Consider the following 139413-nt stretch of genomic DNA (forward strand, 5'->3'; position numbering starts at 1 on the left):
TCCCACTGCAGCTTGGTGGTGCTGGGAGGTAGGATGGAAAGCTGCAAGAGCCTGTCAGCCTCATTCACACATTATCAGATGGGGGAAGCCCAAAGAGCTGAGCGGGAGGTAATTAATCTTGGTCACAATAGGAAAGCTCCAGGAGAGGAGGGCTGGATCAGGAGGAGGCTCTGTGGAGGGAGAGGTGTGAGCCTGGCCAGGGCTGTAATGTGTTTTTGCCTCTAATACAGAGCTCACCTCAGGTCTGAAGGAACCTTTGTATTTTCCTGTGGCTTAATATGGGCATTTTATTTGGGATCATCACTTTCTTTTCACCACAAAGCATACCATCATCACTGCAAAACACTGTTATGACACATTTATCTGATTACCTGAAAGCATTTAATCGGCATTAATTCATTAGGCCACAGCAGAAAGAGCAGACAGTGAACAGACAGTGGGATAACCTATCCCCAAGCCTCACCCCAAAACGTAGCCCTGAGAAAACAGAACTGGGGCATCTGCACCCCACAGGACTTTGCTGCTGAAGCAGAGCCTTGAAGACCCAGAGTAAAGTGAGATAAGCCAGCAAGTGAGAGCATGGGAAGGGATGTGACACAGGATGCCCCACAGCCCCCAGAGTGCTGGGCAGGGCCACCCATCTGCTCCCAGTTTTGTCTCTCAATTGGGCTCTGCTTCCAGCACACTCACTGTGCTTCATTGGTTTCCAGATCGTATTCCTTGAAGCTTTCAGTCACGACCACAGAGCAGCTCTGTGCCATCTCCAGAGACCCCTTGTTTTCAGATTTGGGCCATTTTATTCTCTTGGCTTTTTTCTCCTTATTTTATCCCCCAGCCCATTAGAACTCTGCTCACCTGGGCCAGGTCAGAGGGGAGCTGCAGCTCCAGCTGTGCCTGGGCTCTTTCTGGCTGTCCTCTCAACTCATGTCTTCCAGCCTCACTGCAAAGCCTCCTCGCAGCACATCTGTGCCTCTCCCAGCAGCATTTCCTGATGCTCTCAAGTTCTCCAGAATCATCAACATCATCATCATAATCACCTGTGGATGGTGATGGGCTCCTCTGCACATCCCTCTGGTTTTGCTTTACACTGCTTGTGTAAGGATGCTGCTGCCCATCATACAAACCTCATACATGACTGACACATCACTTGCATCCCTTGATCAAACAGGTGATTCTGGCAAGGAGCAATTTAAAATGAATTAACAGAAACATGGACACTTGTGTAGGTTAAGTCTGTGTTAGTGCTGGCAGGCTGCAGAAGCAAGTGGAGACTCCCTCCTTATTTTAGCTCCTATCTTGGCACTTACTTCACTGCCTGGATGGCCGTGATGCTGCATCCAACCTATCCATCCTTGCATCCCAAAAATATTGTTAATTCCTTTCACAGCTGCCTGCAGATCCTGATGGCCAAGCAGTTCTTCTGCTGATAAAAAGTTGAGCATCAGTCAGTAAATCAGAAGCAGCAGAAATGCTGAATCATAAAATCTTGCAGCATGATCTATCTTAGCTGGGTTTAGGAGCTGCCGGGAGAGCATACCCACAGGAAGAAAGCAACATTTCTGTCTGTAGCATTGCAGCCATTGCAAGGCAGGGAAATGAAGGTGGTTCATCAGCTCCTGCAGAAGTAGGTCAGCAACTGGCCACCCTGTTCTCTCCTCCTTCTGCCCTACGTTCCTGCCTTCAGTATCAGAATTGCATTCCAAATGAACCAAATGAGAGGTGCTACAGGGTTGTACCCCATAGGTGAATAACACGCAGGTAACTCAAAGACACTTTATGAGCCCTGTCTCCACCTGAGGCTCAAGCAGGTCAGAGCACAAGCCTCCAGAGAAGGACCCTGCCTGGTCAACCCAGAGAAGTGTAGATAGGGCATTTGGAGAAGGCACAGTGCTCCCTGTACATAACCTTGACAGGACCCACATCCCACCTCCACACCCCGTCTCTCCCATTCTTGCATGCCCTCCATGCTCTATCCTATTTCTTGGAGGCTCACCAACTGACCTTCTGGCCTCTGCAGAGGTACACTTTTTGTGCCACAAGGCTGAAAACCAAAACTCCACTACTTGTTTCCAGATCAGCTTCACAGTGAGGTGGAGGACTGGTATGTCACCAGCTTCCCATCCAGCAGCTGTAAGGTGGCACCCAGCATGGATTATTGTAGGAAACCTGCTTTAGCGAGGCTGTTGGATAAAAAAAGCTCTTGGGGCCCCTTCCAACACCTAAAGTTCTGTGATTCTGTGACTGATTCCATGAAATGCTCCAGCAGAGTCACTTCTTCCCCATATTGGAGTGTCACAAGTGCTCTTCTTGTTGCCAAGGCAAGTGCCCATCCACTTCCCTCATTTTTCTTCTTTGCTGATGACAGGGGTCAAGAGTGAGCCAAGGGTTTCAGTCCTGCTCTGGTCTCTCCCATCTCAGTAGTGTTCAGCATCTCCCAGTTTGGAGCCAACATCTGAGCACATCTCACTCCCACAGTAGCTTCCTCATAGCAATGGTATTTCATTGGCCAGCTCTAATTTGTGGAGATACGTTTTGGAGAAGGAAGGACTGGAGTCTCCACCAGCTCCCTTGGTGTCTTCCTCGTTGGTTAAGGATTGCAGGTCCTCAAAGGTGTGCTCCTATTAAAACCTACAGTCAGAGACACAAGCAAATTGAGAGGGCAGAAAAAAGGGTGCTTGGTGACAGAGGCAGGAGAAGGATGGAGAGCGGTGCGTGAAATTGTGGACAGATACATGCTGAGATGAACTGCACCGTGGAATAGCTGTGCTTGGCTGATGCATTCACTGGACAAGAAGAGACCCCAGAGAAGGAAATGGGGATCTACGGGGCTGTCCAAGCTCAGCATAGCTCCCTGGCAGCCCCTGCTATGCCCAACCTTCCATCTCCTTTGACTTGAGGGTTTGCAGAGTCACTGCTGGAGCAACATTGGTAGGGGGGCACTTCTGCTCACCACTTGCCTTGCTCCCTCTGGCACACGGCTGTCCTCACTGAGAAGCATCCAGCCCTGTGGATGGCCAGCCCCAGCAATAAGCCTCACCACTCCATTGTCCCTCCAAGATACCGTCCTACCCCCTCCCTGCTGCTCCTGTCTCTCCTGGCAAATGCTCCCTATCCTCCTGGATCCAGCCGCTCTCATAATAGCATCCTTTTCATGGAGACAAATTGTCCAGCCGGGGGCTGCACCTGAGGGCTTTCACCCTTTAACAAATAGCCTTTTAATTTTCTGCCAGAAGGGCATGGAAAGAGGGGGGGCTGGAAGGGGAGAGGGAAAGAGGGCTGGAGCGGGGGTTGCACAGAGGAGAGAGAATCAATCAGACATCCATCTTCATCATTGCTGCCAAGGGACCATTTGCACTGGCTGGAGGCCCCTGGGGGAAGGTGGGGTGAAAAAGAGAAGTGGTTGGGTTGAGGGGGAGGCAGGAGGCTGCGAGTATGGGGAGGGGTGTCATAATGTTACACTTCTGAAAGCCTTGTGGAATGGTTGCCCTCGAGGAAGATAAACAGCAACCCTTGGAGCCCAGGGAGCAGCACAGAAGGCCATTTTCCTGCTTGCTGATGAGCCTGGGTCTGATCTGGAAGAGGCAACCCCGGCTCAGGGCACACAGCCAGGGGACACAGGACAGCCCCTGCAGGCTGAGAGCTCCATGCAAGGAACAAAGAACCTCAGGCAGGATCCCTGCAGCGCCTTTCCTCGCAGTGAGGACAGACATCACACACAGCTTCCATCCCGGACAGATGAGTCCGAAGGTCTGTTCTCCTCAGTGCCTCCCAGCAAGGAGCACACAAACATTTTCCTCCCCTCTCCTCTAGATCTGTCACGTGGGGAGACGAAGCAGCAGTGCCAGCTTTGGCTGGGATCTGTCGCCTTTCCCAACAAAAATAAGCAAAGAGGTTAATTAGATGTTTGCAATCCAATTTACATCTTGTTTGTGAAACCAGTATTTCAGCTGTAACCCAGCCTGAGAGCCCCTGTGCCCTCACTCTTTTGCTAAATTTATTTCACAGCTTCACAGAACTGGCTCGGCTGTGTTAGAACTCTCCCATTATCATTTTATCATCGCCTCTTACTCTGTAATTACAAGCTGCTTCCCCCTCCCCTCTCCCCAGCCCCCTCCATGTGTAAAGTGGAGATGCTGGCATTGCTTTAAGTTTTTGCCTAGACTTGCCTCACCCACCGGGGAAGCTCGGCCCTGATGTCAGCAGATAAGCAAGGGAAGGTGGTGGGGGAAGAGGGGCACACTGCTCGTGTCCCCAAGGATTGAGGTATTTCTAATTCACCAATAAATGTAACCAGACACAAAGAGCGGAGCTCACAGGCAGAGGTGTGTCCAGACATGAAGCATTTCAGCAATGGGGATGTGTCATTGCACGACTTGAAAACAATGAATGGGGAAAAAACAGGCACTAAGAGAAAGGATGCTGCCTGGATGCAGGTGGACAGAGCTACACTGATGTGCTTTGTTACAAAAATGTGGTTTTGTTTCAGTCACCTGTGAGCATGAATCAGACGAGAACTTGCAGGCAGCGCAAATGCACACACACACAGAAGGCTCAATTGCCCATGAGAAGGTTCATGCAATTAAACAGGCAGCCAGCTCCTTTCATGTGGCGAAGAAAAGATTAGTGGGGAGATGATGTTCCTGGGGCAAATCCATATGAGGAGATTTCTTCAGGAGTGCTCCTGGGAGCAGGGAGCCCAGCCCTTCCCAAACATGGGACCTCAGGGGCAAGGAGGAAGGAAAGTCAGAACATAGGCCATTCTTGGAGGAGGCAAGGAGAACCTTTTCCCAGACAAATCCCTGCTGGATGTGGAATGGAGTTCCGTTCCAGTCTCAGCAGCACGCCTAGGGACAGCACGGAACACTTACGTCTCCCACACACCTTGCCCCTGTCACAGGTGGGTGGCTGCAGCACAGTCCCCCATCCCCAGTTCTGCTCCATGCACACTGATCATCTGCAGGCTCAGCACCAGGCAGAGCCACCTCGGTGTTCCCCTAAGACAATAACCAAAGCTCCCACTGTGAACCAACTGCAGCTAGGGCTGAGGATACCACCCCTTCCTTGCTGTTAGAGGAACACTGACTCCCCACTAACTGGGAGGTGTAATTCATCATGAATATCACCCAATGGGGACAGCCATGACGTCCGAGCACCCAGTCTCGTCAGCTCTATAACACGGCACAGAGAAGGCAGACTCATTTATAACCCACAGAGACGCCAGCTCCAGATAACGAATTTCCTCCACTCTGCAAAGGAGGAAAAGTTTGCCAAGACTAGAAATAATCACCCTGAGGCAAGGCAGGCACTGGACTCCAGGCATCTCTCCCCCCTGCCGATGATAATCCCCTTTGTGACTGAGTTATGGGCCACACAAAGAAACCACAATCTATCACCCGCTTGAACCACATCTACCCCACAGATTTCCAGCTATGTGGCAGAGCACACCCAAAGAGAGATCCCAGGCTGGCATCAGCGCAGGAGATGCTCCCTTTGGAGACATCTATAGGACTCAGAGAAGACACTGCAGGCAATAGACGCAGCAGGCATGAAGAGTTTAACACCCTGAGAGCACAGCCTACTCCTGCATGCATGGAGGCTGAAGCCCCATCAAGTCCGCATAGCTCCATGATGTTAAAGCTTTCCCCTCATGCATATAAGCAAGCAGGGGGGCTAATTGCTTCTTATGACACTATAATGGTCAGACTATTTACAGTAGATTAAAATCCAATTCATAATAAGGTATAATAACTTCGTAAATGCCAGGATTTGTCAAAGGGTGAGGAGTGAGATGAAGAGTCAGAGCTAAACAGCTCTGGATCTGGAGTCTGAGACACAGCCAGAGCCCTAGAGGACTCTTGCCAAGATGAGGATGTTTTTTTGGTTGGATTCTCCCTCTTTATTTGCTTTTTCCCACAGGTTTAGCACAGGGATTGGAGGAAAGGACCACAGTGAACAGAGACCTGGAACCCAACATAACAAAGGGAAGGAGCAATGCAAAGTTCTGCAAAGCTACCAGAAGGAGTGTGAGCTGCTGTTGTGTGACCAAGCACCTGGATATCCACAAAACATCCTGGTCTTCAGCTGCCAAAAACAGAGCCCCTTTCCCCAGACACTGATCCTGGGAAATCCTCTGGTCACTCTGAGACCTAAGGTATCCTTGGGACCAGGATCCATCACCCGTATAGAAAAGCCTTACCAGTCCACACACTGGATTGATGCACAGCATGCTGCAACATCAGACCTCCTTGAAACCCACTGGCACAGCCAGTTCTACTGGAACGCTCCCATTCAACCATCCATCACCCAGAAAGGACACAAGCAGAGGCTCTTGGTCCACTCCAGTGCTTCTCCAAGCTCTGACCCTTGTGTGCATGGTGCTTCTTGCAGCTGTGGGTGTTTATGTCCTGCAGGAGAATGAAGGCTGAGTTCCAGTCCTGTTCAGGTTTGTTTCCTGCAAACCTTCCTTCTCTTGCATGTTTATGGGTATGACCTTGAATAAGCCCAGCGACACATCATTCCAGACTTGTTCAGAGGAGGTATTTATTTATTCCCTGGCAGTGACATGGGCTGACAGTGCCCTCTGAATTTCAAATAGGGCTCAGCTCTATTTTCATAGTCTGTGTGTCTCTGCTAACAAATAACCACAGAGGAAAGAGTCCAAAAAGCTGACACTGAAATGGTCAGACACCAAGCTAGGAGATGTGGTGAGCACTCTGCCCAGGATAACTGGGCTCTCCAAGTGTGCAGGTACCACTCCACTGCCTTCCCACAGCATAAAAGCAGATCTGTGATGACAAACCCTCTGGAAATCTGTTTCTTCAGTGTGCAGTGCTGTGGGGGTGTCTCTTGTGCTGCTGGACACTCACTATCCCCAGCTTGTGTCTGCAAAGTTGCATACTTTGGTGTTGAGGAAAGCTAGATGCAATATTTGATTCCCTAAAAAATAAAGCCTTCTCTTCTCTGCAGAGTCTTCCTCAGTAGGATCACTTAAATAGCTACCCCATGCATGGGAACATAATAGGAGCACTGAATTGTAAAAGCAGCCACAGCTGTAATATTCTTTGTGCTTAAAAGAAGGTCAGTCAAGCCTCAGATACAGCAAAGATAAACTGAGATTTGCCGAAGTCACGTTCACATCAGCAAAGAGCTCTGCCTGGCAAAGGCTCCACACAGTGCTGCCCATTGTGTCAGCATACAGCAGTGCCCAGGATCATCGCAGGATTCACCACCTCTAAACCATCGGTAATGAGGCAGATTTGCATCTGGAAATGCAAGTCAGGGTCAGGTCCAGCAGCACAGCCCAGGGACCAACAGGCATGACACGACAGGCCCAACACCAAGACCAGAAGGGGGCTGGTGTCCTCACCAAGAGGGTCTATGGCCAGGGATAGGCAAGGCTGAAATAGGTGAACCTAGAGCAAAGCTCAGAAAGCAAAGGAAGGCTCTGATCTGAGCTTCAATTGGAGCTCCCAATGTGGGCAGAGGGTGTGGATTGTTAGTGAGGCTAGTCAGGGTCTTTACAGCTTTTCAGTACCCACAGTGACCAACAGCTGCCTCTATTCAATTGTATGGGTGCACTAAATGGGGGCTTTGCTACAACATGGGCTGAGTGTTTACTCAGCATCCATGCAAAATGAAGAGGTGTTTTCTGGTATGAATAAAGGTACTGGATCTCAGATGGACATTGAAGCTTTTGGAACCCCAGAAAACATCTGTGGCAGCTCCTGGAAAGGTGACGTTTTGTATCCCCAGAACTGTCTGAGGTAGCTTGTCCTTTTGGATGGAACTAATGATGTCACTGTGGGGTAGTGTGTCACTGTAGAGTGTGCATGTCACTGTGGGGTACCATGTGCAGGGAGAACCTGGAGGAATTCCCATCAAACTGGAACACAGCAGCCCCCCACTGCCACCACACAATCAGGGCTGAAGTCCAAGGGCTGCCAAGAGAGCCTGGTGCCTTGGGGAGCGGAATGGAGCTTTCCTCCTGCGAATCCCAGCAGAAGAGATGAGATGCTCATAACCCCAACCTGAAGCACAACACACAAGTGGAAGCTGAATCAATATGCGCAGGCAACAAAGGAGGTGTCCAGCAAGCTGACATGATGTCTCCTGCATGACAGATTGACTGGTGCCTGAGAGCATTTGGCCACATGGCAGCTCTTAGCACTAGGATGGGACAAGGCTTCTTGGCCAGCATCTGAACCAATTACCTACACAGTGCTCTTCGATTCACAAGTACCAGGAAGAAAAACAATTTTCTCCATTCTGGTTTTGTTCGAGGATGAGTGGGAGAGAGCTAGAGCAAGCAACAGGGATGAAGTGCTCTGAGAGAGCGTCATTGCATCTTGATTGGAAGGAGCCCATGGCCGCAGCCCAAGTGAAATTCCAACTTTATGACATAATGGGCTTTTTCTAACCAGCACTCACTATTAACTCCGGCACTGGCTTAAACCGCCTGGCCTCAGGCACAAGCAAAGCAGAGCTCATATACTGTAAATGTTAATACTGCTTTAGCACTATAATAAGCTAAAAGGTGGATGCAAGATCTGGCACATTAATTCCTTTTTTTCATCTTTTTAGCACATTTTGGGGTAATATGAACAATAAATATTTGAGCTTATGAAGGTTAATGTGTGGATAGTCCTAGAGTCTGGCAGTCTCCATTAGGAAGGCAGCAGCTCCTGTCTCACACCAGAGTCCCCAGAAGTGATCCCACTAATCCAAGGACTATATCAGCCTCCTCTGGCTGCTTCTGCTTCAACAACTTTTTGGGTTACATGCTGGTTAGCCTTTCAGAGAAAACTATTTAATCTACCTAGGCAGTGCATCCTGGGAGAGGAGAGCCATCCACCCCGCATGAGCTTTTGGTCCCTATCTGATGAGCCAGGTTTGATAAGCAGAGTGTCCAGACCTCTGAGGCACCTTGATCCCACGGCAGTGGCATCTTGGTTCACCAGGTCTGGGACAGTGGTGGTGGAACTGGGTGTCTGAGCACACCCTGCTGTGATGTCCAGCTGATACTCACTGCAGGAATGGTCCCAAGACAGAAGCATGGGATGGGATGAAACTGACCCAGGTCTTGTACTCAGCCCTGGTCTGATTTTGCAGATGTCCCATGGAATGTGCTGGTAGGGCAGTAGAAGCTCTGTGGGGCAGCCAGCAGGCCCCGGCACTGGGGGACACAGGGACAACAGGGCATGTGCCATACCCTGGCAGTAGTGACAGGATGTGCACGCTCACACCATATTTCTGAAGGCATAGGAGGAAACCATGCAGAAGAAGACACAACCTGGGGATCTGCTCTGGGGTCTGAGGTGCTGCAGACACCTGCACACCTAACACTGGGGCAGACAGGGACCACCAGGCTCATGGGACATCAAGAGGGGACAGTGAGAACGACAAGACAGTGGTGGACAGGGTGGGATGGAGAGAACGTGCACCTCTGTACCCCTATTTGGGAGTAGGGTGCAGCCAGGAGGCAGTGCTGGGCTCTGGCACACTGCTCACTGGCGTGTGACAGCAGCAGGGCTCCCCCTTGCCCCTGTCCCTCACCATCCTTGGGGGATATCAAGGGCAAGCAAGAGAAGGGATACCTGGAGGGAAGGGTTGCTAAGCAACACCCTCTCCGAACCCCTCCTCCCCCCCCCCCCCCCCCCCCCCCCAAAGCATCGCAAACCCAAAACTCGTTCCAGGCCTGCAACCAGATTAGCATATTAATGAGGCTGTAATTTCCCCGGAATTGTCTGCACGTCTATGCCCACTCACAGCACACTGGCCCTGGAGTTTGCTATGCAAATAAACTGGTTTTACAGGCTGTGGCTTAATTAACTCATCAAGTTCATCTTCCCAACAAAAACGGCAGACTAACTGCGGATTAATGGACCTGTGTTTGCTCTGCTTTCTCTCTCCCTTGTCCCGCTCCCCAAGGCACCCGCTCCCTCCAAACCTCCTGCTCCCGGTGGACGCCTGTCCTCAGAGGAGATAAATCCTGGCAAAAGAGATGGGGGGGACATTAATACTGCTTCCAGCAGAGTCTGGGAGGTTTTCTCATCGACTTCAAGGGGAATAAGATGGATCAGGCGTAAAGGATGGTAATTATGCCTCCAGTTGAAACTGGCAGGTGACCACTTATGAGAAGGAGGTGGCAAGTTACAACACTGTCTCTGAAACGTGGTTGTCCCTGTATGGCTCAGGGCTGGGCCTGGGGACAGAGATTAAGGTTCAGTGCGGAGGGGAGTGATGGCAAGCCTGCTCCATCCCTAACAGCACAGTCAGCACAGATGAAGGTTGCTGCTGTCCCTCTTGCTGTCCCCTAGAAAAATCCTTCTGGGTAGCTAACCACGCTCAGTGACCCTTTGCCTCCCAATAATGATAAATGATCAGATAGATAGATAGATAGATAGATAGATAGATAGATAGATAGATAGATAGATAGATGTAAGGATTCACAGAGTTGCTAGGAAGAAGTTCATACAGCCAAAGGGCTGCATTCAGCAGCAAAGAACTGGACTGGAGGTGTCTTTGATTGTTAATGTAATTGTGGGTTTATCTCCTCCCCTCTTCCCTGTATTTTCCATTCTCTCCCTTCCCTGTGGGAAGCAGATCTCTGCTGGATCTAGGTACCCTTAGCACAGAGCCAAGGGTGGCACCCTGTGCCCCCACCTGCTCGTCATCTTCTCAGCACTCAGCTCTATGGCAGGTCTGCACCTCTCCAGGCACCAAGTTCTGGAGCATTCAAACCACACTTGGCCAAAAAGCGGCCCTCTGTCAGCCACAGCTGGCTCGGAATAGACTGAAGTTGAAGCTTTTTTTTTTCCACCAGAGTTGTTTTAAACTGGACAAAGTCCTTGAAAATCTAACTGCACTCAGAAGCTTTTCTGCATTCACAGGGAAATGGACTGGCTGACCTAAAAGGTCTTTTCCATCTCTAATTTCTGTGGCTGTGTGATTCATCCCTCTTCTTTGAAAGTGTTTCCTACATGAAACGTCTAGTAGAAGGAAAAAATGATACTAAATAATCCTTTTTCATTTCCTCTCATCATTGTCAGATATTATGAGAGGTGAGGGATATGTCTGCTGTGACATTAGCCGAGCAGTGGAACAGAAAAGGCAAACCAGGATCCAGCTTAGCAACCAAGAAAGAGGCAATTCACTCAAGATAGAATAGGAGGAGATGTGCTACAGTCATCTTTTCCAGCAGTGCCAGCAAGTCCTTCCTTCCTCAAACCCTGAGGAACCCCATGCAGGAGAAATACAAACCTCTTACAGAGGAGAGCAGTGTCCAGCTGAGCAGCAGAGCAGGGCAAGGGCTGGAGCAGCTCCCTGGGATGCTCTCCCAGGCACAGCCAGCTGTACTCTCAGTGCTTCCACCATGCCACCAGGAATTGCCCTCCTAGCTGGTCCAGCTTCCTCTTAATCCACTAAGGTCCTCCCACCAGGAGCTGCACAGATAACTTCCTTCATGAATCTCGGTGTCAAGGTTGTCCTATGGATATGGGATGGCACTGCCTCTCCTCCATGGCAGCGCTGCTGTCCCCAGGACTGAGCTGAGACCAAAGGGACAAACTCCTATGCAGGTAACCCTGAAGCTGATCTCAGGCCATTTACCACCAGTCCAGGGATGTGAATTACAGCCACCCATTTTTAAAAGTCACACCAGCAGTGTCTGAAGATTTTGTGTGTGTGTGATAGAACTTTCTTTTTATTTCATTCATCTACTGGATTTTTTTCTCTTTTAATTTTTTTTTCTTTCTCTTTGAATTGTTTGTTGTTTCATTTCCTGAGAGCAGGCAAAGTAATGCAAGCCAAAGCCCTTCTGCTGCCTTACCTTTTTGCTGCAGAAGGCATGAATGCAGATTTCTCAAAACAAAGACTTCAGCTTGCTGTGTCTGACAGTCAGGAAATAACCCCAAACAGCAACGTCTCCCACATGCAATTCCCACCCACAGGAATCCTTCTCAAGGTGGACATTCCAGAATGCTGTTTTTCTTTTTCCTTCCTTTTTTTTCCCTTTCTTTTATGCAGTCACCACTTCAACAAAAGTGGAAAAGCATTTTCCTCACATGTACCAGAAGGCAGTGTGGGAGAAGGGGGGACACTCTGGAGGACCCGGTGGCGTGAAGCTGCATCAGCACAAGCCAAACCTTGGAATAAAAAAATCCTCTTCAGTGAATTACAAGGAGAATAATGAAACCGAGGACAGCAGCAACTTCTTTGGTGTTAGCTCTGAGCCCAGGCCAGTGGTGTTGGGCAGGGAGGTGCCAGGCAGAATGCCAAGATCACCAAATTACCCGGCTGAGTTTAGAGGGTGAGCCTCTGTGGCTGGCACTCTGCAGGAGGTCAGGCTGTGCCTTCGGCAGAGTCCCTTCTGGCCCTAAACTCTATGAATGTATTGATGCTCTGAGGCTTAAAAAGCAGCAGCTGCTCCTATGCAGCACCTAGTTCTCATAAGCATTTGGAATAATGGATCCATATTGTGCCAATGCATACTAATGTTAATATACATTTGCAGCGCACAATGTGATGGCTTTGGAGACACCCAGGTGTCAGATTGAATCAGTGTCAGTGACACACCGTACCAGGACTTTGCAGCAGGTCCCTGTTGGTTTCTCCAGTGGGAAGCTATCGCTTCTTTGAAATTATTGTGTTTATCCCTTATGCTTCTGGAGGAAAAGAAAAACAAAAACACATAAATGTCCCCAGCCCACTGCAGGTCTGCTGTCTGCAGCTTGCAGCCAGCCAAAGTCTGGTTTTCAAATTGTTTGAGGGAAACAATGAGAGATGCTGTGCAAGGAGTGACCACAGAGCTGTGAGATGCAGCTCCTGTGTTCTCTGCTGTTCTCACCAGTGCAAAGGAACTGTGAGCCAGGGCAAGGTCTGCTCTCAGCAATATCTGTACAGTCCCTGCTGCAGCCCAAAGCATCTGCAAGCCAAAGACCTGACCTGCCTTCGCTGAATCTCATCCCCACTGGCTTCCAGGTACAGAATCAGGTTCAGACTCTGCAGAGAGAACACAGCCTCTGATTGATGCCATGAGTTTGTGGAGGTGGGGCACAGAGGAACATGCTCACTCATCAGCCCCATGCCATTTATACCTAGGAGTTGTGTGCATGAACATGTGGGCAGAAATACACTGGGATGCATGAGCAAAGCCAGTGCTGCATGGAGTGCCAAGGGAAGATTGTGCTCCCCTGGCCTCATCTGTATTTTTTATGCTGGATGTATATGTGTGCATTGCTATCACATTTGTATATACCCATAGAGATACTTGGTCTTTTTGTAACAAGCAAGACTGCATGAGCCCTACCTGTATTCCCTACACAAATCCACTTGTCAGACTTACACAAGCCCATAAGGGAGGCTGCCCAAAACATCATTTGTTTAAAGTAACATAATAAAGCAGAGCACTGCCCAACAAACTCTTGTTTGAATGCTTGTTATGGCCTTTGCTAATCCACTGAACCAACCTGTGCTGGAGACGAGGGAGATTAGTCACCACATAGGCACTGCAAAAGCTGAGGCCATTCCATGTTGGGACTCACCTTGAGTGACCAGGATGATCCTTGAGGTGTCTCTGCCTCACCAAGCATTTCTGAAGCCCAATGGCACATGTTGCTCACACTGCCCAGCTGACCTCCATGGGCATCCCTGTCCACCCCAGCTGGAAGAGGTTACTTCATGCTGAACCTGCTTGTCCCATGCTGGTTTTTGTCTCACTCCAGAATTATGTATATATATGAGAATTGTTTAAAGAAAAATGGAAAGCAACCAAGAACTGCTTCCCCATCCCACAAGGACTCTGCTCTCCTCCCCTGGTCCATGGTACATATGGTACACTGATACTGATGGGGGACCACATTGAGATTGGCTGCTTTTATGCCCCTGGGCATGGTTATAGAGAAGAGTCAGCTCCTCTTTCATGGGGGCTAGTGGAGAGGGGAAGAGAGGAATGAAAAAAAATGTGTCCATGTGCCCAGGTGACAGTGATGGCCCAAGCATGTTGGTGGTCCAGCCTACTCACTACCCTGGGGGCAATGAAAGGAGTGTGCAAGGGAAGGAGTATTTCTGTAGAAGAGATGGGATGTTTCCAAGCATCACATTTCCAAGACACTCATGTCTTTTCATTCATGACTTTTTTTCTTGGATAACAGACACTGGGGGCAGAGTCTGTGCCTGTCCACCCCACCAATGGCAGTTTGGTTTCCAGATTTAATCACAGCTACTGAGCTGAGTAAGAGCATAACACTGAAATGCTGCCAGCAGCTATCCTGGATCCAGTGTCTGGAGATGGTGGCTTTTCCAGGAAGCATAGCTTGGCTTGCACTGGAGTGAAGTTGTTAATGCTTCCACAGCACTGGGAAGACAGGGAGGCTCCAATGAATGTCTTCTAATTATATCATCATGTTTGCCAAATTTCCTTGCTTTCTGGCAAACATATCTTTCTGAGTGTGATGGGAAAAGGAGGGGATAACAAAAAGGCAGACAGGGAGACTGGTATTGAATGAAAAATTAGAGGATAAAATGAGAAATAATGAAAGCAAAAAGAAGGATATTTTAGAAAAGAAAGAGAGAAAGAGATGGGTGGAGAAAGAGAGAGAAAAAGAATGGAAGGAAGGAAGGAAGCAAGGAAGGAAGGAAGGAAAGAAGGAAGGAAGGGAGGAAGAGAGGGAGGGAGGGAGGGAGGGAAGAAGGGAGGAAGGGAGGGAGGAGGGAGAAAGGAAGGGATGAAAGAGAAAAAAATAAAAGAAAAAGAAAGAGAAATAAATAAAAAAGAAGAATGGGGGGGGGGAAGAAAAAAATTGAGACAGGGAAAAAAAAAAAGAAGAAGAAGAAGAAGAAGAAGCAAAACAAAACAGGGAAGAGTGAGAGAGCTAAAGAACAAAATAAAAGGAGAGGGGTCGGGGGGTGGAAACAGCGGGCTGTGCGAGGTGCCTGGTGCCCGCGGCTTGATGCAGGGATGAGGTCCGGGGTAGATCGCGCCTCTCCTTTCAGGACCCTGGATAGCTCCAGGACCGCCGGCGGGGCTGCGCACACAGCGAGGGCGCGGTGGGGGCTCGTGGGCAACGCGGTGACAGGGCCGGGTAGGACCCCGCTCGGCTCGGGGCCGCCCATGACCCCCGGGGCCCGTGACCCCCGCCCGAGGCTCGTCCCGAAGGACAGTGCCAGACCCGCCTCGGAGGAAAACTTCTTGTCTTTGTGTCCCTTTCCTGACCCGAGACCTGGAAGAAAGTCATCGCCGCTCTCCGCCGCCAACAATCTTCCCAAATACCAGCCCAAATACCACCCTCCGACCCCCGCCAGGAGCTGCTCCCACCGCCCCCTTTATCCCTGTCGGCTCCGCTGTCCGCCACTGTATGCAGCTTCAAGGCGCGCCCAGCACTCTCCACGCGTGCCTCCTCCCCATCATTCCCAGTGTGAGGCAAGACCCACATCTGGGCTCGGTGCGAACCAGCCTCACCACTCTGTCGGCTCTTCCCCTCCTCCTCTGGGGTAACGTGAGCTCCAGCTCCCACCCCCCCCTCCCCCCACCCAGCATCTCAAAGCCGGATCAGCCTCGACCCCCGATGGCAACACGACAAATCCTTTCCTGCTCGGGCTTGCCAACACCAAGGCGAGCTTCAGGTGCAGCCCTGCCCCTCGCCACCCCCCAGCTCCAGGGGCTTTGCCCGAAGGGGCGCGATCCCCACGCACCGGCTCTCTCCGTCCCGCCGCTGCTATTCGGAGTTCCACGGTTGCCTCCGGCTTTTCTTATGCAGATTCCCTCTTTCACACCTCCTAAACAAAGGCAAACGGGGGCATCGCCTCGCCGTGTCAACACACACGCTCATTAGCGGGAAAGGCGGCGGGGGAGCGGGTGGGAACGGCCCGAGCAGCCCCTCCGGGGGAGGGGGGGGGGGCGGTCACAGCAACGGAAGGCGAGAGCGGGCCGGGGATCGCTCGAGGAAATTTGAAGAGAGTTCTTCACAACCCCCAAGTAAATAAGTTTCCGACACTGCGGGCTTGGCAGCCTCCACTGCGTTTATTGCGAGACGCGTGGCTCAGCCCTACTTTGTCCGAGCCGACGGCGGCACCGCAGGGAGCGGCAGAGCCGGGGCGCGGGTCAGCGGGACCCCGAGGAGGGAAAGCAGGGAGAGGCCAGGTCCGGGGAAACAGGGACGGGAACGGGGCCCTGACATGGCGAGGAAAAAAAATATAAATTATATATATATAAGATATATATATATATATATATATATATATATATATATATATATATATATAATATGTGTATTATATAATATATGTATATATATATATTTCTTAAATATATTTATAAGTATATAAATATAAATATATATAAGTACATATATAAAAATATAATATATATGTGTGTGCATGTATGTACGTGTGTATTTAATAAAATCAACCTATTAAAACAGCACTGATGGAAGGGAGAAGCAGCCGTTGAAACACCAGAGAAATCTGTGCCCCACGAAATCCTGACTGCGCCCGATTAGCGGAGCGGGAGGCGGCGAATCGGGGCTGCCGTCACCGGGGATCCGCAGCCGCTCGGCTTCCCCTCTGACGCTTTTGTGGGTTTGGGGTTTTGTTTGTTGAACTGCTTGCTTACTTACTTGCTTTTTTTGTTCTTTTTTCTTTTTTTTTCTTCCTCTCTTTCTTTTTTTCCCCTTTCCCATCTGCCCTCCGCCCACTTCAAACGGCACCGAACAAACCTAATCGCGGAGCTTTCCTCCTCTCCGGGGCCTCACCTTGACGCCGGCATTCGTTTTGTGGCTCTAGTTCCTCCGACAGCGGCTGGAGCTCGGAGGGAAGGAAAAAATCAATTCGTAAAAATTAAGAAAAGAGAGAGGTAAAAAAGAATGAAAATCCCCCGGTCCCTCATCGCGGTTCGGCCGTGGAGGGGGCGGAAATTTGTTCGTTTGTTTGTTTGTTTGTTTTCTCTCTCCACACCACCCCCTTCTCCACCCTTCAACAAAACAGCCCCGGGTCTGGGGGCGGGGGGAGGGGGGGCACCCCGGCACCGAGATGGGAAAAGAGGGGAACCTGGTGGGAGGTGGGGGGGGGTTGTTTCGTTGCGCAGCGCTGCGCGGCTCTTTGTGCTCGGAGTCGGGAAGTGGGAGTGCACCCTCTCTGCGCTCTCACCTCCGCCACCCGTAGCACGCGGAAATTTCCACGTCCCAGATGCCTTCCCCCCTTTAACCTTGGTATTAATTTATCTTTTTAAACGTCTCCTTAATGCATTCAGACGCTGGAAGCTTTCTTTCTTTCTTTCTTTCTTTCTGGTTGGTTTGTTTTTTTGTTTTGTTTTGGTTTTGTACCGTGGGTTATAGTTACACTCCAAACAAAATTATTACACTTTTGTTAGAGACAGAAAGCGGGTGATTAGAGCGGGGCTCTTTGCAGCAAACCCTTTCTCAGTGGTACACCAAGACAATTTTTCACGGCTGGGTGAAATCAGACGCGGGAGGTAATGAATCCTGTGAGCTATTTAAATTTACAATTTGTAACGCAGTCACTCAGAAACGCCTATGGCCCGGCGAGGAGCTGCTTGCTGGGTTTGTTTAATGTTAAAACCGCGCTGTCCCGCTTTTGCCGGGTGAGGGGGTTGGGGGCGCGAGCGGCGGGAGCACCGCACAGCACCGCACAGCACCGCACAGCACCGCACAGCCCCGCGGACGGGTGCGGATCGGGTTCGGCTCCCGTCCCCGCTCTCCGCGCTGTTCCGCGCTCCCTGGCGGCTCCACCAAAACTAGTTGGAAATATCAACAAAGTCGTCTGAGGAGCATCCTAACAGATAGACAATTAATTACAAAACACAGGGGGAATATGCAAACCGCGTATTACAAATTCTACAGGGCTTAACTGATTGGAAACAGATTATTATCTTGTTTGTCTTTTGTCTGTTTCACTTATCCCTCTGTCGCTTGTTGTGCTGTAAGTTGCTACACTTTATTCTTGAAAGGGGAATTTTTATATAGTAAATTCCATCGACATCTTGTATAAGCGACAGCGCTCCTCCACGCGTTGCCCTGTTAAGACACAGTAGGTTTATTAGTTACATATAGGCGGTATTCCGCAGCCTGAATTACCAGCTGTTACTATAAGGGAATGCGTCTGGCGGGGACGGGCTGGGGGGCCACCAGGCTGCGTTCTCGTTCTTCCCTCCCCGTTGCCTTTATTTATTCTTTGGCTTTCTAACGAAACGGAGGGCCGAGCTCGGTGGAGGTGGGGGGGGGGTGGGGGGGTGGAGTGCAGCTCTTCGTATCCCCGGCCCTGCCCGCATGGTGTACGCGGGGGGGTCCCTGGGTCGGTACCGCAGCGCGGCCGCGAAGCCCCGCACGGAGCCGACAGGGCGCACAGGGAGCAGCCGTAGAAATAAAATATAGAGTGAAAAGCGTCTCCGCCGCCCACACGCTGCCCTCGCCAAGAGGTGTGCACGCATAGGTGTGAGTGGCCGTGTACGCACATCGCCGCGGGCACGCACGCACACGGGCGAACAGGTCTCTGGGCTCGGGACCGGCTGCGCTGCAGCAAAGAGTTGAGAAGTCGGGGCTGAGCCGAGATGAACCCGGCTCCGAGGTTCGACCCCGCACCGCCGCTTCCCGCAACACAAAGCACAGCGGAGCGGAGAGGACCAAGGGCAAACTTTGGCGCTGCGGGAGAGGGCTCGGGGCCCGAGAGGCGTCTGCTCCCCGCTTCCATTTTCCTTCCTATTTCTTTCTTTTCCAGTTACCGCCTTCTGAATTTACTCCTCTCATTGTTTTCTTTCACTTCCTTCCTCTTCTCGCTCACTTTCTCAGACGCTTCTCCCCTGGCTTTCTCTTTTTCGTTTCCTCTATTTTCCGTTCTTTCCCTTATTCCTCCCTTTTATTTTTTTCCTCCTTTCGTTTTCATTCTTCTGTTGTTTTCCCTGTTTGTTTCTCCATTTCTTTCTTCTCTCATGATTTTTATTTTCCGCTTTTTCGTTCTTTCACCCCACCTTCCTTTGATTCCTTTTCTTTTATCCTATTTCTTTTTTCTTTTCTTCTTCTTTTATCTTCTTTTTTTTTTTCATTTCTTTTTTCTACCTTTTTCGTTTAGTTTTTTTTTAAATTTTTTTCCTCGCTTCCCTCTTTTTTTATTTTTATTTTTATTTTTAGTTATTTCCTCCTCTTTCTCTCCCCTTTTTATCGTGTCTTCTGTTCCCTTCTGCGGTTGTTCTGTTTTTGTTGTTGTTGTTTGATTTGTTTCTGTATTTTTCGTTTTATTTTCCCTCTTGCTTTCTCCTTTCTTTCTCCCTCTTTTTTTTTCCTCCTCTCTTCTCATTTATTTTGTTGCTGGTCTCCGCATTTCCCCTTTTCGGTTCTCTATCCCCAATCTCAGCAATCCTCTTTCCCCTGCCCGGCGATGTCCTTATCCTGAGGATTTGGGGTTTCTTTTTTGGCTGCAACTGAGATTTTTTCAGCCCGGTCGCTCTAGTCCTTCCTCCACGGTGCGGAGAACGAGAGGGAACGGATGTGGAGGGCCGGCTGCGGGGAAGGGAGGAACGGAGGGCCACCCATCCCAGCGCCAAAACCCGGTGTCCGGGTGTCCCTCGCTGCCGCCGGTTGTCGTAGCTCCGCAGCACCTGAAACTGAAGAGCACAAGCAGCGGAGAAGTGCGGCGATCCCTGGCTCCGGCATCCCCCTCCTCCCCCTCGCCCCCCCACCCCTCCCTCTCAGCGTCAGCCCCTCTCCCGAAGGGGACACGGTTACGATACAAAGGCCTTCGGGGGGGTAGGGGGTGGTGGGGAGGGGGGCACAGCACTGCGAGGAGCCGCGTAACTTTTCGTCTCCTCTGTCCCCACCCCCGGGTTCCTCCCCCCCCACCACCCTCACCTCCTTCGTGCTTTCACCGCCTACCCCGGTCACAGAGCGGGCTGAGAGGGGAACAGCTGCGGGAGTGTTACGAACAGTGACAGAACAGGTGACGGCCGCCCCGTCCCCTCGGGACCCCCGGAACGAACATCCCCATCAAAGAAAGAATTAAAAAACGAGAGAGAGAGAGAGAAAGGCTGAGCAGAGCCCCCCCGGCACCCCAGGCCAGGTGCGTACTCACTTGGCGGCGCAGGTACAAGCCACCCTCAACAATAGAGGCGCGTTGTTTTTTTCCCTCTGTGCCAAGCACAAGGCTGGAGCCAATTTAGATATGCTATAAATTAAGAGGTTGCCATGGCCACCGCGCTGTCATTGGCCGCCGCCAGCCCGACGCGAGCCCCCACGTCACCAAATCTGAATAAGGATGCGCGAATTACTAAGGCGGGGGACAAAGCTGGCGATGGGGACAGCATGAGAGTGGCGGCGCGGCGGCGGAGCACAGCGAGGCACCGGGGCCGCCGGCCGCTGCGGGGGCGTTCATGCACCCCTCCCGCACCCGCACGCAGCGCGCCCGCCGCTCCCCACCCGCTCCGCAGGGACTCGGGGGGCTTCCGCGGGGGGGCTCGGGCTTTTCTCGCTCGGGGCATCGCTTTTTTCCTACCGAGGCTCCGGAGAGAAGAGGGGGAAGAACTTGACAGCAGCTCCGCTCCCCCTCCCTGATATTTTTTTTTCCGATTTTGTTTTTTAAATTCTTCTTATATTTTTTATTATTTTTATTCTCTCTCCCTTTATTATTATTATTATTATTATTATTATTATTATTATTATTAGGTTGATTGGTTCTGGTTTTGGGGATTCTTTTTTTTTTTTTTTTTTTTTTCTTTTAATAGCATTTTTCTTCCTGACGTCTGAATTTTTGAGACCCCGCCGTGTGTTGGCGCGGGGCTGATTCCTTTCGTCTGCGCGTTTCCTTCTCGGCGCGGTGATGATGGTGCATTGTGCGGGCTGCGAGAGGCCGATTTTGGACCGCTTCCTACTAAACGTCTTGGACAGAGCATGGCACATCAAATGCGTCCAGTGCTGCGAGTGCAAATGCAACCTGACCGAGAAATGCTTCTCCAGGGAAGGAAAACTCTACTGCAAGAACGACTTCTTCAGGTGAGTGAGTCCCCAGCAATCACAACCCCTTCCAGGGGCTGTGGAACCGCCGCTCCCAGCCCGGCGGAGTAGAAAGATTCTGGGGCTCCTAGAATCTTAGATCTTAGATCAGGGGGTGGGCACTTGGGGGACCCCCCTCCAATCCTCATCCATCTATTCCGTGGGTCTTGGCCGTATCTCTCCGGCCGGGGCCCCGGTCCCTCTGTGTCCAGGGGCTGCGCTGCATCCCGAGTCGGTGAGAGAGGCTGTTCGTGCCCCCGCTCCGGGTGACCTTGTCTCCGAAAGTAGCCGGGCCCGTGGCCCGCTCTGCCAGCGCCCCCACCTCGCAGCAGGCCCGGGGGCCTCTGGACCGGGATCGTCCACCTCCTCACGACCACAGCCTTCCCCCACCTAAACTCCTCTCTTTGTGCAGCACCCCATCGCGGGGCCCCCCACGCTGCTCCGCACCTTAAACGCCCCTAATGACTGCGATAATGTGCCGAGGAGGAAATTAGGGGTCGGCATGGGAAGGGGAAAATGACTTACGACTTGTAATGCCTTCACTGCATCAACGTCACAGGCAGCAGAGCGGGGGGCTGAAGTTGTGCCGTAGCCAAGAGGGAAAAGGAGAGAGCCTTGGCGTCCCCCTGGGCCTGGCAGCCCCTGCTCCCCAAAGCCTGGCAGCCGCTGTGAGAGCTTTTGTCTTTTTTTTTTTTTTCTTTGTCTTTTTGTTTTTAATATTTTTTCCCTCTGGGAGTTTGTTTTCTGAATTTTTGCCTACCCTGGGAAAAAAAAATAAAAAAATAAAAATAAAAACATACCCCGGAGAAGACAAAGAGGAGCACTGCAAAGCGGCGGTTCCAAGAAGAGGGGAAAAAGGAATGTGGGGTGCAGGGTGCCCCGCACCGCACCCAGAAGTGCCCCGGGTCTGCTGACACTGCCACCCCCCAGACCCACAGTGCTGCGCTGGGGGCACGGGGAGACCAAAATTCTGCCCCGGTGGGCACGGAGAAAGAAATCCTCACCTTTTGTGGTGGCCACAGTGCACCTTTCTGGGAACCTGAACATCGAAATTCGGATGGGGTGGGGACGGGGGCCTCGGAGACGCGAGGGGAGTGGCGCGGTCCCGTCCCAGTTCTCACATCTTTCTCCCCTCCAGGAGATTTGGCACCAAATGCGCCGGCTGCTCCCAGGGCATCTCCCCCAGCGACCTGGTCCGGAAAGCCCGGAACAAAGTGTTCCACCTGAACTGTTTCACCTGCATGGTTTGCAACAAGCAGCTCTCCACTGGCGAGGAACTGTATATCATAGATGAAAACAAATTTGTTTGCAAAGACGACTATTTGAACTCTCCCAGTTTGAAGGAAGGCAGCCTCAACTCAGGTACTAGCGATGCAGCCCAGGGAACAGAACCGCAGTGGGGCCAAGTCCTGCCCGCTTCCCACGGTCAGCGCAGCGCTCCCGGCGCTGCTCCCGGCGCTGCTCCTGGAGCTGCCGGTGCCGAGGTTTCTCTTTCTGGCCCCACAGCGCCTCGTGGACCTGGGAGGGGGGGGGAGTTGGGGGTATGGATTTGGGATGCGAGCGCTCACCTCGTGCTCCCCGCGGGATGCAGACACGCGTGGATCCCGCGGCTGCCCCGTGCACGGCCCCACTGAGTTCCCCATGTACCCTCCGATCCCGGGACCCCTCCCTGCGAGGCTCCCCTGTCGCCCCGCGCCGAGGGCCTGATCCTTCGCCTCCTTTCACCCAGAGGCAAAGCTCCCATTTGACTTCCTTGGAAGCTGTCTCTGCGTCAGGACCGCGGGATCAGGCCCCCTCCTGCTGGCCCAGCAGTGCCGGCCGCCCGTGCTCACCCCCTGCCATGGGGTCTTTCTCCGTCCAGCACCCGGGGCCGGATCCTGTCACTCGAGTCAGTGGGGCCGCTGCTGCGAGCGAGGCGAGTAGAGTTTGGCCTGAGTAGTGCCGGCATCAGGGGCCGGGGGAGGCGGCTGGGGGAGGAGAGCCATGTTCAAGGCAGTGACCAGACCACCCCACAAGCCCCCATAGTTCTGCATTTCTCCCAGTGGCGCATCCAGGATCCTAGTGTGAGAAGCGCAGTGTGGGGGGAGAGGGGAAGCGCCGGAGGCTGCGGGGTGCTCGGTGGGGACGCCCCCTCCCCAGCGTGCCCTCTCCCGGCTGCACGGCCCTTGTGCAGCAGTGGGAGGGGGGTGCCGCCAAGTTCGCCTTTCAGATGTAGGGGGCCTAACTGCAAGATGCTCAGCCCGAGTTCATAGTTGTTTGGAGTGCCTCAGGGGTTCCCGGGGGCAACAGCCATCTGCACTTCTTGGTTCTGCCCAGCACCCCCTCCCCTCTCCTGAAAAGCATCTGGGCTCGGTGGGAAGGGGAAAGCAGTGGAGAGGGGGGTCGATCTCTCTCCTAAGCCCATCCCCACCCACCCCCTCCCCGGGTCTCCTTTACAGTGTCCTCATGTACAGACAGGAGTTTGTCCCCGGATCTCCAGGACCCCATGCAGGATGACACCAAGGAGACAGACAATTCCACCTCCTCAGACAAAGAGACCGCCAACAACGAGAACGAGGAGCAGAACTCGGGCACCAAGAGGAGGGGGCCCCGCACCACCATTAAGGCCAAGCAGCTGGAGACCCTCAAAGCTGCCTTTGCGGCCACCCCCAAGCCCACCCGACACATCCGTGAGCAACTGGCGCAGGAGACTGGCCTCAACATGAGGGTCATCCAGGTACGGCCACTCCACAGCCATCCACCCCCCCACCCCTCGTGATGTCACCGGGCCAGTCCATGACATCATGGACCCAACCCACGCAGATCTAGGACAGCAGAGTTTTGGGGGGGAAGCAGGGAAGGGATGTGGATGGGGCCCTGGACGGAGCACAGGAGGTGGAGCAAGGAAAAGCCACTGCGCCCTGCAGACAGCCCCTGTACCTTCCTACCGCGCTTCCCACCACCCACCCCCCTCCCTCCACGGCAAGAAAGTCCCTGCGGAAATGTAGGGATTAATGGGCTTTATTAGCGGCGTTAATAGGGGAGGAAGCTCCGGCTCTGCAGCAGGCGGCTCAGATCCCGGCAGAAGGGAGCAGGACCCGCGGGACGTGTGCACACTCCAGACGTGCCCAGATGTGGAGGGAAATAATGCAGATCCCCCCCAGGCCACCAGAGCTATGCTTTGAAGGGAGAATGCCCCCGAGAAGGCTGTTGTACCGCCCTTCCCTTTTATTCCCATCCCATCGGCCGGCTCGCTTCCAGTCCCCTCCCCGCCTTCTGCCGTGACCCCCCCATTTATCCCCTCCTTTATCCTGCTCTCCCATTGGAGAAAACTCTCCGGAGACAGGTAGGCTGTAGGACGGCACACCCCATGGGATGCAATGAGGTGCCGGGGCTTTCCTTGCCTCTCAGGGTGTTGTCAGCAGGGTGTAGCATGAAAACAACCCCAAGCTGGGAAATCCCCTCCAGCGAGGCATTCCATCCCTGCCCCCATCCGTCCCTGGCCTAAGTGGGGAGGGCTGGCCCTGAGGATTTGGGGTCCCCACGGCAACCCAGCCCCGAGTGCTGATGCTGGCCCGGCCGCAGGTCTGGTTCCAGAACCGCCGGTCCAAGGAGCGCCGGATGAAGCAGCTGAGTGCTCTGGGTGCCCGCCGACACGCCTTCTTTCGCAGCCCGCGCAGGATGCGGCCCCTGGGCGGCCGTCTCGACGAGTCCGAGATGCTCGGCTCGACGCCCTACACGTACTACGGAGGTGGGCCCGCCGTCCCGTCCCCATTCCATCCCACCGCATTCTTCCCCCGTTTCCTTCCCTACCTTTGTTCCTCCCCATCTCGGCACTCCCTTTCCCCTGCCGCCCAGACTCGGGGCCGTGACGGCGGTGGCAGCAGCACGGTCTCTCTCTCGGGAAACAAAGCCTCAGCTGAGGGCTTTTGTGCCCCTTTCAGACTGCATTTGTCCCAATTACCCCCCGGGCTTGCAGCATATGGAAGGTCACCACCACCCTGACGGGATGGGGGTGGGACAGGGAACCCCATGGCATTTGGGACAATATATCCTGCTTTTGGGCCAAGTGCTCTCACAAATTCCCCTCTGCCCCTACTGCTGCCAGAACCCCTATGTGACTAATATATATGTAGGTATGATGTATATTTCCCTCCTATTTATAAGTATTCCGTTTTATTTTTATTTATATATCTCATTTATATGTATCTTCCTATTATACATATATATATATATATAATCCGCATGTATAAATGTATGCATACATGTATATATATATGCATATTCAATATATACGCATGTTTTTCACTTGTAACTAAGATCGAAATTATGCCCATCTTCTCTGCCCCGGGGTTGCCCTCAGCCCCTCCTGTTCCCCTTCCCATTCCACCAGCACTGCAGCCATTAGGATAACGGGGCCCATTTTTCTCCCTGCTCAGCCCCAGCAGCACCGAGCACCCCAGGAGGATACATTGGAGGGGAGGAGGGGGAGGCATGCTCATCCCTGAGTGGGAGGGCAGCCCTACTTCCTGCAGGTGCTCAGGGTGGTGGCCCCTAGGACTGGCTCCAATATTTCCTCACCTTTGCAGATTACCAAGGTGACTACTACGGGCCAGGAGGCAACTATGACTTTTTTCCCCATGGGCCCCCCTCCCAGGCCCAGTCTCCGGCCGACCCCAGCTACCTTCAGAACTCAGGACCTGGCTCCACGCCCCTGGGACCCTTGGAGCCCCCCCTTAGCGGACACCACTCCTCAGAAAACCAAAGGTACACGGATATGATCTCGCACCCCGACACCCCTAGCCCTGAGCCAGGGATGACGGGTTCGCTGCACCCCATCCCGGGGGAGGTCTTCAGCGGGGGGCCCAGCCCACCCTTCTCCATGTCCAGCAATAGCGGCTACAGCGGGGCCCTCGCACACCCCAACCCGGAGCTGAGCGAGGCAGCGGTGTGGTAGGGCCGAGCGGGAGGACTCCGCTGCCCCTCAGCCTCGGGGCACAGCTCGCTACGTCCCCATCGACGGAAATCTGACACCCCAATGCTGCATCCTCCCGCTGTGTCCAGCCCCGTGCAGGGACACCGCGCTACCTCCCTGCCCGCCCACACCGCCCAGCACCCCCGTGCTGTTATGAGCGAGGGGGAGGGGGGGCGAAGCGCACCAGCCTGGAGCTCCCCCCACCACGTTGGAACTGCCGCTCTCGGACCAAAGTTGAACTCGCCAGGACATGGGTCCCACCGGTGCGGGGGCTGCCACACGGCTCCCCCACTCGCTAATTAGCACCCTTTTTAATTATCCCCTTCCTCAGCCTCTGTTCATCCGAGCATTATGGTGGGGGGGAATGGGGGACAGCAGGACCCTCCCTTAGCCCCCTCTTGGGGCCCTTGTTCCCATTGATCCCATTTTATTCCCAAGGAGGATGTGGTTTCGGACCAGAATCTTGGAGTGGGGGGGGGAAGGGGGGGAGGGGGTTGGTGCACGGAGCTTGGGAAACCCAGGAAGAGACAGAAATGGGAAAAACAAACAGAAACAGAGAGAAAACCAGATAGAACAAAACCCACCCGAGCAGTGCGGCAGTGGAGGAGAGCCAAGCCCCCCCTGGCCCCACAGTCTGAGGATGTATTATAGATTTTGCTTCTAGTTTCTTTATTTTGTATAAAGGAGAAAACAAATAAAGTATGTTTTTGTGTTTACTGATTATTTATTGTACTTTTAGTCATTGGAAGTTGAGTTTTTTTCTATTTTGGAGGCTGGGAAAGGGTGGTGGTGAGTGGAAGGAGAGAGGATAGAGTGGAGTGGGGGGGAAAGGGAAAAAGAGGATGGAAAAGGAAGATAAAAAGATGTGTTCTGAGTGCACCGTGGGTTTCCTGTCCCATTGCCTATTGCAGAGGCTGTCAGTGTGACCAGCTTGTGTTGTTAAATGTGAATAAAAACCATTTTAGTTACCTGCTCTGGCACCTGGTCCCTTTCATTGTGGGGTTTGAGCAATGAGCGGCACTGAGCTAATATTTGAAATACAAAATCAAGGCAAGAGTTTACACTCCCCACCCCACCCCCTCCCCCCTAATACACACACACACCTTGTCTTGTAGTAAAAAGATATAAACAGAATAAATTACTTCCCTTGCTGGCTTCCGAGAGCCCCTCTCTCTGACCTGAATTTTAAGTCCTGGCGTGGCGGTGCTGCTGAGAGCTGGTGATGGATGACAGGCAGCCACCTTGCTGTGTATTTTCCCTGTTCAGCCAAGCGAAGGAATTTATCCTTCCTGTGCCATGATGAGTGGTAATAAGGGGCTGCAGGCAAGCCAGGGGCATCTGAAACACTCAGCACAGTGGAAACTGAGGCATGGTACAGCCCCATTGGGACCCCAGGGCAATAGGGTGCATATGGGTGGTGTGTGGGCCAGCGAGACCCCCTGTTAGTATGAGCCACTGTTATTATGAGGGCTGCAAAATGGGGCACAAGGGCACATACTGGCTGCTAGTGTTATGATGACTGTGTTATCACTGTTCTGCTAATTGCGGGGTGCACCAATCTGCAGCACCCATCCCAGGCTGCAGGAGGGGAGCATTGGGGTAAAGTGGGGGCTCCGTGTGAGGAGGTCAGGGTGCAGAAGCTGGAAAGTAATCTGGTTCTGGACACAGGATAAAAAAACTATGGGAGGAGGTTTGTCTGACTCCTTGTAGTTAATTGTGTGCCTTATAATAAGACTCTCCAGCCTCTGGCACTCCCTAGAAACAAGCTTTTACATAAGATATTGCCCACAGTGGAGCAGTGGGGATTTGATATATATGGGGTGGGTCTTCTGGGAAGCATGGCGCTGGCTTACCAGGCCATGGGGATTTACTGGAGAAAAGGGAAAAAAGAAGGTGGGGAGGAGGGGGCTCCTGGGAGGTGGCTGGGCAAGGGGAGCCTTGTTAGCTGCTTGGAATGGGCAGGAGGAGGCTGAGAGGGGGTTTTGTGGCAGGAAAGGGTGAAATGGACACTGGAGTGAAATACATCAACTGGTGTTAGTTGGAGAAATGGTGGTAAACGGGGCCCCAGACCGAGCTGGGAGCCCCAGCAAGAGCAACACACAGCCCCACCAAGGAACCACCTGGCTGCAGACAATGCATGAGAAAAGGGAGAAGATTGTAATAGTTAATAATGGTTAGAATAATAAAGCACCAAGACGGCAGTAAAGTAATCAGTCAGAGAGGGAGCATTTGATAATTGGAGTGGGGAGTCGTGGTCAGTGCCAGACACAGCGGATCAAGGGATGTGGCCATCTCCAGGGCCATTTGTTGGGATTGGAGGGAGGAATGCTGCCATGCCTCAGTTTCCCCATCCTGCAGAGCCACAGGCGCAAGGCTCGTCCAGCAGCCATCACTGCAGCACAGGAGGCCATGGGGTGGCATGAGGGTCACTCCAGGCCGAGCTGGTTCTTCAGGTCCCGCAGAAGTGCAGCTGTCATGCTGCTGCCACCGCAGACCACCACCACCACGCGGCCCAGTGGGGTCCGCAGGCGCCCCTCACGCTGCAGCTGCTGCAGCCGTTTCGAGTAGAATAGGGCCAGCGCTGCACCACACGCTGGCTGCACCAGCATCCGCTCATCATCTGCAGGGATGGAGACACGCTGAGTGCCCGTCCCTGTCACACCCCTCTAACGTCTTTGTCCCCATGCCCTGCTCACCCAGGAACCTTTCCACAGCATGCACAGCCTCGGCATCCTCCACCACCTCTGAAATGACCTGGATCTCCTGGGCACACTGCAGCGCCCGTGCTGACACCGTCTTGGCCCCAAGGCATTTGGCCACACTGGAGAACAATCAGAGTAGCCCCAGGACCTGTTATCCCCTTGAGGCTCTACTACAGTGTTGGCTGAGACCTGCCAACTCGTGACATGCACCAATATCAAAGCCCCCTGCACTTTCTATGTTCCATCATGTTGGGGACCCCTCTGTTAATGGAGGCGCCCCCATGCTGACACTAGCACCCACCTGGTGATGTCGGGCAGGGTGATGAGGTGCCCAGCCTTCAGCGCTGCGTGGAAGCTGTGGGCCCCCCAGGTCTCAGCAGCAATGATGGGGACATCGAGCCATCCCACCTGCTGCAGCCCGGCCACCACACCAGCCAGCAGCCCTCCACCTCCCACTGCCAGTACAATAGCGTCAGGCTTTGTGTCCAGTGTGTCCTTCAGCTCCAGGACCAGGCTAGCATGGCCCTGCCTGCAGGTTGGGGACAGTGAGTAGTTGCCTGTGGCCTCTGCCCAGAGCACAAGGGTGGGCAGCACTCACCACAACAAGGGGTCGTCAAAGGGGTGGATGCTGGCCCAGTCCTCATTCTGCACCAACTCTAGGGCTCTCTGGTTGGCTTCATCCCACACCTGGGAGGTGGTGGGTGCTCAGTGAGGCTGCAGCCAGCTCCAGTGCCCCATTCCCATCACCCCTCCCTTGCTGCCACAAGGACAGTGGAAACTCAAGCAGGATGTGAGTGATGCGTTTTGGGACAGGGACACTGGGTCTGCACATATCCACAGCCTTGCAGAGGGCTGCAGTGCCCCCCCCCAGCCACAGTTTGGGGTGTGAGTGCCTTACCTTTCCATAGACCTCCACTGTTGCCCCCAGCTCCTTCAGCCTGCTCACGGTGCTGGGGCTGGTGCTGCTGGGCACCACCACAGTGGCCGGCAGCCCCAGCTTCCTGGCTGCATATGCTGTGGCCATGCCTGCATTCCCTCCTGTCAAGAGTGAGGGGTTGAGCAGTTCCACCTCCCCATCCACCCCCACTCATCCCAGGCCTGCAGGACGAACTGTGCTGTGGAGGGGGGGTGCAGAGAGGGGAACCCAACTTGGAGCAGCCCCAGCCCCAAAAGCCTGTGGGAAGGTACAAGGACAAGGGGCTGGGAGCAGGGGGGTATTCTCCAGCACCCCCATGCCATCACCCCCGATAAGCCCTGTGCAGGTCTCAGTTACCTGAGGAACAAACAAAGTGCTGGCAGCCTTTCCTGGCAGCCTGAGGGAAGAAGACAGAAGAAGGACGTGGCCATGCGCCCCCCATGGTATCCAGAGGCCGCACACCCACGTAGCACACCCACCTCCTGGCAGAGGTGCCCGATGCCCCGGATCTTGAAGGAGCCGGTGGGCTGCACGTTCTCCAGCTTCATGTACACCTGTGTCCCTGCTGCCCGGGACAGGGCCGAGCTCTCCAGGAGCGGGGACACGATGTGGAAGGGCTTCTTGCTCCCCCCGCACTGGGCTGCCATGGCCACAGGGTGACACGTGGTACCTGATTCCTGCAGGGCAGAATGATACTGCACGTCCCAGAATAATGTCTGGAGACAGAGGAGGGCAAAGTGATGTCGGAGGGGCTGTTTGTGTCCCTGCGTCCTGCGCCAGCAGTGTCCTGTCCCAGCAGAGCTGAGGACTTTGTCCCATTGGCCCAGGATGGCAGCCAGCTCTCCCAGGCAGCCGTACCATGGCTTGTTGGCACCGGAAACGGCACAGCATGCCCTGGTCACAGCAAGGACTGGGGGAAGGGCTCCTGGCAATGCTGCACTGCTGTGGGGCCAGCAGCCCCGCTCTGCCCTGGGACAGCCCCTTCTCGTCAGCCCCCAGGTAAGGCATCCCCCACCCCCACCATACACACTCAGAGATGGCTCTGCCCTGGGCAGGGAGAAGGAGGATGGGTCCTCACAGGACAAGGCTGTGCTGTTCTGGAGGTGACAAATGCCAGTGTGCGCCAGGAGTGACGGGGGCACAGCTGAGCGGGAGGCAGTACGATATCAGCCAGCCTGGAGCCGGTGGGAGCCTCGTCCCTTCAAAACACTGCCTAATGTCAGCTCATTAATCCCCCAGTAATTACCTCGTTATTCCTAACAAGCTGCACTGCACGGAGCAGATCAAGGGAGTTGCAGTATGAAGATTTGGCGCTGGAGGTTTTGGGGCTGGGGGAAGCACACAGGTGGCTGAGGAGGGGAAACAAAAGGGACAAGGACAGTCACCTAGGGCAGGCAGTGCTCCCACTCTCTCACTGCTTGCCTGCTCCAGCTGGTCCACAGATGGAGGCTGTGCATGCTGCTGCTTCCAGGAACTTGAAAGAATCCTTGCTGAGCAGAGGCCAAGAACCCCAATCTGCAGTGTCCCAGTACTGCACTGCAGGCACTGCTCTATGCTCCCGAGGCAGCACCCAGAAGAGGGGGGAACACGCGGGGGTACCACAGCATGCAGCACAGAATGTTGGCAGAACATGAAGTGCACTCACCACCATCTCTGTTACACACAGGGCATTTTATTTGCTACACCAACCTCAGCCGTTTATCCCTCCCTGCCATGCAGCTGTCCTAGCACCAGACCCACCTCCTGGAACCCCTCATCCAGGGACAGCCCCCCAGAATGAGGAGCCCTGTGAGAGGCGTTCCTTCTGTGCTTGGTTTTGGGACAAGGGTCAGAGCCCACTGACCAATCCTGCGCACAGTGGCACAGATGGGGCACAGCCCATTATGCAGCAGCAAATGGTGAGAGAAGCAGGGGAAGAAAAACGTGGGGGGCAGTTCCCTGCAGCCCCCCCCCCCCATCCTGCAGAAAGAGGGAAAGCCGTGGGCATGTCTCACACCGGCTCAGTCCCATCGGACCTTGATAGGAGGGAACCTCCAGAGGTCGGGGTGGCCCATGTGCAGCAGGTGGCTGCAGGGGGATGTGCTCCAGCGGAAGGGTGGCACGTCATCCCACGTCGGTCCGCTGGCAGCCACCAACCCAAAGCTGCGGGCCATGCCGAAGGAGGTGACCTGGCAGGGGGGAACGTGAAGATGTGAGTGCCAGGAAGTGATAGCACGGCAGGGGCCAGGGCTGTGCCCACCTTGGTGTCAGTGCCACCATGGCAGCGCTGGTGCAGGGCAGCAAAGGGGTAGGTGCCATTAGCCGGGTTGAGGTCAGAGCGGGCGGAGATGGCGTTCTCAGCATTGTGGGGTGGGTCGCAGCCCCGGCACTGTGACAGCGGGTCCTGCAGGTAGTTGTTGGATCTGCCGGGCAGTGGAGAGACAGACGTGGCACAGGAAGGAACACAACAACTGCAGTGAAGATCTGACACAAGGGCTGGAAAACTCCTGAGGGTGAAAGCTGGGAGGAGACACCAGGGGCTATAGCACCCACCTCATCAGACGGACCATGGAGTCCACATCGTGGACCTGTGACTGGTTCCTGCGAAAGATCTGGGCACGTGGGTTCTTGTCATAGGTGAACCAGTCACCGTACTTCAGCACCAGCTCCAGATTCCCGCTGGCATTGAAGATCTCCTCAAAGTACCTGCATGGGGGGGCAGGGACAGTCAGCCTCGCCTGCTCTCAGCACAGGACAGTAGAGCTGGACAGAAAGGTGAGGCTAGATGAAGCTTACGGCACATTGTAGCTGGCCCAGTACCCCTGCTGGTACAGCAGCTCTGTCTTATCAGCCACTATCACTAAGCCCCTGTGGCAGGAATGGCAGCAGTCAGAGCAGAAGGCAAAGCACAGTGGGGATGAGGGAAAACCCACCTGGGGGTCCTGAGCAGGGTGCCGGGGGCCATCACCCACATGCAAGAGAGCTGCCAGCAGCAGCACCGCTGCTGTCACACCACAGCAGAAGGACCACCACCAGCAAAGGAAGCCCACCTTGGCCCATTGGGCAACCTGTAGGCTCGGCACTGGGGGGTGAAAGGCACTCACGGGATCTGCTCCAGCACCGTCAGCAGGCCCTGCTGTGGGCCAGCATGCCCTGGTGAGAAAGCTTTGTAGTCCACCAGCATCCACTGGTTGTTGTACCTGCAGGAGGACACAATGTCCTCTGGTGGTTGCCCCAAGGAGGGGATGTTTCTCCCTCCAACCCCACTCACGTGCCACTGTTGAAGCGCTGGAAGATGCTGGCCCACTCAGCACCGCTGCGGGCCAAGCGATTGGCCACAATGTTCCGCAGCCATTCCAGGACGCTGCCTTGAGGCCGCAGGTACCGCCAGCGTGACTTGTCACTGTTCCCAATGGTGGTCTCCAGTGCGACCTGTGGGGATGGGAGGGCTGAGCGGGGCTGGTGGGAGGAGTGAGGGTGCAAGCGGCACTTACCAGCCCGCTGCTCAGGATGTAGAAGTCATCTCCGGAAAAGATGGTGCCAGGGTAGGAGGAGAACACCTGGACACTACCTGGAACACGGGCAGTGCCTGGGGGAGCAGAGCAGGGGGTCAGGCAGCCAGCAGGGGCACAGAGCAGCCCCCAGCCCTGCACGCACCACCAGGCTCAGCATGGAAGGGCAGCGTGTACTTCTTGATGAGGCGCAGCATGGACTGATAGGGCGCCCAGGTGTCGTGGGCCACCAGCAGGTCCTGGCAGCCCGGCAGCAGCTTGAGCAGCGCCGAGCAGGACCCAGAGCCCAGTGGGCGCTGCTGGGCAGAGGAGTTGAAGGCCGCCTCCAGATCCTCCAGGTCCCCCCCCAGCTGCAGCAGGCTGTGGGTGGGGGGGTGTTGGGTTGGGGCACCCCGCACCGAGCGCCGCTCCCAGCGTCGCGGTAGGGGGCTCGGTGCGCCCGTCCTGGGGGCGGACACCTTCCTTACAGGAAGCCGAAGGGTGAGAGGGAGAGGCGGCCCGACGGGAGGGCCACGCGCCCGCGGTAGCTGTCCTCCAGCCCCTGCAGCTGCAGCAGCGTCAGGCGCACCTGGGGGTCGGCAGGGACACGGCAGAACGGGGACAGGCGATAATCTCGGGCCGTGGTACAGGGACGGCGCCCGAGGGCTGCCCGGGTCCCGGCCCGGACGGCCTCACCTGGTGCCAGTAGGCGCGGTCGCGGCCGGAGCCCATCTGCTCCTCCATCCAGGCCAGGTTGGCCTCCAGGTATCCCCGCAGCCGGCGGCAGTACTGCGTCTCGTAGCGGAAGGGCCCGCAGTAGCCCACGGCCGTGTTCATCCAGTGCATGTAGATGAGCTGCGGACACGGCGCTCGCACACACCGCCGCCGACACCGCCCCGCGCCCCGCGCCCCGCGCCCCGCGCCCCGCACCTGCTCGGTGACGGCGGCCTCGGCCAGTCCCGCGGCGTAGGCCTGCAGGGTGTCGTTGAAGGACGCGTTGGCGGACACCTCGAGGAACGCCCACCTGCGGCACGGGGCGCGCTCAGAGCGGGGCAGCTCACGGGCGGCCGCGCCCGGCCCCGGGCCCTTACCCGACGGCCTGGATGTGGTCGGTGAGCTCGGCCCAAGCCACGGCGGCGGGCTGGAGGCCGGGCAGCACGCGGAGCCGGCCCGAGCCGGGCTCCAGGAGCACGGAGGCGCTGCGGGGCGGAGGGGTCGGGCCGGACAAGACCCCCGGTACCCACAGCGGTACCCAGACCGTCACAGCGACCAACGCCAACAGCGCCCGCAGCGCCGCCATCGCGGGAGGGGCGGTGCCGAGCCCGGGGGCGGTGCGGTGAGAGGAGGCGGGCGGGGTACGAGATAAGCCGCGCCCTCCGGGCGGCGGCCGCCCCTCGCCCCATTGGTACTCGTTCCTGCATCAGTAGCTCCGGACCCCCGGCGTCCCTTCGCCCTGCGGGCTCCCTCCTTCGTCGTCCATCCCAGCCCCCCTCCTTGTGCTCCCACACGCTCCCTCCCACATCCACGCAGGGCGGACACGACCGTTAGCGACCCGGACACGTCGTACGCGGCAGGGGGCGGCTCCACGGCCCCTCCTCGCCGTGGCCGTACAACCCCGCCGTCGGTTCTGCGCAGCGGCGTGAGTCGGACCGCGCGGCAGCGGCCCTGAGCTTACACAATCGCGGCTGTTTACCTCCCTCTCGCTGCACCCAGCGGGCAGAGTCCCCGGGAGGCGCCGCGCGAGGTCGGAAGGCTCGGAGGTGGGAACACGCAGCTTCCCCGGCCCGGCCAACCTACAGCCACGCTGAGCGCGGTGCCCTGAGAGCGCACGGGCGGCGGGGGCTCTGCCGGTTGCCCCCCCCGGCCTTCCCCTTCCCGTGCCACAGAGGCGCCGTCACTTTAAGAGCGGGGGGTGGCGGTCCCTTTAAGGCGGGGGGGAAGTCAGCTGCCCGTGCACGGTGGCGGTGCCGCTGGACACGGTGGGTGCGGGGCGGAGGGTTCCCGGGCAGCCCCGGTGCCTGCGGGGTCCCGTCCTCATCGCTCCGTCGGGTCTGTTTCCCCGGGGTCCGGGGGTTTCCCCGCGGTATTCCCGTGCTCAGCTCCGGGACCTGAGCGCAGCAGGGACGCGGCGACTCGGTCCGTCGCCAGGGCGCGTTCCCAGGCTGCCGCCCGTGGCCTCTTTTAATTCCGATTTCCGTTTGTATCTTTATTTTTAACGCTATTCCTGTTTTATATTCCTATTTTGCTCTCCCGTTTTTATTCCTATTCCTATCCCTGTTTTCTCTTTCCATTCGTATTTCCACTCCCTCTCTTAACCCCGTCTCTCCCCCCGGCCATGGCTCCTACCCCCCGCGGGTAATAACCCCCCCCCATCCCGCACTCCGAGCTGTCCCGGAGCCGTGGGGTGCGATGCGGCCGCTGTGGGCGCTGAGCGTGGCCGGCGCGCTGAGCGTGGTCGGGGCGCTGGCGGGGCACGACGGGTCGCAGCCCGGGGCGGCTCTGGACGCGGGGACCCGCGCTGACGGCGTGGGACACGACCGGGGTTTGGACGTGAGTGGGGATACGAGGCGGCGGGGATGACGGGTCCCGACCTCTGCCGCCGCCCCACGGATGTGGGACGGAGGAGGAAACCGAGGCAGGGACGGAGGCGGCCGCGACCCCGTGGTGAACGCCGGCCGCCCGCCGGGGACGCGTCTGGGACACGCGTCTCTTCCCGCAGTGCCGGGAGGTGCGGAGGCGCAACAGCTCCGAGCGGTGCCGCTTCGTGCGCGGTACCCCGGACTGCCGCATGGACGGCGGGTTCCTCGACTACCTCGGCGGAGCGTTCTGCGCCTTCCCCGCCGCGCTGCTTCCGCTGTCCGTCAGCCTCTACGTGAGCGCGGGGCCGGGGGGAGGCGGGCGGCCCCTGCTGGGGGATGGCGGCCATGGGCGACGCGCCGTCTGTCCGCCCGCAGGCGCTGTGGCTGCTCTACCTGTTCGTCGTCCTCGCCGTGACAGCCGAGAAGTTGTGAGTGGTCCCGGGGACACGCGGAGCACAGAACGGCCCCGCGATGCGGCCCCGCGTCCCCATCACCGCTCTGTGCTCTTCCAGCTTCTGCCCCAACCTGTCGGCCATCTCCACCAAACTGAAGCTGTCCCACAACGTGGCAGTATCCTCGGCCTTGTGTGGATGGGGGCACAGGGTTACAGGGTGATGGGGGGGGGAAAGGGTCGCAGGGACCCGGCTCGGTGGGGTTCTCCTTGACGCCCACCCTCCATGGTGTCACCTTCCTGGCCTTTGGCAATGGGGCGCCGGATGTCTTCAGTGCTGTGGTGGCCTTCTCTGACCCGCGAACAGCCGGGCTGGCGGTCGGGGCTGTCTTTGGTAAGAGCTGTGCTGGTTGGGGGGGCGAGGGGGCACAGGACCCCGCTGACTGGGCTGTGTCTGTTGGCAGGCGCTGGTATCTTTGTGACCACGATGGTGGCTGGCGGCATTGCCCTGGTGAAGCCGTTTGCAGCAGCCTCCAGGCCCTTCCTCCGGGACATCATCTTCTACATGGTGGCCATCTTCCTCACCTTCCTGGTCCTCTACTTTGGCCGCATCACGCTGGGGGAAGCTCTAGGTGAGCGCTGTGGTAGTACAGGGGAGGGTGGGGCAGCCCAGGGGTCCCTTGACCTCTCTGGCCCCACGGCAGGATACCTGGGGCTCTATGTCTTCTATGTCTTCACCGTGGTGGTGTGCACTTGGATTCACCACCGGCAGCGTGGGGATGGGTCATCCCACCCCGGGCCGTGGGAGCCAGGTAAGGAGCACTCTGCAGTGCTGGGGGGGATCCCTTGGCATACCCCCCCACACACTTTCTCCTTGCTGCCCCACAGCTGTACCAACAGATGCTGTGGAGCAGGAGTCCTCGAGCGCCGACTGCGGAGACTATGGTAGGGTGTGCTGTGGGGCTGTCTCCAGTAGTGGATCAAACTGGGGAAGTCTTGCAGAGCACAGCCCTGTGGCCCCACACAGGTGAGGAGTATCGGCCCCTGCTGCCCTACCATGAGACCTCGCTGCACATCCTCAGCTCTGCCCTCAACCCCCTGGACAAGCATAAGTGGAGGAGGAAGCCCTGGTACTGGCGGCTCTTCAAGGTGCTCAAGGTGAGCAGGTGGGGCTGGGAGAAATGCACTGTGCTGGGGGATGTGTCACTTATGAGCCCCCTCCTCCCCAGGTCCCTGTGGAGCTGGTGCTGCTGCTCACTGTGCCTGTGGTGGACCCCGACAGAAACGACCTGAACTGGAAGAGACCTCTCAACTGCCTGCACATCATCACTGGGCCCCTGCTCTGTGTCCTCACCCTCAAGTCAGGAGCCTGTAAGAGTCTATGGTACCCTCACAGCCCCTGAGGGGGGGCCAAGACTGGGCTGGCCCCAATGCCTCACGCTGGAGGCCTGGCTTGCAGTGGGGTGGCGTCATCCTCTCCATCCCCCTTAAGATCTTCTGGCAGGGTGGGGGGCTCCATTGTGCTACTGCAGCCACAGCCCTGCACTGAGTTCGTTGAGGCCCCTCTGTCTGGGTCTCAGGGGAGCACTGGCTTCAGGGTTCAGGGCTTGGTGCTGTGCCCCCAGTCTGGTGGGGTCCTGCCCAGCCTGTGTGGCCATGCAGTTTCCCTCTCTCTCTTCATGACACAGATGGGCTGTACCAGATCCAGGGTGTCTTCCCAGTCTGGGCACTGGTTGCACTGATTGGCTCCGTCCTGGCCATCATCGTCTTTGTGACCACATGCAATGAAGAGCCACCCAAATACCACTGTGTAAGGTGCCCCTGGTCCTGAGCACCATGTGGGCAAGGACTGTGCCTCCATTGCCCCAAGAGAGTGCAGCCAGGGCCCAGCTCACCTGGTCCCGGCAGGTATTTGCCTTCCTTGGGTTCCTGTCCAGTGCTTTGTGGATCAATGCAGCAGCCACGGAGGTGGTGAACATCCTGCAGACCTTGGGCATCATCTTCGAGCTGAGCAACACTGTGCTGGGCCTGACCCTACTGGCCTGGGGCAACAGCATTGGAGGTAATGGCCCTGTGTTATCTGTCTTGGGGCATGCTGTACCTCAGTGGGGTGCAGGTGGCCCCCAGCACTTGCTGTTCTTGTCCTGCAGACACCTTCTCCGATCTCACCATGGCACGGCAGGGCTACCCCCGCATGGCCTTCTCTGCCTGCTTTGGGGGCATCATCTTCAGTATCCTTTAGGTTGCTGGGGGTAGGGTGCTACTTGGGCCTGCATCTAGGGGACTTGAACTGCACAGGATCCATCCTGGAATCTACCACACGGAGGGAGGGGAAGAGGCTGTGCCACCCCAGGGAGCCCCAGGCCATGCCAAAGCCACCTGTCCTTGAGTACTCTGAACTTTGATGGTCTTACCCAGGCTGGGAGGGAGGGATGGTGCTGTTCCTACCCTAAGGGCTCGGGGTGATGCTGTGCTGTTTCTTCATCCTGAACTAGCCTCAGATATTCTGGTAGGCATGGGGCTGGGCTGCCTGCTGCAGATGACCAGCAGCCAGACAGTGGTGAAGGTAAAGCTGCTGGCTGCAGTGCAGTCGGGCTGGCACTGCCAGGATCCCTTTGTCACTCGGTGTCCCTCTGTCTCTCCATCAGCTGGAGCCTGACAGTCTCCTGGTGTGGATCTTGGCTGGGGCCCTGGGACTGAGCCTGGTGTTTTCCTTTGTGGCGGTGCCAGCACAGTGCTTCCAGCTGGGCAAGGCATACGGCACCTGCCTCATCCTCTACTACTTGGCCTTTCTCTGTGTGGCTCTGCTCACCGAATTCCGGGTGATCCACCTGGCTGCCACCTGAGTGCTGCAGAGCCACGTCCTTGCCCTCCTGCAGCCTGCGGGGCCACACATTTGCTCTCTGGAGAAAGAACTGATTATGTTTTGGGAAAGGAAGAGGATTTGTTAAGCACTAGCCATCTCCTCGCTCCACTCTGTTGAACTTCATTTAACTTGGGGTGTCTCCAAACAAGGATGAGGACAAAGGTTTGGCTGCTGCCCCAGAGCATAGGAATGGAGCAGCCACAGGGGAGCACATGCTGGGACACCCCTTCACCTCCCCATCTGGACTCCTCTGGGGCTGACTGCCACGTACTATGGAAAAATTGTTAAGTAAAGGCTTGAGTGCAACTTAGCAATATCTGTGTCCTGGTTTTCTGATGTTTGCTATTGGTATTCCACATCATGACATCATGTGGAGTAAAGAAGAACTACGTGTCCCAGAGGACCTCACGGTCAGAAAGGAAAATAACAGAAGCGATGCTCACTTTCTCACTGCCTGGCAGCGGGTGTGGGTGTGCTTCCATGCCATACACCTTCAATTTCAAAGTAGGTTTCTTGGACTTCGGAAAACTCTCTCTCTTATTTTACTTGATTTATTAGCCTCATTTCAGTTAGATTGTATTATATTTTGTTATCTTGTATTCAGATATTTAACTATTATAAGTTTTAACTCCTTAGATCTTTGCTGCTGCTGTTTGTTTCCTTGAGCCCAGCTGCCATCTCCCTACCCCTCTACCTTTTGGGGCCTACTGTTCCCCCCCCCCCGCCATCGCAGACATGGACTGATCTAGATAACTAGGTTTAGACACTGTAAAAACGGACAACCTGCAACTAAAAACTACACAGCCTCTGTGGGTGGTGCTTGCTGTGAGATGGTGTGTTTGCAGCCCTGGCTGGGCTGCAGGGAGGACCTGAGGCTGCTTGGGGTGAGGCAGAGGCCCTGCAGCACAGCCTGGGCCCACAGCTTCCTCTGGGGTCACTGCCTGCATGTTTCCCAACAGCAGTCACATGCAGCTGAAGTTGCTGGCACTGCAACACAGTGCACAGGTCAGCACAGGCTGTGGCCTCCAGCCCTGATGCAGGGATGCACTGCTGTGGGTAACCCCAGTGCTGCTCTGTGGGGGACAGAGGGCAGTTGCACAAGGAGCGCTCTGTTGCTGTCAGCTTTCAAGCTCCTGCTGCTCTTTCCTTCTAGACCCAGATCGTTCCTCCTTTCTCTGTCGGGATAAATGCTTTCACAAGAATTCAGATGCTGTTTGCTGGCTGCTATTGGCTCTGCCCTGGATTCACCACAGCCAGCCCCAGCTTCCAACAACAACCACACAGCACCAAACACCAAGGAGAAAGAGCAACAGCAGCTGCAGCCCCTCCTACCCCTTGGGGATAGTTATAAAAACAAAATATAAGTTTGAAAGTATTATGGTAATATAGAGAGGAATACTGGCAGGGGGACAGAAAGAAGCTGGGCTGTGAGCCAGCAAGGGCCAGGAGCAAGAATTCATGCATGTGGCAAGTGCTCCTGCAAGGGGCTGGCACAGTTCATCTCCAAAGGATGTGGCAATCTGTAAACTGAAACCAAGCCCTGCTTCCGAAAGAGCAGGCAGGAGAAAAGCAAGCTGTTGTCTCTACAAAGCTGAGAATGCGATGCTTTTTATTAGTGTGCTTGAAAAATAGAACATTTTACAGACACGTCCATAAAATTATCTTTATAAACAAAAGACCAGCATACAAAATCCTCCGTGTTCCTCCCTCATTCCCTACAAAATGATTGTCATTAGTCTGTGGGTAAGGTAGGGAGGAAGAGTAAATAGTAGGGGAGGCCCCATACTCAAACTTCTTTTCCTTCAAGGTTCGTTTCAGAAGTACTTTCATACCACCTGCAGAACCCAGAAGGAAAACAAAGCTGTCCTGAGGCACCCAGGGAGTGTGGCTGTTCAGAGATGATAAGCACAGATCACACTGCCTGCCACTGAAAATCTCATCATTTTCCAGAAAATGCTCTCTGTGCAACATGTAGGGTCAGTCCTGTCCCTCTGTCTTTGTGCCATGTACTGGTACTACTTAGAAAAAAAAACAACAGGTATGTGGGATTGTGTGCCCATTCCCTACATCCCACTGCCTGATTCACCCAGAGGAAGGGGAAAGCCTCCCATCCCTGCCAGATGTAATCTGAACCTGAGAAAAGACCAAACAGCGAGAGAACCTCCATGTTGACATTGTTCACTCTCAGCACTTTCTGTGGTGACAGTATAAGAAAAGAAGTCAGAGACGGACTGTCACCACTTTGCAGTAATGAAACACAAGAGATGAAGCGACCTGCCATAATCCCAGAATTAACACGTCAGAGTTGGCAAAGGAGCTCCTTCCCCCCTCCTTCCTTCTCTGCCAGCTACCAGGTCTGCCAGACACTGAAAAGCAGACAGGTGAGAAGAATCATTGTCCTTCACAGTTCTGCATCCAGAATTCAAGGGAATAGTAAAGACCTTCAGCAGATGACCATCCTAAGGTCTGACCCAGTCAGCATTTGCTAGCTCAAGGAACAGTTCTCTACATTCAAAAGGGACCGTTTCTTTTGTTTGTTTAAATTGTAAGCACATAGCCTCAGTGCATTTCCTGCTGTTAATGGATTACACATCCCTTTCCCTAGGGTCTGTTACTGCTAAGACAAACAGCTGGCTTGAGCTTGGGAAGCAGCTCAGATGGAAAAGGTCTCCATTTGTATCCAAGAAGGTCACTCTGTGCTGAACACAGACATCGTGCTCAGTCTGGTTGTAGCAGAGTCCACTTGTTGTTTTTTTTTTGCTGCTTAGTGGAAGAGCATTTATCCCTAACACCAACCAGTACATGGAACAGATCTATATACATCATCTCAACATATACGCTGTGAAGTAATACTCTAGGTTATTGCATAGAAGGCAGCTTGCACTACCCAGGCCTAGATGATGGTCTGGGAACGTTGTCGGAGGCTCAGGGGCTTCAGAGAGCTCTGGGAAGCAGATGCAGACTCTTGAAACGGTGTCTGGGGTTCCCCTTTCCTGGAATGTTCCTCATACCATTCCTGTGACAGAAGATCAGAACAGATCAGTCTCTGCACCAAAATTGCCACATGGTCACCAGCAGGACCCCAGTCTGTGTGTGCTCAGAGGGGCTTTTTCCAAGGCCCTGTTTATGGCCCAGTCTCACAGCACAGCCATGAAGGGTGCACTCACATATCAGCATTCACAGCCTGGGCAAGAAGGAGCAGCTACAGCTCAGCTACAGCTGGCTGCGCTGTCAGGCCTGACAAACCAGAGCAAGGAAACATCACACTCAGATGTCGCCCAGTGCCCAGGGACTGTCATACTGACATCACAGTTATGATGTCTGCAGCTTACAAAGTTGCACCCAGAGACAACAAAGACATTACATCCCTGTATCAGAGACCAAGCACAACAAGCAGGGAGCTTCACTGCAGATTACCATCCAGCTCCACAACAATTAACGTGCTTATTTTTGTTACCATGACTGAAGACTCATCCACAAGCTGCTAGGGGACAAAGGAAAGATTCAAACGGTTATGAGATTAATGCCTTCATTGATAATCATTATACTAGTCCATGACCTTTCAACAGTAACTAAATTCATGGCATAAGGTTCCTAGCCTCAAAGAACACTTAACAGCAATGCCTTAAACTATCCAGAGAATCAGCTAATTTAAATGTTTCCCATCCTCATTTGCCTGCTACTCTGAAGGAACAACTGGCACTTGCAGTGCACTTGGTTTCTGTTGGACAGTCACACCCAAGCTCAAACACAATCACATTCCAGAGCCTAAATAAATTAGCATCATGCAGCCAAGTCCCTGGAACACTGTGCATGTGCTCTTAGCCAGCAACCACTGCCCACCTTCATGAGTGTGGGTAAGCTTGGCAAGCTGAGCATGTACGTGCAGCCAGCACTGTTACTGCCACTGCTGATGCATGTTATCAACACAGCTGAGCTCCTGAACCCACTAAGGAGGCTCTGACATGCTTAAGAAAGTCCCCGAACACCAGCACTGATGAATCTAAAGCACAGTTCATCTACTGCCTGCTCCTTTCACAGAGCTGCCTGCATCTCAGAGGGAGAATGCCTCCTGCATTTAAAAACATCAGTTTGTTATTCTAGGCAACATGAAGTGTTCTGTTAATGACAGAGGCTTGTTGGTATTTCCAACTCACACCTACATACCTGGATCTCCTCCTCATACATCTTCATACTTAAGTCACTCTTGGTCCTCGATCTGCGTCCCAGAAACAGCATTGACACTTGCTAAGGAGTTGCAGGGAAGGAGGAGATGAACACAAAGATGGCATTCATCAGTCACTGAGCAGCTCACAGGAGAAGTGCTAGAGCTTCAGGCACCCTTCAGGGACCCTTCAGGCAGATGCCTGTCACCCACTGGAGCGCTTAGGCTGTTCCAGGCTCTTCTCATTGCCAGAAGACAATGCTATTTCAGAGCACACATCACCTGACTAAATGCAGGCATCTGCTCCAGGCTGAGATGTATTTCACTGCAGGGATCCCTGCAGGCTACAAAGTGCTGCAGGACACCAGCTCAAACGGACACAGGGGCACTCAGTTTTGTCAGAGGAACATACCACCTGAAACAAGGCTCAAACCCAACCTTCCAAAGGAAGATTTCAGCTTAGAACAATTTCAGGTCTCATCTGCTTAGCACATACCACTTACTCCACAGGCCTAGACATTTTATATAAGCAGAGGGCTGAGTTATGAATTACTCTCTGCTTATGAGTCATCTGACCAGGACTGAGAACCAAAGGAACTCCAGACCATCATTCTGTACTCCACTGCAAGTCTGAAGACACCATCGCTTGGTTAACTGACTTGAAATCTGTTTCTAAGTAGCATTATTATCACAATTCTGTGTGAACAAGAACTCAACTTTTAACTACCAACCCAGCCAACCAGGTCAGCTCAGCTTTCCAATTGTCCATCCTGCCCCAGAAAAAAAATTATTCAGAGGACAGAAAGCTGGTGTTTGGAATCAATATGAATGCACTGTTGCATTATGCTTCAGGACTGTCTGGGCCTAAGTGTATGATGGCGCAGAAAGAGAGGTGGGAGGATAAGAATGGCTTTTCTAGAGAAAGATAAATATTCTCTTTCCAGCCAGTACTGGGCCAGGACAGCTCTATGTGAAGTCTGCAGGCTGTAATCAGTCTTTGTCAAGGCTACAGAGGACATTCAGTTGCTGCTTTTCCAGAGCAGCACAACTTTGTGCCAGTTCCACACAGTTCCTCTTTACAACTCAGCTCTAAACATGACAAAAATGCATATGGATTTCCTCTGGAAGACAGCAAAAAGGTACCTGCAGGCCTGGTGTGCCTTCCTCCCTTCAAGTCAAGAACCTATATTATGGGTTTCCTCTTACCCCATGTTTATCCATCTGCAAAACAATCTTCTGCAGCTGAGAAATTTCGGTGGCAGCTGAACTCTGCTTGTACAGCTCGATTATCCCAATCACTTCCTCCCTGGAGATCTCCTTCTCCAGCACAATGCCATTGTCTTCTGGACAGGCAAGAAAAAGAAACAGAAAGAGAAGTCAGCATGATGAATTCTGCTTCCATAACCCTGGAAGGCAAAGCAAGCAGGTCTAAGTTGGATGTCAGTCACAGTCTACATCTACTTTTTTGACTGGAACACATACGTCTTTGTTCCCCAACAAGAGAAGGATGAAGAAAATTAGCGTGTAGGGTCAGCAAGCATGTCTCAGCTCTTAAGATACCAAGGAGCATGATATGTTAAAGCCTTGTAGCTTTTTGCTACCTGTAAGCTAACTAGCAAAACAAACAATCAAGCACTAATTGCTGACTTTTGACCTTCAGCTGCCCAACACAGTTTGAGAAATAAATGTTAACTAATGCCTTTCACTGCACCCTTCAAACTGGGAACCTGAAGGGTCAGGATGAGGAATGTTTTTTTAACTAATAATGCCTGGTTTCTACTGACATGATGCCATACGTCTGGATCTTCTAGCACCTAAGAAAGATTGGATGAGCTAATCACAGCTATTCCTCTGACTGCAGCCTTCACTGCATCTTCCTGCAAGGAAGATTCTCTGGCATTGAATGTATTGAAGTATAGCTTCTCTGCAGAAAATTGTAAAGAATTAAGATTAGTTTACACAAAGTTTGAATAGAAAAGTCTGGGTGTAAATCACCTAGGAATAGCAGGGAAGGCCTTCAAGAAATTAATACGTTGATGGTATCTAAATTAGCAGGCCTTGAAGCTACAGATGCACAGCTCAGGAGACAAAGGACAGTGAGGAAGTGACAACTGACAGAGGTGTGACAGGATGGAGAGACCAGTCACAGTCTGTTCTTAAAAGGTACATCCAAACCCAGCATATGGTCACCAGTCTAAGTACAACTGGGAGACAGAGAGGACTAGATAGGCAGTGTTCCTTGCTGTGCATGTTGGGCAGGGAGAAATGATGGGCAGAACAGAAAGGTCAGATAGAAATACCATACAAAAATATAAGAATGAGCTTAGGAATTCAGGCTTTGAAAAAAATAAAAATAAAAAAAAATCTGGTCTTTACTAGTCCTCCAGACATAACCATAGAATCACAGAATGGTTTGGGTTGGAAGGGACTTCAAAAATCATGAAGCTCCAAACCCCCTGCCACATGCAGGTCCACCAATCTGCTTATTTAATACTAGATCAGGCTGCCCAGGGCCCCATCCAACTTGGCCTTGAACACCTCCACAAACCTCTGGGCAGCCTGTGCCAGCACCTCACCACTCCCTTGGTAAAGGACTTAAGACAAGACACCAGAGAGAAGATGCAATGTCAGCCAGTCCTCAGTTCTAACCTTCTGAATCTTGGTTCTTCCGAGTGTAGTTCATGCGGAAGACAAAAGCCTCCAGAATAAATGCCACAATGATTGTCATCACCACCTGGGAGAGGACATGAACAGAAGAGATCAGGAGGCTGCTGCTGGGGGATTCTTGCAGTCCAATTTAACAACAGAAAGCTGAGTATTTTGGCCTGTGCTTCATCTCCCGGTGCTCCAAGATGCACATATCCCAATTCACACATCTGCCTGAAAGTCAACCAGTGACAGTCAACCACAAAGGGGCCAGAAAAAGGCTGTGCTGCCCTAGTCTTTACCCCAGGCCCAGATTTATGCAGCACCAACTTTGTCAGTGCTTATAAGTGTAACTTCCTGTAACTGATGTGGGCTTGCACCTTCTTCTGGAAGACATTATGCATAGGAACAAAGCTGTGCTCATTTAGGGATGGGAGCTCCCTCTGCAACACAGCAAAAGCAGTTTCCCCTCACCATCTCCCCAGTTTGATACAGGAAGCATCTTCAGAAACTTACCATGGTCACAATATAGAAGATCATGAAATAGAGGCGGCTCCAGTGAGTGGTTTCAGATGTCACCCCTTCCTTGAGAAGAAAGGAAAAAAGTCACCAGTACACATAAGAAGGGAGAACTAGTTGTTAACTGCTTGCTAACAGAAGTAAGGCAGCATAAATATTGTCTGTCTGTCTCATACTCATGGCTCCATAGCTAACCACAGAGACTGCCTGCACAATGCTCAGTGCCCCAAATGGGTCTTACAGGTAATCTGTCTCTAAAGGCAAAATGAGATGATCCTCTATGCAAACACACTAAACACTTTAAGGCCTGTGGTTGTATGAACCACTGCTACTATGAGAACACAACCTGGACAGCAGGGTGATACACTGGAATATAGCATGACTTCACTTGTCCAGATTGCAAAATTTAGCCTGAGGGCTGGTCAAGTTCAACAAGAAAACATGTCAGGTGGCATGTAAAATATCACTAAAGGATTAACAATCACATGACCACAGCAAGCGACAGTGTTGGGACTAATCCCGCCCATCTCCAAATGCAAGGGGAGAAAGCAGTGGTTGCACAAAAGATCAAGCTCAACTGGCAAGAGACTGTGCTGTTTGTAGCTAAGGGTTACTTACCATGATTATGTACCAATCATTGACGACTGTCAACTCAAACAGTGTAACTGCATACAAGTAAGAGAAAAATAAAGACAATTGCTTTATCCAACCTGACCTACTTTAGAAAGATTTCTTAATAAGGTACTTGACAGGGAAGACTGAAGCAAGATACCAAGTTTCAACACAGCCAGCAATTCCAGATACAGAATGCAGACCCTCATCACTGCAGTTTGTCATCTTCCCACTGATGACAAAAGGGAGCAGACACAAAGAAACAGAACATGGCTTAATCAGTATTTCTTCAGAGTCAGAAACAGACCTGACCCTTTCCCAATAAAGTACGGAGAGCTCTGAAATTGCCAGGAGATAAGTATTTCTGCTCACACATTAAGAACAATTGTTAAGAGTAATCACCATATTCAAATTATTCCTTATCGGCGGGTTTAAATAAATATACTAGCATTACTGCTAGCTCTGCAGATGCAGTGCGCTGAAGCCCTCCTTACACATTTTTGGAAATGTGGTCTGCTCACCAGTCAGCACAGATATGCTTGCTTCAGCACTGGCTTTTAAGAGTTGTGTCTTGATTTTGTTGCAAAGCAAGCGGGCTATTACTCAGCTGATATTGTCCCAAAGAGAAGGATGTTATCTGAGGTGTGCTAGGACAACTCTTAAAGAGTCTCAGGTCTACATGAGCATTGCAGTGATGCTATCTAGCTCTGCAGGAACACAGATGCAGTACAGAACAATCTTTGCTAGCGAAAAACTGTCCTTACCAAAGCTGTTCAAAATGTTGTCAAAGTTGTTGAGATAGTAATAGCCTTCTTCCACAACTGTCTTGTTGCCAACTGTCTGGTTCACCCAGCGGTACGAATCTGCAACTGTGCTTGTGCTGGTTGAAGAAACCATGACAAAGAATGAGAAGAGAGCTGCAGTTTCTTAGGGTTACAAAAAACAGAAACACTTGGAATCTGCCACCCAGCTTCTACCTCTTGGCTAACACTTATTTCTCTAAGAAAAAGCCCTCAGAGCTTAGCACAAGCCCAGAGAGTCTTTCTAGTCATTCAGCAAACATGAGACCAGAGAACCCAGTTGTCTCATGTGGCAGAGCAGCCCTAGTGTAACCAGAAATGAAAGTCTCAACTTTGCTCTAGAGCAGAAATTAAAAGTGTTCCTAGCTACAATACCAGAAAGAAGTTCTCCCAGTACATCTACATGAGAAGTAATACACATCTCATTAAAACCAGTCAAATCTTTCCTTTCCAAAAGCAGTGTAGAAGAGAAGTGAAGCAAGTCATGTAGATTTTCCCAGAACACTGCCTTAGCAACAAAGCCCCACCCAGACACATCTTCTGGCCCTTTCCCCCCAGAAAGACAGAGCTGCCAGAGGCGCTACTACTAACTAACTAAGCACCAAACACACTGCAGACAGGGATGGATTTGCAGCACTCACTTGCAGCAGTTCGGGTAGACCACACCAGCAAAGAATTCCATGCCAACAATGGCAAAGCAATAGTAGAAGATCAGCAGGGTTAAACCTAAGCTGCAGGCAAAAACCACAAAAACTGTAATACTGAGAGGTTACTAAAGTAGGGAAAATACAAAGTCACAGGCTGGTTGCTGTGGAAGGAATTCCCAAGGGATAGGAAGCAGCACTGAAAACCCACACACCACCCTCTTTGCCAGCATCACTCTGCTGTTCTTTGTGTGTTCATTTAAAAGGTCTTTTCAAGGAGTTTTCACTCACTCAAGGCAGAAATGTTCTAAAAAAATTATAGAACAATCTGGATTTCCTCCCAGTCTGTATTTTTTCTGCTAGAAAAACTGTGGAGGAACTTTAATTAAAAACCAACACACTGGTTCTGCCCTCTCCACATTCTCAAAAGCTGGGACAGTTCCAAGAACAACACTCTCTACCTAAAATGCTCTACCCAGATCTGCTCAAAGACAATAACATGCAATGATGCCCCACACAAACACCAAGCTCCTTCTCTGCCCCACAGTTTCACAGTAATGCTCTAAAGTGTATGAAGGACAAGGAAACACCTGTGACTGAATGTATTCGTGCCAATACTCGTCACAAATGGGACTCCCTCTAATCAAATTCAGGGGGTAGAAAAGTTAAACATCAACTCTTACTTATCCTTATAGAAGCAGGAGGTGTCCCGGAAGAACTTCCCATCACAAATTGCTCAAAAACAAAAACAAAAAAAAAAAGGGGGACCACAGCCCAAGCCAATAAACGTAACCCCCCTTTCTCCATTCAAAGAGAGTGAATCCATACCTGGCCATCCTAGGAAACAGCTCAAACATAGTGTCCAGGACATTCCTGTAGCGTTTCTTCAATTTAAAGAGTCTGAAAGGAGAAGCCAGAGCTTACATATGCACTGCAACTTCTCTGGAGCTGGTGGGAATATTAAAAAGAATATCACAGCTCTCCGAACCTCCCAGGTGAACAACGAGATAAGGTTTTCTGACACCAAATTAACAGGATCTCTACTTGCTCTAGTAATCTCTGTTTACTAAACAACATTCTGAATGCCTGCAATCCATCCAGGTAGGTGCCTTCAGGATTAACGACTCTCAAGGAAAGACCCCCACATCCTCTTATGCAGCATGATCCAAAGATTTTAAAATTATTCCTATTTTTTAGGAAAAAAAAAGCCACTAGAGTCTCAACTGCACAGAGTCAGGACTCAATACTCCTTTCCACAGACACAAACTTTTCTGAGTTTACTCTGTGATCAAATAAAAACTGATGAACGGAAACCACAGTGAGCCTGCTAATTTCAAATTTAGTGATGTCATCAGCTGTTATGGAGAAGCAAAGCTGCCAAACACAGGCTTTGGCAGGGGGCAGCAGAGAAAACATTCCATCCCCCCACTGGAGCATCAAATTGTTCTTTAAATCCTCATTGAAGAGCTAAACTGCATTAGCTTGTCTTTAACAAAGCAATACTTTGCTTCTCAAATGCCTTCCACCTACAACTCTCCCAGTGGTCTACAATGGTGAATGGACCTTAAAACAAGAGGGTTAATCAGACAAATCTTAGTGAACAACAGAGGCTACAAGCCTCAGCCTCACTTAAAGTGAAATGCAGCCAGAGCAGGGTTGTACTTCACCCCAGAAAGCAGTATCCTTTGAAAACTGTAATTTCAGGTAATTCAATGGAAATTATTAAATTGGCTCAGACTGTTTCACCCTGACAGAGTAGATTTTCTCTGAACAGCATCAGACAATTCAGAGGAGGTGTAAGAACCCCATGAAGGCAGACATAGGGTAATCTGCCCCTGGTAAATCCCTTGATCTCTATTAGAGATCAGCTTAAGCTCCAAAGCACGGGATTTCATATCCCATCTGAAGTTTTTGTTATCATTCATTTTGATAACACTGTCTAATCTCATTACTCTACATGATTTGTGTTTGCCATGGTCACATACCCACAGAGCAATACTTGCCCTCTCCTGGGTAGGAGCTCAGTCCCCAGCTGAAATGATGGAAAACAGACATTGCTGTTTTCTTCCCCACCTGTTCTTTGTGCTCCCCACACTGTGTCCCTGTCTCACCTCAGCAGCTGAAGAGGTCGCAAGACAACAATGAAGTAGAATGGCTCCATGTTGAACGCCAGTGCCATAAGCCCCAGGAATGCAAACAGGGTGACTGAGAAGTCAAAGCTGGAAACAAAAACAACAACAACAAAAAGCAAGAGCAATGATATGTCCCTAGTATTTCAGCAGAGAGGAGGCACTTGGTGTTGCTTCACCCTAACAGGATGCACAAGGCTAAGAGCAGAAGCCTGCGCTTGCTTCCTGTTAGTAGTCAGTCTTTCTAACGCAGCAATTTTTATCACCTCTCAAAACATTACTGTACACTCACAGATTCCAGCCTGAGGACAGATACTCAACGGGTCCCAGTCCAGTGGTTTTCAGGAGCAGCTCCACACCATAGACTGTAAATCAATTTGAGAGTCATGAACAAAAATAAGCAGCATTACATGGAGGGCTTATACAAAGGCTTGCACTTTGCACAGATGAGCAGCCTTTTGAACAGAGGAATGCTGAACACTGGTTTCACAGACACCCAACAGCCATCCTTACTCTTGGTGAGATGAAAAGGACAATTTCCCTCTAAAACAACAGATTTCTCTACAGTGGCCTACAAAACAGTTAACTTGGCTAACATGCTATAACATGGTTTCATACATAAGGCCAGAACATTGTGCCAGAATTCAGTCCTGCCTGTGCACTTCCTTTTATCCCATGAAAAAATATCTAGCATATGGATGCTATGGGTAGCCTAGGCTTGGCCTGCAGAGAGAGATCTCAAAGAGGAACTATCTACTTTCCCCTCTGTTCTGGCAGCATACTGAGTGTGTTCTCTGGAAACAGAGCTGTCTATTTCCTTACTCCATCCTCAACTTATTATGAAACGACAAAACCATGTTGGGTGGCATCAGCTTACTTGTGAGGAAGACTATGTAGCTCCACGGGACATTCCTGGAGAAGAAATTCCCTCCTGCAAGACACAAGAAGAACTTTTTCTAGCCTTCCCTTTATTCAATCACCCAGCATCATAGCCAAGAAATGCGCTGCTAAGTTTCCTACCTTGCAGCATGAAGGTTTCAACAAGAATCCAAATTCCATTCACAGCCACCACAGTATCTGAAAAGCAAAGTAAAAATCCATTACAAAAACACTCCTGTATCAGATGATAACTACTACATAGGTTAACAAAAAGATTACAATATAAGGCATGCAGAAGGGGTAGTATTTCCAATTCAACTAACTTAAACTGTAGCTTGGAAGAGTCTCAAAACTCCTACCCAGACTTTTGTCTCCAGAAGGAAAGAAACCAAACAAAAACAATGATCTGAATCATGCTCAGCCATTTTTTACCAAAAATTATTTTACACACAGGTAATAACACAGCAGAACATTTCAGCTTCATCCCAGTTCTGCAACAAGATCTTGAGAACCACTATGTCCCCAGCAGCACAGGACAAAGAAAGTGCTCCAAGCAATGCTAAGCCACAGTCATCTTGGTTCCATCACTGCTTCCCACCATTCAAACCCAAGATCTGAAGGTGCAGGATGTTACCTTTTAACACCAATCTCCACACACCCCTACCCTCTCTTTTGCTTATCATTTTAATTTACAAAAATCTCTCCCCTCCAGTGCTCAAAAACAGCCAGCAAATTACTGAGTAGGAAGGGATTGTTTAGGACACAAGAAGCAGTAAGTGTAAGACACGAGTAAGCACTCTCTTCTCAAGAGCAAAGAATCATTATCCCTGGAAGTCCAGTTGCCAGTCCCTCCAGCAGCAATGATGCATGCACCTTCTGAAGGCTAAACCGGCCAACTGGCAAGACAGTTCCTTATCCAGAACCCTTCAGTTCAAGACAAAAACCTCAAGGCTTATGAAAGCTAACCACCAATGTAGCCAAATGCAACAGGCCAATTCCTCCACAGTAAGATCCACAAGAACATGGTGAAATAGTGAAACCCGAGTCTCTCCAGAAGACTCAACACAATGAGAGTTGCAAATTCAAGCTGCAGTAGTGGTTGGTACAAGCACACATTCCCTCCCTCTCTATCCAAACTCCGGAATTCATATAGGAACTATAGCTCAGCCCAAAGACAAACCCTCCCCACGCTGCATCCTTCAAGGGCCCAGCACAGACTGCATTCCTGACCCATGCAATCAAGGGAGCATCACAGAGAAACAGCTTGTTGCTCCTACTCACACATGGTGTATTGGAATACACGTGAATTCACAAGGATGTTGATGCCTAAAGGAAGGAAAGCATGACAAAATAAATGTTTAAGCAGTCTTCTACACCTTACACATCATACCAATCCTCAGCACAAAAATTAATAGATTGTAGATTAGAAACTCTTTGGGACCAAGTTGAAATTACTTGAGGAATTTTAGTGGCAATGAACTCCGTACCCTTAACCTACAGATGCCTTCTCCCCACCCCCATATACCAGTTCTGTGATGTGGACAGAGGTAAAAACATCTGATGAAGAACAACCCATCTTTGGAACAACACATGCTGTCAAGAAAGAGTAAATGCTGATATAGGCAGGACACTTATGGCAGCTGTACATCTGAATCAAGATGTTAACTACTCCCCTCCAGCATACAACACTGAAAACAAAATTACAAATAAGAACTTATTTCTGAATGGCTACATTCAATCAGGAAACTTCGGGCATGGAAGATAAACCACACTTGCAAGGCAGATTACATTTCCGATCTCCTTCCCCACAGCTGCACTTGATCTGTATGAGCACAGCATTCATATAATGGGACTAGGAAGCCTAGCAGCTTCTGTGAAAACAGAAGCCCCACTCCACAATCTCTGCTCTGAGTTGCTACCTGGGATATGGAGGAAGAAAAAACCTGTGAGCTCTGCTAGACTCAGTAACCATAAATCCTCTGTGCTGGGAAACCTCTATGCTGATAAAAGAAAACAGCCCTCCATGATCTCACACAGGGTTTAATTCACTACTGCCAGGAATTATCTTCTACATAAAACGAGGAAGCTCTTTCAGAGGACTCTGTCTTTGTATTAATTTTTACAATATATATTAAATATATATATTTAATCTTATTTCAGCACATGCTGTTATTAAAACATAGCTTGTTACCCTTAAAAATAAGGAATGCTGTCCGTGGAAGGTCATCAAACCAGTGCTCACGATTTCGTTTTGCCTGGAAGCACAAGAGCCATGATCAAAATAAATCAGTGCTATATCCACATGGAACACACGCAGCGATGGAGACCCACCTTATCCCTACCATCTGCTTTTAAATTGCCTTTGTTTCTTTCCCAACTTCTCTTTAATCACTGGCCTCCTTTGCATTCCTTTCCCCACACATTTCCCCTATTCTCCACCCATATGCACCTACCTTCCATTTTAAGCCAACAACTTCATAGAAATTGTAAAAATCCTTCAGACTGCAAAATAGAAAGAAACATCTGATCAGAGACTTGGAGTTGATTAAAACCTTAATCATCCTTGTCAGGCATCATCAGTAGAGAGTCCCTGGAAACTGTATACTCCTTATCAGCTGTGACTGCAGTTCTAATAACTCAACACTGACCTCTTCCTCATCTGGCCAGAGGTTACCGGCTGACAATACTCAGAATGGCATGCAATGCTACCTTCTTCTGTAAGATCTAAAGCCCACAGAGAAAACTGACAGCTAAACTCTGGAACTCTACCACTGAGGAAAGACCTCAGGCTTAGATAGCAAGCTCCAAGGAACAGAGATTGCACTACTGTCCATAAAGAAATCTTGGACAAGATTTAACAAGTCTTAACTACTTGTGTAACCCTTTTCAAGCACTTTTGAAAATGTTATTTTCAATGTAAAAAAAAAACGAAAAGAGACACAAAATCAAAGAAACTACAATGTAAGTGCTTATTTAGGTGCTCCCTGTCAGACCTGTAAACAGCTTTTAGATGTTGGAAAGCTAGGATGCTGAAATTCTCAGGCTTTTAGTGATATCATTAGGTGTCTACATCTAAGAATTCAGCCTTTCTCCTTATGCCATTTTCAACACTTCTTCATTACACATTAAGGCACACAGCTCTGGGTGCTACAGTAAGACCATCAGACCTGAGTAAAGGAGTATTGCTTTGATTCAGTGCTTTAAAAGTGAGATATCGCTCCCGGGTGCACATCTGAGGCTTGTAAAACCGCAACAGCCCTTCAAAATGCCTGAAGGAAATCCCAGATGGTCTCTAGGGAAAAAGAAAAAAAGGAATGTCATGGGTAGGGACATCAGACAGAAACATATACTGACTAGCATATTGAACTATCGCTCTGGATTTGTTTTAAGCAGGGTTTCTAAATGACCACAAGATGCTATGATAACTGACCCCCAAAGTACCAGAAGCTATTTATTTTAACCTGCTGAGTTTATCCCAGAACACAGAAAGCTCTCCTGGCAGTTGGTTCTTCCAGCTCATTAAGAGCTGTTCTCTGTTGCACCCACCCTTTAAGAGCTGTACAACCAGATATCCCAAGCAGAGCTCAACCACTCTTCTTGGGAAATCAGATGTCCTAACAGGTCCCCTATTACTACCACCTTTTTCAGACTATAAGTTCTTCTTCATAAATCCTTAATACAACCAACGTGCCCTAAATATGAATGAATTCACTGGAGGAAATACAATTATTCTTGAGCCCTACCTCTTTTCCCACTCCATAAGTTAAACAAGAAACCAACTCTCTCCCAAAGCACTCTGTCCCCCTAAAGAATTGTTTGCAGGTGAATTAGTACTGTCTTCACACCATCTATTCATGCAGTAGCTAGCAGCTGGACTGTACGTCACAAGTCTAACACACTCCTCCTGTAAGCTCTGGTGCTCAACAGACAAGTCCTCAAGTCACCCACATGGAAACAGGAAGAAATCAATGACCACCTGCACTCCAGGACAAGCTTCTCTCATTTTATTGAGGTACTTCCATTGCCTTGCATAGGGGCTGATGTTGAAATCACTTTTCTCCAGAGGCTGACCTCCCCACCTGCCACACCACAAGCTGCTCTCAGCCCCTCTGTAGTACACTGTACCTGTTTGGAGATGAGCAAGCGGTAGGCATGCTGTATGGCTGTGCGCTTGTGCAGCAGCAAAGACTTAAACTTCCTCTTCTCAATGTCATTAAAAGTGTCAAACACAACAGCAAGAAGCTGCAGAGAGAAGATGAGACATTTGATCATTATTTGCAACAATTTGAGACAGGAGCTCCTCAAACAGGCAGGAGCATCCAGTCTAGAGAGAGACAGCCTGCAAGAGGAATCCTATAAAGTGCTATGCTGGCTGAAGCAGAACAGAGTTAGTGAGGTCTCACTGATCATAAAGCCAAAGAAGGCCTGGTCTCTTAACTATTCACTATTGTTTTCCATAGCTAAGGCTACACCTCATGTATTCTAACAGAAAAGCAATATTAAAAGGTTTGCTAAAATGCTGAAAATCTTCCCAGAAAGTGGGTTTTGAGGGCTGCTGTCTGGACTCATCCCTTATACGGGAGCTTTGGTATACATGTCAAAACTAACCCTCCATCTAGTATGGCAGTAGTGAAATCCAAGCCTTTTCCAGGCATCAAAATCATATCCCCTGGGTTGCAGAATTCCTCAACAACTTAGAAAACCCCTTTTGCACTGCCCACATCCTCACCTGAGCTGGTTTTGGCCCTGCCCTGGATGATGCAAGAAACAGAGAAAGTATAGCAGCCACTGTCATACTCCATGTGTCAGCACTCTTCAAATCCTGCCATCCGTAGCAATTCCACCCCTTTCCAACTGATTTACAAGGGATTTCAGGAAAGTCCAAATAATAAAATGCTATTTTACAATGAATAATTAAGACAGGGAAGGGCACTACACTTTGTATAACAGAGTATGCCACTCCAAGCATGATATTAATGTGATGAAAGTTGAAAGACACTCAATATCATTCTGTTTTCTGTGATTTAGTTCATTTCCTTATGGCCAAATACAAGTAGGCTTCTATCAGTAGATAAATTACCATTTCTAGAATTATTCTGCCGAAGAGTCTCAGATTATTTTAGAGCGCTTCTGGGAACAGGGAAGACTCTGTTGGGCAATGAACTCCAAATTAGGGCAGAGAGAAGTCAAATGCTTTAACAGGGTACTCACCAAGTTCATAATGAAGTACAATTCGATGGAGAGATACACTATGAAGAAGACACATGACCAAGGGTTCCGAGCATAAGACGGCATCATCACATCAGGGAAACTGTATCCAAAAGACAGACCGAAGCACTCAAATCCTACACTTCCCACTACATAGGTAACACCTTGTGTGCGCACCCACATTCATGGACCTGCACTTCTTTGCAAATCACAGTTGCTTACAGCACTAGCAACAAGCAGCAAGAATATGGAGGCACAGTAAAAAGAAAAAGAAAGAGCAAATTTCCTGCACATCCCAAAAAAACTAAGTGGATTTGTAGCATGGCTAAGGATTTTAACACATAGCAATGACAGCAATATAGCCCTGGTATAAGGAGAACTACAGAATGACAACCTCGTCGTTGTCGTGGGGCCCGGAGTTCGAATCCCCCCTGTGGGCGCAAGTGGTAGAAGTGCCGCTCTGCTACACAGAGGCTCGTATCCCGGGGGCTGGACTCGATGATCTCTAAGGTCCCTTCCAACCCGCACGAAACTATGAAACTATGAAACCTAAGATTTATTGCCTTTTGCTGATTTTCTAGTCCTCAGAACTCTCCCTAACAGCAGGTCAATATTTACTCACTGTTGTTATCCCATTTTTACTAGATAGGGGAACTGAAGCAGAGGAATAAAAAGTTACTTCACAACAATAAACCGTCATCTAACAAAGGAGTACAAACAGAAACTTTCCCTCCTTTGACCCAGGTCTAATCTTGCCCTTGTTGCCCTCACAATGATGAACTGGCCTGAGTGGCCTAGAGATAACTCTGTATTTGAGGTCACAGCGCCCTTAAAATACCAGTCCTTCCCATGCAGGCTAACCTAGGAAAATCTCTCTCATGCAGAGGGAAGTGGTTATATTTGTAGACAGCATTTCTGCAAATAAAGTCTCGATTCTGCTAGGATTTCTTCTGGGATAAAAGGAAAGACACACTTTTTTAGTTCCAAACTTACTTTGAAGTGGTCAAAAGTACAAAGAGATTCACGAGGCTGTTCTCCAAGGTATTGAAGTACTAAAAGAAAAAACACTCATGATATAATGCAAGCAAAATTTCATAGTGACATTTCATTCAAAAAGAAACTAGAAAACCAGCTCGTCAATACAGGCACTTCTACAGTTCCCTCATGCCTCCTAGTAGGAGGGTACTTTAGCACTGGTCATTTTTAAAGGCCCCTGAAAGGTGGTATATGAAGGCTTAAAACAATTAAAAGCTAATCTACACATTTTGCAGTAATCACTCTCAGTAAGTTACAGGCTTATAACACAGCAGCAACTAGCGGCTGCTGGACTTTGACAGTCACTGCCTGGAAAAGTGATAGATACCCCCCTTCCCTGAGGACAGGAGCAAGTGGCTTATTTGACTGAATTAAGACACCAAGAACAAGGAACAATTACATGAAAGCTCCCTTTGGGACTCTGAGGAAGTTCCATGTACTGTTTTCCTTCCCAGCAGGTGTTAACCCTGGGTAAAACTGCCAGCTGCCTTGTCAGACACACCCTCTGCACTTCTTCTGCAACAGCTAACATCTGGCCTCCCAGGTCACCATACAGAAATAAGCCACATCCACACAGTAATACTTGATTCTTAAACTATAGAAGATAGCACTTCAGCACCCGTTCAAAGAATCAGTGACACTCACCGGATCCAAGTGGTTCGGAGAAAACAAGTAAAAACCTACAGAAACAGAAGGAAGGAGAGAGAAGAAACACAGAGTCTGTTTAGTTTCAAGCAAAATCAAGGGATCTCTGTTCACAAAGAATGAAGTCACACCAAGAACCAGAAAGCCATTCTCTTGCATCATGGAGAATATCATAGAATGGCTTGGGGAAGGAACCTCCAAGACCATCAAGTTCCAAACCCCATGCCATAGGAAGAGGGCTGCCATCCACTAGATCACACAGCCCAGGAACCCATCAAGCCTGGCCTTGAATGCCTCCAGGGATGGAGCATCCACGACTTTTCTTTGCAGCCTTACCACCCTCTCCATAAAAAATATCTTCCTAATGTTTAACCTTAATCTTGTTTTAATTTAGTCTGTTTTAGTTAAAGGTCATTCCCCCTTGTCCTGTTAATATCAGACCACGTAAAAAGTTGGCTCCTCCTGACATACATTAAGCTTCCTTCAAGTACTAGAAAACCACAGTGAGATCTCAATGGAGTCCTTTCTTCTTCAGGATGAAAAAGCCAAGCTCCCTCAAAATTTCAACATAGAAGAGGTGCTCCAGCCCTCTGAGTAACTTCATTACCTTCTTCTGGACCTTCTCCTACAGCTCTGCATCCTTCTTGTGATGAAGGCCCCAGGCCTGGATGCAGTACTCCAGACAGGGCCTCACAAGGGAAGAGCACAAGAGGACAATCTCCTCCTTGCCCACTGCCACCCCTCTGTTGATGCAGCCCTGGATAGGCCTTCCAGTCTGCCAGAGCACAATGCTGCTCATACCCAGCTTTTCCTTCACCAGAACCCCGAAGTTCTTCCCAGCAGGGCTGCTCTCACGGAGTTCTCCCAGTCTGTATGCTTATCTGGAATTTAAAGTTCAAGGAGGGAAGGTTTAGACTGGATGTCATGGGGGAGTGGCGAGGTGCTGGAACAGGCTGCCCAGAGAGGTTGTGGAGTATCCTGAAAGTGTTCAGGACCAGGCTGGATGGGGTCCTGAGTAAGCTGGTCTAGCACCAGATCTGGAGGTTGGAGGCCCTGGCTGTGGCAGAGGGGTTGGAACTTGATGATCCTTGGGGTCCCTTCCAACCCAAGCCATTCTACAGCTCTATTATTGCCCTAACCCAAGTGCAACACCTAGAACTTGGGCTTGTTGAACATCTTTAAGTTCCCATGTGCTCACTATTAGAACCTGTCCAGAATGCCCTAGATGACTCCCCTTCACTGTGTCAACCACACCATGCAGCTTAGTGTCATTAGCAAACATGCAGAGGGTGCACTCAAACCCATCATCTGTGTCACTGATAAAGATGTTGAAAAGCATCAGTCCAAAGACAAGCGGGAAACCACTCATGACCAGCCTCCATCTGGACACGGAACCATTGACCACAACCCTCTGGCTGTGACAATCCAACCAATTCTTTGCCTTGGCTTTCCTGATCCCATCCCAGATTATCCAAGCAGCAAAGAATCATAGAATAGCTTAGGTTGGAGGGAACCTTCAAAATCATCTAGTTCCAACCTCCCTACTGTGGGCAGGATGCTAACTACTTGATCAGGCTGCCCAGGGATCCCACCCAACCTGGCTTTGAATGCCTCCAGGATGGAGCATCCTATATTCTGTCCAGGCCACCCATCCCTGCTTCCATTGCCTGTACTTTTCCTTCTTCTCCTTCAGGTTGACCATCAGATTCTTATTTAACCACACTGGCTTCCTGCCTCTCCTGCCTGGTTTCCTACATGGGTGGATGGAGAGCTCTTGTGGCCTCAGAAAGGTGTCCAAAAAGAGCTGCCATCTCCATTCCATTCCTGTGTTTCTAAGGACAGTTTCCCAGATGATCTCATAGTTTCTTTAAAGAGCTGCAAATTTGCACTCCTGAATTTCAAGGTCCTGACTTTTCTCTTTGCCAGGCCCATGTTCCTCAAATACCTGGAAGGTCTTCTCCATACTTGTTAATACATCTCAGTGACATTTCACCGATCTTTTAGGAAAACAGTCATTTTGAAGATAGGACTGTAACAGGAATGCTACAGACATGCCTTCATGGAAGTTTTAGACTAAATTTAAGTTGACAGAGCATCAGAAACGCATACTTCCATAAATAAAACTCACCCAGAATGGCAAAGATCACCATGAAGAAAAGCAGAAGGAGAAGAATGTCAATAAATGGTGGGAGGGACTGGAAGATCTGACGCAGGTTTCTGAAAATGGAGAAAACATTAATAAACTAAAACTTGCATATTTTATCTTCTATATGATAAGTGGGGGAAAAAAAAAAAAACAACAACAAAAAACCCCACAAACACAAAAAAACAAATAACAACAACAACACAGTACACTTGAGAATGACCTTCCTCTCACACCTTCTCCAAGTATTAAAGGTAAAGAGCAAAGTAAACTGACTTCAAGCTACTTATCTTCCCTTTGCAGTCAGCTCAGGTACTTCAAGTGATGAGAATTACTCTGTCAGCTTTCTTTCCCCAGACTCAAGACACTACCTTTGTAATGCACTGAGCAGCTTAAAAGGCTGAGCCAGAGGCAACGCATCCCCATTCGCATGTAGTGGTCTTTGAGGTAGCTTATGCTGATGAGGATAGTACATAAAAGCTTGTGTTCTGCAACTATAGCTAAAGTTACTACCTACAATATTTCCCTACATAGACAAGACAACAAGTAAACAATCTCAGTTACAGAAGATTGCTGAGAACTGAAGTGCTCATGAAAGATGCTTCTTTTCCCTGAGGCGCCTGCAGGACCAGCATGCTTTTCCTCCACCCTTGCCATAGGCATGAGAACGGAAAACCCAGTGATCTGACCACTCACCTCCTGACTGCACCACAGTAGCGGCAGTCTACCAAGAAGATGCAGCGCAGAGCTCTCGTTATGCGGACATGTGAGGTTTGGCGCACCAACACCACAATGGCTTCTATAAACTGTACAAACAGCACACAAGTCTGCAAAAAAAGGGGTTTAATGAGAGGCACAGCTCCAGTCTTCCTTAGGAAAGACAAAGCTCTCACTGATCACCCATTTCTTCAGGCAACTGCAAAGTGGGAAGGGTCTCCAAGAAACCTCACATGAATCATATGGCAGCTGAGACACGTCTGTAAGCTGCACTTCTACAGTAAAGGGCAACAGTTACTGTGGTTCTTTGGTCCCCAAAGATGCTGATGGAGAAACACTGACAATCAGATGGCTGTCAGCAGCTTTGTTGATGATGCAAAGCTGGGAGAAGTTACTGACTCACCAGAAGGTTGTGCTGACATTCAACAAGACCTGGACAGGCTGAGATACAGGGGGGAGAGGAAGATGAGGTTCAACAAGGGCAACTGTAGGGCTCTTACACCTAGGGAGAAATAATCATGTGCAACAGAATAGGTTAGGGGCTGACCTGCTGGAAGGGTGCTCTGCAGAGAAAGATCTGGGTGTCCTGGTGGCCAACAGGTTGGCCATGAGCCAACAGTGTGCCCTTATGGCCAAGAAGGCCAATAGTATCCTGAGATACACTGCACGGAGCATGGTTTGCAGGGCAAGGGAGGCTCTCCTCCCCCTCTGCTCTGTCATGGGGAGGTCACATCTGGAGCACTGTGTTCAGTTCTGGGTTCCCAGTCTGAAGCAGACAAGCTACTGCTAGAGAGAGCCCAGTGGAGGCCACAAAAATGATGAGGGACCTGTGGCATCTGCCTTATGAGTAAAGGCTGAGAGACCTGGGACTGTTCAGCCTGAAGATGATAAGGCTGAGAGGGGATCTTATAAATAATTATTAATATCTAAAGGGAGAGAGTCAAAAGGATGGGGCCAGGTCTTTTTTGGTGGTGTCCTCCAACAAGATGAGGGGCAATGGGCACAAGCTCTAACGCAGGAAGTTTCATCATTATGACCTAGACAGGCTGAGACATGACCCCAGGAGAACCTTGTGAGGTTCAACAAAGCCAAGTGCGAGATACGCATCCAGATCGGGGCAATTCCCACTACCAATACAAGCTGGAAGATGAAAAGATTGAGCATAGCCCTGCCAAAAAGGACCTGGGGGTACATGGCAACTGGACATGTGTCATGGAGTTATCTAGATCAATCTATGTCTGTGATGGGGGGGCAGTAGGCCCGTGGGCCCCCCAGCCCCCAACAAAATGGGAAGGAGAAAAAGGGAAAGGGGTAGGGAGATGGGAGCTGGGCTCAAGGAAACAAACAGAGAAGCAGCAACAATCTAAGGAGGAAAATTTATTTTACTAACTACGATATTGGGATACAAGATAACACAATATAATACAATCTAATTGAAACTGAGGCTAATAAATCAAGCAAAATGAGAGAGAGAGAGAGAGAGAGAGAGAAAGAGAGAGAGAGGTTTCTGAAGACCAAGAAGCCTACTTTGAAATTGAAGGCACCCTGGCTTGGAAGCACACCCACACCTGCTACCAGGCAGTGAGAGAGAGAGCCAGCATCACTTCCATGACGTGTTTCCCTCTCTGACCGTGAGGTCCTCTGGGACGTGCAGTTCTTCTTCTCTGTGCTCCACAAGATGTTATGATTTGTAATATGAATAGCAAAAATTATAAAAGCCATGACAACATGAGCCACCACTGTGCCCTCACAGCCTAGAAAGCAGACCATACCCTGGGCTGCATCCAAAGCAGCATGGCCAGCAGGATGAGGGAGGGGATTTGCCCCTCTGCTCTGCACTGGGAGACCTCACCTAGAGTGCTGCATCCAGATGGGGAATGGTCAGTGCAGGAGAGATGTGGAGCTGTTGGAGCACTGCCAGAGAAGGGCCACTGAAATGCTCCAAGGGATGGATCACATCTGTCCCACAAGGACAGGCTGGGAGAGCTGGGACTGTGAGAACCTGAAACCTGGAGAAGACTACAGAGAGATCTGAGGGAGACTTCCAGTATCTAAAGGGGAGCTGCAGGAAAGAAGTGGACAGACTCTTTATCAGAGTCTGAAATGACAGAACAAGGGGAAACAGTTTCAAAGTAAGAGGGTAGATTTAGATTGGATATAAGGAAATGTCTTTTACAGCGAGGGTGGTGAGGCACTGACAAAGGCTGCCCGAAGACGTGGTGGAAACCCCATCCCTGGAGACATTCAAGGCCAGACTTGTGCCAGGCTCTGAGCAACCTCATCAAGCTGTAGATATCCATGTTCATTGCAGAGGTGTTGGACTAGATGACTTTTAAAGGTCCCTTCCAACTGTTAAGGATTTTATGATTCCATCTGAACATGAGAAAAAATTTTACTTTGAGGATGACAGAGCAGTGGAACAAGCTACAAAAAAAGTTTGTGGAGTCTTCTTCTCTGGAGATATTCAAAACCTACCTGGACACTTTCCTGTGCAACACGTTGCAGGGAATCTGCTTTAGAAGGAACTGCACTAGATAATCTCCAGAGGTCCCTTCCAACCCCTACATTTTCTATAGTCCCATGAGCTTACCTTCACCATAGTCCTCTTGTGTCTAATGAATGTGTGGAAGCCCAGCCATCTCATCTTCATTGAGAGCTCAAAGACTACCACCATTAATGCAAACAGCTCCAGGGTTGCATGGACCTGTTAGAATACAGCAAAGCTTAAACCAGTGCTTCTGATTACTTACACAAGCACAGAGGCCATGCTTCTGCCCCCTCTTTCTCCAAGAAGCATGTGAGTTTGGCAGCTTGGGACTGCAAAATTTTAGCTGAAGTGCACAAAGCAGAACTGCAGAGATGATTTACACAGAGAAGAGTTTTCTCTTGAAATAACCACAGACAGTATTCTGATCAAGCTCAGGAAAAACACAGGAGCATCTTGCAGCAGGGAAGGACCCCTTCTCTATTGGGACTTGTAAGAAATTTCTGCCTTTGTGGTACATTTTACAACTTCCACTTTAATCATAGCTTAAAATTCAAATGCAGTTATGCAGCTCTGACTCATTTTAAGGAACATTTAGATTCAAAGGCTGTCAAATTCTTTTACATCTTGATACATACTCAGGGTGCCACTAGCAGCTCCAAAAGCAGATGTAAATTCTCCCTCTAGGATCAACAGCTCCTAGCACTGTGCCTGACAATGGTACCTTACGAAGCAGTTGTGGACCAATACTATACACCCCAGCTTGTCCATTCCTTCTTGAAAACTGTATTTTTTTTATATTTTTTTTGAGGGTTAGATGTAAAACTTCAAGTTAAACACGTGTTAAAAAGAGTTCTGACAACTGCAGGAAGAGCGGACATGAGAAGGTTTAGCGACTTGTCCCATGCTGAGAACCAGTGTGTTCTAGGCCTATGCACCCACTGGTCCTTGTCATGTCATTGGATATCACTGAGAAGAGTGATATCCATCCTCCTGACACTCACTCTTTACATGCTTACAACATTAATTGAAGTCACCCCTCAGTCTCCTTTTCTCAGCGCTAAAGAGACCCAGCTTCCTCAGCCTTTCTTCATCAGGGAGATGCTCCACTCCCTTTTACTGTCTCTATGGCTTTGCACTAGACTCTCTCAAGCAGTTCCCTGTCCTTCCTGAACTGTGGGGCCCAGAACTGCACACAATATTTCAGATGCAGTCTCACCAGGGCAGGATAAAGAGGGAGGAGAACCACTCCTGACCTACTAACCACAGCCCTTACAATTTCACCCCAGGATGCCATCAGTCTTCTTGGCCACACAAAGGACACAGTGCTGGCTCACAGTCATTCTGCTCTCTACCAGGACACCCAGACCCCTATTCCCTATGCTGCTCTCCAAAAGGTCAGTCTCCAACCTGTACTGGTACCTGGGGTTGCTCTTGTCCAGATGCAAGACTTGCCCCAGTTATATTTCATTAAGCCACCCAATCAAAGCACACACACATTCCTGAGCTTTCTCAAGAAAAACAACAACAACAAAACAAACAAACAAAAAAACCCACCACCCAAACATTCTTCTACACAGCTACTAAAGTTAAGATCTACACAAACTTGGTAACTAGAAAAGTGTAACTTTCAAAGTTGGTTTATGCACCTCAGATGAAAAAAAGAAAAAAATAGCATGTTTTGTTTGCTGGCATATCTGCTGTCAACCATTTTACAGAACAAGCCAGATGGTTCTCTTGCTACTGCTACCTTCTTCTTCTCCTTTTAAACTTTTTGTACTCTTACCCATCCCTGCAAAACATGCAGAATTCTACATTATGCCCCCAAAGTACTTACAAAGATGCCAAGACGGAGCATAGGAACAGCTGGTGCCTCGCAGAGAGACAGCAACAGGAGAAGCAGAGCAGCACTCAGCTCCATTAGGTAGAAAAGGTGATTGTGTGCAAAGAGGTAGGCAGCAAGTGCTTTGGTATTTTTGGGGTGAGTGAAGAATTTATCATTATTTTCTCCTTCCTATGGCAGTAGGGATAAAATGAAGGGAACAGCATTAGTGATTCAGTACTATATCAGAGCTTTCCACCTAACTTTACATAGTTCCCAGAGTATTCCCACTTTACAGTCTGACGTTCTTCTGCTTACAAAAGAATACTGAAGATGCACGGGGCATCCCCTTCCATTCATAAGCACATTTCGGCAATGAAACTCATCAAAATCCACAAACCCCCATTTTGGGAACTCTCGAGTCTTTTCAAAAACAAGAGCAGCTGCAGAAAGCTTTATAAAGGCAGGCAAACTTCAGTCTGCATCCCAACACAAACACTGCGTGTCATTTACTTGTAACCATCTGCATATGTCTGCAGCCTTCTTTGATTAAACTTCTCCAGGACAGAACACAAAAACACATAGATAAACTATAGAGCACATGGCTGACAGATGCTCTGCTCCTTATCTTGGCCTTATCTTGTGTGAAAACATGCTTCAGAACAGGCAGTAAAGGAATATGAGAAGGGAAACAAACTCCACGAAAAATTAACATGTATCTATGCTGATTTGTCACTCTCTCTTAACAAGAAATCTTGATATTAAGGGGTCAAATATTCCATCTGAACAAATTGCCTACAGCTGATTTTAAATAGCTGCATCATCACTATTTTCACTCCTATGAAAAAAGCTTAGTTTGCAGAGAATTTAGAGCAGTTTACACTTAGAACCATCCAGCAGCTTTTTTCTGGAGCCAATGGTCCAAGACAGAGGGCTTCTGTCACTTATAGGAAACTGTCCTAAGAGATCACTTTTCCCCAGCTGTGATATTCATGTATATATTTATTTAAACATATTTCCAGGTAAGCAATTACTGTAAGGATATTAAACAACTACTATTGCAACAGAATAATTGTGATTGCAAATGGATAATAAGACTGGGAAACAGGACAGAGAGGAGGCATTTGAGATTCAATCAGGAGACGGTCTTAAGTGCTTCTTATTTTGGCATCTCACAGGCAAGCTCATATTCTGAGTAAAAGCAAAAAAAAAACACTGCCAGGTCAGGGAGTCAGATTGTGGGCAGGACAAAAGCAGCAGCAAGCTCCATCCAATGCCAGCCCCCCAGTCCAAGGGAGAGCAAGCTTAGATCAGCAGGACATTCTTATTCATGTCTGAAAAAACACATTTGCAGAATGAAAAAACAGTAGCCAAACGATTATAAATGTGACTGGACAGTAAAGGCCTCCTATTTAGACAAGATGTTTGCCTGCAGCTACTGGTTCACATAAACAATCTGCATACTTTTAAAGTTACCTCTACTCCATTTCAAGGACACTGTAATTATGGCCATTGGTCAAGGCAGGAGCAAAACTAATCTGCATCCGAAGGGCTAAGCCTGCTGTGTACATTAACATCAGACACTGCAACAACTCACTGAAGCTTTGCAGAGCATCTCCAGTAATCATGAGTTAGCCTAGGAGAGGCTGGGGTTACCATTCTATTGCCTTTGCTGCTCCAGCATACAAATAAGCTGAAGCATTACCAAGGTCCTAGCATACCAGGCCATAATGTGTCAGGGGAATGATATTCCTCAGTTCTGCAGGGTAGGAGCTTGGAGGAGCAAACATCAGACACTGCAGCAATTTAGGCAACAAAGTCAATCAAGTCCAAAGTACCTAAAGTTGCAATGCAACTCTCCTTAAGAGAACAAAGAGGAACAGGGAGGAAGGACGGCCAGGGAGCCAGGACCACCAAATGTCTTGACAAACCCTTTGAGGTACGCTCTGGCATATTCCCATTCTTTGAGCAGACTCCTTTCTAAATTTTAAATAAACCTGGAGACTGAAGCCCTTCTTATAATCAAGAACTATCATAACATCAGAAAACCATTTTTTGCACCGCACACCAAGCATCAGGGCTCACCTGGAGGTAGATTGCTGCCTCTTGGTAGTTCATTTCCCAGTTGTATTGGGCAGAGCTCTGCTGTGCACAGCAGTCCCCTGGAGCAGGGCTGGATGCATCATTAGTAATGTCATAGCTACCTCCATCTGTAGCAGTACAAAAAGAGAAAAACTGGTTTGCAATTAAGTGAGTAGAGATTGATCAGGGAGAATACCAAGTAGCCAGGTAGTAGGACAAGATAAAAGCATAAAGATGTGACAGAGAACCCAAAAAACTGGCAGTTTGTACGCAGAGTAATGGACCATTCCAACAGGATCTTTTAGAAGACACACTAGGACTCAGCACTGACATCAGAATGCCCCTAGAAAAATCAAGAGAAAAGACAGAATCCCATTTAACGCAATAAGTGGGTCTTTGGCACAGGAGAATATAGAATCGCTTGAGTTGGAAGTGATGTTTAAAGGCCCCTTCCTTGGCCAACACCTCTGCAATGCACAGGGACACCCACAGCTCCAACAGTGCTCAGAGCTCTGTCCAGCCTGACCCTGGCTGTCTGCAGGGATGGAGCATCCACCACCCCTCCAGGCAGCCTGTGCCAGTGCCTCATCACTTTCACTGTAAAAGACTTTCCTTATATCCAATCTAAACCTACTCTCTTTTACTTTGAAACTATTTCCATTTTTCCTATCTCAACAAACCCTCCTATAGAGTCTGTCCTCTTCTTTCTTGCAGCCTCTTTAGATACTGAAGGCTGCTCTCAAGTCCCCCTGGAGCCTTCTCTTCCCCAGGCTGTACAGCCCAAGCTCTCCCAGCCTGTCCATGGAGGTGATCCATCCCTTGGAGCATTTCAGTGGCGCTTCTCTGGCTGTGCTCCAACAGCTCCACATCTCTCCTGCACTGACCATTCCCCATCTGGATGCAGCACTCCAGGTGAGGTCTCCCAGTGCAGAGCAGAGGGGCAAATCCCCTCCCTCATCCTGCTGGCCATGCTGCTTTGGATGCAGCCCAGGGTATGGTCTGCTTTCTAGGCTGTGAGGGCACAGTGGTAGCTCATGTCCAGCTGCCATCCACCAGCACCCCCAGGTCCTTTTTGGCAGGGCTGTGCTCCATCCTTTCATCCCCCAGCTTGTACTGCTAGTGGGGATTGCCACGATGGCGGTGCAAAACCTTTCATGTGGATCTGCTGAAGCTCCCATCCCTTGGGTATGTGGACTGTACCATACAGCTTGGTGTCATCTGCAAACTGCTGAGGGTGCACTCAATGCCACCATCAATGTCATTGATGAAGACATGGAAGAGTGCTGGTCCCAGTACTGACTGACCCCCTGTGGGACATCACTCATCACAGATCTCCATCTGGACATTGAGCCAGACATTATCACTATGACCTCTACTCTGTAGGTATGATCTCACAGCCAGTTCCTCATTCATCAAAGAGTCCACCCGTGAAATCTGTGTTTCCCATTTGGAGAGAAGGATATTAGAGAGGGACCATGTCAAAGACCTTACTGAAGTCCAAACAGATGACACCAGTACCACTTGTCCACTGACAGATATACCACCACAAAAGCCCACTAAGTTGTCCAAGCACGACCTGCCCTTCACAAGATCTGCACTGGCACATTCACAAAATACAACCAATAGCCAAACTATAAATAAGCTAACAGAAGTCTCTAAGGATGTCCAACTTACTAAGTAAACATGAGCTTACAAGAGAAACACTGTTTTTTGCATTTAACAGCAAGAGGACTGGGGAAGAAGGGAGCACAGGACTACAGATAACATGGGAAAACAGTTTAAGAGCAGAGGTTGTACAGTACACTAACAGCAGTAGCACGGTATTTTCAGGAGAACGTGCCATTTTGGCAGAGCTTTCCACAGTCATTAAACAATGCATCTTTGCACATTCTTTTTGGCGTAGATGAGTACTGATATCCTTCCAATGAAATGAAATAATAAAAAAAAAAGGACAAAAAACAGATTTTGCTGATCTGAGACTTATTTTAAATTGTTTAAGGGATGCATTAGAGCATTATAAAGCAATACTTTATTAAACATTTGTACAAGACTTCAAAAAAAATAAAAATTCCATTTTAAATATACAATTGAACTGCAAAAAAGCAAGTCCCAAGCATGGACACACAGAGTGCCCTCCCCAGGGGAAAGCTAAGTAGGACACACATAGAAACACCACAATACTTGCTCATGTTGCATTCTACAGCCTCAGTATTATTAAGACAAATGAAAACAAAACAAAAAATGTTACAGTCATCATGTATCATGCAAAAAGATAGCATCTCTTTGTTTCTTCTTCTGGGACAGGAACAATTATTTTGCAGCTCTAGGGCCATGTGCAGGGCTGCCCTTGCACTCAGGTTCTTGCAGCCCTGACAGCTCTCAGACCACACAGGTCTCACCCTAAGGGTGAGGCACTATCATCCTCCATAGCCTTGTGTTGCCAAAGAGGGAAAATCTAAAATTATGTTGATAATGCAAAAAGTGCTGATATCCCCCTTTTAAAAGCACAGAAGCTGTAATAAAGTAGTTTTTTCTCTGTGTTAGGGAAGAAGGGAAAAGTGACAGAAAGATTATTTTCCTCTCTTATCAAGGTATGTTGAAGATTTGCTGCACCTCTTTTCTATGATAAAATAACCCTCGCTAAACTGGGGGATTCAGGTTCTCTACAAAACCCTCAGGAGTTACAAAGAGTCTGCATCCAAGACTCTGCGCACATCAAGAGGAATAGCACTGCTTGCCCCTGTGAGGTTAGAAAGCCCCATGCCAAAGCACAGCCACAGAGGCCTCTCCCACCCCACATCACACAAAGGTAACACTTACCTGAGCTGTGAAAGCTTCCCAGACTATGCAGATTGCTGAGACTCCCACAGCATTAAGCCTGCTTCTCTTCTTTGGTTTCTCCATACTCTAAAACACCACGCCAAGTTTGCATGTTTCAATGTAGCCCGCTGCTGCCCAACGTCCACATACTTTGCTGGGTGACAGGTACCAAGCACAGCCTATTTCTATCACGCCAAACTCAAAACTGTCTGTGCCAGCTGTAGCACTACTTGAGCAGCTCTGCAGCATGACACTACAGCTCCTGCACTCCTTGTTCCAAATGGCATGGGCTGCATGGTAGAGCTGCAGGAGTAGAGCCCAGACCCCTGCACAGCTCCTTTGAATAGTGAGTACCCGGAGAGCATCCAGCCACCTCCTGCAATTCAAAAGGTACTGAGATGGCAGGGAATCAATGTCTTGGCTACATTAGCTCTTCCAGGGAAAAGGGACATGTAAACAAGGCTACCAACCATGCCACCATGTCACTGGAACCTGCTCCAGTGTTTAAGGACATCAGAGCACACCATGTGCAAATCTACAAAGTTGTGCAGTACTGAACAGAACACCAGGATACTGCACATACCAAAAGGTACCAAGTTACCTCCAGTCTTCAAATAATGCTGTCAGAGACAAAGCTTGCTTTACAAAGGACTAACTCATGGAAAAGCTGTGCCACAAGAGAAATAAAAACAATGAGGATATATTTCATACACAGAAGACTCACAGCTGACACAGAAGAGATGTCCCAGCGAGATCAAGCTTGTAAATATGAAACAGTTATCAGAGATAGAAGCCATAAACAAACGAACAAACAACAACAAAAACTCTAGAAGCCAAGACATCCTCCTCCTGTCTATACCAGCAGCATTTTGTAGGGACAGAGAATAAACAGTGTATTGGCAAAGCGCTTCAGTGCAGAGCCACACTTTGAGGATCAGTTCCTTCCCCCATCAGGTACCAGAAGGCTGCTCTAGCGCCCCTGAGGCAAGAACATCATCTGTGTAACAAATATGAAAAACAATAATAAATTCGAAGAGCATCTCTGACTGTTTGCTTGGCAGCCCTCCAGCTAGCTAATTTCCTCAGCTGCTCCCATGATAACAATGACACAGACTAATACAACCTCTGCTCCGTGCTGCAGAACATCCCCAGCAGCTTTACCATTAGTACTGAGCTCAGTGAAATAGGAGGATCTCCCACAGTCCCGGAGGTAGGTAGCTGGCCACTCTCTCCAATGCGTGGCAACTATGGCACAGCAGTGCTGTATGGTGGGAGCTGGGGAGCAGGAGGTAAGGCAGAGCCAGGGCTTCCCCCTACCAAAGCCAATTCTCACAAATGGGAAAGCATTTTCCTCTGCTCTCTGCATAACTACATGCATTCTCCCCTCCCCTTTGAGGAAGGTGGCTCAGACCTCAGTTGAAGTGCTTCCCTATTGCTGTCCTAGAGGAGGATGTTTGAACACAGGATGGATGTTTGCTGGACAAATGGATTTTAAGTATGAGCGTGGCTGTAAAGCAAAGCTCTGCACATCAAGCTCTCTTATTTTGGCATGTGGCAGGATTTTGCTCACCAGAGAGCATGAGGAACTAATGGGAAAAGTCAGAGTGCTGGCATTGCTGACTCGCTGTAGCAAGACTTCTCCCCTACCTCTCTCAGCAAAAAAAAAAAAAAAAAAAAAAAAAAAAAGGAAAAAAAAAATAGAGGTTGGTGAAATTCATGTTGTGAGGGGCATGATGACAAACAAATGGAGCTGCTTACAGATGGCAGAGCTTCCTTCCAGACTTGTGGAACTCATCCCTTGTGCTCCCTGAGATGGGAAAGAGGAAGGGGAAAAAAGAAAGACAGGAAAAAAAAAAAAAGAAAAAGCAAAACCAGCTGGCTGCTTACACAGGCATCCGGAATGATACTGCCGGGACTCCAATATTTCTATTCAGTGCAGTGGAGCATGCTCCTGTGTAAATAGTTTCCATATGTCATCATTACAATAAAAAACAAAAAACAAAAAGAAAGGAAGAATGAGCATAAACTCTCCAGAGCCCAAACCTTTCCCTTCACAAAACAAACTTCCTACTCAGGGGAAGTAAACTCTCTCCAGGCAAACAAATTTCTCTCATTTAGGGGGGGGAGGGACAGGCGGGTTCCTGCAGCCATTTCGGGAGCGTAGGAAAGTGCCAAGGAGGGAACGGGGAACAGAGCACATTCACAGGAACCAGGGAGAAGCCATCCTTCCCAGCCAGGCTATTTTATGCCAAGCTGAAGATAATTAGGATTTTCAATGTTTGATCTTCGGTGCTTGCATTTGTTTTAGTAAAAGAAAATAATTTAAAGATCCATCTGGTAACCTCCTATCAGCTCGCTACAGGCTAGCTCTTATGTTTGCCTCAGAGTTTCCCCATTTTGGCTCTCATTAGCCTGTTTTGCAGATGTTCTGCTTCCCAGATCCAACAGGCTGTTTACAGCGTTTCACTGAAACAGCTTTAGATGCCTCCAGTTAGACTCCAAAGCCACACGTCTTCACCTGACTTAAGAGGGCCTTCTCTGAAGGCTGAGAAAGGTCTTGGTGGGTGCTGCTGGCTGCCATCCTGTCCACACAGTGCTGTTTCAGTAAGCATATCCTGTTGACAGAGAGCTGCAAACTGCATGTAAGGCAAGGCAAGTAATGTAATTCAGCAAAAATGCTACTGTAGCTACATATGTCATTCATACCAGTGACATACCCCATATACTCAGTGTAGAACAACAAAATGCAACCTACTAGTGTAAGGAGTTGCATTCACTAGCTGCACGTCCCCTGGCAAGCAAAGAAGTGCAGAGGATGTGAAACTTTGGAGGCAGGACATCTTCATTCACATTGCCTTGAGAGAACCTGGCAAGTGGGTACATCACTTCTCAGTCAAGAAGCATGCTTTCAGAGACCTTTTCCTGGGAGAGCAGGGTCCCGGTTGGAGCTGGACACCCTTCCAGAAGTGCCTGCTGACCAGGGCACTTGGAGCTGGGCACGCTTCCTAAGCGTGCTGCACAAGCCTGCACAGACTTACTACTCAGCCTCAATGGTGTGAGCATCTCTCTCATCTGATTGCTGTGTGAGCAGCAAGAGCACAAAGCAGCCCAGGCTGCAGTTTCTCACTGACTGCTGCACTTCAGCATTTAACTGGTGCCTTCTCATTTCAAGCACTGCATTTCTCAGTGCCATACCACCTCAATTTCTTTCACCATCCACCTGGACTGCATTCCTGTTGTTACCCAGACTTTACTAGAGACAGGTTTATGCTTTCAGTTTAAGAGAAACATAACCGGGAATCTAGCAATACTGTATGTGCACTATGGAAGATGGCAGATCCCAGAAGCACCAAAGCTGTCCTAGGGATCCCATTGATCTCACACATGGGACTGGCTGTAGCATCAGATTGCCATGCTGGTTCCCTCAGTAACTTGGCTCCAGAGAGCATGAACTGACAGTACAGAATAGGATGACAAAGAGTCTTTGTTACCTCCAAAGACCCGCAGAAGCACTCCTCTCCTGGATAGCCCTTCATCAGCTGAACCACACGGTTTGCCCACTATGGGAGATGAAACTCCATGAAAATGTGAAAAAAGGGTGGCAAGCTTTCCCCAGCACGAGCCCTAAGGTACCTTCAGTTCCAAAGCCCAGATTTTAAACTGCTCATAAGGCTGTTCATAAACCTCATCAGTGTCCAGGATGCAGGCAGATCCTAAAGGTGTCAAGTCTGTCAGCAGTGCATCAGCATCAACGTTGCCATTTTCTCTTCCAAGTGTCTACAATGCCACATAGCTTCACCTGAAGCCTAAAAACAATTTACCATCAGTTTGTTGCATGGGAAAAACAGGGCATCTCTAGCAGAGCACAGGTGCAGGAGAAACAGCACACTGCTGAATACATCAAGTCAGTGGAACTGAGTCAGAACACACGTAGCATCCTTGGGTTCTTTGTCCTGTTGAATTCTGACAGCACTCACTGGCTGTGAACACCAACAAGCAAAGCCACTTCAGCTTCCTAGGTAATACACACAAGTTTTCAGAACATGCATATGGCCACTTCCTGTTAGTGGCAGAAGACAATTGAAGGTTCCCATCCTCGCTTTTATTTGAGAACACATTGAGCTCTTACAGCATAAACACGAGCTCACTTCACACTGTCATCTGCCACACTACAGGGAGCTGAATCCGCCCGAACAACGAGCAGATGTCCCCCAGCATGGTAAGCCACTTTTTATACATTATTGCCTCTTATCAACTGTGCTGCCTATCTTCTTATACTGAATACAATTCAAATGCTGGATAGTTTAGAGGACCGCTATATCCTCACTAACATCTGCACCACAAACACTACAAAACACCAATGCATAAGCTAAACTCAATGACAGAAGAACTAAAGCATCACAGGAAATTGCTTTGTTCCAGTAGGCACTGTGCCTCCGCACAGCTCTGCTCTGAGAGTAAGAGCCGGCATTGAGGTAATAGCCTGCTCCATGCTCACTAACTGATGAGCTGTGAGGATTCACATGAACATTTCCTACCTGTCCCACCCTGCTGGGGACAAAGAGACATTCCTAAGTAAAATCAAAGAAAATAAACAGGAATAGGCTTCAAAGAAAATAGGGATAAGAATAATTCATGGACTTCATGAAAAGGTCTACACATTCCTGCAGGGGAGCCAGAACCAGGCACCTGCACAATCTGAGTGCACAGAACAACCCTGCTACTTTTAACAAAGCTGCAACTGCAGTGCTGGATGCAAAGTATTTACAAACAGCATGACTCACAGAAGAGGAGTGCTGCATTAGGAAAACATACGTATTAATTACTACCCCAGCTTTTGTGTTCAGCCAAATTGCTGCCTGTTTCATATCCTTTGCAATCTTACCTCTGTACCACAAGGGGAAGCCAAAGCCACAACAGAAGAATTTCCTACAACCTCACATTACCCAACTTTTAGCTAGGATCATGCCCTATAATCCTGCCAGCCCAATCATTTTCCTACAACCAGGGCTTTAGAGATAAAGAGATTCTGTATTCTGTAGCTGGAATTAAATAAGTGAGCTGTTGAAGCAGCTAATTTTGAACAGATAAAAAAAACAACCAAACTAGATACACTGAAGTTTTGTTGAACACAACTAAAAAAGAGACAAGCTGTGCCTGAGGCTCTGACTCAGAAGAAAGGCCAGACATGAGATGTATGTGTGTGCTTATAGCCCATATTTTTAAGTTAGTAACAGAAAAGGAAAGAGGCAACATCAGAATCCCTTGGATAGAGTTTTGTGGTTTATTTTTATTTTTTTAAACACATCCTGTTACATGAATGTATTTCCTCTTTTTGTCACAAAAAGGGAAATGAGGAGCACCTCATGATTTTAACGTTAAAATGTTAATGCTGAACATGATGCTTTAGCATCAGTATCAACACAATATCAGCATTTTAAGAACATATTCCTTGTTTTGATTCTCCAAAGCAGAATCTTTACATTTCCCTGATGCAGTTTGGAAAGATAAAGCTGCAACTCAGCCTTTGCAGCAGAAGCAGTGCACTGTCAGGTCTGCCTTCCAACTACAACCGCCTGCAGCTCCCTGGGAAGCTGTAATGCCAGTGGCAGGAAGCAAAGAGGAAATGCTTTGCTTACATGAGAAAGCAGCAAGAATCTGGGCAACAAACCTGCATGCTCTGCACTGCACAATGCCAATTCACACTCCTACATTCTGCAGAGCTCAGCCCAGGGCAATTTGGGCCAGCTTCTTTGCAGAGGATGAGCACCTTTTGGTGAAGCCCTCTCAATTACTGCAGAGTGGCACTGCCTAAATTATGGCCCTCCACCTCCATCAGTCACTACAGCCAGAGCACACATTGCATCCTGGTGCCAGCACTGGAGCAGAGCTAGGATGGAGTTGGCCAAACACAATGGTAATTGGGTATGTGCCATGCTTTCTACCTTTCTACCCCAAAGACACAGTGATAGGAAGAAAACAAGTAAAATTCAGTACTTTCACAGCAATATTCTTTCTGCTGCAGGCTGAGATCAAAGAAGGTGATTTACAAAGCCCAGCAGAGTTTGTGATGTTAGTGAGACTGGGCTACACCAGTTGAAATACAGCACTGCCACATTGACACTGCCTCACCAGTGTCCCAGTCAGGGAAAAGCAGTTGCTAACAGCAGAGGAAGATGCTCATTAAGCAACAGGGAAAACCCCAGCCTCCAGTGCTGTGCAACTGCTATCTTAAATATTTTTTTTTTTTACAAAGGAAAGATTTCTGCTCATTTGGTGGAAACTGCTGCTGGCAGCCACTAGAAAAGTCACAGGCTGGAGAAGAAAGAAGGAATTAACCATCAGTTTGACAGCTTCAAGCCAGGTGTCAGCAGGCTGTCCACAAATCAGTCCTTACATCAGATCTGACCTCATATGGAGCTGAAACGCATCATTTTGATAACAAAAGTTTCCAGCACCGCAGAACCCTCTCTGACTCTTACAGCACGGTTCCAAACCCTGCCGTCAGACACCTGCACAAACCTCTTCAGATTCAGCCAGCAGGCACTGCTCTTGCCCCATCTCAACAGCCTCCTGCTCAAGGCGTTGCTCTCCTCAGCCCCTCCAATGAGCTGGAACAAGTGCACTGCAAGCACGGCAAGCATTAACACATCCATTATTCCAGTCAGCACAGATGGGAACATCACCTCCCTACCATGACTGTTACTTATTTGAAGGATGCAGGAATACATGTGCCCCTAAGAAAACAAGTATCCCCACATGGCTTCAGCTCGGCTGAAAATGCTACACAAGTATCTTGTCATCTCACAAAATAAATAAATGCATGACTTTGGGTTCATATAATGCTCTTGCTCATAAGCCCACACTGACTGATCTAAAAAAAAACCAAAACCTTTAATTCCAGGTTTTAGAAGAACTACTGCTGGCTTCCCATTATTTTGCTTGGAAATCTTGTCTGCCTGGCTGGCCTGCAATTGCTGTCCTGTCGATCTCCTTTTGGGGCTGGAAGAAAGTCACTGTCGTAGCCGCAGTCAGACTGTCACTCCCAGAAGCTGAAGGAAAAAAAATAAAAATCTGCTGATACTTAAATGCTGAACTTCAGAAGCAGCAAGAACTCAGCATTCTGAACTCTTTCCTTCCGCAGCTATCAGAGATAAGGCCCTGTCACCATCCTTGTATTTAAAAGGAAGGGCCTTAACCTTAGTCACTTCTTTCCCCCTTCCCTGACCCTAAAGCCAAAGTTCTCTGTACTGAGTTGCCTAGGAGCATTCACTAAATTCAGCAGGACCTGCCAGCAGATCAGAACAAAGCAGAGCATTCAATACTACTTGAGGGTGATGGGGAAGATCCAAGCAAGTTTCAGTAAACGTTCCTCTACTCAACCACATTTCAGTGTTTCTAGTTTGCTTAGCACCCTGCATAGACAGCACTCCCCTCTGTGCCAGGAAAAACAAGCAGCTGTGCAGCCAACAGCAGCATTTTCCTGTTTCATTGGTGACTCACCACTAGTGAGCTAAGTAACCAGCTGGGCATAGTCGGCCAGTGTTGTAGGAACACTGCACACAGGGGCAGATGATGCCCCAGCCCTTGTGACTCTGAGCAAGCTCTGTTCACTCCTCATCCAGAGTGATCACCCTGTAGGGAGAGGGAGACAGGCTGTGAAAGTGCCATGGTAAGGCTTCTGCCTTTGAAGTCCCAGCACTGCAGGCTGACAGCACTAGCTGCAGATGTTGGCACTCCCTTCTTACTCTACCTGTATCTGATCACACTGTAAGACACATGGCCAACTCACTAGTGCAGTTTGACCCTGGAGAGTTTTTAGCATTCCCATGAGTAGGATAGATCACTAAGTCTTAATGCTACAGGCACTTGTTTGTTCAGCTACCAAGAGCAGGAACACATTTGTGTATGCCAGTGAAATTCTTCAGAGGACTACATTGCTTCTGCATATAAACTTTCTCAAACCAACTGAAGATACTGCAGGTGTTCTCAAAAATATGGTTATAGTTGGAATAAAACAGAGATGATCAGGCATTCCCAGATGACAACATCTACATACATGTGTGAGAGTCAGTCACAGAGAGCTGCTAAACCATTCAGCCCCACAGCATGAGAACATTTAACACAGCAGTGCATGGACACTCATCCTCAATTTCACTTTGTGTGAGCAGAAAAAGCCTGATCTCAGTGTGGCTTGCAAGGAAAGAAGAGCAGCACTGAATAGTCCATGATACAACTCAATCCCAGCAGACCCCCCAGTGCCCTGCAGATCTTTTGCTGGTGCTGCAGCAGAGCAGTGCACAGCCCCCTGCCCACCTCGCTCCCAGCTCAGCCAACAGCACAGATGCCCCAGCTTCCTGCTGCACCATTTTGAGCGGCAGATGGCTCAAATCCTATAGCTGCTCCAACTGCCCTCTATAAAGAAAGCAGCCATGTAAAAATCAGGCTGTGTCTCAATATGCAAAAGCAATTATGCTAGAGGCAGTGGGAGAGCCCTGTGAGGTCCAGATCAAAAAGCCAGAGACACTAGAGGGGAGAGAAAGACCTATCAAATTCACCACACTTCTCCCAGCTTAAGGATCAGAAATGGAGTGTTCTGGCTCATAAATTCTACTTCCAGCAAATTCAAGCTTAAATCCCCTGAAGGCAATAGGAAAAAGGCAATCAACAACAACTCTAACCACTTCACAGATGCTCCTGTTTAGTTTATACAGCACATCTTACAGCATTCAAATGGGTGAAATGGGATTTCAACACAGGGGGGCTGACAGCAGCAGGCAGGATTCCTCAGTGAAGATTCCAAGGGCAAAGGAAGTTCTGAGAAGCATCGAATTGGTTATGATGAGTGAACTCAGCGTGCTCAGCTTTGGCTCATTTTAATCTGGCAGTAAGAAAGCCTGGCTAAACTGAATACCCTGCAACTACAGTGCCTTAAAAATCCACAGGAGCCACAAAAATGAGAAGAAAAACAAACAAACTGATGCATTCCCTGGGAAACCATGAGAAAAGTAATCATTGTTTGTCTCCAACTGTTGTTCTGCTTCCTGAGCCAAATAGTCCCAAGTCAGCTGCAGCGGCTGAGGAGTGACCAGTTAGAGCTGGAAAGCTGTCAATTGAAAATTGCAGCTCAGACACTTTCAGACTCCTTAACATTAGAGATCAAGGACAACCTGACCAAAAAGCAAGCCCTCCAATGCTGTAGCATGAGGCCATAACCATGCATCTCCCGCCTAAAGCAGTCCATTCAGGGAAGAAACACATAGCCTTGCCTGTTCCTTTGTGCTTGCACCAAGGAGGTGAGTGCAGCATGCCACGGAAGAGATGCGTGAAGGAATCAGGTGCTCCCCTCTAAGCAGCAAAGTCATTTGCACAGAGCATGAAGAAGCTTCCTGAACCCTCACAGAATCACAGGATTGTAGGGGTGGGAAAGGACCTCCAGAGTTCATCAAGTCCAACCCCCTGCCAAAGCAGGTTCCCTACACCAGGTCGCACAGCTCGGTGTCAAGGCGGGTCTTAAATATCTCCAGAGAAGGAGACTCCACCACCCCCCTGTGCAGCCTGTCCCAGTGCTCCGTCACCCTCACCGTAAAGAAATTCTTCTGCACATTCATGCAGAACTTCCTATGCTCCAGTTTCTGGCCGTTTCCCCTTGTCCTGCCTCCACAAACTGATGTAAAGAGTGGCCTCACCACTTTGCCCCCCCCACCTCAGATGTTTATAGACCTGGATCAGGTCCCTCTCAGTTGTCTTTTCTCAAGGCTAAACAGACTTAGTTCAGTCAGCCTTTCTTCATAGGGGAGATGCTCCAGGCCCTTCACCATCTTTGTGGCCCTCCACTGGACTCTTTTCAAGAGATCCCTGTCTTTTTTGTACTGGGGAGCCCAGAACTGGACACAATATTCCAGATGAGGCCTCACCAGGGCAGAGTAGAGGGGGAGGATCACCTCCCTCAACCTGCTGGCCATGTTCTTTTTAATGCACCCCAGAATTCCATTGGCCATTTTGGCCACCAGGGCACACTGCTGGCTCATGGCCAACCTGTCATCCACCAGAACCCCCAGGTCCCTCTCTGCAGAGCTCCTCTCCAGCACCTCTTCCCCCAGCCTGTACTGGTGCATGCAATTATTCCTCCCTAGGTGCAAGACTCTACTTTGCTGAACCTCATCTGGTTTCTTACTGCCCAGCTCTCCAGTCTGTCCAGGTCTCGCTGAATGGCAGCACAGCCTTCAGGTGTGTCAGCCAATCCTCCCAACTTCCTATCACCAGCAAACTTGCTGAGGGTGGCCACTATCCCCTCATCAAGGTTGTTGATGAAGATGTTGAACAAGACTGGACCCAGCACTGACCCCTGGGGGACACTGCTACTTACAGGTCTCCAACCGGACTGTGCACCACCAATGACGACCCTCTGTGCTCTGCCAGTCAGACAGTTCTCAACCCACTTCACAGTTCACACTCATCTATCCCACACTTCCTTAGCTTTGTGTTGGGGTGCTAAGTTGTCTTTGCAAGGATTTATGAGTGTATACAGTAGTTCTGAGTAGACAGAGTGTTCTAGATAGAGTGTCTGAGTTAGGCCTGTAGGTTAAGAGTTAGTCGGTGGGGGTTTAGGTAGGTGTGTGTACAGGTTCTCTCGTGTGCATCGGGTTTTGCGTAGCGGGTGTACGCGTCTGCGTGGATTTAGGATAGTATATAAGGAGTGTGACGCAGCAATAAATTGAGAGAAGACATCATGGCATCCATGTTTGTGTCTCTCTCCCGGACAGTCAAGGTCCCAGGATAAGTCGGGGTAATTGGCGAATACCTCAGCTTTGTTATAAGGATGTCATGGAAGACAGTATCCAATGCCGTGCTGAAATCAAGGCAGACTACATCCATCACTCTCCTCCCATCCACCGAGACAGTGACAACATCATAGAAGGCCACAAGGTTGGTCAAGCACAACCTCCCTTGGTGAACCCATGCTGACTACTCCTGATAACCTCCTTTTCTCCCAGCTGTCTGGAGATGGCATCCAGCACAAGCTGTTCCATCATCTTTCCAGGGACAGAGGTGAGGCTGACTGGTCTGTAATTACCTGGATCTTCCTTCTTGCCCCTTTTTGAAGACCAGAGTGATATTAGCTGTCCTCCAGTCTTCTGGCACCTCCCCCCTTCTCCAAGACCTCTCAAAGATGATAGAGAGCATTTCAGCAATCACCTCTGCCAGCTCCCTCAGCACTTGTGGATGCACCTCATTGGGTTCCATGGATTTATGAACACTGATGTTGCCTAGGCACTCATGGACCACTTCTTCCCTGACTGAAGGGAAGTTCTCTGTTCCCCAGAGCCTCTCTCTAACCTCCAGGGTCCAGGATTCCTGAGGGAGAGCTTTTTCACCAAAGACAGAAGCAAAGAAGGCATTCAGTATATCTACCTTCTGAGTATCCCACATTACCAGAACACCCCCCTCACTTAGTAGGGGACCCACATTCTCCCTAGTCTTCCTTTTACTGTTAACACACTTAATAAAGTCTTTTTTATTATCCTTTATAGCTTTTGCCAGATTCAATTCCAGGTGGGCTTTAGCGTTCCTTGTCATATCCTTGCAGGCCCTGACAACATTTCTATATTATTCCCAAGTGGTCAGACCCTTTTTCCACATTTCATGGACCTTCTTCTTCTCTTTGAGTTTGTGCATGAGCTCCTTGCTCACCCACGCAGGTCTCCTGCCACCCTTTCCTGATTTCTTGCTCACAGGGACGCACTGATCCTGAGCTTGGAAGAAGAGCTGTTTAAATGCTGACCAGCTCTCACAGGCCCCCTTAACTTCTAACACTGTAGCCCACTGGATGGCTCCAAGTAGGTCCCAGAAGAGATCAAAGTTTGCTCTCCTAAAGTCCAGGGTAGCGATCCTACTTTTTGCTTTGCTTCTTCCACTCAAGATCTTGAACCCCACCATCTTATGGTCACTACAACCCAAGCTGTCCCTGACCTTTACTTCCTTAACAAGTCCTTCCTTGTTAGTGAGAATAAGGTCCAGTAGCACCCCTCCTCTTGTTGGTTCCTCCACCACCTGCATCAGAAAGTTGTCTTCAACACATTGCAAGCAAAAATCTGGATAACTGAAGTCCCCCGTAAGCACCAGCGCCTAGGATCATGATGCTACTCCAAGTTGCTTACGAAAGGCCTCATCAGCCTCCTCCTCCTGATCAGGGGGCCTGTAGTACACACCCACAACAGTGTCACCCTTACCAGCCCACCCCTTGATTCTCACCCACAAGCCCTCCACTGCTACGTCACTCTCCCCCAGGTGGAGTTCAATACATTCTAGCTGCTCTCTCACATAAAGAGCAACTCCACCACCCTGCCTCACCAGCTGATCTTTCCTAAAAAGCACATAGCCCTCCAGGACAACATCCCAGTCATGCAAGCTGTCCCACCACATCTCCGTGATCGCAATGAGATCATGGCCTTGCGACCGCAGGCAGATCTCCAACTCTTCCTGTTTACTTCCCATGCTGCATGCATTAGTGTACAGCACTTTAGGGAAGCAGCATCCCCCTGCCCCTCTCCATCCCTTTGAACTCCTCCCTCTTCACCCATCAAGTTCTGTTTTGAGCCTTGAACTACCCACTCAACCCCAGCGGCCCACATTTTGTCCCCTTCCCCCTTCATACCTAGTTTAAAGACCTTTCAGTAAGTCCTACCAGTTCCTCAGCTAGGATCCTCTTACCCCTTGGAGACAGGCTACTTCCATCTGCAGCCATCATACCAAGTGCTGAGTAAATTGCTCCATGGTAAAAAACAAAACAAAACAAAACAAAAACCAACAAACCAACAAAATTCCTGTGTTTGTACCACCTTCTAAGCCATTTATTTATGAGGTGGGTTTTTTGGATCCTCTCAATATCCTTCCCTGCCACTGAAGGTATTGAAGAAAAAAACCACCTGCACACCTGTTCCTTCAGCTACCCACCCCAGTCCCCTGAAGTCTTTCTTGATAGTCCTCAGGCTTTTCTCAGTGACTGTCACTGCCAGCCTGAACTACCAAAAGAGGATAATAATCACAGGGGTGGATCAGTCCAATAATCAGAGGGGCGGATCACGATCCTCTACAGTCTCCTCACAAGTTTACAAGGGGCATGAAAGATTATATCCATTGCCAGAACACTGCTGATGACAAAGGAGAAGGAACCATTTGACTCTGGGATAATGGAATGCTAACCCAAGTTGCCTTTACCTCATATACCATTTTACTTGCACAGATTTGAACAGCACGGGGCATTCAAGACTAAATCACTATGATTTTTTTATAGCACAGAAGAGTCAACAGTGCAGGGATCCTGCTTGACAAAGCATCCTACTGTGAAACACACAATGTGTGCATTGTGCAAACTGATCTCCTGTAGGGCTAAGAAAACAAGGCATGCTTGGAAACAAACACACACTGATTGCAACCCACAAGATCTCCCGATACTTTGCTCACAGCTTCTCTTCTGCAGGTACCATGTTTTCAGAGTCACGTTGAAAATCTCCGGATAAAAATGCTTTTGTGAGGTCTGGGCAACATGGAGTGCTGCTCCTCTTGAACCACAGATACCACATTACAGCAAGTATTTAAGTGCAGCCAAGGCAGCCCTGCCTTAAAACCTGAATTCTCTGCACAAATGAGATTCCACAGGATGACGTATTTGGAGCTTCACAGCAGAAACACATTTTCCACTGTTTCTAACGTGATATTGAAAGATGCCCAGCATATCCTAATAAGCAGCATTTGCCTCCTTCCTCTGAGTTTACAGAGCTCATCACCCAGGGAAATGAATTGTAGAGGAAAAATTGACTGAAGGGGAAAACAATAATCTCCTTATGTTTTGGGTCTTCATTTCCCTTTCCAAGATTTTTACCCCTTGCTCATCTCAGATGCAGTTATGCTCTGCTTTGCTTGCTTAAGACATTCATTACAAATCATCTAGGCCAGGCAAGGATTAGAGAAGAACTGGCACGAGTTGCAAAAATGCAAGGTTATTAGGTTGAAGAAGAGACTTTGAGGCATAAGCAACAACTCAGCACTGAAGTTGCACTTCAGAGAAAACAAATCCCCTGTATATAAATTTTAATCAGGTACATAATAAGAAAAAACAAATCATTCACAGAATTGCAAGCCAGACGCTCAAGATAATAGAACAATTTTGCCCACTTCCCCATTCTCAAAGAATGGTGCAATCTGCACTTTGTAGATGAGGCAAGTTAACCACCGCAATGTTAAGTAGTGTCTCTTAAGTAAAAGACCAGATCCAACACAGTCAGGTCACTTCAGGAGACAAGGTTCCAGTCCCATGATCTGGCTGTGCTTCACCTGAAATGCCACAGAGAAAATGCCGCTACTGGAACTAATTGAAGGCCAATTAGTAAAACTAGGAGCCACGGTGAGAGAGGATACCCTGCATAGCATTCAAGAAAGCAACCAGATAATCTAAAGGCTGTCAAAGATCTCAGGGTCTGCAAGGCCAAGGCAAGCATTTGCTTTTTTACTTGTCCGGTTTCCTCCCAAGTTAGCTACAGCATTTCCACAGCACAACTAGTGCCCAAGTCCAAGCAAACAGCTTCTAAGTACTCACTTGAATTCAAAGATCAAAAGCCTAGAGATCCCAGATGATTACTTAATTACACAAGATAGCTAACACTTAAAACACCCATTTTTCTTCAAAAGAAGCAAAGTCAGAATGCTTTCAAAACAGCAACAGTAGTTCCTCACAAAGTACTGCTACTACAGGTTTGTGCGACCACAACATTTTCCCAAAAAACAGGTATTTATCCATTTTCCAGTGGCTGTCCATTCCTGAAGCCCAGAAAAACAAAACAAAAAACCACGCTTGTTTAACACTTGCAATCTCCCTCCTCCTCTCACTGCGCTAAAGGAAGCGGAAGGAAGGCAACAGTGACTTGCTGACCAGATAAGCTGCAAATTTTGATGACAGACTTGTTTTCCTTCTACTGCTAAAAGAAACATACTCTAGAAACAGAGTCTGCAGAGAATTCCATCACTTCAGTTTGTATTGATCACTGAAAACACTGAACTCCAAGATGCACACGTGTTTCATAAGATTATTAGCTGTCCATCATCTGTCCAGGACGCCGTGCCACTCCCAGAGGCATGCATTTACCTGGTTTATTAAATGTTTTGGTTTTTTTTCAAAAGAAAGATGAGTTTGCTCTATACAGTATACGCTGTAATTTGTGTTCAAAAACATCACAAGAGTTTATGTCAGTCAATTAGAAGAACAGCTTTGCCAAGAGCCTCTCAGCACATTTCATCAAGGAACAGGCAGAAGCAAGCCGAGAAAACAGACCTTCCTTCGGCAGCCCCAGAGAGCCCAGCAGACACTGCACTCTAATGCTCTGCTCCAGAAGAGGCAAGCAGCAGTCACAGAGGTGCTTGCTGGCCTGCAGTCCTCATCTCATTCAAACCCAGCTCCTCCTCCATGCACAGCTAGGGCAGCCCCTCCATCCTCACCTGCAGTGAGGCATGCTTATGCACTTTGAGCTACCTTCTGCTCAACAACAGTGCACAGACAGGGAGGCACATTACCAACAACCCCATGCTTTCTACACAAATGGTCACGCTAAATCAATTTTTCCCTGAAAATTTAGTCTTTAGACAGCAGGAACAAACACTGTAAAGACTCACCTCACCATTCAAAGTTATAAATTCCTTTTTTTTTCCACCAGTGCTTGTAGAAAACATCACACTTTGCTGCTGCGGATGCTCCCCCCACTTCCTCAGTCATACACGGCAATTCCTTTTTACCTCAACAGCAGATGCAGTTGCTTTCACATAAGAATCCAGAATTTAAAGATGACGAATTCTACTTGCCATAATCCATTGTGTGGGAGAAACAGACATATAATATCATTGTTCCCTGCACAATACTATGAGCTGTACTTTCTGCACTGAACACACTGAGCTCCACTTGAAGCTACAGCAATTTCCATGCAGGAGGCAAGGGAGAATTTTATATCTGATCTAATACAAGATAAATCAATGAGTACTCATCTATTTCTTACACTTCCCATCAGCTCAAGGAGAGACACTGTCCTAGAGTTTCAAGGCTATTCACACTGCCTTTGTCTAGCAAAAACATACCTCACACTTTGAGAACTCTGAACACTTCCTTGGATTTCTGGGAAGGACCAGAAATCACTCAGTTTGGGCTGCTGCTCACCATTTACAGTGCACGACTTTGGGCAAGGTCATACAACAGCATCTCTGTTTCTGCATTCTGTAAAATCCATTCACAGCAAACAAGTGTCGGGAAGCCTAATTACAGTGCACAGAGTATTCAGATTCTCAAATAAGTTGCACTAAAGAAGGGCAGATTTGTATTAACTACTGTAAGCCATAGATTCAAGTGATGAAAGCTCTTCTCTCTGTCTCCTCCAGCTGCTGGAGCTTGTAAGAAAAATTACCCAGAAATACAGCCCCCCTCACTGCATTCACAGAACTTTTTGCAACGCAGTAACCACAGTTATCTAGCTGCAGTCTGAATTCCAGTTGGCTCTGCAGGATTCTTACCTTCCAGGGCAAGCCGAAAACAAGAACTCCCTTGCAGACATGTATTTCAGCACAATTCAAGGAAGGCAGAGCTTTAATATTCTTCCCCATGCAAGTATTTTCTTCCATCACGAGCTTAAGCTCTCTTAAGAGCTGCATGATTAGGGAGATTAATTTTTGCAGCTGGACATTTTCTTCAAGAATGTCAGAACACTACATAGTGTTCTCATTTAGCTCTTTTATTCAAATCCCAAAGCAATCACTCACCCAGCAGAGACTTCTGCAAGATTCTGAAAGAAACATACTCTTACTCTTCTGTCTTTTTTACATCAGCAACAAGTTTGTTTTCAAAAAATCCTATTGCTACTTATTTCAACCTTGTAATCTGTCTGCATTTCCAGACAACCACATCTCAGAGTCTAGAACTAGAGATTCATTTGCCAAGGGATCTGGCAGCAAAGGCTGTGTCATGGATCAACTTAAGAAAGGCACAGGAAGTTCCTTTAAAAAACAGAACATAGTAGCAAGATCTGAATGCACATACACATCTTAGCAAGAGAGGGCTGAGACAGCCCAGAGTACAGGTTAAAGTGACACAGAAACACAGAAGAGGTGTGCAACTTTTTGTTACACTAAATCATACGTTTGAGGCTGGTAAGGGTGGTTACAGACACTTTGCCTTTCCCTCAGTGTCACCTGGGAAGCAGACAGTGGGTGTTTTGCTGTTAATAGGTACTACCTGGGGATAAACCCAGCCCCCAGCAGCCCACAGCCAGGCACAGCAATAGCTGAGCTGATGCTCCAAGCTCTGGCTGAATGTCCTCTAATCAGAGTTTATGCATAAGAAAACAGAAGGAAATAGCAGATTTTCCCTGTCCTCATATCCTCATCCCTCTGGCAAGCTCTACCTCTCCTGAAAACAGGACTTCTCACACACTTTATCCCTCCAGAAGACAGGCCTATGATACAAACACAAGTGCATGCTTTTATTAATGCCATTCCAATCCTCACCAGAGTAGCAACACAATGGAATTCCTCAAAGCCTCCATGAGACACAACTTTTCTGTGCTGCACAGAATATTTTCTTTACAAGCAAGGAGGAAAGCTGGACTACATGCCCTATTTTAACAAGCCTATTTTGCAAGTGATGGCATCCACTCATTCACTTAAGCTTCCCATTTTGCAATTATAATGTTGCTTTTCATGATGTTGATGCTAGCCTTCACACATTAATCTGTCTTTCCAGAGAAGGCTCCATGTAATCCAGGATCACTTCCATAGAACAGACTTAATATTTTTTTCACCAAGTTCAACTTTAACAATGATTAAAAACATAGAGTGAAGTGACAGCTCTTCAACATCAAGAGACACCCAGGTTAAGGAATTCCAGGAAATGAGATCTCAAAAACTACACAATCTTCTCAAACACAGCAATCTTCTAAGAAGGATAAAATTAGATCCTCAACCATTTCCCTATATTTCAAAGGAAGCAAATTGTGGACTATTTTTATTCATTAATATGCTCATTCTCATGCTTGTGCTTCAACACAATCCTGTTGGTTTAATCAAGTGATAAAACCAATATTAGTTCTTTAAAGGTTGGAAGAAAAAAGGTCAGAAAAGTGAATAAAATTGTCATTCACTTATAGGCTTTCTACTGAACAAAACATGAATGCACCCTCCTGCTTAAGTTAAAACAAGAAGATGTGATGGGGCAGCAGTGGGTGACTTAGCCAGGGATTTGTGCTGTAGGGAGGAAAAACAGAAGAGGAAAAACTGTGACTGTCAGAAACTAGGAACTAGCTTGGGAAGTCGGTGGAAGAGAAAACTAAGGGAACCAGTATGACTGCAAGAGGGAATCAAACTACAGTATCACCAAGGAGATAGGGAACAGAGGTATAATGCAGTGAAAAACTACAGGCCAGGAAACTGTGCATCTGTTAGAAGTGCTATGCTTGCAGAACTGGCATAGGATCACAGGATCTGTGCAGGTGTGCACACCTGCAACATCAACAGGGAGTCAGAGAGACGCATCCGACAAAATTGCTAAAATACATTCAGCAAGGTATCACATTAAACAAGAAATTCATTGAACATGCTTAAATACACCTTGTCTCTGCATTGCACCTAGTGAGGGGTAACAGCTCTAAGAAATCACACCGAGGTGAAAGCAGTGCTTCTGAGTGATGGGGGCTTTTGTTTTCCCTCTCTCAACAGCCAAAGGCTGGCTATGTCCCACTGAATAGCTAGGGTTAATAGGGCTGCATATATATTGTCTCCAAATACTCCTGATTCTTTGATAACAACAAAATAGGGATTTTTAAGATCTATCAGCACATATCCATGTCCTTACTGCAAAAGTCATAATGTAAACTAGAATTAGGCAAAACAACAGCTGCAAAAGCCAGATCCTCACTCTCTAGGAAAACACCAAGTTACATAAACGCAGCTGCTGTGCCTGACAGTGCAATGGCACAGCACCACGAGCCAGTGCCAGGGCTGATGTCAAGAAGCTCTGCACCAACGTGGGGAGAGCTGAGTGTAATAACAAGGAGTCAGAAGGTGTTATGCAAAAACCAGATGGAATATGCTAGAAAAGTCATGGGCTGGTCCCTCCTCATCCTCTGCCCCACTTGCTATAGTGTGGGCACTGCCTACACCAAGCAGCATGACAGCCAGCTCCCAGCCTGAGTTTCTCAGGCAGCAGCTGGATGCCAAGCAGCAGCTCCACGAGTTGCCAGGTGCGGCACGGCCGAGGCAGGACAGCACCACCAACACGGACATCACAGCAGGCAGAGATACGACAGCGTGACCTTACTTTCGTTGGGCAGCTCCTCCCGATCCAGGCTGTCCAGCGGGGCCGAGGCGCTGCTGCCGCTGTCATCCAGGGTGAGGATGAGGGGGACGTCGTCATCCATGCTCACAGCCATTCCGGCCGTCCCGAGTCTCCTTCTCCAACAAGTTCAAATAACGCCTTTTTCGGTTCCACACAGCGGACGGTTTTGTCAAAACCTTTTCCCGGGACACATTCCATCGGGGCCTTCCTGCAGCCCCCACAATGCGCAGATCCGTGCCCCCATCTCCACAGACCGCGCTTCAGAGACTCCTGGTGCCGCAGTCGGGGCAGCGCGGACACCAGGCGGTACCGCACGCCCGGACCGGCCGCTCACAGCACAGCGCGGGGCCACGAGAACGCGACGGCCACGGGACGAGCCGGGCACCGGGCACCGGGCACCGAGCACGGCAGCGCCGGGGGCAGCACGCACGGAACTCCGCCGAGCGCTCTGCCCGGCGGGCGGCACAAAGTCACAAACTGCTTTAGAAGAGAAAAGCGCAGTTACAACGGGCCCAGACAGCGCTGCGTCTCCGCGCGGTCACGGCTGGGCCGGGCCGCACCTCTCGAGCTCGAGCCCCTTCGCCGCCCGACGAGTGACGCTCCAGCCCCGGGCAGCCCCGGCCCGACTCGGCCTCCGCCGCCCGCACCGCCACAGGCCTCAGCGCCGCTCAGCGCCGCGCCGTCCCGCCGCCCCTCATTGGCCACCCAGCCGCGCACCTCCTCCCAGCTCACCAATCGGCGCCCGGAGCTCCTCACGGAGCGCACCGCCGGCTGCTGCCTCCCCGGGGAGCGAAGCTGAGCTGCTCCCGCCTCCTTCCAGCGCTTCTTCCCGTCATTGGCTGGCGGAGATGTTCATCTGCAGAGCTGAGGACGTTGATTGGCTCACAGGAACGCACGCGGCATCACGGGGCCGAGCCGCTCGCTCACGGACGGGAACGAGAGGGCGGGCTCTCGGGGAGAGCAACGCAGGCTGCTATTGGCTGCGTGGGGACGCCCCGCCCTCTTCCTCTCAGGATCAGAGGTGAGCGCGATGGTCGCCTAGCAACGGCGGCGGGGCGGAAGTGCCGGGCCTGAGCCCGCCCTGAGCGGGGCTGACGGCAGCGAGCCGGGACGGAGCGCGGGCGACCCCTGAGGACGCAGCGCAGCGCATCTCCACTGGAGCAATGGGATCCAGGGCTGGCTCTCAGAAACGGACTGCAAGAGGAGATGAAACCCACTGCAGTGCCGCTGTTTCGGTCTACCGCCCGGCTCCGGTGACTCCAGGATGCAGACGCTGCTCAGCCGCACTGCGCTGCTGGTTTCAGTCGAAAGCAGCGCTGTAGCAAATCAATTGCAAGTACCGAGCGAGCAGCTCGTGCACAGCACCGCCTGCTGCCCCCAGCCGCTGTCTCTGCCCTGCCGCCACCCGCACAGGGAATTGTTATAGGCCGGGGCAGGCACCGCAAGTGGCACGACGTGCCTGCAGGCTGGGCAGAACGAGCTGACACTGACCGCACGTAGAGCCATCCGATACAGGTTGCTCCTGGCAGGACCTAGAGCTGCGCGCCGCTGATCTTGGAAGCTAAGCAGATCCCTAACCAGGAAGCCTGATATGCTCCTGAGAGACTAGATGAGGAGTCAGGGTTGGGTCAAAGGTAGGGAGAGTGTGTGAGTACAGCAGCTGGGAGTGAGCTGGCTGTACCTGGTCATACAGCAGAACTGAGCCACCATAAACCTGTTTTCTTAGATGAAATCCCTCTTCGTTTACAGAGGCTTTATCTTTCAATTACTCCAACACTTTGGTATTGCACTTTGTGTCCTGTTTTCGGGTTCAGCAGTTCTCTGAGGCAGTTTCAGGACAGTAACTTCAGTTGATGTTTCACAGCATCCACTTGCTGTGGACTGGGCTCTTATGTGTCAATTCTTAATCCAGCTGTCTCCATCTAGTGTCCAAATCACACCTCTGCCCCTCTCTCAGCCCCTTGAAAGAACTGCAGATCCCCTTGGGGATACTTGGGACTCACAAAAGGAAAACTGCTTGCTCCAAGGAGATGATTGATTGCCCTGGGGAAAAGCTTGGGTGCTCCAGGAATGTACTTCTGTGTCCTCAATAGACGGTTGTGTGGTTAACAAACATCCTTAGATTCCTCAAATGGATGTATGGATGTCAGGAACATGCTCAGTTATCACAAAAATATCCTTGGTGAACCAAGGAGATTCACTTTGTTTAGTTAATGCAAAGAAATCTCATGTCTGTGTGCAACCAATTCTGCAAGCAGAGTTGGTGAGAACTGGTGTGGAAACGTTCAGCAACAGGATTGCCATGGGAAAAGCTAAGATTTTAACTTGAGTAAGGGAAGTCCCATGTGACTGATGAGAGAAACGGCAAATTAGGAAGGCTGGGATGAAGGCTGACCATACAGTGTCTGACATAAGGGTTTTCCTTTTCCCACCTATTCATACTTAAAATGTAACAGTCTGGATCCATGTGAATGGGAGATTGTTGATACTGCTTATTCCTGAAGCAGAAAAACAAAGAAAGCTGGGAATAAAATAAAATAAAATAAAATAAAATAAAAGAAGAAGAAGAAGAAGATGTCTTGTTATTTCATTATTGAAATCCTTTCATTTACACCAGACTCCCGGAATCTCTCTAATTGACCACACAAGAACAGAAGAGTTAATAATGTAGAAGATGCAGAGGCTTGTAAAGGCGTCGTGCATTTCTGTGAGCCCTCTGGTGCCAACTTTCCAAACTGCAGCTCCTACAGAACTGAGCAGAGCAAGTCTCAATACTACCTCAAGCCTCCAGGTTCCTGGGTGTCTTAGTGGCCTCCCTGATGGCTGTCACTGATGATGAAGCCATGAAGAGAAACGCTGGTGGACATACCTCTCCTTGGGGCTGAAAGAAACGGGAAAGTGGTAAGTACTGCTTACAGGTTGCACAGGCACTGTGCAGGTGACTTGTGATGCCACCTGAGACCTTGAACTATTTCACTGAACAGGACAGCCAGTTTCAGACCCCAAACGCAGATATCCTAGATCCATACCTGCTTCTTTCTTAATTCTATCCCAGAACTGAATTCTATGTCCTCCTTCCTCTGCTGCCTCAAAGTACTCAAACCTCAAAATACTCAAGTACAATAAGATTACCCCATGCTTTTTCATACTTCTTCCTGCCTTTAGCATACTCCCTGCTCTGCACATGTGTTGTTGCTTAATCTGGAAGACAGCTAAGCACCACACAGCCATTCACTCCCCTCTCCCAGTGAGATGGGGGAAAAAAATGGGGAATAACAACAACAACAAAAAGTAGAACTTCTTGTAGTTTGTGATAAAATTATTTACTAAGAAAGAGAAGGGAGAAATAATAGTAATATTGATTTTATATACGTATGCAGATATTTACAAAATAAGTGGTGCACAATGCAATTGCTCTACATTCAACCTGTTACTGAGCAGTGGCTGTCCCCCAGCCAATTCCCCTCCATTTTATAGCTTTCTCACATGACATCATATGGTAAGGAATATCCCTGGGTCAGCTGTCCTGGTACAGTCTCCTCTCAGCTCCTTGTGTACCCTCTACGTCCCCATACTGTCTGCTGGCAGGACACTATGAGAAGCTAAAACATCCTTGGCTTGCCTGGAGTACTGCATCCAGATGTGGAGTGCTCACAAAAATGCTGTACGGGATGGAGCACCTCCTTCCGAGGACAGGTTGAGAGATGGGGCTGTGCAGAAGGCAGGCTCTGAGGTGACACAGGAGTGGCCTTCTGTTCGTAAAGGGATTGTAAGAAAGAAGGGGACAGACTCCTTTGCAGAGTCTCTTGTGACTGGACAAGAAGAAGTGGTTTCAAACTAAAAGAGGGGAGATTTAGATGGCAGATAAGTCAAAAGTTTATTACAATAAAGGTGGTGAAGCACTGGCACATGCTGTGCAGAGAGGTGGTGGTTGCTGTCCTAAAGACACTGAAAGTCAGGTTGGATGGGGCTCTGCACACCTGACTGAGCTGTAGGTATTTCTCTTCATTGGAGGGAAATCGGATTACATGACCCTTAAATGCCCCTTTCAACCCTAAGGATTCTATGATTATCTGTTCAGCACTGCTCAGCAACAAACAAAACATGGGTGTGTTATCAGCATTGGTTTTCTACCAAAACCAGACACTATGAAGAAAATAAACTCTGTTGCATCTAAAACCAGCATAATATCTGCTCCTTATTCCATATCATTTACAGCGTATTCAAATTCCACAGTTCCCCATGCAGCCTAATTGGTTACCATCACCTTTACTGCCTTTTAATATATATATTGTCATGGTTTTGTAATGTTGCTGTCAGTATTTCACATCATAACATCATGTGCAGTATGGATCATTAAAAGGTTCATACTCCAGTTCCATGGAATAGCAACATCCCGAATACTCAGCTCTCAGAAGAAAACTAAGTATCCCGGAGGACTTCGCAGCCAGAGATAAGTCACAGGAGGAGGACATATATAATCTCCTCCCAGGCTGGAGTTCTCGCTCTCTCGGACTCTGGGAGAGTGAGAAGCGTTCCAGCTGTGTCGCCTAGAGTTCACAGTCGGCCTCTCGGTTTTCAGGGACTCTCTCTGTTTTGTTCAATTTATTGGCCTTAATCATATTGTATTATATTGTGTTATCTTGTATTCCAATATCATATTTAGTAAAATAAGTTTTCCTCCTTAGATTGATGCTGCTGTTCTCTTTTCCCATTCCCCTTTTTCCCTTCCCTTTTCGGGCCAGGGGCCCTGTGGGGCGGCTGCCCCCTGTCACGGGCACAGGTAGATCTAGGTTACCCGTGACAGATTTTGGTGGAGAATGCGGGCATAAGTTGCTGCTTTTTATCTTTTAGAACAAATCTCTCTTTGCTCTCAGAGAGCTTTGTTAGCTTTGTTAGGGGAGTGTTATCTTTCCATAGCTGCTCACTGAGAACGTGACCTTGAAAGTCCAGGCGGACCATCAACATTCAGGGGTAGCTGTAAACTCTGAGCATTGTTATCTTGCTTTCGTAAAGAAAACAAAGGGATTTCTTTCTCCCTCAGAGCACAGCTAGCTAGCTCTGACTTTTACAGCTCCTGCCATCTACTGCCAGCTATGAGTCTGCTCTTTATTTTAGGAGCGCTGCATAAGGGATTCAAAGCCATCATGTTCTTCAGAACTTATTGGCCCCTTCTTAATTTTTTGATTTCTTGTTATGGAATATATGGATTATACAACCAAGTAAGGGCAGTGATGGAGATACCTGCCTGGTACTTCTATGCAATGTGGTATGATGTGAATTTTGACACTTCCATCTCAGATGGAACAGTTAATTTTACAATGGCTAATTTCACAATTGCTAATTTCACAGCAGCTAACTTTACAAACACCACGATGTTCCACCCGTTTTCCAGGCTGTCTTCTCAGATTGCTGCATGCTTTTCAAAAACTGAGCCAGTGTTCATACTCGTGTTCATACTCATGTTCATGTTCATGTTATCAGTATCAACGAATGTACTCCTTTCCATTCATTCTGTGTGGAAGTCTCCTCCAAAACCAGAGAATGCTGACTGGCAGGGAATATGGAAAGGTTTAGGAAAAATCTTAGAAGTGTTGGGACCCGCAGTGTCATGGGATTTCACTCTTGAACACCTGAGGGACCCTGAGAAATTGAGTATTTGAGTCAGAGATGGTGCGGCTTACAGAGGTCTAAGGAGGTAAACCTTATTTGAGGTTTGGCTTATGCTTACCGTGCTCTGTATAATACTATTCTGGAGAGAGAATTTCCGATCTGAGGTTCAAGCCAAAAAAGAAAATCCCCAAGTCAACTCTGATCAGTCACAGGAGGCACCAGTAACAATATCAGTTGCCCCTGTGGAAGGCAAGAAATGGAAATGGGTGTCCTCGTGTCTAGAACAAAAAGAAGGAGAATCAGAGGAAGAGGCAGCAGAAGATCCAGGTGCTGATTCTGGATCAGCACTGAGAAAGGCAAAATGAAAAACTAAGAGGCATGAAGAAGAGAGTGGTGAGGAGGAAATCTCTATTACTGTTCGTCGACCTCTGAAGATGACTGAAATCCAAGGCTCAAGAAAGGAGTTTACACAGCACCAAAACGAAGGCCTCCTTGCCTGGTTGATTCGCTACTGGGACAGTGGGGCCAACAGCTTGTCTCTAGGTGGTAACGAAGCTCACCAACTAGGAAGTATTGCCAGAGACCCAGCTATCGACAGCAGATGTTTGGATGGAGCTGCCACCCTCTGGGACCGAATGTTAGCAGCCATGAGGGAAAGGTACCCCTTCAAGGATGCTATGAAGCCTCAGATTATTAAATGGGATACCATCGAAAAAGGTATCCAGTACCTGAGGGAAATGGCCATGGTGGAAATGTTGTATGACCCTGATCCACAAGACCCTCACAAGAGAGTGAGGATGAAGCCTAGCATGTGGCAGATACTCACAAGTACAGCACCAGAAAGATACGCACTTGGTAACAACGTTTGGAAGATATGAGGACCAAGAGAGAAGACACTGAGTTTTTGAACCGATTATGGCACTTCAAAACTACGAACAGCAGCTCCCCCCACTGCATGCTGCAATTTCTGCCATCTCACAAGAAAAGTCTGACTGGATGAAATACACAAGAAACTGTTTGCATCGACTAATTGTGATGATCCCATAGTAGTATCAGAAATGACTGATGAAGGTCAATCCCCATACGAGCCACCAGGTCTAGTGAGTCACAGAATCATAGAACTGTAGGAGTTGGAAGGGACCTCTAGAGATCATCGAGTCCAACCCCCCCTGCCAAAGCAGGTTCCCTACACCAGGTTGCACAGGTAGGTGTCCAAGCAGGACTTGAATCTCCAGAGAAGGAGACTCCACCACCCCCCTGTGCAGCCTGTCCCAGTGCTCCGTCACCCTCACCGTAAAGAAATTCTTCTGCACATTCATGCAGAACTTCCTATGCTCCAGTTTCTGGCCGTTTCCCCTTGTCCTGCCTCCACAAACTGATGTAAAGAGTGGCCTCACCACTTTGCCCCCCCCACCTCAGATGTTTATAGACCTGGATCAGGTCCCCTCTCAGTGTCTTTTCTCAAGGCTAAACAGACTTAGTTCAGTCAGCCTTTCTTCATAGGGGAGATGCTCCAGGCCCTTCACCATCTTTGTGGCCCTCCACTGGACTCTTTTCAAGAGATCCCTGTCTTTTTTGTACTGGGGAGCCCAGAACTGGACACAATATTCCAGATGAGGCCTCACCAGGGCAGAGTAGAGGGGGAGGATCACCTCCCTCAACCTGCTGGCCATGTTCTTTTTAATGCACCCCAGAATTCCATTGGCCTTTTTGGCCACCAGGGCACACTGCTGGCTCATGGCCAACCTGTCATCCACCAGAACCCCCAGGTCTCTCTCTGCAGAGCTCCTCTCCAGCACCTCTTCCCCCAGCCTGTACTGGTGCATGCAATTATTCCTCCCTAGGTGCAAGACTCTACTTTGCTGAACCTCATATGGTTTCTTACTGCCCAGCTCTCCAGTCTGTCCAGGTCTCGCTGAATGGCAGCACAGCCTTCAGGTGTGTCAGCCAATCCTCCCAACTTCCTATCACCAGCAAACTTGCTGAGGGTGGCCACTATCCCCTCATCAAGGTTGTTGATGAAGATGTTGAACAAGACTGGACCCAGCACTGACCCCTGGGGGACACTGCTACTTACAGGTCTCCAACCGGACTCTGCACCACCAATGACGACCCTCTGTGCTCTGCCAGTCAGACAGTTCTCAACCCACCTCACTGTCCACTCGTCTATCCCATACTTCCTCAGCTTTGTTATAAGGATGTCATGGGAGACAATATCAAATGCCTTACTGAAATCAAGGTAGACTACATCCACCTCTCTGCCCCCATCCACTCTGTTGTAGGCGTTAGCGAGTATTCAGGATGTGATGCTGTAGGACTTCCCCTGTTCCATCCCCTACCTAGTGATGTATATTGGGCGCGTATATCAAGGGGGTGCAAACAAAGTGATTAAAGTATATAAGGTGCTAATTGTGCCATAATAAACACCATTTTGCCATCCATCACACTGGTGTGAGAGTGGCTTTTGGTCCTGGTGAGGGGACTGCACCAGATTTTGGGCAGGGGGGTGGTTGAACCATGGAAGCACACGGCAACACCACCCAGGATGTGACAACATCATAGAAGGCCACAAGGTTGGTCAAGCATGACCTCCCCTTGGTGAACCCATATTGACTACTCCTGATATCCTCCTTTTCTCCCAGTTGTCTGGAGATGGCATCCAGCACAAGCTGTTCCATCACCTTTCCAGGGACAGAGGTGAGGCTGACTGGCCTATAATTACCTGGGTCTTCCTTCTTGCCCTTCTTAAAGACTGGAGTGACATTGGCTATCCTTCAGTCTTCAGGCACCTCCCCAGTTCTCCAAGACCTCTCAAAGATGATTGAGAGCGGTTCAGCAATGACCTCCACCAGCTCGCTCAGCACACGTGGATGCAACCCATCAGGTCCCATGCATGTATGGACCTTAGTTCTGCCTAGGATCTCATGGACCACCTCTTTCCTGACTGAAGGGAAGTCCCTCAATCCCCAGACCCTCTCACTAACCTCCAGGGTCTGGGAAACCTGAGGGAGAGCCTTTTCACTGAAGACAGAAATAAAGAAGGTGTTCAGTATCTCTGCCTTCTCAGCATCCCCTGTTAGTAGAGCACCCCCCTCACTTAGTAAGGGGCCTACATTCTCTCTAATTTTCCTTTTGCTGTTGACATACTTAAAAAAATCTTTTTTATTGTCCTTTCTCATTGTAGCTAGATTCAGCTCCAGGTGGGCTTTAGCCTTTCTCGTTGCGTCCCTGTAGGCCCTGACTACATTCTTATATTATTCCCAAGTGGTCAGACCCTTTTTCCATATTTCATGGACCTTCTTTCCTTGGAGCTTGCGCATGAGCTCCTTGCTCATCCATGCAGGTCTCCTGCCATGTTTTCCCAATTTCTTAGTCACACTGATGCACTGATCCTGAGCTTGGAAGAAGAGCCGTATAAATGCTGACCAGCTCTCACAGGCCCCCTTACCTTCTAACAACCTGGCCCATTGGATAGCTCCAAGTAGGTTCCGGAAGAGATCAAAGTTGGATCTTTTTAAGTCCAGGGCAGCAATCCTACTTTCTGCTTTGCTTCTTCCACTCAAGATCTTGAACTCCACCATCTCATGGTCACTACAACCCAAGCTGCCCCCAACTTTTACTTCCTTAACAAGTCCTTCCTTGTTGGTGAGGATAAGGTCCAGTAACACCCCACCCCACATCGGTTCCTCCACCACCTGCATCAGAAAGTTGTCTTCAACACACTGCAAAAATTGTCTGGACCGTGCATTGTGAAAGATCTGATCAAAGTATTCCAGTCCTACTCCTTACCTGTATCATCAAAAGTCTCAGCTATTAGATGCACACTCTTTCCAGCTTGAGCAAGGAACAACAGTATGATTGCACCGCGTGTTTCCATGTGGTGTTACCTATGTGACCACAGAGAAGACATGAGGAAGTGGCATGATCAGCCTACTTCTGCACTACGAGCACAGGTGAAAGAACTACTAGACATACCAACCACCAGTACAGCTGCTCCATTTACCACAGGTAATGTCTAGAGGGGCCCTGCCCTCAGTCAGGGGAAGGAAAGGGATAATAGAGTTTATTGGACTGTGTGGATTCAATGTCCTGGCACATCAGAACCACAGAAATATAAGGCGCTGGTGGATATATATGGTGCACAGTGCACTCTGATGCCCTCAAGCCATGCAGGGACAGAATTAATTCATATTTTTGGAGTGACAGGGGTTCTCAAGAATTGGCTGTGTTGGAGGCAGAAATAAGCCCCACTGATAATGACTGGCAAAAGAATTCTATTGTGACTGGCCCAAGGGCTCTGTGTATACTTGGTATTGATTACCTCAGAAGGGGGCATTTCAAGGTTCTGAAGGGGTATTGATGGGCCTTTGGAATAGCTACTGTAGATATGGACAACATTAAGCAGCTGTCTGTTTTGCCTGGCCTGTCAGAGGACCCGTCTGTTGTGGGGCTGCTATGAGTAGAAGAGCAGTAGGTACCAATTGCTACAAAGACAGTGCACAGAGAGCAGTACCACACCAACAGGGATTCCTTGCTCCCCATTCATGATTTGATTCACCACCTGGAGAATCAGGGAGTGATCAGCATAACTCACTCACCTTTTAACAGCCCCACATGGCCAGTGCGTAAAGCCAGTGGAGAATGGAGGCTGACGGTAGACTACCGTGGACTGAATGAGGTCACACCCCCCACTGAGTGATAATAGGTAACAGGTAATAGTCTCGTGCGGGTTGGAAGGGACCTTAGAGATCATCAAGTCCAACCCCTAGGATTCGAGCCTCCTGTGTAGCAGAGCGGCACTTCTACCACTTGCGCCCCAGGGGGATTCAAACACCTGGGCCCAGTGTTGCAACGCGGCATTTCTACCACTATGCCACCGGTGCACAGTGCCAGACATGTTAGAACTCCAGTACAAGCTGGAGTCAGAAGCAGCCAAATGGTATACCACTATTGACATTGCTAACTCCTTCTTCTCTATTCCTTTGGTCACAGAATGCAGTTTGCCTTCACCTGGAGGGGCATTCAGTATACTTGGAAATGTTTGCCCCAGGGGTGGAAACACAGCCCAACCATTTGCCATGGGTTGGTCCAAACTGTACTGGAACACGGTGGTGCTCCTGAACACCTGCAGTACATTGATGACGTTGTGTGGGGCAATACAGCAAAGGAAGTTTTCACAAAAGGAGAGCAAATAATCCAAATTCTTCTACAAGCAGGTTTTGCTATTAAGTGAAGCAAAGTAAAAGGGCCTGCCTAGGAAATTCAGTTCTTAGGTATAAAGTGGCAGGATGGACGTCGTCACATCCCAACAGATGTGATCGACAAAATCACTGCCATGTTTCCACCCACTAGCAAGAAAGAGACACAGTCTTTCCTGGGTGCAGTGGGCTTTTGGAAGATGCACGTTCCAAACTACAGCCTCATTGTAAGCCCCCTTTATCAGGTGATGTGGAAAAAGAATGATTTTACATGAGGCCCTGAGCAGCAGCAGGCTTTTGAACAGATTAAACAAGATGTAGCCCGTGCCGTGGCCTCGGGGCCAGTACAGACAGGACAGGATGTAAAGAACATCCTCTATACTGCTGCTGGAGAGAAAGGTCCCACTTGGAGTTTGTGGCAAAGAGCCTCAGGAGAGACCCGAGGCCGACCCCTGGGATTCTGGAGTTGAGCATATAAAGGGTCTGAAGAGTGCTACACTCCAACTGAGAAGGAGATCTTAGCCATGTATGAGGGGGTTCAGGTTGCTTCTGAAGTAGTCGGTACTGAAACGCAGCTCCTTTTGGCACCTCGACTGCCAGTGCTGAACTGGATGTTCAAAGAGGAGGTTCCCTCCACCCATCATGCTACTGATGTCACCTGGAGCAAGTGGATTGCGCTGATTATACGACGAGCGCAGAAGGGGAACCTCAGTTGTCCAAGAATCCTAGAGGTGATCATGGACTGGCCTGAAGGTAAAAAGTTTGGAACATCACTAGTAGAAGAGGTGTCATGTGCTAAAGAGGCCCCACCATACAATGTACTACCAGAAAATGAAAATAAATATGCCCTGTTCACTGATGGATCATGTATTGTAGGGAAGCTTCGCAAATGGAAAGCTGCTGTGTGGAGCCCCACACGACAGGTTGCAGAGGCCACTGAAGGTAAGGGAGAATCAAGTCAGTTTGCAGAGGTGAAAGCTGTCCACCTGGCCTTAGATGTTGCTGAACGGGAGAGGTGGCCAACGCTTTATCTTTATACTGACTCATGGATGGTGGCAAATGCCTTATGGGGGTGGTTACAGAAGTGGGAACAATTTCCAGAATACCTGTTTTCCTCTACAAAATAAGTATATTTCCACCCGAAATTTCAATTTCTGTCAAAATTTAGAAAATTTTCACACGAATATCACTTCTTATCCCAGAAATAAGTAGTTCTCTCTTGAGTATCACTCTTTATCCTTGCAAAAATATAATTTTCTCAGCAAAATACTGATTTTCATCCATGATAATAGAATTTTTCTCCGCAAAATTCTGGTTTTCCTCTTCAAAAGAAGACAATTTCTAAACTGCATGTTGCTTTGTAGCATAATATGATGCATTCTTTCCAGAATACCTGTTCTCCTCTACGAAATAAGGACACTTCAATACTAAAAATCAATTTCCATCAAAATTTATAAAATTTTCACGACTATCACTACTTATCCCAGAAATAAGAAGTTCTCTCTTGAGTGCCACTCTTTATCCTTGCAAAAATGTTATCTTCTTCTCAAAATAATGCTTTTCATCCCTAAAAATAGCATTTTCTCCCCAAAATACTGGCTTTAATCCCCAAAAGAAGACATTTTCTCTACAAAATGATGCTTTGTAGCATAATATGACATTCCTGTGTGTAGCGGTGAGGAAAAAGGAGTAACAAGAAGGTATACATAAAGTTACTGAATTAATTTATTAATGACTTACTCCTAACACTAACACTTAACAGTATAATGGGCAAAAGCCCAACTGGATGAAGGGAAATGGAATCAGAAGGAAACCGGCAATTGGCTGCTCTCTCCTCTCCTCCCCTCCCGTTCCAGGAAAGCAGCCACGGCCTTCCAGACTTTGCTGTCTTATTCCACAATGAGAGGGGTTGTGTAGGGGGAATGCCGGATCCCAAAAGTAGAGGCAGGTGCCTGGGACTTGATCAGCGTCACCTGGAAGAGCAGAAAGAAAAGGCAAATCAGCAAGGGCCCTTCTTTGCTGCCCTTGCTCCCTGCTGTCCCACACCCCTCCCAATCCCAGACAGTCTCTGCTGGAGCAGAGCTGGCTCAGGGAGGTCTGCTGGCCTCACATGTGCTCTTACGGGCCCCTCTTGTCTTGGAGAGGGCTGGGTGTGCACCTGGGACCTCACAGCTAACTCTCCTATGCTGGGGGTGTTCTGCTTGGATCCCTTCTGAGCTGCAGTCCCCAGAAGAGCTTGTGAAGGACCAGCACGACCCATTGAAGGGAAAAGGAGCAGAGGGAAGAAAAGCTGGTCCCTGCAGCCAAAAGCCATTTGGCAGGATGAAGCCTCATGGGAAGAGGGAGAGGCGTGAAGGCTGTGCTTGTGAAGCAGAGGGGAAGAGCTGAGCAGCTGCCTTACCCGGCCTACGCTGTAGTCTGCCGGCCCGGGCTTCACTGCTTTGCCCTCTCCAGGTTTTGGTCGGGCTGCCATGGTGTATGCAGGTGCCCTGGTCTTGTACACATCCACGGCCACTCTGGGGAGCGCTGCAGGACCTGGAGTCTGCAAGAGAGTCATGGCCACACGGGGCTGGGGTCACATTCAAGGCTCTCTCTTTCCCTGGAAGGCTGCATTAAGCAAAGTTGCAGCAGGGCTGGAAGCTCCTGTGGCACAGGGAGAGGAGCCTGGTTTTGGACGCTAACATGGAACTGAGGAGCAGCAGAGCTCACCTTGGCAAGGTCCTCATCAAAGCGACCACGCTGGCTCCTTCCCCTCATGGAGTAGCAGGGGCTGGCCGATGTGTAGGCTGTGTTGGGCCCCATCAGCCTGGGCAGTGTGTAAGTGCCAGGACCTGCAGGAGGAGCAGCAGAGAGTGTGTGCGTGAGGGGATAGAGGAGATGGAAGCAGCAGCAAGGGGCAGCCTGCCCAGCCCGCTGGTGGGAGCAGGAGGGACATCTTGCCCCTCTGCCAGTTCCTCCCTCTCCTCTGACACAGGGCCAGTGCCAGCAGCTCCGAGCCTGAGCATCTGGAGCCTCTGCGGGCAGAGAGGTGTCAGTCATGCAAGGAAGCTTGTGGCTCAGTGCCGCATATGCCGCGCAGGCCATGCAGTAGGCCCTCTGCTGGTGCCGAGCAGCAGCCCGTCCCTGGAGGATGCTCAGGCTGAAGGGTCTGCCTTTGCCAGGGTCACGTACCTGGAGGGCGGTCTGTCCGGAGGGGCTCCCGCCGGAAGGCCATGGACTGCACCGGTGGGCACTTGAAGACGTGCCTGTTGGCTGCTTCGGTGCGGTAGTCACCTGGGGCGGAGGAGAAGAGGAAGAAAGCTGTGAAGGGCTGGTCTCCTTCTGCAGCCAGAAAGAGTCCTCTGAAGAGCCGCAGAATTGCTGGGGGACACAGGCAGCATGCGGGGACACTTCTCTGTGCCCCGCCACTATGTCCTGCCTTGCTGTCCCTCCTGTCAGCCCCCTGCTCCTTGTACTATTCAGACATGCGGGCCTTGTGCCCTGGGGCCATGGTCCTGGGCAGCTGCCCTTCTCTGAGGGCGTTTATCACTGCTCAGAGCAGCTCATGCTGTCTCAAAAAGGGCCTCCAGCTCCATCAGGGTGTGAGCAGACCCTGGGCAAACGCGCTGCGTGCTTGTGTTGTCTGGGAGAAGTGCTGCAGCAATGGTACTCACTCGGTCCGGGGGTGATGGTGGTCTTGGTCGAGGGTCGTCCCTGGAGGTGGGTGCCTGGAACCACATACTTGCCGTTCCTGGTGATGGCCGGCTCCACAAAGTAGCAGGGACCTGGCCCACAGCTCTCTGCCGCAGGCCGTTTGGTCCCTCTAAAGGTGTACGCGGGGGCACGGTTTTTGGTGGGGCTGTGGCCCACGTAACCTAGGAGGAAAAGCAGAAGAGAGCACACCCCTGTGCAGCTGCATGTTTTGAGCTCCTTTGGCCCCTTTGTCCTTGGGTCACGAGGAGCAGCGCCAGCAGCATTGGCCTTCCTCGGCCAGGCCTGGCTTGCGGCTGTGCCAGAGAGCCAGGAGGCTCTGCCAGAACGGGGCAAGGCTGGGGAGCTGCTCTGCCCTGTGATGTCCCCAATGTGCCTCACGCCCTGGGGATGGTCGCTGTACCTGTTGTCCCCGGGATGGAGTATTTGGGCCCGGGGCTGGGGAACTGGGCCGAGATGAGGCCACGTGGGCGATGGGGTCTCCAGGTCCCCACCCAGGCTCCGTCCATACTGGTAGGCATGTACCTCCAAACCTAAAGGCAAGAGCAGAGCAGTTACTGACGGGAGTTCCTGAGCTGGAAGGGCCGGCAGCAATTCCTCCTGCTCACTGCCAGTCCTGCCAGTCTCGTGCTACATGCCTCTCACGCACACCGGAGCCAAGCCAGCATCCTGCAGCTGGGCTCTGCAGCCTGAAGTGTGCAGGAGCTCTCCCTCACCTCTCTGAGCCTTGGAGGACAAGTACGATGAGGCTGAGCTGGTCTGCTGCTGGGGCTGCTCTCAGGCACAGGGCACGGCGAGCGGCTGTGGGCAGCACAGCTCACAAATGAGGCTCCTGGAGCCAGTGGCCGGCTGTCCTTGGGGAGGGCCCGGCATCGTCATGGCAGCGCACTGTGACAGCACACAGGCTCCGGGTGATGCCATCCGTGCTGTGACATCTCCTGGCTGGCCTGCAGCCCTCCACGCCTTCTTGGCCTTGCACCCCAACCAGTAAGAAGTAGCTCACGCTGCTGACACCTGCAGATGGACTGAGCTCTTAGTTCTGGCCACATGTAGCCTGGGGCTCCTGGGGCTTCATCAGCATCACCTGCAAGAGAGAGAATCCTGCTGGGCAAATGGACTGAAGGTCCCATCCTACCCTGGAAAAGTGTTGAAACTGTGGTTTGTAAACCCAATTGCTGGGCTGCCTGGCTTTGGCACCTGCCATTTGCCTCCTGGTGCTGGCAGCACTGTTGCACTGTAGGAATTCAAATCTGGGCTCTTGGTAGAGGCAGCAGCAGCTGCACTGAGCACCGTGGCAGTGGTGGAACTCTGCAGGCAACTCAGTGTGTGCACTGCTGTGTATGTGGTTGACACAGGGGTCTCTGCAGGGAGCATCCCAGGCCATGGTGTCAGAGGTGGCTGTCAGCTGGGGAGGAGGAATTGTGTTGGAAGCACTGGATGGCAATGCTTGGTGTCTTGAACAGAAGCACTCTGTGAGATTCGATGCAGGAGAAAGTGCTGTGCCGCAGCATTTGAGAGCGTTTTGTCTGTTGTGCAGGCCTTGCTGAGAAACTGCAGCAGACGATCTGGTGTGTTCTGTGCTGTGCCTGAGCACTGCCCAACAGGCTTCTCCTCAGCTGTGGCATCCTGTTCCCTTGTTCCTATTAGCACAGGCCACTAGCAGTTGTCCCGAGTATGGAGCACTGCCATGAGCAGCCAGCAGCCCTGCTTCATGCCTGAAGGGCACTGCTTGTGTTCCCCAACCCCCCGGCCCCATCCTAAAGTTGTGTCTGTTGACCTCCACTGGCTGTATTTGAGAGCTGCAGAGCACATTGGAATGGCTCCTCTGGGATCAGGTTGCCTTCAGTGGAAAGATCTCCAGCTCCCATCCTTGGGTCCATTTATGCTGACATGCTGGATGTAGGGATGTCCCTGGTGGCTGGCTTCTGTCACAGCGGTCACTTCCCAACAGTGACCCCTCAGATCCAGGGGTAGATCACACAGCAGAGCTTAGCGAGGTCCTGCTGGCTGTTCAGATTGGTAGTTTCTCTCTTGTTTTGTTTCTTATTGATCGAGCTGCATGTGTGAATGGGAATTGCTGTGCTGTCAGGACTGGTCAGTTATGGAAATGTCACATGCCCGGAAGTGTTATGAAAACGTTTGTCCAGGCAGTGAGAGGTCCTGGTGGGACAGAAGGTGCAGCAGAGTTGAGACTTTCCTTTAATAAGGTTGGAAAGGAAGAAAAGAGGAAAGAATACAGCAAGAATGGGAGATAGATTGATCTCCTAGAAAATTCAGTAATCTTTGCATAACCTGTCATGTATGATGTCTACATATTCCCCTAGAACATGTAATAATTTGTTTCTTCATGTTGTTTGGAGCTCTCCTATGGCTTGATCAAGTTAGTCTTGATGCCAGCCACAGGCGTATGTTTAGCCATTCTCAGCAGAATGGTAATAGAGGTTGCTCAAAGGGAGAGAGGAAAGGAGGAGCTAAACTGAAGTCAACACATAGTTGCAAAGAGCTCTGCCTGCATTCCATGTCAGCACCCAGAGATGAGCCATACAGCCCTTGCTCTCAGCACACACACCTGGTGGTGGAACATTTGGGGAAGCAGGTAGCACTTGTGGGGCAGGTGGTGGCTCTTGAGGGGCAAGAAGTGGCACTTGTGGGGCAGGAGGTGGAAATTGTAGGTCAGCAGGTGGAACTTGTGGGCTGGAGGTGGCACTATTGAGGCAAGAGGTGGAATTTGTGGGGCAGGAGGTGGAAGTTGTGGGGCAGGAGTTGGCACTTGTGGGGCAGGAGGTGGAACTTGTGGGGCAGGAGGTGGAACTTGTGTGGCAGGAGGTGGCACTTGTGAGGCAGGAGGTGGCATTGTAGGGCAGAAGGTGGAACTTGTGGGGCAGGAGGTGGTAGTTGTTGGGCTGAAGGTGGCACTTGTAGGACAGGAGGTGACACTTGTGGGGCAAGAGGTGGCACTTGTGGGGCAAGAGGTAGAAGTTGGTGGGCAGGAGGTGGCAATTGTGGGGCAGGTGGTGGCACTTGTAGGGCAGGTGGTGGCACTTGTGGGGCAGGAGGTGGCACTTGTGGGGCAGGAGGTGGCACTTGTGGGGCAAGAGGTAGAAGTTGGCGGGCAGGAGGTGGCAATTGTGGGGCAGGTGATAGCAATTGTGGGGCAGGTGGTGGCACTTGTAGGGCAGGTGGTGGCACTTGTGGGGCAGGAGGTGGCACTTGTGGGGCAGGAGGTGGCACTTGTATGGCTGGAGTTGTAAGTTCTGGGGCAGGAAGTGTCACTTGTGGGGCCGGAGTTGGATGATGTTGTGTCGGAGGTAGCACTAGTGGGGCAGGAAATGGTTATTTTGGGGCAGGAGGTGGCACCTGTGGGGTGGGAAGTGGCACTTGTGGGGCAGGACGTGGCACTTGTGGGGCAGGTGTTGGCAATTGTAAGGCAGGAGGTTGAACTTGTGGGGAATAGGCGTCATTTGTGGGGCAAAAGGAGGCACTTTTGGGGCGGAAGGTGGAAGTTGTGGGGAAGGAGGTGGCACTTGTGGGGCAGGAGGTGGCACTTGTGGGACAGGATGTGGCACTTGTGGGGCATGGGTGGCACTTGTGGGGAAGGAGGTGGCACTTGTAATGCAGGAGGTTTAAGTTGTCGGGTAGGACGTGGCACTTGTGGGGCAGGAGTTGAAAGTGGTGGGGCAGGAGGTCAAAGTTGTGGGGCAGTAGGTGGAAATTTGTGGGGCAGGAGGTGGCACTATTGGTGCGAGAGTTGGCACTTGTGGGGCAAGAGGTGGAATTTGTGGGGCAGGAGGTGGCTGTAGTGGGGCAGGAGGTGGCTGTTGTGGGGCAGGAAGTGGCACTTGTGGGTCACAAGGTGGCACTTGTGGCGCAGGCGTTGGAATTTATGGGGCAACACAAGGCACTTGTTGGGCAGGAGGTGGAAGTGTAGAGGGCAGGAGTTGGAAGTTGTGGGGCAGGAGGTGGAACTTGTGGGGCAGGAAGTGGCAATTGTGGGCCAGGAGTTGGAAGTTTTGGGGTGGGAGGTGGCACTTGTGAAGCAGGTGGTGGATGATGTGAAGCAGGAAGTGGAAAAGTGGGGCAGGAGGTGGAACTAGTGGGGAGGGATGTGGCGCATGTGGGGCAGGAAGTGGCACTTGTGGGGCTGGAGGTGGAAGTTTTGTGGCAGGAGTTGGCGCTTCTGGGACAGGAGGTGGCAATTGTGTTGCAGGAGGTGACACTTATGTGGCAGGATGTGGCACTTGTGGGGCTGGAGGTGGCAATTGTGGGGCAGGAGGTGGGAATTGTGGGGCAGGAGGTGGGACTTGTGGGGCAGGAGGTGGAAGATGTGGGGCAGGAGGTGGCTCTTGTGGTGCAGGAGGTGGAACTTGTGGTGCGAGAGGTGGAACTTGTGGGGCAGGAGTTGGAATTTGTGGGGCGGGAGGTGGCATTTGTGGGGCAAGATTTGGATGGTGTGGGGCAGGAAGTGGAAAGGTGGGGCAGGAGGAGGAACTAGTGGGGAGGGAGGTGGCACTTGTAGGGCAGGAGGTGGCACTTATGGGGAATGAGGTGGATGTTTTCGGGCAGGAGTCTGAACTTGTGGGGCAGGAGGTGGCATTTGTGGGTCAAGAATTGGAAGTTTTGGGGCACGAGCTGGCACTTGTGTGGCGGGAGGTGGCAATTATGGAGCAGGAGTTGGTAGTTGTGGTGTGGGAGTTGGCACTTGCGGGGCAGGAGGTGGATGATGTGGGGAGGCAGGTCGCACTTGTGGGGCAGGAGGTGGAAGTTGTGTGGAAGGAGGTGGCACTTTTGTGGCAGGAGGTGAAAGTTGTGGGGCAGGAGGTGGGACTTTTGGGGCTAGAGGTGGAAGTAATGTGGAGGGAGGTGGCACATATTGGGAAGGAGGTGGCACTTGTGTGGCAGGAGGTGGAAGTTGTAGGGCACGAGGTGGCACTCTTAGGGCGGGAAGTGGAAGTTCTGAGGCAGGAAGTGTAACTTGTGGGGCGGGAGGTGGCAAATTTGGGGCAGGAGATGGAAGTTGTGGGGCAGGATGGTGAAGTTGTGGGGCGGGAGGTGGCACTTCTTGGACGGTAGGTGGCAATTGTGGGACAGGAGGTGGAAGATGTGGGGTAGGATTTGGCAATTGTGGGTCAGGAGGTGGCAATTTTGGGGCGGGAGATGGCACTTCTGTATCAGGAGGTGGAAATTGTGAAGCAGGAGATGGCTCTTGTGGGGCAGGAAGTGGAATTTGTGGGGCGGGAGGTGGCACTTGTGGCTCACGAGGTGGAACATGTGGGGCAGGATGTGGAATTTGTGGGGCAGGAGGTGGCAATTGTGGGGCAGGAGGTGGCACTTTTGGGGCAGGGGTTCGCACTTGTGGGGCGGGATGTGGCACCTGTGGGGCAGGAGGTGGCACTAGTATGGCTGTAGTTGTAAGTTCTGGGGCAGGAAGTGTCACTTGTGGGGCCGGAGTTGGATGATGTTGTGTTGGAGGTAGCACTAGTGGGGCAGGAAATGGTTATTTTGGGGCAGGAGGTGGCACTTGTGGGGCGGGAAGTGGCACTTGTGGGGCAGGTGTTGGCAATTGTAAGGCAGGAGGTTGAACTTGTGGGGCAATAGGCGTCATTTGTGGGGCAAAAGGAGGCACTTTTGGGGCGGAAGGTGGAAGTTGTGGGGAAGGAGGTGGCACTTGTGGGGCACGAGGTGGCACTTGTGGGGCAGGAGTTGGCACTTGTGGGGCTGTCTCGCTCCAATTTGTAGGAGAGAGGCAAGGTTCTTTGATATGTGTATACCCGGCGTGAGATTAAGAAGCAACGGTTCAAATGTTGGTCCAACCAGTTTATTAACGTCCTAGCCGTTTTTAGGGAGTTGGGGAAGGGAAGGTAGGCGGTAGGGAAAGTAGGAAATATAAGCAAGGAGTCTTTGCAGAGAGCGAAAGAGATATAGTCACCACTGTGGGTCCAGCGAGATACACAGTAAGTCTGCTGATCTCAGGAACTGGTCTGATCACCGCAGGGGATGGGAGACAGCCAGGGAGCTCGGCAGCAAGCCGGTCCCGGGGTTCTTCCGACAAAGTTTTCCCCTCAGGGAATTCTCCGTCAAAAGTGTCTTTGGGAGTTTGTCTCCAAAGTCCCCAGTTTAGCGAGGGCCTTTTATCCCCCATTTCGGTGGGGGTTCTTCTTCTTCTTAACAAATGCTTCTTTGTAAAAAGATTTAAAACAAACTTTTCTGACATTCCTGTCCCACAGATAAGCCAGCAAGGGTTGGAGGTCTCTGTTGCCAGACACAAGATTTACCACCTTCTGGAGGGGTCTGCTCCTCCCAGCAGCACCCCTGGAAAAGACTGCTTGTCTTGTTCCTGCTTATCTTTGCAGTCCTAAGCAGGGATGATACGATAACACCCACCATTCACCCTCCTGGATAGTTGGCAGTTGCCTGTCAGAGTCTTATCATCAGAAAGGCCTCACGAAAGCAAGCTTTGAGACAACAAAAGAAAACCAGTTCTGTCTTTCACAGGGGCAGGATGTGGCACATGTGGGGCATGGGTGGCACTTGTGGGGAAGGAGGTGGCACTTGTAATGCAGGAGGTTTAAGTTGTCGGGTAGGACGTGGCACTTGTGGGGCAGGAGTTGGAAGTGGTGGGGCAAGAGGTCAAAGTTGTGGGGCAGTAGGTGGAAATTTGTGGGGCAGGAGGTGGCACTATTGGTGCGAGAGTTGGCACATGTGGGGCGGGAGGTGGAATTTGTGGGGCAGGAGGTGGCTGTAGTGGGGCAGGAGGTGGCTGTTGTGGGGCAGGAAGTGTCACTTGTGGGGCACGAGGTGGCACTTGTGGCGCAGGCGTTGGAATTTATGGGGCAACACAAGGCACTTGTAGGGCAGGAGGTGGAACTTGTGGGACAGGAGCTGGAAGTTTTGGGGTGGGAGGTGGCACATGTGAAGCAGGAGGTGGATGATGTGGGGCAGGAAGTGGAAAAGTGGGTCAGGAGGTGGAACTAGTGGGGAGGGATGTGGCTCTTGTGGGGCAGGAAGTGGCACTTGTGGGGCTGGAGGTGGCAATTGTGTTGCAGGAGGTGGGACTTGTGGGTCAGGAGGTGGAAGATGTGGGGCAGGAGTTGGCTCTTGTGGGGTAGGAGTTGGCTCTTGTGGGGCAGGAGGTGGAACTTGTGGGGCAGGAGTTGGAATTTGTGGGGCGGGAGGTGGCATTTGTGGGGCAGGATTTGGATGGTGTGGGGCAGGAAGTAAAAAGGTGGGGCAGGAGGAGGAACTAGTGGGGAATGAGGTGGAAATTTTGGGGCAGGAGGTGGAACTTGTGGAGCAAGAGGTGGCACTTGTGGGGCTGGAGTTGGTAGTTGTAAAGTGGGAGGTGGAAGTTGTGGGGCAGGAGGTGCCACATCTGGGGGAGAAGGTGGAGGTTGTGGGGCAGGAGGTGGCACTTGTGGGGTAGGATGTGGCACTTTTGGGACAGGAGGGGGCACTTGTAGGGCAGGAGGTGGAACTTGTGGGGCAGGAGGTGAAACTTGTTGGGGGGGAGGTGGCAGTAGTAGGGCAGGATGCTGAAATTGTGGGGCAGGAGGTGGAAGTTGTGGGGCAGGAGGTGGCACTTGTGGGTTAGGAGGTGGCTCTTGTGGGGCAGGAGTTGGTAGTTGTGGGTTAGGAGGTGGATGTTGTGTGGCACGATGTGGCACTTGTGGGGCGGGAGGTGGAATTTGTGGGGCAGGAAGTGGCAGATGTGGCAGGAGGTGGAAGTTGTGGGGCAAGAGTTGGCACTTCTTGGGCAGGAGGTGGCACTTGTGGGGCAGGAGTTGGCACTTGTGGGGTAGGATGTTGCACTTGTGGGGCACGAGCTGGCATTTGTGGGGCAGGAGGTGGCAGTTGTGGGGCAGTAGGTGGAAGTTGTGGGGAAGGAAGTAGAAGTTGTGTGACAAGGGGAGGAACTTGTTCGGTGGGAGTTGGCACTTCTGGGGAACGAGGTGGAAGTTGTGGGGCAGGAGGTGGAAGTTGTGGGGAAGGATGTGGCACTTGTGGAGCAAAAGTTGGCAATTGTGGTGTAGGAGATAGTAGTTGTGTGGCGGGATGTGGAAGTTGTTGGGCGGGAGTTGGAACTTCTGGGGCAGGAGGTGGCAATTGTGGGGCAGAAGATGGCACTTGTGTGGCGTAAGGTAGAAGTTGTGGGGCTGGATGTGGAAGTTGTGGGGCAGGAGGTGGCACTTATAGGGTAGGAATTGGCACTTGTGGCACTTGAGGGGCAGGAGTTGGTAATTAAGGCGCTGCAGGTGGAACTTGCGGGCGGGAGGTTGCACTTGTGTGGCAGGAGGTGGCACTTGTGGGGCGGGAGGTGGCACTTTTGGGGGAGGAAGTGGAAGTTGCGGGGCAGGACATGGCACTTGTAGGGCAGGAGGTGGAAGTTGTGGGGCTGGTAGTGGCACTTCTGTGGCAGAAGTTTGCACTTGTGGGGCAGGAAGTGGCACTTGTGAAGCAGGAAATGGCACTTGTGGGGCAGCAGGTGGAACTTGTGTGGCAGGAGGTGGCAATTGTGAGGCAAGAGGTGGCATTGTAGGGCAGCAGGTGGAACTTGTGGGGCAGGAGGTGGCACTTGTGGGGTGGAAGGTGGAACTTGTGTGGCAGGAGGTGGAACTTGAGAGGCAGGAGGTGGTAGTTGTTGGGCAGGAGGTGGCACTTGTAGGACCGGAGGTGACACCTGTGGGGCAGGAGTTGGCACTTGTGGGGCAAGAGGTAGAAGTTGGCGGGCAGGAGGTGGCAATTGTGGGGCAGGTGATGGCACTTGTGGGGCAGGAGGTGGCACTAGTATGGCTGTAGTTGTAAGTTCTGGGGCAGGAAGTGTCACTTGTGGGGCCGGAGTTGGATGATGTTGTGTCGGAGGTAGCACTAGTGGGGCAGGAAATGGTTATTTTGGGGCAGGAGGTGGCACTTGTGGGGCGGGAAGTGGCACTTGTGGGGCAGGAGGTGGCACTTGTGGGGCTGGTGTTGGCAATTGTAAGGCAGGAGGTTGAACTTGTGGGGCAATAGGTGTCTGTTATGGTTTTGCAATTTGGTTGGTGTTGGTATTCCACATCAGAACACCATGCCTAATAATGGGAGTAAAGGGGACAAGTTTTTTTTCTGTGGGCTGCCTTAATGGGCATGTGGGGAGTGGCACCGGAGGGGAAGTGAGGAAGGGGACGGGGTTACTGCCCCGGCTCCCTGCGATATGACAACGCAGTTGGAGCTTCTCGCCTCCCACAGCTCCATCGGTGAGATTGGGGACTTGGTATTCTCTTTGTTGAAACTCTCTTGTTGTTGTTTAGCATTATTAGGTTATTAAACTGCCTTTCGTTCTCAGATCACCTTTTTTCTCCTTCATTTTTCTGTTAGACTCAATCGCAATCTCCATTCCCTTCCCCTCTCCCAAAACGCACGTGGCCGGGCCGTGCCGCACCGTGCCATACAGTGCCGGTAGAGAGAAGGGGGGAACTGTTGTTCCTGTTCCCCCGAGTTTGTTCCTACTGTCCCGGAGTGAGCTCTAGAGAGAACTCTGTGACAGTGTCACTTGTGAGCCAGGAGGAGGCACTTTTGGGGCGGAAGGTGGAAGTTGTGGGGCAGGATGTGGCACATGTGGGGCATGGGTGGCACTTGTGGGGAAGGAGGTGGCACTTGTAATGCAGGAGGTTTAAGTTGTCGGGTAGGATGTGGCACTTGTGGGGCAGGAGTTGAAAGTGGTGGGGCAGGAGGTCAAAGTTGTGGGGCAGTAGGTGGAAATTTTTGGGCAGGAGGTGGCACTATTGGTGCGAGAGTTGGCACATGTGGGGCGGGAGGTGGAATTTGTGGGGTAGGAGGTGGCTGTTGTGAGGCAGGAAGTGGCACTTGTGGGGCACGAGGTGGCACTTGTGGCGCAGGCGTTGGAATTTATGGGGCAACACAAGGCACTTGTTGGGCAGGAGGTGGAAGTGTAGAGGGCAGGAGTTGGCACTTGTGGGGCAGGAGGTGGAACTTGTGGGGCGGGAGGTGGCACTTGTGAAGCAGGAGGTGGATGATGTGGGGCAGGAAGTGGAAAAGTGGGGCAGGAGGTGGAACTAGTGGGGAGGGATGTGGCGCATGTGGGGCGGGAAGTGGCACTTGTGGGGCTGGAAATGGAAGTTTTGTGGCAGGAGTTGGCACTTCTGGGGCAGGAGGTGGCAATTGTGTTGCAGGAGGTGACACTTGTGGGGCTGGAGGTGGCAATTGTGGGGCAGGAGTTGGTAGTTGTAGTGTGGGAGGTGACACTTGTGGGCCAGGAGTTGGAATTTGTGGCGTAGGATGTGGCACTTATGTGGCAGGATGTGGCACTTGTGGGGCTGGACGTGGAAGATGTGGGGCAGGAGGTGGAAGATGTGGGGCAGGAGGTGGCTCTTGTGGTGCAGGAGGTGGAACTTGTGGTGCGGGAGGTGGAACTTGTGGGGCAGGAGTTGGAATTTGTGGGGCAGGAGTTGGAATTTGTGGGGCGGGAGGTGGATGGTGTGGGGCAGGAAGTGGAAAGGTGGGGCTGGAGGAGGAACTAGTGGGGAGGGAGGTGGCACTTGTAGGGCAGGAGGTGGCACTTGTGGGGAATGAGGTGGAAGTTGTTGTCTCGCTCCAATTTAGGAGTGAGGCAAAGGTTCTTTTGATATGTTATGCCCGGCATGAGATTAAGAAGTAGAGCATTCAAATGTTGATCCGACCAGGTGGAATCATTTAATTTGCTACAGACACCACCCTGTGATTCTTCAGAAGGGGTGACACAAACATTTCATAATGAATATAAGGTAGAAAGTGATAAGGAACAGCCGTACACTGAAAACAACCATACATTTAACAATAACCAATAGTAATAAATAAACAAGTAAAATAGGGTTATTTGTATCAGGAGAACTTTCCACTTGAGCATTTCCAAAGCAGTTCAGTTGTTGATAGATATAAATACTAGTGTGGCAAGTTTAAGAACTGTTATAGTCACAACATAGTGCGGGATACCCCACAATTTAAATCATAGGGAGTAATCCCAGAAACATACACATCTCTTATCAAAAACTCAGACACATTCCAACAACCGTGTTTTGGATGGAACTCCTGGACTGATGAGACACTGGAAAGCATCAGTGCAAAGGGTTTGATGATAAATTTCACTTTAGTGACCACATCTAACAGATATTAGATAGGTCCCATTGCTCATTTCCCAATTCATTAGGAATTTGGAAAACCATGGAGTTACATGCAAATCACAATCAAGTTAGACCAAAAGAGGTGAAAGAAGGGGTCAAAAGGAATGATTATCACTATACAAAGAGTACCAGAAAGCCAGGATGACCTGAAAAAAAACCTCTGAACCCAATTGTGAAGTTTAAACAGATCCAAAGACTGATATCAATCACAACTCACAACTACAGCAAACAAAAACATAATACTATTGCAACCAAATATGTAATAAAGAGGTATATCAGTATTCTAGCATAATCACATCTTCAATTTTTCTGTCACAAAACACAAATGGTTCAAATCAGCTACAAGCCATTCTGCTCCGTGAAGGTCCTACGGGGATCTTCTGTAAAATAAAACAAGACAACTCGCCCTCTTGGGGCTTTGTTAATACAATTATCTTCTCCTTTTGTTGTGAGCTTTCAAACACATCCACCCTTCACTGCATTCCCCCCCCCCATCTCCCTCTCATCGGGGCGGGGGGGGGGGGGGGGGCGAGAGGGCGGCGAGAAAGTATCAACTTTCCTTTTGTTCTGGCCACAAGTTAACTAATTTCTCTAACCTGACTGTGGGTAATCCATTCATCAAATCTCGTGGAACACCCTTTTGCCAGCCCAGTGTCCAGAGACGATTACGTTTATGATCAATATTTCGCCTACCTGTTCTTACTGGCAATGAGACCCTTCCAGTTCCACTGAGGTTTGGACTAGGTGGCCTAGGAGCAAGGGTGGTTGCTGCGAGCCTTACTTCCCCTGGCTCAGATTTACTGGAAGAAGCCACAGGCCCAGATTTCCTTTCATAATGAATCAACTCTTGGGCAACCTCCCCCCATGTCCATACCTTATACCCTGACTGCAAATGCCCGGAGATGCCGGTTCCTTCTAATGCTGACTGGGTTCTTTCTCCCTGAGGTACAGGTTGTATCTTTCCTTGTAGTTGTATTCCTATAGGTTTCAGTGATTCTGGAAGCCCCCTGATTAAAGGAGTCATCCGTTCAGGATCAACAGGCACCATCATAGGTGATTCATGATGTGGCTGCAGCTTTCTATCATACATCATTTGGAGACAAGCAGCTTTTTGAACACTCTCAACCAATTGATCATCTGTCCCATTCATGGCAAGAGGGTCTCCCCTTTCTAAAGGGTTAAGACCACCTGCCCAATAAGCAGCCCTTTGTGTTAGGGACCAGGGAGCACGGTTGTTACCAGTAGTTAAAAATACTCCTGGCCCCCAATAACCTTCAGCCTCCTTTTCGGTTAACATTATTTGGTCTCCACCAGTTAGACTGACTCTCCAAACATACTCCGTCTCTGACTCCTTTGGAGAGTGGCTAAAATCTTTTTTCAGTTTTGCTAATTCAGTGGCAGAAAAGGGAATTTCTTTAATATTCATTTGAGGATCCAGGTCCTCACCATTATCAAATGCATCTTCTGTTTTTATTAGAGGGCGCAGAGGGGCTATTGGGGTTTCAGTCTTATCAAAACTTTCTTTTGTTTCTTTCAGTTCTTCCTGAGGATACAGGATTTTTCTTGTGGTGCACCATGAATATCAGTGTGTGGGAATCAAATGTTGTTTCTGCATTTAGAACAAAATATGAATATATAAGTGAAGAAATTTGTAGTTATTAGGTAAAAATCATAGTTATAAAGACCGCAGCTCCTGTCTGTCCAGCTATCTGAAATAAAACTACTTTTTGGTGCTGGACAAATAGGACCTGAGTGATAAAAGATCCAAAGAGGATAAGTTAAAATAACAATATAACCGTATAAACTAGCAATAATATATGATTTAACGTTTTTGTTGTATACACTGTAAAACCTACAAGTCATGCCATACCTAAGGATGTGCCTGGAGAGATATGGGAAGGACTGGAATCATACCCCCCCAGGCTTTTTGTTTAACAACAGTCTCTGGGACAGAATGAAAGAAGCTTTGAAGGAAATCAACATATCAATGCGATAAGAGTACCGAGACATCTTGGAAACAAAACCAGCGGGATGGCGACTGACTATCACAAGATAACGCGGGAATCAACAAATGTGGGAATGTAATGCAAATCTCGAGTAAAATTGTAACCTGAAATACCCAATCAAAGGGGAAACAGGAGGGGAAAACATCTGGGAGAAAAGGTATAAAAACTGTAACATCATGTCCATAGGTGCGCTTCTGCCATCAGGGCGCCCGCCATTGCAATCGCGAATAAAAACTGCTTTTTATCAGAGATACTGTCCTGACCAAAAATTATTGAGGATATTTCCAACAATCTGGGGGCTCGTCTGGGATCATTATCGCTTCTTGGGGTGTTCCCCACTGCACTGGACAGGATAAGTGCACTCCGCTGATTTTAGCGGTCCTGTCTGGGTGGTGAGGTGACTCCTCGGGACAGCCGATAGGAAACCGAGATTGTTACATAAAGGACGGACTCTGTGAAAGCCAAGGGGCTAGGCAGGCACAGGTGTTAGCCCTTGCAGACCCGGAAAATTCGTGCACGGATCAAGGTAAGGGAATTTAATTCTTATCTTGGGTTGAGACTCTTGAGTGTGTGTGGCTGAGACGCACTTCTAGTGCGAAGTGAGTGCAGAGTCCCAATCCGCGGTTTCGTTGTCCCGCGAGGGGCACGGCCGGAGACGGACGAAGCGGCTGTGGTGCTGAAAGCGAGAGTCTCGGGATGGAGCTGTTGGTGTATGGTACCCTGCGCACTTGATGAAGTGCCAGCAGTACACCCCTATTTAATCCCAGAGACGGAGCGGGTGCTCCCGAGGGATTGGGCCCAAAAATCCGAGAATGGGAGTGTGGGAGCCTGTGAGCTGGGTAGTTCACAGTAGCACTCCGGAGGGATGGGTAATAGGAGCTCCGTATAACAGGGTAAAAAGGTCCCTAACACTGTGCCCAAAGATAGCCCCTTGGGAAAGATACTACAGAATTGAAAAAAAAATGACCCCAAAACCATGGACAAGGATAGGGAAAAGATGTTTAAAATATTGTGCACGGATGTGGCCTAGAGAGCTACTACAGGGAAAATCAATATTTTGGCCAAAATATGGATCTGATAAAGGTTGGGTCTTTCAGATCTTGAATTTATGTGTAAAGAACAAAAACCCCTTTTCAAAGAAAGAATCAGAATATGCTGCCTGCGGGGCGAGTGAGGAGTCCCGACCCGCGGTTCCGTCCTCCCGTGAGGGAAACAGCCGGGGACGGACGATGCGAAAGGCCTCTATGTTCTATATGTTACGATGTTTTTGTATTATTAATTGTTGTTAGTATTGTGGCAATTGTAACGCACATATTAGTGAAGTGCATATGGAGTCGGGTGGGGGAAAAAGCCCACAAAAGGCAAACCACAATTAGTATCGAGAACCTGTTGGTTTTGTTGTAAAAAATACCGCGTTTTAAATGTGATAATGATCCAGATTAGAGAAACAATAGGGTTGTGTTACCTCCGCTTTAACATGTTAACTTTACGAAATTTGTTTTTGAACCATTGTTCCCCCTCCTCTTGTGTGTACGAACATAAGGGAAAGAGATACCTAAGAAAATCTCTTAGGATGTATATTGGCATATAGGAGGGATATTGCGGGGGAACCGGGAGGGACTCTAAGCAAGAACACCCTCATCAAATAATGTAATAATTGGTGGTTAGTGTCTAAGTTGGAGGACGGGTTAAAATGATTCCAAGACCAGGAAAAAGGATAGGGATAAAGATGAAATTGGGAATCAAGAAAAACATGAAATAAGGCCATAAAGATAAGGGTGGAACAGCCCAAGGAATTGAATGATATGGATTGCTAAGGGAAAGTTATATGGTATTAAGGGTGTTTGTGGAAACTGAAAAATTGTACTGTTTGATATGTGGGTTTTGAAGGGAATGGGACAAACTGCTTTGATGGTATAAGAAAGTGTAATTGCTATTGGTATACCGAAGTATAATTGAGGGTGTGTCAAAGTGTAACCAAAGGTACAAATAGTGAAATTGTGTACAAAGGAAAAAGGTTTAAAGAGAAAGTGAGTTTATCTGTGCTGGTATGAGAGCAACCCTGTTGTCGAACGGCGGGAGAAAAGCAGACGACCACACCTGTCATTGACATATGATCAGCTAATCTCGTTTATTCCTTGGCTGCGTGTACCTTTATAATACGGATAATTAGCTCATACATATTGCAAAAGCGGAGCTCATCATTGGTTCCCAATTACATACCATCCCCGAGTATCTTTGCAGCTTGTTGTTATCATCCTGAAAGTTACTCCCTTGCCGAGTGCACAAAACCATGGTTAGTTTCTCACCATCCCAGGGCATCCTGTTGATCTCACTGTCCTTGCAGGTGGCATGGCTGCTTGATTAACTGCACCGTGTTTATGACCCTTCTCAGCTAGCTGTAAAAAACACTCTCTACATTTCCCCCGTTTTCTTTTAGGATGAAAAAGGGTTTGATTTAACGACCGATTAATCATATTTAACAAGCAGTTCAGTTCATTTGTTCAGTCAGTTCTCATGTAGTTTTATCCTGCTTCATAGCTGCTGTTCTGTGAACTTCTCATCTGGATCCATGACTGACGCTCTGTAGAATTCTTCTTACAATACTGCCTATAGAATAGCAACACTACTTAAATTAATAACATAACTATTATAACTCAATCAAGGCCTCGATTGACAATACTCTAAAAATGAAAAAGAGACAAGTCAAATACAACATAACAACATTACTATTAAACCCACTAAAAAGAACAAACATGTTTGTATTGCAACCTAAGTTTCTCCAACCTGAAAATAAATCCGTGAGGGTCCCATTGTGCTAATCTGTAACTGATCAGGAAAAGTCTTCAATTTTCATATACTCTAATATATTGATTTTAATGACCACTAAAATTTGTGCAATAAATGCTTTTAGGATGCTCATAACCATGCTCTACCAACTGAGTTATCCGGGCTAATAATTGATTAATGATTGCACAATTTAATGGAATAGCATGTCAAATAGAACCAATTTTAGAGGACAAATGTACTAGAGTATCACTAGGGGCATTAATACTTATTGACCCTTGAGAAACAGTAAGCCATGTTGGTGGTGGATGTGACAGGTAGTGCCAGCAGGGCGTCCCCTGCTTCAAGGTGCACATTTCCTCTCTCACCCATCACAGATTCTCTCCTGCATTCAGGGTCTGAAGGATTTCTTCCAGTTGTACACCACATCCACATGGCCAGTGCGTGATATAGAGCCCAAGTGGAACACCTGCTTGGAAAACAAAATAAACTAGCAAATTTAGTTCTATTAGCGTGCACTTTTGTCTAAAATGATGCATGGTTATATTTTCAGATCCCAATTAATTGGATGTAAAAGAGGTATCCATTCTATGGTACAGGGTCATCTCTTTGCCTGGGATTCCTTTCCAGGTTTTGTCTTTGCAAATTAAGAAAAGCTAACTAATAAGCTAATAACATCATAACCAAACAGTACTAAAACATTAAAAGAGCTATTCCTGTAGATTCTAGCATTAATTAGATCAAATCCTGTTTAATACACATCTGATCTATTACTAAAATAAAAGAAGCTCACAACATCCTAGCTAATGCTTTAAACTCTAAATCTTGAGACTGCATTGGTAAAACAGAAAATCACAGAATCACAGAATTATCAAGGTTGGAAAAGACCTAGAAGATCATCTAGTCCAACCATTAGCAATACTTCCTGGCTAAATCATATTCCTCAGTGCCACATCCAAGCGTTTCTTGAACACTCCCATGGTCGGTGACTCCACCACCTCCCTGGGCAGTGCATTCCAATGCCTGACTACTCTTTCCGAAAAGTAATACTTCCTAATGTCCAGCCTGAATCTCCCCTGATGCAGCTTAAAACCATTCCCTCTAGTTCTATCACTATCACAGACTATGTCAAACTATTACTAATATTATCTATAACACAGCAAGTTACAAAGCAATACCACTAAGTAAGAAACACACAATTACAATTACTATAAAGGCTGGATGTTATTTTCTGCCTTCAGATGAGACCGAAGATATCATGCTGGAACCCACATAGGGCCAGTCCCTGTGGAAATACGAGCATATTCATGACCCCAAGTTGTCAGTGGTAGGGAACAGTCCCAAAGTCCTGTGGCCATATTCCAAACATTAACCATAGTCTGTTCCTTTAGCACTGGGGAAACCTCAAAATGATGATCCACATAAGCTGTGTCTGTATGAACACGATTCAAAAACTTCAGCACAAGCAAAACAAGCAAAATCTTACATAATATTTTCAAAAAATTCAGCACAAGCAAAAGAAGCAAAACCTTGCATAATATTTCTTGTAGTGTGTCTCCCATATTCCCCCTTTTTTGTTTAATAATAAGAATGGATTTCAGTGTTTGATAAATGTGATCAGTGATAGCTTGTTCAGTGGGAGAATGAGCAATGGCTGTAGTATGTCTAACACACCCTTGGAGGAAAGTTTGAGTGGCCTTAGAGGTATATGCAGGCCCATTATCTGTTTTTGTAGCATGTGGGATTCCCATAGCAGCATAAGCAGATAACCAGTGTTTACGGGTGTCATGACTGTGTTCACCTGTATGTGCTGTGGCAAATATGTAAGAAGAATGAGTATCTATTGTTATATGTGCATATTTTAGACAGCCAAATTCAGGAACGTGAGTGACATTTGTCTGACACAGTTGAAGAGGTGCTGTGCCACATGGATGTGTCCCAATTTGAGGCAAAGAGGTATCAGTCAAATTATGTAGCTGGTATTCAATCATAAACACAGTGTATTGCATAGCAGAGAGGATCATTCCTAACACAGTTTTCCAATCGCGAGGGGTCATAGCGCAACTGTCACTGTTTGCAACCAAAAGATTGTATGTAAAGGCTGACTGAACTCCGTATGTTCTCACTGACTCCCTTAGCTCCTTCACTGCCTCACAAGGCAGAGATTCCAAATGGGGGACCTGATTAGGAAAGGTTTGCAACGTGTCAGCATCACCCCTTAATATTGTTTCTTTTCTGCATTGCTCTAAGACATCACAGTACGCTGTAGGGAAATTTGTCATTCCTGCTCCAAACAAAGTATCAAGAGGAAATGCGTCCGATTCGCTTTCTGGATCTACAGGACCGGGGTCACAACGATCCTCTGGTTTCGGTCCATCCGCGTCTTTAACCACGTTATACACGGGCTGCACAGACGCAGCCGCGCACGACGAGGGGGGGGCGGCATGGCGAGGTGCAGAGAACGACGTGGGCGAAGCAGAGGGCGGGGTGGCTGTAGAGGCCGACAACGCGGCGAGCGACGTGTGCGGGGGGGCAGGCGGCCGCTGGCTGGGAACGGCAGCTTGTATCGGGGCGCGGCCGCTGTTCTTTCTTGCACTGGGCTGGAGGTTTCTTGACCGGCGACGGCAGGTGACGGTGTTGTGGTTGTCCGAGTGGCAGTTCTGGAACCACACACCGACAGCTTGGCGATTCCGTCGCAAATGTCCCTTAACGCCGCACCGGAAACATTTAAAAGAGGTGCTTGGGCCTGCACTGGTTACCGCAGACGCTTGTAAGGGTGCAAGAGCTGCTAGCACTTGATTCTGGGAAGCCTCAGCCTGTGCCTTTAATCCTGCCCCTAGCTCTTTAATAGCCTCAACTATGAAAGCCTGAGCCCCTGTGGGCACGCTCGATAACCTGTCTAACGCCTCCTCTATTGTCCAGTTACTCCTCAAAGTACTTAGAATGCCAGGAGCTGTAGCATTACAATTCTGAAGTGCACAATGTTTTAGCATTATTTACCTCATGAACTCTGGTACTCCAGCCTTCTCTATGGCTCCGGCTACCTTATATCTACCTGGATATAATCCAGTATCTGTCTCGCTGGCTCGCTTTTTACTCCAAACTGACTGACCGTAGACCGCAATTGTGACAACCTCCAATCTAAAGCACTGATAGCAGCCTGTGTCCCACCTGCAGCATTAGGCGAATACCCCACCGACAGCACCGCCTGTGGCACCGCTTCCAACGCCTCACCGTCTCCCGCCTCTAAACAAGCCCGCGCCAGCGCAGCCCAAGCTCCCCTCCGCTCCCGCGCGACGGCCTCCGCCAGGTCACTCTGTGCCCCAGGGAGCGGCTCATTGCAAAGGGGGGTCGAGGGGGCCGGCTGTAGCGCCATGGTCGATGCAGGCGGCTCGTCTGATAGAGACATGCCGGGAGACGGGGCACTCGGCTCCGCAGCCACCAGCAATGCAGGCTCGGAGGCCGGCGGCAACTTTACGGTGGACAAAGCAGGGGGCACCGGGCAATCTGACCATTCATTATAATTCTTATTCCTCCCCTGCACAGCACTAGCTTGCTCTGCCGCTTCCTTTTCTGCCTGATGTAGCAACAAATCATTATAAACCATACGCCACCACTTCCCGCATTTTTTAGCTGTTTTATCCCCATCTAATATTCCCTGAAAAATTGCATCTCCAAATTTACACTGTGATAAAGTGTTTGCTCATTAAGACCAGGATGTGGCAACAATGTTTGTAAAGCGCGCGAATTTACAGGTAGATTTTGCAAGTCTCGGCAAGTCTCAAGGAAGGACCAATCAACTAACGACACACTAGCCTAACGACCAAGGCCGACCAGTCGGATACCAGCACACCCGGGACCTGACAATACAAAAGAAGTTGCAAGGAACAGGAACGCGCGGCAGTTGGAGGAACGATAATCCCCCTGTCGTCCAGCGCTGAATTGCCTTTTTGTTTTACCCGCTACAATTAATAAAATTTTCTGATTGGAATATCGTTGACTCATTGGCGTATTGCTTATAAATTGATGACAATTTGGTGCCGTGACTCGGATGGGAATACTGGCGTAGGTATAAGGAGCCTGAGGGGGCGCCCCGCCTAAATAGGCGGCCTTGGCTCCTATCCTCCCGCCCTACTCCCGCCGACGATCCGAAATTTAAAACACAAAGGCAAGGAAAAACCGGTTAACCCTTTAAATTTCGTGCACGAAAGTCCGGACGAAGACACAGGACAAGTGAGTATAGTCCGATCTGGGTCGGGAATCCAGCGTGTGGCGAGTGTTGTGTGCTTGTGAAGGGGGGCCGGCAGCCGGCACTAACCCGAGCGAGTGTGGACCCCACAGTAGTGCGGTTCCCATTGCCCGCGAGGGCGTGGGCCACGACCTGGGGGAAGCGAGTGAATGCAACACTGACTGAAGGCACGCTGAAGGGTGGGTACAGGGTATAAGCGGGACCCTTTCACCACCACAACCCCTAGAGCTACGGGCACTAGGGAGGATTACTATTAGATATTCCCCTAGAGCTACGGGCACTAGGGAGGGTTACTATCAGATATTCCCCTAGAGCTACGGGCACTAGGGAGGGTTATTCTTACGTATTCCCGTAGAGCTACGGGCACTAGGGAGGGTTATTCTTAGGTATTCCCCTAGAGCTACGGGCACTAGGGAGGGTTATTATTAGGTATTCCCCTAGAGCTACGGGCACTAGGGAGGGTTACTAGGTGAGGCAAGAGATCAAGAAGTAGGAAGTGAGATGGGGCAAAGTAAAACCAAACCATCTGCCCCTCCTAAGCGGCCACCCGTTCCTAGAGATTCGCCTCTAGGATTCATGTTAAGTGTCTGGACACATTACCCAGGGACGAAAAATAAGGATAAGGCAAAGATGATATATTATTGCGTAGAAATTTGGGGTGGGCAACAAATTGGCCCAGCAGTATGGTGGCCTAAATACGGTTCCAGTGAAGACTGGGTACAACAACAGTTAAATTTTTGGGTAAATTCCAGAACCCCTTTCAATCAGGAAGAAAGCGACTATGCAGCCGTATGGGTCACACGTCCAGAAGGTTCAGGGGTCTCAATTTTTAATTTGACACAAACAGAAAAAGGCATTGAAAAACGTAGATCCCGAAAGGAAGAGGAGGCCTTAGTAGGACCCCCACCATATGCATCACCACCAGCAATTCCCTTGCCTCCTCCTTCTCCCCCTCAAATGGATTATGGGCAACTGGACCCAAGAGAGGAGAAAGAAGCACGAGGAACAGACAGAGGAGGGCCTTTGACACGAGCAAGGGCACGACAGAACAACCTTTTTCCTTTAAGAGAAATGCCCATGGGAGGCCCACAACCCCAGATGGGATTTATATCTGTGCCTCTAAATTCAGGGGATGTCAGGGATTTTAAGAAAGAAATGGGCAACATACTGGAAGATCCCCTGGGGGTGGCGGACAGAGTAGATCAATTCTTAGGGCCAAATATTTACACTTGGGAGGAACTACAGTCTATTTTAAGTATATTATTTACAGTGGAAGAAAAAGGCATGATTAGGCGTGCGGGGATGTGCATTTGGGCTGCCCAACATGCCCATGGGCCTGCTGCAGATGATAAGTGGCCTCTACAAAATCCTCATTGGGACCATCAGAACCAAAATCATAGGACTCACATGCAGGACCTACGGACTATTATTATCCAGGGCATTAGGGAGGCGGTCCCAAGAGGTCAAAATATCAATAAAGCTTTTAATGAGAGACAAAAGAAGGAGGAAACACCCACTGAATGGCTAGAAAGGTTACGCAAGAATTTACAACTATATTCAGGATTGGATCCCGATACACCGATAGGCCAGGCTCTGCTCAAAACACAGTTCGTAGCTAAGGCTTGGGAAGATATCCGCAAGAAACTAGAAAAGATAGAAAATTGGCAGGATCGGGGGCTTGATGAACTTTTGAGGGAAGCTCAAAAAGTATATGTAAGACGGGAAGAAGAAAGGCAGAATAGGCAGGTTAGGATGATGGTAGCGGCAGTCAGAGAAAGTAGGGAATTGGAAAGGAAAATGGGGGGATGGACGCAAAATCGAATTCCAGGACAGCAAAATTTAGGAAGCCTGAAAACAGGAAGGAGGAGAGAATATGCTATTATTGCAGGAAAAAGGGACACCTGAAGAGGGACTGAAGGGTTAGAATGAGAGACGAAAAGTCCTTCCAAGAAGACTAGGGGTGTCAGGGGCTATATATATTGGGGACCCAGAAACAACAGGAGCCCTTGATAAAATTGAAAATTGGTCCCCAAGCTGAGGAGGTAGTGTTTCTAGTAGATTCAGGAGCAGAAAGATCTACTATACAACAGATCCCCCTCGGATGCAAACCTTCCCGGGAAACTACCAAAGTAATAGGAGCAAAGGGAGAACCCTTCACAGTAGGAATAGTTAAAAATGCAATGATAGAAGCAGAGTCCAAAGTGGGGTTGGGTGATTTCTTGATACTGCCTGAAGCGGAGTTCAATTTGTTAGGGCGGGATCTGATTATTGCATTAGGCATAGGACTAGAAGTAGAGAATAAAGAATTGAGAATCAAACTCTGCCCTCTTAGGGTAGAGGATGAACAAGAGATCAATTCTGATGTCTGGTATACCCCCGAGAGTGTGGGACAACTAAAAATACCCCCTTTCACGGTAAAAATCAAGAATCCTGAAATCCCAGTAAAAATAAAACAATATCCTATTTCCCTGGAAGGAAGGAGGGGTCTCAAACCAGAAATAGATAGATTAGTGAGCAAAGGATTACTGGAACCCTGTATGTCCCCATTTAATACCCCTATATTACCGGTAAAGAAACCTGATGGAACATATCAGTTGGTTCATGATCTGAGGGAAATTAACAAGCGCACTGTATCTAGGTTCCCAGTTGTAGCTAATCCCTATATGTTGCTAAGTAAATTAGGGCCCGACAACTTGTGGTATAGTGTCATAGACTTAAAAGATGCTTTTTGGGCTTGCCCTTTAGATGAGACATGCCGCGATTTTTTTTGCATTTGAGTGGGAAGACCCAGATACTAACAGAAAACAGCAATTAAGGTGGACTGTACTCCCCCAAGCCTTCACAGAATCCCCTAATTTGTTTGGGCAAGCCCTAGAACAGATCCTGCAAGAGTATCAGCTAGATCCTGATACCAAATTAATACAGTATGTAGATGATCTATTAATTGCTGGAGAGGATGAGGGAAAGGTTCGGAAAGAAAGTATTAAATTGCTGAACTTTTTGGGACTGAAAGGACTTAAAGTATCAAAAAGGAAATTGCAATTTGTGGAAGAGGAGGTTAGATATCTAGGGCATTACCTGAGTAAAGGAGAAAAGAAGATAGATCCTGAAAAGATACAAGGAATATCGTCCCTGACGTCGCCAAGCAATAAGAGACAAATAAGACAATTGCTGGGATTAGTGGGATATTGTAGACAATGGATTGAAAATTATAGCAGTAAAGTAAAGTTCCTATATCAAAAGCTCAGTACCGATGGATTAATAAAGTGGGATAGACAAGATGAAGAGAATCTACAAAAGCTGAAGGAGGATCTCATCAATGCCCCTGTCTTGAGCCTGCCTGACTTAAAAAGACCCTTTTATTTATTCGTTAACATAGACAGTGGTACAGCGTATGGGGTTTTAACACAGGATTGGGCAGGGAAGAAGAAACCCGTTGGATATTTGTCAAAATTATTAGACCCTGTGAGCCGAGGATGGCCCACTTGCTTACAAGCAATTGTTGGGTGTGCATTATTGGTAGAAGAAGCCAGGAAAATTACTTTTAACAGCAATATAAAGGTACTATCTCCCCACAATATTAGAAATGTGCTCCAACAAAAAGCTGAAAAATGGATATCTGATTCTCGTCTTCTAAAGTATGAGGGTATCTTACTGGAAGCCCCTAACTTAACCCTGGAGACCACAAGTCTCCAGAATCCTGCAGAATTCTTATATGGAAAACCCGAAAATGTGGGACTCATTCATAACTGTTTACATACGATAGAAGAACAAACAAAAATCAGACCAGATTTAGAGGAAGAAGAATTAAGAGAAGGGGAAAAATTATTTGTGGATGGATCCTCTAGAGTAGTAGAGGGAAAGAGAAGATCAGGTTATGCAATAGTAGATGGAAAGACCCTCCGGGTATTGGAATCAGGACCCTTGAATAACACTTGGTCAGCTCAAGCTTGCGAGCTGTATGCTGTTTTACAGGCACTAAAAAGATTACAGGGAAAAGAGGGCACTATCTATACCGATTCCAAATATAGTTATGGGGTAATACATACCTTTGGGAAGATTTGGGAAGAAAGGGGATTGATAAATTCCCAAGGAAAGGACTTAATACATCAAGAATTAATAAAGCAACTCTTAGTGGCCCTATGAAAACCAAAGAAGATAGCAGTGGTACACCTTAGAGGACACCAACAGGGGACCGATTACAAGACTAGAGGAAATAATGCAGCAGACCTAGAAGCTAAGCAAGCTGCCCTCAGGGAATTGGTCCTGAGGCAGGAGAGGCAGGAAGAATTGACACATGATGAGGCCCCTTCGTTTACTCCGAAGGAGGAACAAAAACTTAATCAAATGGGAATAACAAAAAACGCAGAAGGGAAGTGGCACTTAGCTGATGGGAGAGAGGTACTGCCTAAGTCAATAGCATCTCAGGTGCTGACCCAGTTGCACGAACGGACCCACTGGGGAAGCCAAGCTTTAATAGATCATTTTGCCACTAAGTACATGTGTATAGGCCTACATAATTTAGCTAGACATATTACTCAAGGATGTATTACGTGCTTAAAGATAAACAGAGCCGTACAAAGAAAACTGCCTATGGGGGGAAGACCCTTGGCCACTAGGCCATTTTCTAGAGTCCAAATTGACTTTACCGAATTTCCTAAAGTAGGAAGATATAAATATGTATTAGTCATAATAGACCACCTCACACATTATGTAGAGGCATTCCCCACAACTAAAGCAACAGCTCAGGTAGTAACAAAAATATTACTCGAACAAATCATCCCTAGGTATGGGGTAACAGAAGTAATAGATTCGGATCAAGGACCACACTTTACATCAAGAATCACTAGAAATATAGCTGAAGCCTTGGGAATAAAATGGGAAGAACATACTCCCTGGCACCCACAGAGTTCAGGGCGAGTAGAGAGAATGAATGGAGAACTAAATAAGCAATTGGCCAAATTAACGTTAGAAACTAAACTCTCATGGATAAAATGCATCCCCCTGGCCCTCTTAAACCTTAGGGCCCAGCCCCGGGCTGACATAGGAATATCTCCCTTTGAAATGTTATACGGAATGCCATATGATGCGGGAACCCCTAAAGATCACCCGGGGGTGTTAGATAAGAACATTCAAGCTTATATCACGGAATTAATGAAGTATAAACAGGAATTGTGGAAAAAGGGACAATTGACTCAAAGACCTCCTCTTGACATTACCCTCCATCAGATAAAGCCTGGAGATTGGGTTCTGATAAAGACCTGGAGAGAAACCACACTGCAGCCTCGATGGGAAGGTCCCTATCTGGTACTATTGACTACTAATACGGCCATCAGGACTGCCGAAAAAGGATGGACACATGCTAGTCGTGTTAAGGGCCCGATACGAAATCACGAATGGAGAGTCACTAGTCCAGCGGGTGATTTGAGAGTAAAACTGTCACGAAGACCTCCGATGGGGAACATAAAAATATGAGTTAGTGTATTGTTGGTGGTTCATTGATTATATAAGTGTACCAGAGTGGAATACTTAGACTTAGCATGTATAAATAACTTGTAATACGTTTATTGTAGATACAATTGCCATTTATCTATATACTTAGAGAGGTGGTGGACCCATTGCAGAAACGGGGATTCTCTTAGAAGGGAAAATTTAAAAGAAAAGGGGTAAATCCGGATCCTGACTAGCATTACGTGGGTGTGTCATCGGTGGGTAAAAGGAGCAGGTTGTGGCATCCTAAAGATCGGGGATTAGAACTGAAGTACTTGTACCTTAAGACCCACTTAGAAGGAGAGCAAGCAACTGCCCCTCCTGAAGAATACTCTTGCTGCCGAGAAGATGATACACCCCATGTCTCGAGGCAACCGAGTCGATGGGCGAGGCAGAGGAGATAAAGTGTGTGGAGGGGTTTGCTCCATTACGAATGGATCCAAAGACTCAGGATCCAGGAAACGCCCCAAGGCTGGGAATAACCCCCCTAAACAATTAAAGACCTGCTACTGCAGTGGGGAAACCGCCTATCTAAGACTATTTCACTTATTAATGGCATTAAGTCTCATTAATGGAGGATGGGGCACAGAGGTACAGATAAGTACAAATGTGACCCCAGGCGCTCCCGTTCTCAAATGGTCAAGTATCTGGTATGAAAATTGGTTTAATAGTTCCCCTTGGTTCACCACCTTATTATCAACAATAATGGGACCGGTAGTTATAATAATATTGGGGCTGACTTTCGGACCTTGTATCTTTAATAAACTAATAACTATCGTTAAGAATCGACTTGAGGCAGCCCACCTAATGGTGGTTAGGGAAAAACATGAACCCATTAATGGGGAACCAGAAGAGGATGCTCTAGAATGGAGTTGACAAGAACTAAAACGGTTTAATGAGCAAAACAAAATGGTACAATAAAAGAAAAGGGGGGACTGTGATAAAGTGTTTGCTCATTAAGACCAGGATGTGGCAACAATGTTTGTAAAGCGCACAAATTTACAGGTAGATTTTGCAAGTCTCGGCAAGTCTCAAGGAAGGACCAATCAACTAACGACACACTAGCCTAACAACCAAGGCCGACCAGTCGGATACCAGCACACCCGGGACCTGACAATACAAAAGAAGTTGCAAGGAACAGGAACGCGCGGCAGTTGGAGGAATGATAATCCCCCTGTTGTCCAGCGCTGAATTGCCTTTTTGTTTTACCCGCTACAATTAATAAAATTTTCTGATTGGAATATCGTTGACTCATTGGCGTATTGCTTATAAATTGATGACAACGCCACTCAGCAAGATCATACACTAAATGCGGATTCTGAAATAACCCTTTAGCATACCCATACGCTAATAACTCGGGGAGTTCCTTTTGCAAGTCTGTCCCCTTAACCTGACGCTTTCTTTTCAAAAAACAAGAAAATATCTGACACCTTTTTTTAAAAAAGCAAGAAAATAATTCATAAACCGCTTGCCTTCCCATACCTATTTGTCAGCACGCTGTTGCAGCCTTAAAGGACGTCGTCGGCCCGTATCGGCTAGGCCCTTCTGTAAGGTCATGTAGAGCACCTGCACCTTCTTTTCCTGGCGCATGCTATCCCCACTGCTTAAGGATCCGAATACCTTCGCCGCTGCGATCCTTCCTGGTAGGCCACGTCGGGGGTCACCAATTGTTGTCGAACGGCGGGAGAAAAGCAGACGACCACACCTGTCATTGACATATGATCAGCTAATCTCGTTTATTCCTTGGCTGCGTGTACCTTTATAATACGGATAATTAGCTCATACATATTGCAAAAGCGGAGCTCATCATTGGTTCCCAATTACATACCATCCCCGAGTATCTTTGCAGCTTGTTGTTATCATCCTGAAAGTTACTCCCTTGCTGAGTTCACAAAACCATGGTTAGCTTCTCACCATCCCAGGGCATCCTGTTGATCTCACTGTCCTTGCAGGTGGCATGGCTGCTTGATTAACTGCACCGTGTTTATGACCCTTCTCAGCTAGCTGTAAAAAACACTCTCTACACAACCCCCTGTATTGTTTCCCCCCCCCCCCTTGCAAGAACTCTTGGAGTGAGAGAGAGCCGGGTACGGAGACTGTTTCTGTAAGCAGCAAAGGGGGGAGACGGGGAGGAGGGGGCAATGGAAGTGAGAATAGCCTTCATGTGCAGAGATGTAGGAAACCTGAAATCCCAGTGTTAGCACTGGACACCTGGAGAGAAGGAGGTGAAACTGAAATAGGATGTTAGTAGTTTATGTAATGATGAGAGTTTGGAAAGTGAGAAAGTTTGGGACAGACACAGGCTGGAGGAGGGACTGGCAAGGTATAACAGGGATGTCAAGACTGAAAAGAGGTTGACGATATGAAAACAAAACAAAACTGATTGACAAACAGATAGTAAGGGAATTGGTGATAATAACAGCTGTTACTGTTGTGATGCCAGAATAGGGCCGTAGGACACAGAGATTCCCTCAGAGAGAAGTGGGGGGAGTGGGGGCTTGAAGTGCCCAGGGAGGGCTCCGCCCCACCGAAAGGAAAGCAGTGTGCAAACTGCAACGGGAAATTGCACCTAGGGAAGCAGGATAAAGAGATTTATTTTCTGGTGGATATGGGTGCTTCTTACTACTCATAGATGGTTTTGTAACAGTAATAGAAGCTACTGCCCAACAAGAAAAGGTTTACGGTTTTTTTTTGGATTAATTAAATATAAACTAAGTAGGAATACAGAAATTCTTGTACCTGCCAGGTTGCTCTGGCAAGAAATTTAATAAAACTGGAGCTAAGGGTCCAACAATATTGACTGATTAAAAACTGTAAGTCTGACGTTAGCACAAATAGGGAAAAACAGTGTTGTACCCCAGGAGTCGCAGCAATATCAAATATGATGCACTTAGGGGTGTGGGCATCAGGGCCACACATGAAGCCCTGAATAGAAGTTAAAAGCAAGAGATTGCCCAGGCAGGGTAAAGCGGTGCCCTATAACATAAGGATATGTAACTGTAGAAGGATAGAAGAAATAATAGATAACTTTTTGGAGTTTGGACTCCAATTTTGCAAAAATTTTTGATAGCAAGTGCAATAGTTTGGTACAAGATTTGAGGGCAAGTAATAGAACTGTTGAATACATACACTCAGTGGTGGCAAATCCATGCACTTTATTAACCCAGTTAAGGAATGAACAGGTGGAATTTACTTTCTGGATTTGAAGGATATTTCTTCTGCCTGGTTCGGCCAATACGGGGAGAAGAGACTCAGTTAACCAGGACAGTGTTACCCAGGGCTGTGAGAACTGCTTAATGATTTTTGAGAACTGGTCAACTCATGAGCCTGAGGCCTGGGATCCTCCATCCCAGGGTGGAACTTTACTGCAGCACATGAATGCCACGGCAACAAAAGAGAACTGTATAATGGACTGTGAGTTTGCTGAGTTTCTTGGTTTACAGAAAAGCACAAATAACTCTAACAGCAAGTGACATATTTGGGAGATTACAGCTGGACTTTGGACCTTAAGGACTGCCAGGAGAGAAGCCATCTGCCAAACCCCTGAGCCACAAACTGTGAAGGAACTCCATACGTTCCCAGGAATGACAGGATGATGCTGACTGTGGATACATAGCTATGGACTGATCGTAAAGCTCCAAACAACTTGATAAAGTGAGTAAGGGATGGCCAGGGTGCCTGAGGGCGGTGGCTGCACTGGTGCTCAATATTCTAGAAGCCTGTAAATCTACATTGGGCCAAAAGATACCAGTTTTAATATCTCATACAGTGTTTATTGTATTGGAGGGAAAAGGGGGACATTGGATCTCACCCCAAAGATTCCCAAAAATACCAGGCCATCCTGATAGAGCAGGATGATGTAGAAATAATTGTAACTAATATTGTCAACCCAGTATCTTTCCTTAGTGGAACTCCTGGAGAACCAGTATCTCCTGACTGCTTTGAAACAACTGACGCTGCACATTGCAGCCGGTCAGTTGAACCTGAAGAACAAGCCCTTAGAAGATGAAAAAGATGCCTGCTTTACCAACAGCTACAAGGAGACTGTAAGGCAGGTTATGCAATAACTGCTACTGACCAGGACCTAGGGACTATTCTTCCAGTTCACCCATTCCAAGCCGGGGACTGGATCCTGATCCAGACGGGGAAGGAGACAAAGCTGCAGCCTGACTGGGAAGGACCATTCCAAGTACTTTTAATGACTGAAACAGCTATGAGGACAGACGAGAAAGGATGGACTCACTACACACTGGTAAAGGCATCCATTAGCCTTGAAGCGTGGGAACTGTTGCCACAGAAAAACCTTTAAAAGATAAGAATTAGAAGGAAATCATGAAAAGTTTTTTTATATATGCGTATTTTTTTTTAAATTATTATTTTAACTAACCTTTAACTTTTCCTCAAATAGGTGAATAAATTATATACGTAAGTGGGAGAGTATTATAACCTATATAGAACTAATGCTCAGAAAAAGTTTTCCATGTTGTAACAAGAAGTTTTTACTGCTATAACAGAGTGTATCCCATTCATTATCCTGATATATATTCGTTATCCTGTTCTGGAAAATGCAAAATTTGACAATAATGCAGGGGAGGGACCAACTGGTAGTTTTTGATATGAATAAGGGACTCTCTTGTAGTGTATGGAATGATGTATGGTGGGCAACTACCTATTGAGGCTGGACATATAGACCTGGAATATTTGATACTTCATGAGCACGTAAGGGAGTTGTCCAGCCAGACTGCAAACCATTGCAGTGTAACCCGGTAAAAATAACAATTAACAAGACTGATAGCATTGTTAATACCACTTTTGGTCTTGGGGTAGATATGCATGGAAAGGATTCAACAGTGAGATTCCAGATAGTTGTGTGGGATACACTGTGAAAATATCCAAATTGTCCAGGATAGGGAAGAGCTTAAAAAGGGGTTTAGAAAATCTTCCTAAAAACCCTGCAATTGTGACAGCTAAGGAGATAAAAGATCTTAGATAAACATTTGAAATCAAAACAGGATATGGGGACATTAATGCCTGGGTAGAATGGATTAAGTATACTGTCCAGAGTCTCAACCATAACAATTGCTATGCTTGTGCATCCGGATGGCTCATAGCTCAGGTGGTGCCCATTCTGCTGGGATGGACCAAGGACCCAAAGGGAATGTGATGCATGATTGCCCTGTACCAAGAGAAAACTGCCTGGGGAAACAGAGACTGCAGATCTCTATCCCCCTTGTCTCCTCCAATGCCTGATACAGATGTCACGATCCCTCCTGCAGTCTCTACAGCGGTAGGTAACCATACAGCTTGCCTCTCACGGTAGGGTGTGAAGGCTACCAGGCCTATGGGAAACTTTTGCTTGTGCAGTGAGGTCTTGAATGTTACGGAGGATTCAGCAGGAAATTATTCAAGACTGGGAATCTCCAGGGCAGATCTCTGGTGGTATTGAACAGGGAAGAAGAAAACAGATGCTCTGCTGGAATTCAGAATAAAGGGGGGCTAAGAGGGGGATAGGTAAAGGTAGTTTACAGAAATGATTTAGTTAGAATAACAAGGAATGGAGACAGTGGGTCTGGAAGAGCAGGAAGGATGCAGATAAGGAGTGAGAACTCCTTGAGACCTGTCCAGAAAGGGATTAGAGGTTGTAAATATCAGAAGAGGAGTTGCATCTCCCTGACAAGATGGGGGATAACAAGAGGGGGTCTGCATGATAAAGAATGTGTATTAGAATTAAGGGATGCATGTTAGAATTACGGGAAATCATTGACTATGCATGAGGTGTACCTATATCTGTATCACGGTTTTATAAGTTGGTGTGCAAGTTTGGAGGAGCTATCCCCCTTGCACCCAGCGCTGGAATAAAACATACCTGCTTTATAACCCATCTCTGGATTATAGAGTTTGATTCCGCAAGTCATTTTGGCACCCCAGATGGGACTCTCTCTGTTCGGCTGCAGGACCGGCTGAGAGAAGGGACACCTTTGGCGCGCCCCGAGATTTCTCGGAAGGACTCCCTCTCCTCATCCGATCACTGCGGGAGCAGACAAGGACCCTCTATCGGTGGATAAGGTATGTTTAATCGGTACAGGGGAATCTGTAAGTCGTGAGGAGACGTCCTACGCAGGAGGTGTGAGCTGTCAAGCTCTCCCCTTTGGTAAAGGGCCCGGGTGGTTGGTTGTGTAATCACGATCAGAGGCTGTGTAGATTGTGGGTTCGAGTCCCACTGAAGCGGTCTCTGAGCCGTTTCAATTGTGGGTTTAAGTCCCACTGAAGCGGTCTGAGCTGTTCTAATTGTGGGTTTGGGTCCCACTAAGGCAGTCTCAGCTGTGGGTTCAAGTCCCACCGGGATTACTGTGCGTGCACAAGAGCTATTTTGCTCCCCCTTAAGGAGCTGTTTGGTTGGTGACAAAGTAATATTCTGTCAACGTTAACCTGGGTTTTCCTGGCTCTATTAGCAGGAATTGTGTATTTGGCCATTATTAACATCTCTTATTAGCGCTTGTTACTGTACATTTGAACTAAGTGATTGAAATCTTTGTACCTTGAATTGTGTAAAGACCGGTCTTGTGCAGTTTGTGTGAGTGTGGTTGTGAGTGAGACGCAGCACAGCTGTGGGGCGAGTGTGGAGTCCCGACCCGCGGTTCCGTCCTCCCGCGAGGGAAACGGCCGGGGACGGACAAAGCGAAAAGTGTCTTTCGTGTTTCGTATGTTGCTATGTGTTTGTCTTGTTAATTGTTGGTAGCGTTGTGGCAATTGTAAAGCACGTAATAGCTAAGTGCATACGAAGTCCGGCTGTGGGAAAGGCCCTCAAAAGGCGATCCACAATTAGTACCGCGACCCTGTTGCTTTGTTGTAAAGAATACCGCGGTTTAAGGGTGATAAAGGTTCGTTAGAGATACAACAGGGCTGTGTTACCTCCGCTTTAACGTGTTGGCTTCACGAGATCTGTTTTGAAACATTGTTTCTCCCCCCCCTCGTTGTGTAATCAATTAAAATCAAGTAATGGGGGGAACTCAAGGGAAAGAGATACCTAAGAAAACTCCCTTGGGATGTATACTAGCACATTGGAAGGATATTGCTGGGAAACCGGGAGGGACTCTGAGCAAGAACACCCTCATCAAATGCTGTAATCATTGGTGGTTAGTGTATAAGTTGGAGGAAGGGGAAAAATGGCCCCTAAATGGCACCATAAAATATAATACTATTTTACAACTGATGTTATTCCTAAGGAGGGAGGAAAAGTGGGATGAAGTGGCGTATGCAGATATGTTTTTCACTCTCTGCAATCATCCTGAATGGCAAAAGGATTGTGGAATGGGCCCACCGAGTGATCCATTAGTATTATCTCTAGAAAAGGAACGGCAAAAGACAGGGGGAAATAAACTGAAACGTTGCTGCTCGTCTTGCAGTATCAAACAACAGTGCTTGAAGGCAAGCGCAGCAAGGGAAACAACCGAACTGCTTGAACACTATCAGGCCCCTGGGGCAATGGCACCTAGCGAGGAAGATCCGCCTCCCGAGGCTCCGGAGGAATCCCGGGATAAAGATGAGTCCGGGAATTCCCCAGTAGCGTCACGGACAAGGAGACGGCAATTAGTAATAGCCCCACTGCGAGAAGCAGTGGGACCAGACGGGGATCCCGTAATGATCAGGGTCCCATTCTCCGCAGCTGATATAGAAAATTGGAGGGTGGAGGCTAGGAGGTACAGAGATGACCCGATGGGGGTAGCAAGACGTTTCCAGCTCCTAATTAGACAACATAATCCGGACTGGAATGATATCCAATTATTGCTAGATGAATTGACAGAAACAGAAAAACAGTTAATTGAGAAAACAGCAATAACCCTAGTTGAGGACAGTATACAAAACGGAGGGGCAGATGAGGAAGTTAAGGATTATTTTCCATTGCAGGATCCCAACTGGAATCCGAATTCATTGGCAGGAAAGACTCATTTAAGGATGTACCAAAATTGGGTAGTAAAGGGAATGGAAAGAGCTATCCCCAAAACCATAAATTGGTCCTACCTGTTTTCAATAAGGCAAAATGCTACAGAATCCCCATCTGAATTTCTAGATAAATTAAAGGAGGCAATGAGAAAAAATACTTCTCTTGACCCAAGATCAGAGGAGGGAATACAACATCTAGTTTCTCTGTTTACGGGGCAGTCAGCAGCAGATATAAGGAGGAAACTGCAAAAGATGAGACCACCACTTTCCCGGGACTTAGAAGCCTTGCTAGAAGAAGCGTGGAGAGTATACAGTAATCAGGAGAGTGAAGACAAAAGAAAGGAGAGGAGGGCAGTAGTCGCACCCTTACAGAACACTGATAAGGACTGGAGAAAACAAAAAAGCCTTTGGCAAAGGATCAGTGTGCCCTTTGTAGAAAGAAAGGACACTGGAAAAACGAGTGTCCTCTGAAAAAGCAGAAGGGAAAAAGGGGAGCCTGGAATAAGATCCAGGCTCCTGCAGAAGACTGACAGGGACCAGGGGATTCTACCCTAGCAGATTCTCTGGTTAGAATAAAGCTAGGGAAAGAACAGCAGAGTGTGGAGTTTTTAGTAGATACTGGTGCAGCAATTTCAGTTTTAAATGAAGAGTTAACTCCAATAATCAATGACTTTATGACTGTAAAAGGAGCCACTGGCCGACCTGAAAGGGCTTATTTTCTTAGACCCTTAGAATATAAGGTGGGAAAGCAAGTAGGGATACATAAGTTTTTGTATCTGCCCAACTCGCCACACCATCTTTTAGGGCGAGATTTACTAGAACAATTGGGGGCAGAAATAAAGTTTGAGTCAGGGAAAATGAAATTTAAAGTGAAGAATGATTCCTTAATTGAGGTGTTAAGTGTAGCACTTATAACTACTCAAGGGAACACAGGAATCCCTGAAGAAGTAATTAACCAGGTATACCCAGGGGTATGGGCAACTGAAACCCCTGGGCGTGCAAAGAATGCTTCCCCTGTTGTAATTCAAATTAAACAAGGAACCAGTCCCCCACGAATTAAGCAGTACCACCTTAAGGCAGAGGACAGGGAAGGAATACAGCCGATGATTGACAGATTCCTAAAACATGGGTTGCTAGTAGAATGCGAGTCAAAATATAACACCCCGATCCTCCCTGTTAAGAAACCAGATGGGGGTTACCGAATAGTACAGGACTTGAGAGCAATTAACAAAATTACGGAGGATTTGTATCCTCTGGTAGCTAACCCATATACCCTACTCACTAAGTTATCTAGTGAATTGGCCTGGTTTACCGTGCTGGATCTAAAGGATGCATTCTTCTGTCTTCCTCTATGCCCGCAAAGTCAACTGCTTTTTGCATTTGAATGGGAAAATCCCAAGTCAGGAAGAAGGACGCAACTTACATGGACGGTACTTCCCCAGGGATTCAAGAATAGCCCAACAATTTTTGGGAATCAATTAGCTAAAGACTTAGAGCAATGGCAACGTCCCTTTGGGAAAGGAGTCTTATTGCAGTATGTGGATGATCTCTTAATAGCAACAGAAACAGAACCAATATGCATAGCATGGACTATTAGTCTATTGAATTTCCTTGGACTTAATGGATATCGAGTTTCCCCACAGAAAGCCCAGGTAGCCAAGCAGCAAGTGGTGTATTTAGGCTATGAAATTTCCG

General features: G+C 49.1%; 6 protein-coding genes and 1 long non-coding RNA gene across 68 annotated transcripts; 2 read left to right on the top strand and 5 right to left on the bottom strand.

Moving 5' to 3' along the window:
- Positions 1-15999: 15999 nt before the first annotated feature.
- On the bottom strand, positions 16000-16888 carry LOC116654121 (uncharacterized). The gene is made up of 2 exons (XR_004309051.2): positions 16749-16888; positions 16000-16168 (listed from the first exon to the last, which is right to left on the bottom strand). It is a non-coding gene; the product is annotated as an uncharacterized LOC116654121 (long non-coding RNA).
- A 3869-nt stretch (positions 16889-20757) lies between these two features.
- Positions 20758-26667, top strand: LHX5 (LIM homeobox 5). 3 transcript variants are annotated; one of them, XM_085509618.1, is made up of 6 exons: positions 20758-20993; positions 22132-22355; positions 22723-22908; positions 23432-23709; positions 24558-24723; positions 25562-26667. In XM_085509618.1, the coding sequence occupies exons 1-6, from the start codon at positions 20821-20823 to the stop codon at positions 25927-25929; spliced, it is 1395 nt and encodes a 464-aa protein (XP_085365744.1). In that variant the 5' UTR covers positions 20758-20820; the 3' UTR covers positions 25930-26667. The 3 variants fall into 3 exon arrangements, with proteins under 3 accessions (XP_085365744.1, XP_015733979.1, XP_015733978.1); XM_015878493.3 differs by lacking the exon at positions 22723-22908 and having other exon boundaries at positions 25562-25739; positions 25863-26667; XM_015878492.3 differs by lacking the exon at positions 22723-22908.
- On the bottom strand, positions 26648-30828 carry SDSL (serine dehydratase like). 2 transcript variants are annotated; one of them, XM_085509619.1, is made up of 8 exons: positions 30812-30828; positions 30045-30242; positions 29923-29962; positions 29548-29687; positions 29248-29336; positions 28951-29178; positions 28644-28768; positions 26648-28567 (listed from the first exon to the last, which is right to left on the bottom strand). In XM_085509619.1, exons 2-8 carry the CDS (start codon positions 30210-30212, stop codon positions 28374-28376), a joined length of 984 nt encoding a protein of 327 aa, XP_085365745.1. In that variant the 5' UTR covers positions 30213-30242; positions 30812-30828; the 3' UTR covers positions 26648-28373. The 2 variants fall into 2 exon arrangements, with proteins under 2 accessions (XP_085365745.1, XP_015733980.1); XM_015878494.3 differs by lacking the exon at positions 30812-30828 and adding an exon at positions 30644-30783.
- A 389-nt stretch (positions 30829-31217) lies between these two features.
- Positions 31218-34827, bottom strand: PLBD2 (phospholipase B domain containing 2). Of its 34 annotated transcripts, none has more exons than XM_085509604.1 (12): positions 34127-34827; positions 33966-34007; positions 33732-33890; positions 33524-33624; positions 33202-33416; positions 33039-33133; positions 32816-32976; positions 32649-32744; positions 32341-32412; positions 32098-32250; positions 31805-31967; positions 31218-31733 (listed from the first exon to the last, which is right to left on the bottom strand). In XM_085509604.1, exons 1-12 carry the CDS (start codon positions 34454-34456, stop codon positions 31566-31568), a joined length of 1755 nt encoding a protein of 584 aa, XP_085365730.1. In that variant the 5' UTR covers positions 34457-34827; the 3' UTR covers positions 31218-31565. The 34 variants fall into 34 exon arrangements, 24 of the variants coding, with proteins under 24 accessions (XP_085365730.1, XP_015733653.2, XP_085365724.1 ...); XM_015878167.3 differs by having other exon boundaries at positions 33966-34059; positions 34127-34345; XR_014932008.1 differs by having other exon boundaries at positions 32649-32697; positions 33202-33624; positions 33966-34059.
- Positions 34828-35005: 178 nt separating this feature from the next.
- SLC8B1 (solute carrier family 8 member B1) lies at positions 35006-39181 on the top strand. 5 transcript variants are annotated; one of them, XM_085509614.1, is made up of 15 exons: positions 35006-35585; positions 35755-35907; positions 35990-36042; positions 36127-36184; positions 36294-36399; positions 36470-36637; positions 36710-36817; positions 36894-36950; positions 37033-37163; positions 37235-37376; positions 37694-37815; positions 37914-38067; positions 38156-38236; positions 38501-38571; positions 38654-39181. In XM_085509614.1, the coding sequence occupies exons 1-15, from the start codon at positions 35445-35447 to the stop codon at positions 38849-38851; spliced, it is 1743 nt and encodes a 580-aa protein (XP_085365740.1). In that variant the 5' UTR covers positions 35006-35444; the 3' UTR covers positions 38852-39181. The 5 variants fall into 5 exon arrangements, with proteins under 5 accessions (XP_085365740.1, XP_015733654.1, XP_085365741.1 ...); XM_015878168.3 differs by having other exon boundaries at positions 38507-38571; XM_085509615.1 differs by lacking the exon at positions 36710-36817.
- Positions 39182-40463: 1282 nt separating this feature from the next.
- Positions 40464-90401, bottom strand: TPCN1 (two pore segment channel 1). Of its 22 annotated transcripts, none has more exons than XM_085509588.1 (28): positions 90324-90401; positions 89574-90071; positions 67406-67530; positions 65336-65512; positions 63604-63717; positions 60993-61123; positions 60282-60370; positions 58154-58188; positions 57467-57525; positions 56477-56576; positions 55391-55507; positions 54433-54557; positions 53719-53767; positions 53457-53520; positions 52547-52591; positions 51407-51463; positions 51264-51317; positions 50679-50751; positions 50369-50476; positions 49086-49157; positions 48255-48344; positions 47578-47693; positions 46820-46866; positions 46199-46267; positions 45686-45770; positions 44243-44379; positions 43039-43119; positions 40464-41887 (listed from the first exon to the last, which is right to left on the bottom strand). In XM_085509588.1, exons 2-28 carry the CDS (start codon positions 89683-89685, stop codon positions 41765-41767), a joined length of 2454 nt encoding a protein of 817 aa, XP_085365714.1. In that variant the 5' UTR covers positions 89686-90071; positions 90324-90401; the 3' UTR covers positions 40464-41764. The 22 variants fall into 22 exon arrangements, 10 of the variants coding, with proteins under 10 accessions (XP_085365714.1, XP_085365715.1, XP_015733644.1 ...); XM_085509589.1 differs by having other exon boundaries at positions 89574-90068; positions 90324-90373; XR_014931997.1 differs by lacking the exon at positions 90324-90401 and having other exon boundaries at positions 46199-46263; positions 89574-90272.
- An 11890-nt stretch (positions 90402-102291) lies between these two features.
- On the bottom strand, positions 102292-104601 carry LOC107321474 (ciliary microtubule associated protein 1A-like). The gene is made up of 6 exons (XM_085509845.1): positions 104496-104601; positions 104056-104256; positions 103574-103675; positions 103112-103233; positions 102525-102944; positions 102292-102375 (listed from the first exon to the last, which is right to left on the bottom strand). The coding sequence occupies exons 1-6, from the start codon at positions 104599-104601 to the stop codon at positions 102292-102294; spliced, it is 1035 nt and encodes a 344-aa protein (XP_085365971.1).
- Between the last annotated feature and the right edge of the window lie 34812 nt (positions 104602-139413).

Source organism: Coturnix japonica, chromosome 9 (assembly GCF_054131305.1).
Source record: "Coturnix japonica strain WE chromosome 9, WE-NBRP24, whole genome shotgun sequence".
NCBI lineage: Eukaryota > Metazoa > Chordata > Aves > Galliformes > Phasianidae > Coturnix > Coturnix japonica.

Excerpts from the sequence above, each read along its gene's own strand:
- LHX5 (XM_085509618.1), top strand. The coding sequence starts at position 20,821 with ATGATGGTGCATTGTGCGGGCTGCGAGAGGCCGATTTTGGACCGCTTC. Across the intron at positions 22,356-22,722 it reads GGAAGGCAGCCTCAACTCAG|AGGCAAAGCTCCCATTTGAC; the intron begins GTACTAGCGATG and ends CCTTTCACCCAG. Across the intron at positions 24,724-25,561 it reads GCCCTACACGTACTACGGAG|ATTACCAAGGTGACTACTAC; the intron begins GTGGGCCCGCCG and ends TCACCTTTGCAG.
- SDSL (XM_085509619.1), bottom strand. The coding sequence starts at position 30,212 with ATGGCAGCCCAGTGCGGGGGGAGCAAGAAGCCCTTCCACATCGTGTCC. Across the intron at positions 29,963-30,044 it reads TCGGGCACCTCTGCCAGGAG|GCTGCCAGGAAAGGCTGCCA; the intron begins GTGGGTGTGCTA and ends TTCTTCCCTCAG. Across the intron at positions 28,568-28,643 it reads TGCTGTGGAAAGGTTCCTGG|ATGATGAGCGGATGCTGGTG; the intron begins GTGAGCAGGGCA and ends CCATCCCTGCAG.
- PLBD2 (XM_085509596.1), bottom strand. The coding sequence starts at position 34,456 with ATGCAGGAACGAGTACCAATGGGGCGAGGGGCGGCCGCCGCCCGGAGG. Across the intron at positions 31,968-32,097 it reads TCCATGGTCCGTCTGATGAG|ATCCAACAACTACCTGCAGG; the intron begins GTGGGTGCTATA and ends ACTGCCCGGCAG. Across the intron at positions 31,734-31,804 it reads ATGGTGGCACTGACACCAAG|GTCACCTCCTTCGGCATGGC; the intron begins GTGGGCACAGCC and ends CCCCCCTGCCAG.
- SLC8B1 (XM_085509614.1), top strand. The coding sequence starts at position 35,445 with ATGCGGCCGCTGTGGGCGCTGAGCGTGGCCGGCGCGCTGAGCGTGGTC. Across the intron at positions 36,400-36,469 it reads GGCGGTCGGGGCTGTCTTTG|GCGCTGGTATCTTTGTGACC; the intron begins GTAAGAGCTGTG and ends GTCTGTTGGCAG. Across the intron at positions 37,377-37,693 it reads CACCCTCAAGTCAGGAGCCT|ATGGGCTGTACCAGATCCAG; the intron begins GTAAGAGTCTAT and ends TTCATGACACAG.
- TPCN1 (XM_085509588.1), bottom strand. The coding sequence starts at position 89,685 with ATGGCTGTGAGCATGGATGACGACGTCCCCCTCATCCTCACCCTGGAT. Across the intron at positions 61,124-63,603 it reads ACAAGAGGACTATGGTGAAG|ACTTGTGTGCTGTTTGTACA; the intron begins GTAAGCTCATGG and ends CTTTTTTTGCAG. Across the intron at positions 54,558-55,390 it reads GCTTGCTCATCTCCAAACAG|AGACCATCTGGGATTTCCTT; the intron begins GTACAGTGTACT and ends CTTTTTCCCTAG.
- LOC107321474 (XM_085509845.1), bottom strand. The coding sequence starts at position 104,601 with ATGGACGGAGCCTGGGTGGGGACCTGGAGACCCCATCGCCCACGTGGC. Across the intron at positions 103,234-103,573 it reads CCGGACAGACCGCCCTCCAG|GTCCTGGCACTTACACACTG; the intron begins GTACGTGACCCT and ends CTCCTCCTGCAG. Across the intron at positions 102,376-102,524 it reads CTCCAAGACAAGAGGGGCCC|GTGACGCTGATCAAGTCCCA; the intron begins GTAAGAGCACAT and ends CTGCTCTTCCAG.